This window comes from Bubalus kerabau, chromosome 1 (assembly GCF_029407905.1).
Source record: "Bubalus kerabau isolate K-KA32 ecotype Philippines breed swamp buffalo chromosome 1, PCC_UOA_SB_1v2, whole genome shotgun sequence".
NCBI lineage: Eukaryota > Metazoa > Chordata > Mammalia > Artiodactyla > Bovidae > Bubalus > Bubalus kerabau.
Genome location: NC_073624.1, coordinates 156,931,801 through 157,075,979, shown reverse-complemented (window position 1 = coordinate 157,075,979; position 144,179 = coordinate 156,931,801). Strand labels below are relative to the sequence as shown.

Here is a 144,179-nt window from a genome sequence, read left to right as displayed (position 1 = left end):
AGAGAGAAACCTGGTAATTAGTGCTTCAGACAGATAATAAATTCCGAATCTCACAAATAAAGCTTTACGAGTTGAGTGTGTATAATTGATACCCCAGTCTGGAGAGTCTATCAGATTGCCTTAATCCCACTTTTTGTCTTATGCATTTTAAATTATGCAGCTCTTTTGAAAACCAGAAATACTGCCTTTGTACAATCAGACAGCTCACTCCACAGGGTGCCAATTTAGGATCTCCACAGTGTGTTTGGCCAGAGACGCTTGCCTTGAAGTCTGGAGATGTGTATCCAGTCAGACCACGGCAATCAGTGTCGGGGTTCAAGTCTGCTCCATTCTGTCTGCATCTGCTGCCTACAGACCTCTCCAACCCGGCGACTCTGCAGGGAGACAGCCATCTGCGGGTCAGCAGGCAGAATGAGAACAGTGCCAGCACTCGGCAGGTGAAAGGCTCAGAATTCTCAGGCTATCTGGCTACCCCACTAGAAGCATGTCCAGCTCCAACTACCCTTGTGGAGCAGGGAGCAGGTGCTGGACACTTCTCAGGTCCAGATGTTTCTCACTGCAGAACGGGTACAGGACTCAGCATTCTCCATTCGTAATCTCATTTGATCCTCATTACAGCCCTGTGTAGTAGGTGATACTATTAGACCCATTTCACAGATGAAGAAACTGAGGTTCAAAGAAGCACTGTGCTTTGCCCAAGACTATACAGCTAAGAGACAGAAGAACTGGGATTGGAATGCAAGTCCACCTGACTCCAAGAGCCACTGTATTATGCTACTCTTGAGGACTTGCTCCTGGCCAGACCCAGGGCTGGGCCTTGGAGATTTAAAGAGAATTAAGATGAGGTCATATCTTTTTTGCCTTCTCATACTGTTCATCACTATGACCAAAGCTAGTGGAGGGGATGGAATTCCAGTTGAGCTATTTCAAATTCTGAAAAGATGATGCTGTGAAAGTGCTGCACTCAATATGTTAGCAAATTTGGAAAACTCAGCAGTGGCCAGGGGACTGAAAAAGGTCAGTTTTTATTCCAATCCCAAAGAAGGGCAATGCTGGAGAATATTCAAACTACTATACAGATGCACTCATCTCACACGCTAGTAAAGTAACGCTCAAAATTCTCCAAGCCAGGCGTCAACAGTACGTGAACCGTGAACTTCCAGATGTTCAAGCTGGGTTTAGAAAAGGTAGAGGAGCCAGAGATCAAATTGCCAACATCCTCTGGACCATCGAAAAAGCAAGAGTGTTTCAGAAAAACATCTATTTCTGCTTTATTGACTATGCCAAAACCTTTGACTGCATGGATCACAACAAACTGTGGAAAATTCATCAAGAGATGGGTATTCCAGACAACCTTACCTGCCTCCTGAGAAATCTGTATGCAGGTCAAGAAGCAACAGTTAGAACTTGACTTGGAATAACAGATTGGTTCCAAATCAGGAAAGGAGTAGGTCAAGGTTGTATATTGTCATCCTGCTTCTGTAACTATATGCAGAGTATATCATGCAAAATGCCAGGCTGGATGAATCAGAGCTGGAATCAAGATTGCCAGGAGAAATATCAATAACCTCAGATATGCAGATGACACCACTGTTATGGCAGAAAGTGAAGAAGAACTAAAGAGCCTCTTGATGAAAGTGAAAGAGGAGAGTAAAAAAGTTGGCTTAAAATTCAACATTCAGAAAACTAAGATCATGGCATCTGGTCCCATCACTTCATGGGAAATAGATGGCGAAACAATGGAAATATAGAGAGACTTTATTTTGGAGGGGGGGGGTTTCAAAATCACTGCAGATGGTGACTGTAGCCATGAAATTAAAAAACACTTGCTCCTTGGAAGAAAAGCTATGACCAACCTAGACAGCATATTAAAAAGCAGAGACATTACTTTGCCAGAAATGTCCATCTAGTCAAAGCTATGGTTTTTCCAGTAGTCATGTATGGATGTGAGAGTTGGACTATAAAGAAAGTTGATATTTGGCAAAACTAATACAATTATGTAAAGTTTAAACATAAAATAAAATTTTAAAAAAATGTAAAAAAAAAAAAAAAAGTTGAGTGCTGAAGAATTGATGCTTTTGAACTGTGGTGTTGGAGAAGACTCTTGAGAGTCCCTTGGACTGCAAGAAGATCAAACCAGTCAATTCTAAAGGAAATCAGTCCTGAATATTCATTGGATGCTGAAGCTGAAGCTCCAATACTTTGGCCACCTGATGTGAAGAACTGACTCATTGGAAAAGACCCTGATGCTGGGAAAGATTGAAGGCAGGAGGAGAAGGGGACGACAGAGGATGAGATGGTTGGATGGCATTATTGACTCAATGGACATGAGTTTGAGCAAGATCCAGGAGTTGGTGATGGACAGGGAAGCCTGCTGTGCTTCAGTCCATGGGGTCGCAAAGAGTCGGACATGACTGAGAGACTAAACTGAACTGAAGATGAGGTCCCTACCATTAAAGACACATCTCATAAAGGAGTCAGGCACATAAACGGTTTCAACACACCACAGTGATCTCGTTAGAGGGCTGGAGAGCACAGGTCTAAAGGAGAATGACGGGGGGTGACAGTGATGTGTAAGGGGCTGTCCTACTCCCTCCTCACTGGACAAACCTGAGAAAGGGTAGATTTGAAGAAGTAGGAAGCTGTCTTCGAATCCCTGTTAGGCATGGTCATTCTAAACAGCCCCCAAAATTCAACCTGACCCAGTGTGCAGAGACCATGGAAAAGTCAGTTGGCTGTGTGGGGAAGGAGCTGAGTTGGGAGGGGCCACTTTGCAAGAGAGCAAGGTCCCTGGTATGGAGAAGTCTTTGAGCTGAAGCCAGGCCTAGTTTGTCAGGAACATAGCTCAGAAGATTCTCAAGCTGGGAGAAGGGAGACAAAGGAACTGATTCTCTGTTCTGATCTATCTTCCCATTCTCAGAACATCTGTTACCACTTTTAGTCATCTGATAGCTCGTACCTCACCAAGTGGTTGAAAGTGAAAGTGAAAGTTACTCAGTCCTGTCTGACTCTTTGTGACCCCCATGGACTATACAGTCCATGGAATTCTCCGGGCCAGAATACTGGAGTGGGTAGCCTTTCCCCTCTCCGGGGGATCTTCCCAACCCAGGGATCAAACCCAGGCCTCCGGCATTGCAGGTGGATTCTTTACCAACTGAGCTATCCGGGAAGCCCACCAAGGGGTTGGGAGGACTAAATGGGAAACGAGGGCTCAGAGCAGTTAAGTAATTTGCCTAAGGTTATAATGCATGTGAGCAGGGGCACAGGGTCCCTTTCACTGCATTTTTTTTAATTTTTTATTTATTTTAATTGGGGGCTAATTACTTCAGAATATTGCGTTGGTTTTTGCCCTACATTGACAGTCACTGCATGATTTTTTGAGTCACTAAGTCATATCTGACTCTGTAGTCCACCAGCCTCCTCTGTCCGTGGGACTATCCAGGCAAGAACACACGTGGGTTGCCATTTCCTTCTCCAGGGAATCTTCCCAACCCAGGGAGTAAACCGTGTGTCCTGCATCGGCAGGCAGGTTCTTTACCATTGAGCCGCCTGGGAAACCTTTTTTCTGCGTAGTTTTCCTTTTAAACCACAGGCCATCCCTTCCTCCATGGTGGTCCCATTGTGTTGGTGATGCTATTGCGGTTTAAGGTGAAGGACTGAAAAAGATGGGAGTTAGATCTCTCTACCTGGTCACTGACCTACAGTCACCATTCACAGATGTTGGCCCAGGCTTGAGCCCACACTGAACTCAGAAATTCTGCAGGCTGGTACAGCAGGAAGAATTGACTCTTAGAAAATACGTTTCATGTCCCGCATTTTCCACTTAATTTCCACGACTTTAGCCTCTGTTTCTGTCTGTAAAGTGGGGATAATAATTTCCACTCTAGAAAAACTGTCAGGGTTAGCATACACTTCCAGTGAACAACATATGGGAAAGCCCTCTATTAACTAATAATCCTGACAAATGGGGAGGAGTGGGAAGGGAACGGTGCACACTGAAATCCTGCTGTGTGCCATGCAAGTCACAAGCAGACCCTGAGATGATTCCTGTGCAAGTGATGTATCACAAAATTTATCCTGGGAGAAGCCACTGAGGAAGTGCGGAAAGCCAGACAGAGAAGGGCAAGAGGCCATGCCCTGATACAATCACAGATAAAGTCCCAGCATGGCCTGACCCCACAGGGAGCTCTAGAGGGTAAGTTACACCACCAAACTCGCTCAACCTTGAATCAAAGCATCCATACTCCTGCCTCATTGACCATTGCTTACAGGCCACTCTGAGAATAGTTCTTGAGTAAAGTTACTGCAGTAGCCCAAAGGTGGGCCTCTGCAGAAGCTTGCAACTTTGACATATTAGGAGGGAAGCCTTCAGAAGCCGGGCTGGACACACAGAACTCATGAAGGAGATCCAGGGGGACTGAAGGCAGAGAACCAATAGCGTCCACTCTACAGATCCTCAATATACATGCATTTAATTAACACTCAACTCATCAAAGAGGGTGTTATTTGCCCCACTGTACAGATAAGGAACTAAGACTCAGAAAAGTGACTCATTCATGCGATCAATTCTATCTAGCTCCAAAGTCAGGCTCTCACTGTAATGACTTTACTGCTCCTTTCCCTGTGTTTACAATCTCCAGATCCCCTCACAGTGAAATGGAGCAGGACCCTATGGTCCTTGCCCGCCCCCCATATTCTCAGCCTGCCTTTTGTCGGGGGGGAAATTTAGCCAAAGAATAAATTTAATCAGAGATGTGAAAACATGCAGAAGCAAAGGAAAACAGTCAAAGGAGACCAAATAATATGTTTAGTCAGTAAGCACAGTCAAGGACATTCGGTTCCTTCTCAAGGGCGATAGATAATACTCTGAGCCATATCCTGAGAGCTGTCTTGTAGATGAAATCCCTACCAGGTGGGGAAGTCAACTGCATGATGACTAGACTGTAACCATGACATAAACTGCCACAATTTTGAGAACTGGCCTCAAGAGATGGAAACAAACCGCCCTTGGAACTGAAGATCAACTGTACCTAAAACAATCAAGATGATGCTGGTCAGACCACCAAGGACCAATTTCAAGATGACTGTCAGAACTGACTGTACTGTTTTTCTGAATGTAGCCCACTCCCTCAGCCTATAAAAGCCCTAACTCACTGATTGTCACTAGGGAGGAGGTGGTCTTTGGACAGTCCACCCTTCCCCCGAGGTTGCTGGCATCCAAAATAAAACCAACTTTCTTTTCCACCAACTTAGCCTATTTTTCAGCTCTTCGAGCAGCAAGAAGCCAGACCCCACTTCAGTTACAGTGTCACTGGTCACCTGGGCCCTCCTCTCCTCTAAGGTTGCATTCAGTCCATCAGTATCACCAAGGGTCAGGGTTGTCATGGAAGCAGAAGTCATGGAGAGCGCGGTGTTGACAGCGGAAACGACGGCAGCGGTAATGATGAAAATAGAGAGAGTTCTGAGGCTGACAGCACTGGGCGTGGGGATAGGGGCTGGGGCGGTGGAGGCGGGGACTGGCGTGGTGGAGATGGTGCTGGCATGGGATGGGTGCAGTGCTAGTAATGCGGGCGGCACGGTGGTGGAGCTGATGCCGGCGACAGTGACAACCGTGGCTGTGGCCACAGAAGCATCAGCATGATAGAGGTGGCAGAGGCGATGATGATGGAGGTGATGAGGGTGGTGCTGGTGGAGGTCGAGGTGGTGTTAATGGCACTACTGCTGGGGATGTCATACTGGTGGATATACTGTTCAGACAATGTCATTGTAGTGATTACTGTCCAAAAAGATAGCAGTCAACCCTTGCCTTCCTGGCTGCGTTGGAAAATGGATCCAGTGGGTCCACACACTGTGGCTACAGGAAGGCCAGGAAGCCCTCTGACGGATCAGGGCTACAAGGAGAACAGAGTCTGCTATGACGCGGCTGAGTTTGCTATAGAGCCAGAAGTCTGCTGAGGGGCAGAGGATGGCAGAGCCAGCAAGACAGCAGAGCAAGTCAGTCACATCATATTTCAGTAACAGCGTGTAGCTGCTTGTTAGCAGAGATCTGCTTTCCAACGGCAAATAATAAAATTATGCTTTTTGTGCAGCTAATGAAATGCAAATTGAAGCTGGATGCACATTAATGCAAAGAGTTGAATATCCATTTAATCAGCTCCTCCCTGCAGGGGCCAATGATAAAAATGACAGAGGAATTGCATTGCTAATTCTGGGCCTGTCACATCTTATACGTCCTTACCTTGTAAACCCGCTATTCCTGTGGCCAACACCTGCCTGCAGGGCCCCAGCTTTATACATCAGGGTTCTGGGAGCCTGGGGATCCCTCTGTGGGGAGGATTAGGTGATTGGGTCTGGATGGGAAGTAGGGAGGCCTGAGGGGGGAGTACAATGAAATAGATCAGATTTCTCCTGTATTCCCAAAATAAATGGCCACTGTCCTCTCCTCTGTCCCCCACCAGGTCAGCCTCTCTCATATGGGAGTGGGTAGGATGATGGTCAGAGTATTTCTTCCTGTGGTAGAAATCATAGAAATCAGACATCCTCAGTATCATACTGATAGCGAACGTGTCAACTGTCCACTCTGCCAGGGGCTGCATGCCATTCACTTGCATCTGCCCAATCACTCAGCACCCAGAAGGTGGGTACATTACTCCTATTTACAGACAAGGACACTGAGGCTCAGAGGGCTGAGGCGCCTTGCCAAAGGACACACAGCTAGTACGTGGTTTAAACCCAGACAGTATGACTCTGAAGTCCATATTCTTTACTATAGTATCCTATTTTCTTTGCAGAAAGTGACACTGGGCAATAGCCCAGGGCAGACCACCCGGTACTCGGTGTCTAGTAGTAGAGAAGGGCTTGGAGAGGAAGAGTGGTCAGGAGCGGACCTGAAGGGGGTGAGACTAGTTCTGGGGAGTTAAGGCCATGAAGCTTCTGCCTAAAGAGTAGAGGGGCTGGCAGTCCTTCCTGCCTGGCTCCAAACGCTGCCTGACCAGCTACTTTGGGGCAGATGAAGCGATGCAGCCTGTCTGGAGCAAACAGAGAGGAACTGGGCCAGACGTGCACTCAAGTAAGCCCAAGAGAAAGGCAGTCAGCGCTGACCTGTGAGTCACTGATTCCAGGGACAACGAGGAAGACAGGTCACAGGGACAGAAGGAGCAGTGAGGCCTGATAGGGTGGTGGAGGCCAGAGGTGGTGGGCTGGGGATGAGCTCCATCTGGGTACATCTTTCTGGGCCTCCACTCTGTCCTGCCAGAGTGACAAGAAGATGCTTGGGCCTTGGGTCCTCCCCTCGCCTCTCCACCAGCACTGAGAACAGCTCCAGTGGGCTCCAAGGGGCTCCGGCGGACACGTGTAAGTACATTGTGACACGGAGGTCCTTAACCCTCCTGGAAGCATTGGAGGCAGGGGTGGGGAGGGCGTGCTTGAACAGCACACGCTGCCTTCACGACGCTGCCTTCACGAGCCTCTGCCGTGACAACCTGTCCCCGGACGCTGATGGGACCTGACAGGCTCCTTCCAACCATCACTCCACCACTCTGGCAAGATTTCCCCGTTGCCTGGCCTCTGACGGGACACAGATGAAGAGGTGCGAGCTCCGAGCTCTGTTGTTAGCAAGGACAGAGAGTAAGGTCATCCCCAACACTTCCTACCCCACCAGCTAAAGGAGAGACGACCTCGCATCCCACCTGTGTCATGGCCACGCTGATACCCGTCACTGCTTTCATTTCTGCCACTCAGTGACCACCTACTGTGTGCCATTCGGCACTCTAGTGAATCATGGCAATAACAACGCTTCCAGAAAGAGATTCTTATCGTCCCCATTCTACGATATAGAAACAGAGGTCACACAATTCACTAAGAACGCGGTTCCACTGATAACCAAGGTCGTGCTGTGTCACGCTGAGCTCAGCTCCAGGTCAGGCCCTGAGGGCGGCCACAGAAGAAGAATGCACAGTCCCTGTGCTCGAAGACCTTGTGGATTCATCTGGGTGACACTCTTCCAAAAGAGTGAATAACTCACATGCACACACAGCATCCTGTAGCTTAAAACACAGCTTAAAAGCCAAAGCTCGGAGCCATGAGCTCACTGAGCTGCTGTGGGGGTAACACACAGAGAAATAAATATATGATTGCATTTGCTTTAAGGTAAGCACATTAAAAAGAAACCCTCTGGGACCTGAGAAATGGGTAACGGTGTCCAGCTGGAGGGTAGAAATGGACAGATTGGGGCAGGGGAGCTGGAGATTTTTCCTCTACCATCTTTTCACTTTATTTTTATTTTTGAATACACAAATATACCAGCCATTCAAACTTTATTAAATAGAGTCTTTAACTTAAAAAGTTAAACATCCTTTCACATAATGCCCACAGTAGGATGACGGCGGAGGTGTTCACAGCAAAGGACCTGAAGCTTAGAAATGTTGGTCTGTGGTTCAGGCACAGGGGAGCCAGAGCAGGGCCAGCCCACCCAGCCTTGCACTCCACCAACATTTGGTCTTAGTTCAGCACCCAGTGAGTCCAGACACAGAGAAGCTCTCAGTAAATAAGATGTCATCCCTCCCACTCGGACATCAGATAAGAGGGCCATGGTAAAGTAATCTTGCTCCCCTAAAAACGGAAAGCCAGCTAAACCCCAGAGCCTGCAAAGTTGGGACAGAAGAGCCCCTCGGTAGGAAGGGAGGCTGGGCCAGGGCACGCAGACACGGGCACCTTGAGCCCTAACTTCCTGGGGGTGGGGTCTGACCTCAGTTCCCACCGCCACCACCACAACCACCTTGGTCTTCCTTACCGCCACCAACACCAACATAACTTTCCAAAAAGCTCCACTGAGAAAATCAAGGACCTCAAGACCAGGAGAGGGAGGTTCTGCTGCTGGGAACTTGTTGCCAGATGTCCCATCCATACACCTGCTGATCTGTCCACCTTGGCCATGTTTTGACTGCCCACCTGGTGTCCTTGTCACCCCATCCCATCTGCCAGGAGCTGCCCGACTCCCTGCTCCCAGATCAGGCTTCTGAGCCTCATCTCCACAGGAAAAAGGCACCAGTCAGGGCCCTGGCGCCCTGGTGTCCTGCCTGGATATGCCTACCCCTTACAGGCCCATACTTACCCACTCCCTATAGCCAGGCAGTGACAAGTGCTAAATAACAAGAGTTATACACGGGCAGTATGGGCAGGCAGGTCACGCCCTCTCAGGACACACTGCCTTCAAGTTTGTTTTTGTTGTGTTTGGTTGCATCACACAGCTTTCGGGATCTTAGCTCCTCAACCAGGGATTGAACCTGGGTCCACAGTAGTGAAAGCACCGATTCTTACCCACTGGACCACCAGGTAACTCCCTTGAGCTTGTCTTTGATGTGCCCAAGAGTGATAAGACAGACACTGAGTTGGGGAACAAGGCAGATGAGGAAGGGAGAAAGGCTTTCACAGCAGTTTTGAGCTAGGACTTCTCCACCAACATTCTAGATCATGGCCTGTGATTAGGGGCCATGAAATGAATGAAACAGGGCTCACCAGGGCTAGGGGAGACTGGAGTGAAAACAACACAGGCTAAAGAGTGTCAGAAACACAAGAGAAGAGCAAGGGAGTGATGACCACTGGGGACGCCCAAGTGGCCCAAGGACAAATAGAGTTGCGTTAACCGGGCAGACCAGTGAGGAGGAAACTTCCAAACAAAGGAAACTTTGAACAAAGATCGATCCCAAACTTCCAAACTTCCAAACAAAAGGAAACCCATTTCCTTTTACTGTGATGGTCAAGACCAGGTCTGTGCCAGAGAAGCAATGCTTTCCACTGTTTCTGCAGTAAAGATGCTCTGTAGCTGTACAGCCCAGCATGGTAACCACCAGCCATATGTGTGGTTCTAGAGCACTTGAAATGTGCCTAGTATCCTGAGGAACTGACTGTTTTGATTGGTTCCTTTGTCTATTTATTTATTTTCAGGGGGTGCCATACCATGCAGCATGGACGATCTCAGTTCCCCAACCAGGAATCAAAGCCATGCCCCCTGCAGTGGAAGCGTGGAGCCTAAGCCACGAGATTGCCAGGAAAATCCCTGCTTTCATTCATTCATATTTAAATAGCCACACTACTTAGTGTCTTCCCTGGTGGCTCAGACAGTAAAGAGTCTGCCTGCAATGCAGGAGACTCAGGTTCGATCCCTGGCTGGGGAAGATCCCCTAGAGAAGGCAATGGCAACCCACTCCAATATTCTTGCCTGGAGAATTCCATGGACAGAGGGGCCCGGTGGGCTACAGTCCATGGGGTTGCAAAGAGTCAGACACGACTGAGTGACGAACACTTTCACTTTCACTTAGAGGCTAGTGGCTACCATATTGGACAGCCGGGTTTCGAAGTTTCCGGAAGAATCAAGGCAAGAGAAGCTGCCAGTGCTCACCAGTCACTTGTCAGCTGTGTCACAAGAAGAAGAAATCTCTGAGGATTAAGGCTGTGAAGGAGAGGCTAGTCAAGGAGAGAATTTGACCATGAGTGAACTTCTAGACAAGGTTGGGGTCAAGCTCACCTCACACACCCAAGCCGAACACGGGCCATCTGGTTTTCATGAAGCTGAGGACAGTGACTCTCCCTGAAATCATCAGTCAGCTGAGTTTGGGGTGGCCTGAATTGTCTTTGTTTGGGGCTGTTTATTTTGAGTGGTGTCATTATTTTATTTTTAAATTACCTATAATGTACCCTTTAAAAATTCCCTAATTACAGATAGGATAAATACATAATTGCAGACTTTTTAAAAGCACGTATTATTTACTCAATGCTCCATAATTACGGTCTTTTCCATGAAATGTATTATTTCCTGGAAGGTCCGTAATCGCTCCTTTGAAGCCGGCTGGGGAAGGTCGAATTGTTCCTCGGATTCGGTTCACAGGTCACTGGTCCCATCCCATCGGGTGGTTTATGAGCCCCTGAGGTGGGTGATCAGAGCCCAGCAGGCCTGCAGGAAGCAGCAGGTTCGGCTACTGCGCCAACCGATCACTCCACCGTTGGCGGGGGCCTAGTTGAAGACGGCTGGGGTTTGGGGTTTGAGGTTGCGGTCTCCTGTTTCTCTCTTGATCCTTCTGCTGACAGGAAGATGGTCAGTGGTCATGAGCTCAGGCTTAGGGCTGGCCCGGTATGTCTCCCAGCTCATCACTGACTCACTCTGCAACTTGAGACAAGGCTCTTTGTTCAGGTTACGTATATAAAGCAGTCCCTGAGCTCAAGTTTTGAGAGGTGATCCTGAGGAGTCCAGGTGAGGGAGTGGGAAAACGTGAGGAAGAGACCAAAGGCGTATACATGTGCCTTTGTAAGCAAGCTAACTACTGTCGTACATACCTCAAGAGACTATAGAAGACAGCTCAGAATTGCCCCCTGAGGGCCAAGGAAGCTCGGGTTTTTACCCACCACCTTTTGAGCATTGTCGCTGGGCAACATTAACTTCCTGGCATGCCCAGGATGTAGGTAGCTTGATGCAGGAAGCAACTGACACATAACAACCACTCTCCACCAAGGCTGCAGGCAACCTCCAGGAAGGACAGAGGGTTATGGGTGGGCCTCGGGAGTATCTCGGGAGAAGCATGTCACTTCTCCTCTCTCTGCCTCAGTTTTCTCATCTGCCAGTGAAAATCAAAATAGTACTTGCTACTTAGGTTACGGGGGAGAGAAGGGAAGACTGGATAAATGAAACTTACTATTGAATAAACGGAAGTTGCTATTATTGTGAGTGATCGCAGACAAGGCCTTTGCTTGGCCCTGAGTCTGCTCTTTCTCCACTACTGCCCTTGGCAGCCCCGGTGGCAGCCGACACCAACTCAGACAGGCTTTCAGGACTAGCCAAAAAATTATCTCAGGGCCTGCAAAGCTGACCCCGGCATGATGGCAGGGCCTTTGCCACACTGCTCTGTCCCCATATCTGTTACCCTGAGTCAGACACTGTTGGCTGGTTCATCATTCCATTCCCTCCTTTATCCCTATAGATCCCCAGCTGGTCCAAGAATGAGTGGCTTAGAAGGCAGAATCTGGGTTAGGCCGAGCCAATCATAATAACTCCATTCTCCTCTTCCTGAAGTGGTGCGTTTACACATTTGATCCATTTCCAGCCGAAGAAATGTCAAGAAAGATGTCATTTGGGAAAACTTTCTTCTCTCTTAAAAAAAAAAAGCAAAAAAGATATTCTCTCTTCTGGTAGCTTTGGACAGTGTTTTATGAGGAGTAATGTTTGATGCAACTGCAGCCGTCTTGCACCATGAGGGCACAAGCCTGAGGACAAAGTCAGAGGCGGAGTGACAATGGAAAAAAAGACAGAGTGACAACCGCAGAGCAGATAATGGAAAAACCCAGTGCCTGCTTGTATCACTGAGTCCCACAGTGAGGAGCCTCAGAATCGTCCTTGCTCGGCCATAAATAATGGTCAATGCTAATGTACCACTTACGTTGTGCCAGGTGCTGTTCTAATCACTTTGCATTTGTTAACCCATTTAATCCTCACAAAAGCCCAGGAAGGAAGGAGTTATTGGTAGTGCCATTTGCAGATATGAAAACCGAGGCGCAGAAAGGTTAAGTAACTGCCTCAAGGTCATAAATCTAGCAATTATTCTTCCGTACGCAGCCTAGCTTTGGGCTCTAAACTCTTTCTGATTATAGTAGAGTCTGCCACCACTCCACTATTTTTGTAATGTGCAAAAATAAATCTATCCTTCAAGCCATCTTACTTGGTTCTTCTGTTAGATGCAGCTGAAAGCATCCCAACTTGGATGAGGATGAAAAAAAAAAGAAAGAAACCCCAAATTTTTAATTAAAGGGGCTTGGATCAATCTCTGATATGTGCCTCAAGAAAGTGGTACCTGGGGGTTTGTTTCTCACACACGTCTTTGGCAGGACCCTCTCTTTGTGATGGTAACATGCGTGACAAGGTACGACTGTCACTATGAGGCCAGCTTCACTGTGAGTCAAAATCTGTGCTCGGCACTTTTGTGGTAATCCTCAAGATGACTCCACAGGGCAGGTGTTACCACCCCTGGCTCACAAATTAGGAGGTCATAATACTACCTAGCATGTATTGAGTTCTTACTCGTTGCCAACTACCAGGCTAAGCACTTTTCAGGACTTTTCTCACTTAATCTTCTCAACAATCCAATAAAGCTATCATTTTACAAAGGAGGAAATCAAAGGCTTAGAGAAACTAAGTATCATGTCCAAGGTCACAAAATGAGAGGAAAGGCGACAAGTCAGACTTGATCTCCCTGACCCTCAAGCTAGGCAGGCTGGGATCTGCAACAGGGAGGAAAGTCACAGCCAGAGAACCGGCCACCACCAGCCAAGAAATGGTCTCAGAGCTCAGTCATTAGGAACCCAAGTGGCCCTGAGTCCAGAGTGATGGTTATCGGAGGAAGGAAAGAGAACTTGGCATTAACTGGTATGGCCAGCAGCAGGGAGGAGTGAGCTCCCCATCACTAGAAGTATTCAAATTAAGGCTGAGTAAGAATTTGTGCCAGGAGCAGGAGGATCTCCAAGAGACAGGGACTTTAGGATTCTAGAATTCTGTAGCCCCACATCCAAACTCTCTCCAGAGTCATGGAGACCTTGTAGCCTGTGTGTTTCCTGCTTATTCTAGAGGGAGGCCATAGAGGTAGCAGTGGACGAGGAGTGCAGCAATCTGACACTCCCTGGCTCAGGGATTCCAGGCCCCTTCTTATTGCCTTACTGAGTGCCCAGCCAGGCACAGTGCCAGGTGTGGCTTTCTGCAGGTGCAACAAGGTGCAAGGATGAGCTCAGATCTCAAGGGGCTTACCATTTAAACACCAGCCTGTAGTATTTCCAGAGAGATTCATCTACTGACTAATGAACACCTCCCTCAGTCCTGTCTAGGTCTGAGAGCCTGTGACATGTCCTAGACAGGTCTTCAGGCCTGTGAGGGCTGCTCAGGGGTAGAGATCAGCCATCTTCACCCTGGCTACTCCTCAGGAGGAATCTGAGGCAATTCTCTATTCCAGCCTCAGTCTTCTCCTCTGCAAAATGGGGGTGTAAACAAGACGTTCCCAAGGTCACATCTGGTTCTGGAGCGGAGGTGCTGGATGTCTATACAAGGTTGCCACACGGGTCCCAGGTCTTAGAAGACAGTGAGTAATTCCCTGGCTTTTAAGTGCTCAGTCTGGGGAACAGAAAATCGTGGAGTTCCCCTGGGCCTTGTCAATCCTTTGTACTCACAAATGGGTTCCCAGACTCACCCAAGAAAATGAGTTCTAAGGTGGTCAGGTTCACTCTTCAACTTCATCACTCTCTCTTTTTTTTTTTTTAGTGTTAAGTCTTACATATTGCTTTTGCTTTGTTTTGGCCGTGAGGGATGTGGGAGCTTAGCTCCCTAGCCAGAGATTGAATCTTCACCCCCTACATTGGAAGGCTAAGTCTTAACCACTGGACCACCAGGGTAAGTCCCACTCTCTCACTATGAAGGCATCACAGACACAGAAGGACCCAGACTGAGGTTCCCCAGCCCCGCCCCTTCCTACTTATAATCTTGGGTAAGTCTGTGTAAGACAAAGGTAACTTTGGTTTCTCATCTTTGAAATGGGAATATAATATCACATCACCCCACTATTGGGAAGATGAAATAAGGCATTAAAGGATCTGGCATAGTAATAAGAAAGTACACAGCTGGTACTCAGTAAATACCCATTTTCTGCCCATGGGCAAGGGCACAGCTCCTCCCCCTTCTCCCGTGGAGAAGGGCAGCTGGCCTTTGGGCAGCTCAGGGCCTGCTTTGATGCTGGCCAGGATATAGGTGATGTCCCCGCCCCTAGAGGCAGAACTCGCACAGAGGGGGAGCCGACTGGGAGGCGGCATGTTCTCAGGGTAGATAAAGGACAACGACAGGTCCAGGGCAGAGCTGCGTCAGCAGTTAGGAAGGGCAGTGCTGTGACAGGGACACTGAGCACAGCCCACTCTTCTGAGCAAGGCCCCAAAAAAACACACTTGGCCACAAGAGCGTGCACAGCCTAACAATGAGCAAGAATGACTGCTAGGCCCCCAGGCCTCTTCCAGCCCTGGCGGTCCTGGATACAAAATCGCAGGAAGACGAGGACAACTACGGAAAGAGGCACGGGGAAGAGAGAGTGAAACAGGGCCCTGGGGTTCACTCAACAGTGGCGGATGGTCCTGCCTCCTAGGAGCTCCCAGTCCAGGAGGGAGACAGGCACAAAAGCAGAGAGTCCCAGGCTCAGGGTGATGGGCAGGAAGCCAGAGGTGAGCAGGAGGTATGGGAGACAGCCAGCGTCTGGGACCAGGAAGGGCTTCACAGAGGAATGATGTCTGAGGGTAGCTACCTATGTAAAGATGCCAAGAAGAAAGGGGAAGAAAAGAGAGAGAGCCAGCCAGACGCTCCACAGCCATGAGCGGGCTGGCCCAGAGCCCATCTCAGGATAAATCATGACTCAGTGCCTGGCTCCTCCTGTAAATCTGGGAGACAGACGAGCGCACTCTGGAGGGCCTGCCGCTCTCCGGGGAGGGCCCCAAGTTTGTCACCAGTGACAGGAGATGCAAACGTGTCCATTTGTGTGTGCAGGGCTATGTAAGTCTGCATGCACACTCACGCTCATCCGCTTTTACACACATACACCAAGGCAGCGCACAGAGCAAAAGGGCAATTGGCTGCCAAGGGGTTTTCATAATGAGACTTCATGATTCATCCCTGCGTTCAAGACAGGAGCTCCAGGGAAGAGACCTGCACAGTTCAGGCCCAAAGCCACCTCTTTCAGCAGCAAGGTTCCTTTGGCCCCTGTTGCTGCTCTTACAGGGGGAGACGAGAGTGAGCAGGAGGGTGCAGGCTTGGGAGATGGATCGCTGGGCTTCCAGCTTCAGCTTATCAAAACTTTTTAGGTGACCTCCCCTATCTGGGCCTCAGTTTCCCCATCTGTACATTGAAGCGGTCAGTCTAGATCATCAACAGCAAGGAGCTGTTATTTTACAACCAATCCTAATCAATTGGTAGTGGCTGCCTGGAGCATTCTGATGACAAGAACCTGGGGTCTGTGCAGAGACATGATTGATTAGTGATGTCTGCTGTAGGCAAAGGTGGGAGCAGAGGTGGCGTGTGTGCTACTTACCATCCCTTGCCACTTGAGCCTTGACATACCATGAATCTCAGATCTAACTTCATCTGGGCTGAAACGGGGCTCTGACCAGTGATCTGCCAGACCAAGCTCATACCCAATCATAAGAGACTTTGTGTAGTTCTTCCCAACTCCACGATCAGTGATATAACACTGCTAACTTGAAATCAGCCATGATGGGAGTAGTTACACCAGGGAAACTGGAAAATTATACAAATCAAAGTATTTTTACCCCCAGAGATCTGTTGTTAAACATTTACTAGCACAGCACTGTCTCTATTCACCCTCACAGCCCTGGCCAGCTACGAGGAACAGAGAATCAAGGCCCTTCTTTACTCCTGAGCTCCACGGATAAGCCTTGTTCACTGGCGAGTGACTGGTACCTACAGGTGCTGAAGTCCAGACCACTCTATCCGAGGCTGGCAATCCCTGCATACCACCTTGTTCGTGATCCTGTTGCTGCTTGTCTCAGTCCATTGGAGCTGCTATAATGAAATACCACAGGCTTTGTGCTTTGTAAATGCCTTTCGTTTCTCACAGCTCTGGGAGACTTGGGAAGTCCAAGATCAAGACACAGCACATTCAGTGTCTAGTGAGAGCCTGCTTCCTGGTTCATAGACAGCAGTCTGCTCCCTAAATCTTTGCATGGTGGAAGCGGTAACAGAGCTCTCTGGGGTCTCTTTTTTAAGATATGAATCCCATTCATAGGGCTCTGGTTCCATAACCAGTCAACTCCCAAAGGCCCAATAAACATTCATCCCATACCACTGCTCTGGCAGCAGGCACCCCCATTCAGTGGTCCACTCCATCACCCTTGAGAATACCCATGCTCTCTTCTTCCAGGAAGTCACCTCACACTACTTTAATTTGCAGTGAGCCCCCCAACTCCAAGCTCTCATTTCCCTTTCTGTGTTTGTTGGTTCTGGAATGAAGACTACCTCCCTGGAAAAGCTTCTGGGTTCAAAGCCTATGTCCCCTCCGTCTCCAGTCCCCACAGTCAATGTGCCACTTTGGCCTGGCCATGAAATAGATGCTCGGGGAGATGCCAGCTGTGTCATCCCCTGCCTGGGACCAAGTCCTGAAATGCATGTAGCCATCACCCCAGTCAGACTCTCATTTTCCAGATGGAGAAACAGAGGTCCGGAATAGCATCCCCTGCCTGTCAACAAGCTGATCTGAGAACCAAGGTCTCCAGGCTTCCCACCAGACTGCCTAAGGAGTCCCATTTACAGAAACAGAGGCTGAGGCCCACACAGGGCAAGAGATTTACCCAAGGTCACAGCGTAATCCAGTAGCAGAGGCAGGGTCCCAGATCCCCAGCATCCGTGAGTGGGGCCATGTCCCCTATGTCTGTGTCCCCTTCCTCACTCTTTGCTCCACCCCCATCCCACCTAACCAGGACTTGACTTGTCCACAGCGGGGCCGTGGCACCCACGCCCACCACTCTCTCCACCTGCAGCCCTGGCACCCAGTGGGGAGCCAGGCCCCATCTGGGCTGCACAGTCTGCACTGGGGCCATCTCCTCCTTGCTCTTTTTCCTCAAGCTGCTGCTTAACATGCACACGGGAACCTCGAAGCTGAGCGTATAGATTTCTCTTTGTCTTTGGTGGTAATTATTAGCTGTCTCGGCGGGTGAATGCAGGCAGAAACAAAGGCAGCAAGGGTTGTAAAACCTTTTATCTCTATCAGGCCGCATTATTTGATAAGGTGCTAAGCTAATAGCAACGCATGTCAAATTGTGTTTAGACAGATCGAGGGGCTGGGAATGGAGGGTATATTTGTCTCCGGAAACGTGCACCTGGAAGGATAAAAAGAAAGGCACCCGGATATTCGCAGCCCATGCAGAATGCAGACAGCCCAGTCCCTGGGGCTCCTGGCATAGGGACTCCCTAGAAAGGGGGCAAAACCACAGGCTGGGAAGGGAGAGAGTGGGTCCATGTTGTCCTCATTCCCATTCAAGCCCAGCTGAGGGCCTCTGCCCTAAGGCCACATGCCCACACCCAGGGTCAACAGCAAAAGTGGGATTCGCGTCCCAGCTCCCTGGTTCCCAAGCCAGGGCTCTTACCGCAGCATTTACTAAACCCCAAGCATGTAACTCTGTCCTGTGCCTGACACTGACTCTCAGACAGAACCTCTACCCACAGGATGAGGCTTAGATCTTATAAGATTAGTATTGAATTGTGTGCAGCCTCCGGGAGAGGTTCAAAGAGCTGGAGAAGTCAAGGAAGGCTTCCTGGAGGATATGGAGATTCAGCTAGGCCTTACAGGATAAGAAAGGTTTCGAACAAGAACTTGGGAAGAGGCACCTTAATCGCCAAGCTCCAGACCCCTTACTGTGAACTCCCAGGCAAATATGTGGTTGTCTCCCTGGATCCTGCCAGGCTCCTCCTCTAGCCAGCCTTTCCAGTCCTGACAGGAGATATTCACTGACCTCCAGAGCCCCTGAGCATACCCACACTGGCCCCACTGGGCCCTCTGTGGGCTGCTACTTGGTATTTTGAGCAAGATAAGAAGGGGAGGATGCAGATGCCACTACCTCCCAAAGCCTTAGAAAAATGCGCGCCTTTGAACCAATGTCTTTATGTCCAGGAACAATCCCTAAAAAATAATTAAGAAAGACAAGGGCTTTCCGGGTGGCTCAGTGGTAAAGAATCTGCCTGCCAATTCAGGAGACACGGGTTCAATTCCTGCTCAGGGAGGATCCCACATGCCACAGAGCAACTAAGTCTGTGGGACACAACTATTGAGCTCTACAGCCCAGGAACCTCAACTACTGAGCCCATATGTGGAGACTACTGAAGCCTGCGCACCCTAGAGCCCACACTCCACAACAGAAGCCTGCACACTGCAGCTAGAGAGCAGTCCCCGCTCAACGCAACTAGAGAAGCCCACACAGCCACAAAGACCCAGCACAGCCAAAAATAAACAAATATTCTTTTAAAAACAGAATGTGCACAGCTAGTGAGCTTCAAGGATGACGATCAGGCGACTGTTTATAATAGCAAAAAAATTTTTAGAAATAACCTTTACAGTCCAACAATGCAGGGTGGATTGAAGAAATACTTGGGACATTCACATGATGCCATTAAGAAGTAATCAACCCATCAGAATCTTAGCTACGGGTCTCCCTGGAGCAGACCGAGGACTCGAATGCAGGTACATGTAAGTGTGTGGGAGGTGAAGGTAAGGTAATGAGGAGGTGAGACATGAAGGAAGGCAGTAATGACAGGGGTGTTTTCAAACCAGCCACCACGGTGGGCAGCTGCAGCCTAATTCCTCTAGGTAAACTCTGGGACCAACTTAAAACATTTGCCTCAGAGTTGTCCTACCCAGAGGGTGTGGGAGCTGGGGCATTTATACACTGACTCCCTTCAGTCATTGACAGAGAGCTGTCAAAGGCAGGAGACAAGAGCGTTGATTCTTCAGCACTTCCTGCTGCCACAAGGCAGCCGAGCAGGCTCCTACAGCAAGAGAAAGTCCTCAGGCCACAGAATTCAGGTGCCAGCAGGTAGAAGGAAGAGCAGCCATGTGCTGAAGTGGCAGGGCCATGGGGATGTGGGCAGAGCCTGGCCACTGTTTGCTACAATCTGTATTTCCTACGCCACAGCCCTCAAATGGGAGAAGCCAGGTTAAATGAAGAGAAGCGTGTTTCTTGACTTCAGGAGGCCTCCTGACATGCTAATGTGTATGAGTGAAGAGCTCGGCTGCACACCTGCATGGTCTTTCCCTCCCCAGGCACCCCTATTGGGTCTCACTCGATGTCAGGGTCATCCAGAGCAGACTTTGGGAAATGCTTATCACAGCTGCCTGTTTATTAACAGAGAGAAGTGAAGAAGCCAAGTTCTGAGGGCAGTTGCTCCAAGATGCTCCCATTTTCTTAATATGTGTGAAAAGAAAATGACCAGCAATTTCTCTTCTCAGCTTTGATCTTAGAAAGACATTCTCACCCAAGGAGGCATGTTCAAGAGCATGGAAAACAGCCCTGCAATGGCAAAAAAAAAAAAAAAGAAAGAAACGTGGAAGCAATCTAACAACGCATCACCAGGGGGATGGCTAAATAAACTCTGATGTATCTGTGCCAAGGATTTTTTACCGAGCAGTTAGAATGAACGAGTTGGAGCTATAAGCACTGACATGGAGAAAACTCCAAGACTAATAGTTAGGTGACAAAATAAAAGTGCAGAACAATATATACAGTGTGATACCATTCTTGTTGAAGAAAAAAAAAACCATCTGAACACACTAAAAATAAAACCATGTATCTCTCTATGTACTGATATAAATGTGTGTGTACACTTAGGGAAAGATCAGGAGCGATACACGTCAACATTGTAACTGCGGTTACCTCTGCTGGAAGAGAAGAGGGAGCGAGGGGAGGGGGTTAGTTTGGTCTGTATTTTGTGAATGTTTCCTACAAGAATGCATTCCTATATCTTATGTGTAATTAAAAATAAATGAAAACGTTTTAAAGAAGGAAAAAAGGAAAGCCTGGCTGTCTATCCACCAAAATACCAAAATATTTACAGGGTTTATCTTTGTGTTGGGATTAGGGGTGTTTTTAATTTCCTTCTGTTTGCTTATCTGTATTTTTAAATTTTCTACAAAGAGCATGCATGTTTTTGTAATAAGAGGAAAAAAAAAACCTGAAGTAATGTTTAATTAAATATCTACATACCACACAAACCCCCAGCAGGGAATGCTGTCCCTGTCCCTGAACAAGGTTTGTGTCCGCTGCTGCTTTGCTCACGCCCCTCCCACACCATTTTGAACTTTGATTCCAGGCATCCTAGACATCACATGCTGCAATGGACTCTCCAAGGACCAAGGTGAGGGCTCCCCTAAGGGCCAGCGCTGTTATTCCCTCTCTGTGCAACCTTGGGCCCCACAACATCCTCTCTGAGCCTCAGTTTCATGCCCTACCTAATGGGAGTCCTAAGACCCACCCTGCCTCCTCCACATTGCAGCTGGGAGGCCCCAGGAGAGGACAGCTGGGCTCTTCTGGTGTAGGACCCATACTTCTATGCAGGTCACCATTTCAATCATAGGCAGAGGGAAGAAGAGCCTGACCCGAATCCCAGGACCCCCAAATCCCAGGACCCGGGACCCCGCCCACGAGGCTGTGGGCCGTTTCCGGAGAGTCCACAGAATTTGAAGTCAGACTGCATGGAGAAACGCTGCTGCTGCTGCTGCTAAGTCGCGTCAGTCATGTCCGACTCTGTGCGACCCCAGAGACAGCAGCCCACCGGGCTCCCCCATCCCTGGGGTTCTCCAGGCAAGAACACTGGAGTGGGTTGCCATTTCCTTCTCCAATGCATGAAAATGAAAAGTGAAAGTGAAGTCGCTCAGTCATGTCCGACTTTTTGCGACCCCATGGACTGCAGCCTACCAGGCTCCTCTGTCCATGGGATTCTCCAGGCAAGAGTACTGGAGTGGGGTGCCATCACCTTCTCCAGCATGGAGAAATGTAATGGGTGCAAACCAGACACGTGAACAATGCCTGGATGGAGGAGCAGTGCCTCCCTCAAAGCGGGGCTCTGAGTGTCAGATTTTCCACTCTATTTCTCTGTGGCATGTTCTGCACATCCCAGCACTAAAAATAACTGCAGCACGTGAGTGGGGGGCGGCCCCAGAGTGGCTCTGAGAGCCACTAGGGACTGGCTTGGCATGACAGCCTCCCATCATCTGGTCAGGACGGGGCCCTGTTGCACAGACCCCTCCTCACGATGCTCTCCTCTCCCACTCTCATTCCCCCGGGGTGCATAACTCCTTCGTCCCCTAGGGCCACAAGGACCCCGGGAACTGGCAACCTGGAAACCCCAGGGATGAAAACCCCCAAAGAGGTCATCTGTTTCTTCACCAGAAGGGGTGCAGTTCTTAAGGATGACAGAGAAGATCCCCCAAGCCTAAGACCTGTCCCCTAACTCTAATCTGTCACTACTTGGAAAGCCACTCCTAGTCTAGTGAGATCTCTGCTGCTCCAGCTGAAGCCATTCTATTGCTCCTCTCTCTCCCAGGGAGAAATAAGTAGGGGCGTGCTGGTTCCAAGTTCAACTCAAGTTGAATATGGGGCAGATGTACAGTCCGGGGACATCTACTGTCCTGAGTGCCTGGGACTGTAACACCAAGGCCAAGAGTGAGTCACAGGTCCCTGGGAGACTCTGACACCAAAGCCAAGAGTAGATCACAGGTCCCTCATCACCTCAGGGTGAAACTCCAGCATGTCAGCCAAGATATCTAAATGCCTTTTCCTCCCGAGCATTCCCAGGGCCCACTGCCCACCAACCCAACCACAAGACTGAACTGTGCTGGGCCAGGGAGGGTCTCAGGAGACACACAGGCCTGAGACGCAGGCCTGTGTCTGCAAAGAGCTTATGTTTAGTTCAGGGCTCAAGACTGGTGCGTGAAAGGTCAGCTCATGTAATATGCAACCCACCGCAGAGAGAGACACAACCATCACAGCCCACCCAGGGAGGTGACCCCTGGCTGGGCGTGTCCCTGAAGGGATGAAGGGAGAGGTCTGAGTGCAAACAGGGAGAGGAGAGGCCACCGGTCCTGTGTGGACCAGGGAATGCCAGGGAGAAGGATTCTTTGAAATCCAAGAGACAGAAAACTGAAAATGGGATTGAAGACTGCTATGCCACTCTTCCTTTCAACACCAAAGCTAGACATTTGGGCTTTATTGCTTAGGCCACATTCCTTAAAAAGTATTCTGAAAACAGGTGTTAAAAAGTGACTTTGTGAAACAGAAGAAGGTGTGTGCGTGGAACCAGGAGGGGCGGCGCTCTGATTAAATTTGGCAAAACCTTGGCTTAAGACAAAGTGAACCCGTTTCTTTTCTGGGGCTCCTCAGGGGCCCTTTCACTGCGACATACAGGGCGGGTCCCTGAGAAGGCAGGGATGAGGGGAGCCACGTCTCCCAGATCATCTGACCACAGACACTTCGTCATGGAGCTTCTCATGGGAATGGAGCTCCAGCAAGCACAGTCAGGAAACACGGCAGGGCTTGGAGAGCCGGGAACGTAAGGGTACCATCATCTCGGGATGCAGGTCGGGAGGTTCATGCAGGCCTGCTGGAGGGAAGTGAGAGAGCAGGGGCAGCAGACAAATGCCCAGGGGAATCGGAGCTGCAGCACCGCCAGCCCTGGGGCACTTGGGGGAGCCATGTGACCTCTCCAGGCCTCAGTTTCCCCCTGGGCAGCAGGGAGGACCCGGGGGCTTGGGTGGGAGGGGAGTTGGGGAAGCTGTGAAATGACTCCCCATTGGGAGGAGTCAGGAGCTGGTCCCACACTGCTCCCAGGAGTAGGGGCCAGAATCAAAATGGGGGCCTTGGGACAGAAGAGACAGCGATGAATCAGGAGACAGCCTGTGAGACTGGATGTTGACATGACCTAGAACTTGAGACAGGACAATGACTCCCTTAGCTCCTAGTCTTCCATTTTTTCCCTGCTCCCTAGCCCCTCTGAGCTCTCTCTCAGCAGCACGAAGCCTCCAGAGAACAGCATGGAGTTTAGACGGACAACGCTGGGTTTCCAGGACCGGCTCAGGCGTTTCCAAGCTGTGCAGCTCTGGGCAACCCCTTAACTTCCCTGAGCCTCTATTTCCTCAGCTGAAGGGCAGGCAAGGATGAAGACAGTAACAGGGACACCTCTGAGGCCTCGCTGTGCACCAGGCGGTATGCTGCAAGCTGGCTGGGGTGGGCTCTAGTACCATCCTCCTACTTCACAAATGCGCCGAGTGAGATGCTGGGGAGTGAAGCGAGCTGCCTGAGATCACACAGGGAGAAAGGAGGCCAGGAGAGCCCTGCCGCTCAGAGAGCTGGGTGCAGTGACAGAGAGGAATGCTCTGGAGGTCGTCCTCTTACAGCATCACGAGGATGCTGTGGGGGGTTGCGTTTGCAAAGATGCCCACGCCACCATCACTTGCCCCCAGGCTCCCTGGCAATACCACTTTGCTCTCTTCCATAGAGAAGTGGCTTCTGTTTCTCTGCCCTCTTGAATTTGGGTGGGCCCACAACTGCCTTATTCAATTGCTGTCATTTAGTTGCTAAGTTGTGTCCTACTTCTTTTGTGACCCAATCTATTGTAGGCCACCAGGCTCCTCTGTCCATGGGATTTCCCAGGCAAGAATACTGGAGTGGGTGGCCACTGCCTTCTCCAGGGGATCTTCCTGGCCGAGGGCCCAAACCTGTGTCTCCTGCATTGGCAGGTGGATTCTTTACCACTGAGCCACCAAGGAAGCCCGCTTTATCCAGTAAAATACAGAAAATGGCATGGTTGGTACAAGGCACAGCCCCTAACTAGCCCAGTTACCTCTGTTTTCTGTACCCTGGAGCCAGCCTCCATGTAAAAAGTGCAACTACCCTGAGTCCACCCTGCTGGGAGAGGCCCACGTTGTGCAGAGGGGTCAGGAGGAGGGAATGCTGCCCAGTGAGAAGCCAGGGACCTGAGGAGCTGAGCACAGGAGGGAGGCAGGTGGGCATTTCTCAGGTGTGCTTCAGTCAGGCCACTCCAGGAAATCCCAGCTGAGCCCCATCAACCCACAATCGGGCACAATGATAACGAATTTTTCCCAGACACTAAGTTTGAGGATGACTGTTACACCTCAGTGGACACCCAGAACAGATGTCTCCCCGTCTTCACGTCCAGCTGTAAGAAAGTGCTATAATAGACAAGGAAGAAGAGGAAAAGAGACAAGAGGAAGGAGCTAAGGTTACAAGGAGTGGAGCCTCTCTGCCCTCAGGCCCCAGGCTGGGAATCAGCCTGACTTAGTGTCCTCTGACACTGGCCTGGCCCTGACTAGGCCCTGGCCCCTGGGCTGCTCTCTCCCCTCCTCACATGGGGAGCTGAAGTCATGGCCCCTGAGGTCCCCTCCAGTTCTTGGGTCTCCACCATGGGGATCCATCCAGCCCTGGTTCCGTCCTACAGACTCAGGGAACTGTGGGAGGCCCCTGCCCCACCCTGGGCCTCTAAGCTCCTGGAGAGAGCAGCATTGCAAGCCTCTGGTCCTGCAAGTCCAGCCTGGCCAACCAGTGGAACCAGAGCAGGAGGCCATGGCCTGCTGACCCTCACACTGTCACATCGTGGCTCTGAGACTGTGACGGCACCCTGCCAGGCCCTTGATGGGATGATCACACTTCATCTTCATAGTCATCCAGAGAGAGACGTATTATTATCAGCTCATTTTTCACATGAAGAATCTGAGACTCAGAGATGTTAAGTGACTAAGTCAAAATCACACAGCTACAAATGTGAAGCCAGAATTTAAACCTGGAGGCCCGAGTCCACGGCTCCCTCTTATCCACTATGCTAAACTGCCACCAGAGGGCATGTGTAAGAACACAAATACATCACCTGTGATCCCCACACAATCCCACCCATGCACCTACACACTCACACGCTCGCAGCTACACACAGGCACAGATCCATGGGCCCAACACTGACAGATACACATGTATAGACACCACTAACACTGGTAAGACTGAGCCCCTGAAAACCCACAGTCACAGAGCTGCACACAAACACTCCTACATGCACACCTCCACCACACACGTACACATGGACAGGGACACGCTGGCCATGGGCTCACACACCCCTTACACTCCAGCCCTACAGGCTCATGTGCAGACATCTGCATTCACACACACGCCTGCACACACACAAACACTGCACCTTGTTTAATGATGCCCGGGAAATGAGAGTCATTATTTTTATTTAAAAAAAAAAGAAAGAGAGAGAAGGACTCTCAAATGCCAATAGATTCCAGTGCATTTTTTTCAGTCCTGAAAGATTTCACAAGCAAAAGTCACCCAACAGTGCCACCTGCTGAAGGCCGGTGGTTCTCTGTCTTCTCCTTTCTTGCCCCTCCCACCCTCATCAGAGACCTTCCCTCAGTTTGCCCTAAAGTGCCCACCAGGAGCTGGGAGCTGAATGGGGGGAGGTGGGGGTGGATGTAGATGGGAGAAGAGAGGAGGTGTAGAGGCGGAAGACTGTGGAGAAGGGGAGAGGGAGCCGGCTTCCAGAAGCCAGGCAAGGAAAGGGAGGTGGAGGCAGCGGTCCCCAGGGAGACAGAGGCAGGGAGAGCAGATAGGAGGAAGTCAGACCAAGAGACTGTGAGAAAGCGCACAGAAAGAACCAGATGGGAGAATGAGTCAGGCACGCAAGGGAGGTAAACAGAGAGGAGGAAGGAGAGACAAGGGGAGAGAAAAGGAGACGGGAAGACGAGGCAGGGGGTCCCGACATGCTCGAGCCGCTGAGAGCCCCCACACCCCACCCCAGGACCCACAGATGCAGCGAACCTCCCTCCATGGGGTGCCAGGACCTGAGGGGGCAGTCTGTTCTGAAGACCTGGCCATCCATGCCACCCCGGCTCTCCAAAATGTTTGTCCAGCAGCCCCTGCCCCAAAGGGGCTCAGATCAAGACGGGCTGACTCTCAACAGGAAAATTTCTTATGTGAGATATCTAGTTTGGTTTCAAGGTACACAGAAACCCATCAGAAAAGACCCTGATGCTGGGAAAGATTGAAGGCAGGAGAAGGGGGCGACGGAGGACGAGATGGCTGGATGGCATCGCTGACTCAATGGACATGAGTTTGAGCAAGCTCTGGGAGATGGTGATGGACAGGGAAGCCTGACGTGCTGCAGTCCATGGGGTCGCAGAGTTGGACATGACTGTGCGGCTTAACAACAACAACACAGCAGATTGGGAAGAGTCAGCCCTGGAAGCTTCCAGGGTCCAGGTGCTGCTCACCGCTCCATCCCTTTGTCATGTGGAGTGGAGGGGAGGGGGTGTGGCGTGGGCAAAGGGTCCTTGTCATCTTGTTTCTTGATAGAATTCCTGAGGAAAAAGAGAGTCAGAGTGAAAACTCCTCTCAGGATTCCTCAGTGGTCCTGGGCACCCAAGCCCACAGCAGCTCTCCAGCACAGCTCAGGGGCATAGGAGGGCCCTGTGGAGGAGGCTACCCCCTCCCCAAGTCCCTTGTGAGGAGAAACAGCCTGAAATACCATCACCATCTCAGTGATCACCCCCACCCCGTGGGGCTCAGAGGGGCCGCAGAGCTGGACAATCAGCAGAAAAGCACAGACCCCCGACTCGCTCAACGTAGATCTCACTGATCCCTTGCTGAGGGGGACATGGAGTGCAAAGGAGCGGGGCATGCAGAGGGGATGAGAACCCAGCCTCCCAAGCCAGCCTCCCAGCCCATCTCCTGGCCCCAGTAGAAACCACATCCGGAAAATCCTGAGTCCTGTGCTCCCTCTGGGTGGCAATCGTGGGGCCTTCATCCTGCACCCTTAGGGCCTAAACTCCGGGCCTTCACTCTCCCTGTGAGACACTGCCTTCTACAGAAGGGCTCCTGGAGGGAAAGTCTTGGGGCAATTGTATTTTTCTATGGAGCCTCAGGCTGTATTGTAGCTCAGCTACTTTTGTTCACCTTTGTTGAGATGCACAGGACCCTCCCTGCTGCAGAGCCGGCTGACAGCACAATACGAGCAGGTGCTGGCTTGCATCTCATTTGCATGTGGTTTGCATATGCTTCCTGACTTCTCAAAATACCAGGAAACCCTCCTCCATACTGTAACTTCTTGGCATTCACAGTCCCTTCCGACTGACAAGGGCCATTTCAGAGCCGTGGACTTGCATTTGCTTAGCTAGAAGAGGAGTTCAACTGCAACCGGGCAGAATCTAAACTCTTTTAAACAGACAATCCTCCTCCTCCTCCTCCTCCTCCTCCTCCTCCTCCTCCTCCTTGGAGGCGAGACCTCCAAGCAGTCTCGCCTCCCACCGACTTCTGTGGTCTCTTCCCTCCTGCCATACCGGACAATGCACCCCTCACTGAAAAAAAATACCCTGCTCCTCCCTGGCTAATGCTGCTCCCTCTGCCTGGGATGCTCTTTGCTCTCCTTCTCTACCTGAAAAATTCCTACTGACCCATCAAGATCCCGTTCAAACAGAACTTGTACAAAGCTTCAGCATCTCATCTTCCCCACCCTGGCCCTGGTACCAGTGAGCAGAGCTATTGCCTCTCAGGGGGCCCAGTGCTTCAGCTCCTTAACAGTCAACCATTAAGGAGATGATTTACTATATCATGAAGTGATGATGTCCAGCATGTGTCTTTCCTATTAGACTGTGAACTCATTGAGGGCAGACACCACGAAGTGTGCATCCATCGCAGCATAGCCTATAGCTCCTTGCAATGGAAAATGGCTGTTTAATCAACTATTTGATGAACAAGTGAATGAGTGAATCATTTATTGTTTTCTCCAAGGGCCTTCCTGCTCAAACACACAGATTTTTCCCTCCATCATGGCTCACCCAGATTGGGTTAAATGGCACTGCTAATCCACTCAATATTTTACAACATGAATCAGCACAGAACAGAGGGCCCTCAGGGCTCCAGCTCCATATAAATCCCCATCTACTTCTGAGCACCCAACTCTTCACAGACAAAACCCTAAATTGGAGGCTAAAACCCCAGGTAGGGCCTTAGGCCCAACTGCAAGTGAGGCAACGGGACCAAGCCTGCTGCTTAAGAAGCAAATAACCAAGCGGGGAAATTTACAGTCAGATAATTGGCAGCTCTGGTGCACAGTCAAATGCAGTAAATTAAGTGTTTTCCTGTAAATCAAGTTTATGATTTGCACTGGAGATGCAATTGTTAAAACTGTTCATTTTAACCACAAATAGCAGCTGAAAGAAACCAATTTAGGAGTGACAGATTGGTTTTGATTCTAAATGTAGTGCTAAAACAGTTAATTTTAATAACATCCATTGGACAGGAGTCTGCTTGTTACTTAATATCATAGTCAACAATTTGAAAACTGCACGTTCAGCCACTGCGGCTTCCGCTAAAAATTAATCCCATTTTTCCCCCAAATGGAGGCATTTCTCAGCAGGAAGTGGCATATCCATGCAGGAGGGCTTTCCTCATTCATGAGGTTATGGCCTTCCCACCCTGGGGAAGAGCGGCCACAAGAAGGTCAGCTGTGGATGGAACAAAAAGTAGGAGCACCCTTGGTGGTGAGCAGGACCACGGTCACCTGCTTCTGTCTACGTGTCTCCAGGGATGTAGAACACGCCTTCTTCTCACCTCTTCTCCAGGAGCATCTCTAAGGCTGCATAGACGTCAACTTTTTTATCAATGGTCCAGACCTCCAGGAACTGGAAGGCAGTCTCCTTGTCTCTGCCTTAGCTCCTAATGGCTTCTTTTATTCTCTGAGTAAAACATGCCGATGCCCAAGTGCACAGCAGGGTAGTGTGGGAGAGGGCCTTGGGGACCAGTGGTATTTATTGGGTAATTCTGAACAAACAGGACAAAGTCTCATCTTCCAGATTTTTCACCATCATCCTTGTCATTTCAGGACACACACACCAGTTTATCAATATCCAATCTTTCTTTGTGGTATCCAACACTGGCCAATTTTTGTCATAAGCCAGCTTGGGTCCTAAGCATGCCTTGGGCCTACAACTTCCCAGGGTGAGAAAACCTTTCGGCTAAAGGAACTCCTGAACTCTTTCAATGGCTTGCCCAGATGTTTCACAGGCTCCAGGCTCCAGGCTCAAATTTTAGCATACACTGGAATCACCTGGAGGGCTGATAAAACTGGTTGCTGGACCCCACCCTCAGATTCTGATAACAGCCGGTCTGGGCAGAGCCAGGGAAACTGCCTTGCTGGTAAGTTCCTGGGTAATACTGAGGCTGCCTGCCTGCAAACCTCACTGAGTAGCACTGATCTAGGGGATCCACATTATTGTCACCACCTTCACTCTTATAGATGAGGAAGCTGGAGGCCAGAGAAGCAGGATGCAGAAGGGAGGACGAACAGCCCCTGGACATCAATACAGCATCGTCACCACACCTCCTGGGCCTTACCTCCCACAGTGAGAGAACCACCCCTCCCCAAGACATCGCCAGGAGCTCCAGATTCCCTGAGAGGAAGGCGCACAAATCAGCTCATTTATCCAGCTCTCGTTCAATAATTTCAAAAGGTATTTAAAAAGGAAAACTTCTGTAAAAGAAGCAAAAGCCTGTTCACTTTCATGACCACCACTTGGAGGAATGGTTCTTCTGGAGCCTGGGCAATCGCTTGCAAGAGTCTATTATAAAGGGAAGCCTAAATCACATTTATGGCTCATACTGTAAGGCAAATGTAGGTATTAAAATTGTTCCTTTTAAATGATAAACACCCGCTGAAATGGTGCAATAGAGCCGCATCAAAAACTATTTTCACCCAAAACTAACTGACTCAGGAAAGGCAGTAAATAGTGAATTTGACTACAATCCCCATAACTGCTGTTGATATAAGGAGTGGGGAGGGATGGGGCGATGGAGAGAAATTAGCACATGGAGACCATATTTGTTTAGACGACATTCACCACCTTGCCTGCCCCAGCCTTCTCCAAGGTGTGACAGGTAGAATTTCACCCCAAAAGGGACACTGGTTACTTGTTTTCTCCCCTGGTTTTAGATAGCGAGGCCTCCATTTTACTGTGCATATCACAGTCGTTACAGTTTTTATTTTGAGAGGGAAGTAATGGAAAAAATAGTTAATCGCCCATTCATAATCTCTTAAACATTATTTTTAAGCTGATAGTTGCAAAACAAAATGCAATCTTTCTAAAATCTTCAAACAATTACTTGTCATTTTCCCAGTTTCTATAATAAAAGAAAATGGGAGGGGGGCAAACTCTGATTCTGACTTTGGGAAAGATGAAGGAAAAAGTAAATTCTGCCCAGAGTTTATTCCATCAAAAAAGAAGGCAGTACCAAGCGAGGACAAGAGGTGGGAACTGGGGGCAGAGCCTCTCCTGGTCTACCCTACTCACCCTAAAGATAATGTCAAGTGAGTCTAATTACCTGAGCCTTGTTAAGCAAACTTATTTCTGCCCATCCCCTGGAGGAAATGTAGGGACGTGCCCACCTTCCTCCTCTGCCCCAAGAGACTCAATAAATGAGGAGTCACAGCCAGGAGTCAATTTAACTCCTCGGAACATCATGATGAGAGCCTAACTCAATGGATGGATGGACGGAAGGATGAACTTCCATGCCAAGACAAGGCTTCTCAAATTCTCAGTGTGAAAGGACCACTTTTCATTTGCAATCAATTCATCCTCTAATCTGTTAAAGATACTTTTGTGAAGTAAGTTAAGATGTTATGGTAACACCAAGTTGCTGAACCAGTGTCTAATTCTTAGTCTTAGTTTCTGTAATAAACTTAAATGTGCATTAACTTTTTAAACACCATCCTTGTAGAGAAGGGGGACAGAAAGAAGCAAATGTAGAAAAATACAGGAAACTTATTGAAAATGTGTTCATTTCTCATTTCCCCAGTACCCCTCGATTCCCGCATCCTGCAACATAAATTAGTGCAGCTCACATTTTCGTCAAAATTCCACGGTACTAAACAGTGTGGAGATGGTGCTGGTCCTGGGGCCAGGCTTGGAGCAGAGCTACACTGGGGCTCAAAACCGGGCAAGTCACACACATTAACCGCTCTGTCCTCCAGGCCAGAGACGGGTGCTCTCATACCCACTTTTCGGATGGGGAACCTGAGGCATGGGGATGGTTAGTGAGTTACCAGTTTGCAAAAGCCAGTGGATAGACAGTTAAGCTTTACACCCAGATCTTTCACACTCTGGGGCTTCCCAGGTGGCTCAGTGGTAAAGAATCCACCTGCCAATGCAGGAGACAGGAGTTCAATCCCTGGGTTGGAAAGATCTCCTGCAGGAAGAAATAGCAACCCATTCCAATATTCTTGCTGGGATCATCCCGTGGCCAGAGAAGTCTGGCAGGCTACAGTCCATGCAATTGCAGAGTCAGACACAATTGAATTGAGCACACAAACATACTCGCAGGCTCCAAACCTTTGTATTTCCTGACACTGGGTTCCAGAGGTGGCCTTAAAGGGTGGAGCAGAAGGATAATCTCCCTCCTGGTCCAGGGAGGGCTCCTCCAAGGACAGAGACAGGTGAGGAGCTAGGAGAGGAGGAAGATGTTCAGTGGGAGGCAGGGCACCCCGCAATCCAGAGGCAGGAATGTGCTTGGTGTGAGGTGAGGAGGACCACAGAGGAGCCAGAGTGGGTGGGGACGGGGATGGGGACATTGAGCCTGGCTGGAGGTGGCCTGGTGGCTGCTCTTCCTGGGCAGCTGGAGAAGGCACTGGCCCTGAGCCCAGAGCAGGGAGTGAAGAAGGAAGTCAGCCACTGGCTCTCTGCCTGTGCCTTGATCCTCACCGTGGAGCCCAGCGTTCCCATTTTGAAACCCGTGGAGCGGTAGTTGGCATTAAAAAAAAAATGTAAATCTGACAGAAGACTCTCGTCAGGGTATTTCTCCTTTACAAGAGTTTAAGAGACTAGAGGGGTCAGAGCGACTCTCGCTTCCCGCTGAGCTGTGTCTGTGAAGCTTTGAGCGCAGAGGACCAAGGGCACAGGGCCGGATGTTCAGAGAGGCCCGAAATGAAAGGGAGGATCAGAGAGGACGTGCCAGCTGCCCCAGCCTGGCCGGGCCGTGCTTTGTGGGCCCTGAGGGATGGAGCGGGCTTCGTTCGGGGAAACCAAGGGCTCTGGCATGGCCCATGAACAAAGTCAGGCCTGGAAAAGCAGGTTAAAATCTCACTACCCTCAGAGGGGGAGGATCTCACCTCTCTTCTCCTGGACACTTGCCCAGCTCTGTCATTCAAAGATGCTTCAGGAGGGCCTCACAGACCCGGAAAGCAGGACATGCCCTGCCCTCCCCTTGCCCCCAGGAAACTGCCCTAATCAGAAAGTCCAGAAATCTTCTCCCCTTGTCTAATGTTAGGGCACTTCAACTAATACTGAGTGAGGCCCTCTCGGACCAGGCTCTCTATTAAGGATGGAAGTTCCAAGATGCAGGACACACCGCACCTGCCCTCTGGATTCTCCCAAACGGTGGGGGCAGAGGGCGGGGGAGGAGGGGTGATGGGGAGGGACAGAAACTGTTGTACCACAAAGAGATGGTACCTTGATGGAAGGATGTCTAAGGTTTTGAGTGCCCAGAGGAGGAGCCCTAACCTATCCATGGAGAGTAGTCAGGGAAGGCTTCCTGGAGGAAGAAGGCATACCTAAAGTGAGCCCTTCCTGAGCAAAGGAGGGAGAGTGGCATTCCAGGCAAAAACACACACACAATAACAGCAGCAACAACTCTGAATAAAAGACTTAGTTTTCTTTTCCTGGTTAAGACAAAGAGAGTTTTCAGAATTTCTTAGAGAGTACAAACTCTTTAATCCCTAGGTAAGGAAATTGAAGCTCAGAGAGGTAGAGCTTTGCACTCAAGGTCACGCAGCAAGCTGGGGTAGGATGGAGGTTCAGAGGCTCCCCAGGGTCCCAGGCCGGGTCCTCTCTGCCATCTCTTGCTGTGACTTGAGCTGTGCTTTCCCCAGACAGGGATATCACCTGGAAAGTAGAGAGAAAGTTTCTGGAGGGAGCAGAGGTGCCTTGAACAAAGGAACTCAAGGGAGCCAGGCAGTCCTGCTCGGTCCCCAGGGACCATATCTGACGAGTAAGACATAGGGAGGTGGCACAGAAGCAAGTCACAACATCAAGGACCCTCACAGCAAATAGGAGACTGTTGTTTCAACATCACTGGCCATTCGCTGGCCCTCTCCTTGAGAGCCACCCCCGGAGGAGAGAAGGGCATCGCCAACTCCCCTGGAGAAACCCTAGCACACCTCCATTCTTAAAATCTGGCTGCTGAGCCAGCCTCCAAGGTGGGAGGGAGATTGGTGAGGCCAAAAGGGTGTGATTTCAGCAGCAGGTGACCCGTCCAACCAGGAAACCCCACTTCTATATTGGCAGTGGGTCTTGGGAGAATTGATAACCACAGCAACAAACATAGCAACCATAGTAACAGCTCGCACTCAGCCCTTAGGAGAAGCCACCTTCAGACAGCTTCTACAGGTCAGCTCACATGACCGCCATAACAACCTGTCAGGTGGGTGTCATTATCATCCCCATTGCACAGATGAGGTCACTGAGGCTCAGAGACACAAGGTCACTTGCCTCAGGCACAGAGGTCGGGAGTGGCAGAGCTGGGAATTGAACCTTCTTTGAGGCTCAGTTCTCTTTTCCTGAAGAGTGGGGCTGATCACCTCCTAGGGGAGCAAGGGGCCTAGACCACTGGTCCAAGGGGAATTGAAGTTGGAGAAAGACATGCAAGGGCCACAGAGAGCAAGGGCAAGTCCCCTGGAGTGGTGGGAGATAGCAGATAGGAGCCAGCAGAAGGAGGGCCTGCACTTTAGGGCACGAGGCCCTCAGGGGGCACCCAGAGGGAAAAGCCTCCAGTCCAGAGAGATTCTGAGAAGCAAGGCAGGCCAGGAGAGCTGAGCCGCGAAGCGTGAGCAGGTGGGACTCAATGCCCAGGGGTTGAAGGACACTCAGGCAAAAGGCACAGTGCATGCAAAGGCTTGGAGACAGAGTGTTCCAGCAACGCTAAGTGCTTTCATCTTTGGAGCACCTGATGCCAGGATGGGAGCAATGATACTATGAACAACCAAACAAACAGCAATGCTAAATGAAGATCATGGCATCCAGTTCCATTGCTTCATAGCAAATAGAGGCGGAAACAATGGAAACAGTGACAGATTTTATTTTCTTGGTCTCCAGAATCACTGCAGACAGTGACTGTAGTCATGAAATTAAAAGACCCTTGCTCTTTGGAAGAAAAACTATGACAAACCTAGATAGCATATTAAAAAGCAGAGACATTACTTTGCCGGCAAAGGTACGTATAGTCCAAGCCATGGTTTTTCCAGTAGTCGTGTATGGATGTAAGAGTTGGACCATAAAGAAGAACTGATGCATTCAAACAGTGGTGCCAGAGAAAACTCTTGAGAGTCCCTTAGACTGCAAGGAGATCAAACCAGTCCATCCTAAAGGAAAATCAGTCCTGAATATTCATTGGAAGGACTAATGCTGAAGCTGAAGCTCCAATACTTTGGCCACCTGATGCAAAGAACTGACTCATTGGAAAAGACCCTGATGCTGGGAAAGATTGAAGGCAGGAGGAGAAGGGGACGACAGAGGATGAGATGGTTGGATGGCATCACTGACTCAATGGACATGAGTCTGAACAAGTTCTGGGAGATGGTGAAGGACAGGGGAGCCTGATGTGCTTGCAGTCCCTGGGGCCTCAAAGAGCTGGACACGACTGAGAGACTGAACAACAGCAACAACAGCCTTGCTCTGGAATCTAGGTTTCCTTGTGCAATGGACAGAGCCCGGCCTGGGGGTGCAGAGCCTGGATTCCTGTTGTGGTTGTCCCTGATTTCTTGGTGACCTTATTTATTCATGCGTTCAACAAACATTTACTGTGTGCCTACCATGTACTTGACATTGTCCTGAGCCCTGGGGCATGCATTAGCCCACAAAACAGTCACAGTTCCTGCCTTACTAGAGCTAATGGCTGAGTGAGGAGACAGACTACAAGAAATTAACAAGTAATCTGCCCTCCAAACCTTCATTTCCCAAACCTTACACTGAGATGCTAGCTGGTGGGACCGGTCAAGCATGCACTACATAGAACAAGATGACACTAGAGGTCAGGAGGAACTCTGTACCTCTGATTTGATGGGCGATCTTGGGAAAATCACTTCACATTTCTGTGCCTCAGTTTTTAGATCTGGGAAATGGGGATTTTGTGTATTGATATCTACTCAAAAACATATAATCTGTTCTCCCTCATCTGAGAACATGCGTGAATTTGAGGACATGAGGCCTGGGCTCTGTCCACAAGCACTTCTGAGAACCCTCACCCCGCCAGCTCCTCTGTGACCCTCTGTGACCCTGAACCCTGACCTTTCAGGCCTCAGGACATTTGCACATGCCAGCTCTTCCACTCAGTAAACCATCCCCTAGCCCATTTCTTTGCCTGGATGATCCTTTAAGGTCCAGCTTCACTATAACCTCTTCAATTAACCTTCACAGCTCCCACTTCACTCCAGAAAGAAATAGCTTCTTCCTCTGTGATATGTGTATGCGTGGATGCGTGTATTTAACTGATTTAGAAATAAAAGTATAAAATGCCTTTGATAAAAATGTTGAACTTTTTTCCTAAAGATGTATAGAATAAAAAGGAAGTCTCACCTTCCACATGGACTCCCTGCCCTCAGTTCCCAAACTAGCCCCCTGCTAACATTTTGTGCTTCTTTAAGGGGAAAATAAATTATAAAAGTCTATATAGTGGCTTCCCAGGTGGCACTAGTGGTAAAGAACCTGCCTGCCAATGTAGGAGACCTAAGAGATGCAGGTTCAATCCCTGGGTCAGGAAGATCCCCTAGAGAAAGAAATGGCAACCCAATATTCTTGCCTGGAAAATCCCACGGACAGAGGAGCCTGGCGGGCTGTAGTGCATGGGGTTGCAAAGAGTTGGACACGACTGAAGCGACTTAGCACATACACACAGCACATACTCAATAAGCCCTTTTGATGTGCCACACACTGCTCTAAGCAACTTGCATTGTTAGCCCTTACTAACATTTTGTGTTTCTTTTAGGGAAAAAAAAAAATTATACAAGTATATATAGTAACAAGACTAACTAACGAGGACTTACTCTAGGCCCGGCACTAGTTATGTTTTATGTGTATGAAATACACTGAAACCTCATAATAGCCCTACGATCAGACACTATTATTAGCTCCATTGTACAGGCGAGGTAACTAAACCTAAAGAGGTCAAGTGACTTTCCCAAGTCACACAGCTGGTAAGCAGGAAAGCAGAAACTTACACCCCAGTAGGCTGTGCCAAAGGCCACACTTTCAACAGTCCTTTTTTGATAATACAAATGTGTTCCTATATACCCGCTTCTGCCCCTGGCTTTATTTTGCTGAAAATGCAACTCTGAATCTCTCCATATAAGCACAAAAACAGCTATATTCTCTCCTGCAGCCACTTGGCATGGAAGCATCATATCTTATATACTCAGCCCCTGGATGGACATTTTGGTGGCTTCTAGTTGCTGTTACAAACATTCATTAATACTCAGGCTTGCGTCTATATCTTAATGCACTTTTGCAAACACACCTGTGGTCTGTGGCCCTGGAACAACTGTGCCAAAGGGCATGGGCTTTTCAAACTTTGAGAGATGTGGCCAAATTGTCCTCCAAGTGCTTGGGCGACTCTGGGTTCTCACCAAGGCTGTTGTACCCATAATACTGTGAACCCACTTCTCCTAGAATACTAAGCAGGGTGCTGGTCCATCAGGGTCCCTTCCAGATCTGAGCTTCCTGGGAGCTGGGGCCGGGGTCGGGGGTAGGACTTGCTGTCCTCCAGAATCCCAGGGCACTTAGACTAAGCTGTAAAAAGGCTTGAAAGAAGTTCAGGACCTCTTTGGAGAACCATCTTGAGTCAGTTTCATGTAACAAACAGCAAGAATTTCTTGGGCACCTTCCTTTGGTACAGGAAGCATAGACTAAACCAGGGTTCCCAAAATCTAACACTTGCAGGGGCCAGGCAGGCTGCCTAGAAGGGTGACATGGGCTGGTCGAAGGTGATGCTAAGGAGAGCAGCCACAGCTCAGCTCCAGCGATGCCAGGCAGGAATGCCAGGTCATGAGCCAGATCTTACAATTTTTACAGAAAGACAGAAACCTGGATTTTTAGGGGAATTTATCCTGATACTTAGCAGAACAGCTGGCACTTGAGGACTCCTTATGCACTGAATGAATAAAGAAAAAATGAACAACTCTGAAGCGCATGTTCTTCCCTCTGCAGCTCAGTCTGGCGGAGGGATCCTCCTCTGCAGTAAGAGACGCAGAGCCCTGTACTCACCTGGGCTGGTGGGCAGGGCAAGGTCTACCATGTTTCATGCCCTCTCTGTGTGCCCAGCAGCGGTCTCCCAGGACAGGGGTCTCCAGAAACCACCCACCCCAACACACACAGACCCACCATCAAGTAGATGTGAGTTTTCTGGGGGATGCACGGGGAGAAGACACTCCCCTTTTTGCAAGGTCACTGTGGGTTTAAAATCAGCCTTGTTCAGCAAATCCCACACCTTGATCTCCTCCCCATCTGAATTCCTCCCCCACTTACCAGAATTGCACAAGGACGTTAAGTGAGTTAATGTCCTCTACACCTAGAGAGACATTCATCCTGTCTCTCCTGTCAAGAAGGAGGGATCCTATCTTACTGCAATTATGTATCAGTTTTCAAAACTAATGAATGGTCAGTATGTGGTCCTCATTCCCATGGTTATGTGTTTTGGGTTTTTAGGACTCATAGGGAGTAGACTGCGGTGCCAGAGCCAGGGTATCCCCTAGAAAACATCACCCCAGGAAGCCGGGCTGTGAAACGAGTGTGTGACTCCAAAGTTTGCCTTTCAGAAGGACAGAAGGAAGCCCTCAGGGCAGAAGACTCAAGAGGAGGCAGGTACAGATGGGCTTCCCTGGTGGCTCAGCAGTAAAGAATGGGCCTGGCAATGCAGGAGATGTGGGTTCCGTCCTGGGTTGGGAAGATCCCCTGGAGAAGGAACTGGCTACCCACTCCAATATACTTGCCTGGGGAATCCCATGGACAGAGGAGCCTAGCGGGCTACAGCCCATGGGGTCACAAAGAGTCGGACATGACTTAGCGACTAAACAACAAGAGAAAAACACTTGACTTGGGAACAGGAGCATGGGGCACCCAGGGAGCCTACAACTCAGCCTCTGTGAAGCTCAGTAGCTCCAGGGAACATTTCTCAGCTCTCTGAGCCTCATTTTTCCCATCAATAGACTAAAGGGCATTTGTAGTGCCAGATATCATTTATCATATAAATCAGGGAACTTCTCTGTTTTTTTATTCAAGGTTCAAAACAGTACTTTATGGTTTTTTGTTTTGTTTCCTTTTTTGATTTAATTGTCTTATTCTGAAGTATCATTGATCTGCAATGTTCTATTAGTTTCAGATGTACAGCTAAGCGGCTCAGTCATATACACATATATATCCACTCGTTTTCAAATTATTTTCTCATATAGGCTATTAAAGATTATTGAGTAGAGTTCCCTGTGCTATCCAGTAGGTCCCTGTTGATGATCTATTATATATTAGGGTAGGTATGTTAATCCCAAACTAATTTATAACTTTTCTATGTTTTGAGTAAACCATATGGAATTGCTATTTTGTAGGTCAAAAATAGTTGGACATTGGCAATCCCACTTGATCCAATCTCAGAATAATTACTCCAGGACACTGAGCATAAAGCAGGGCTGTCCTGAGCAAACTGGGACGAGCTGTCTGTCACCTACGGCTCATGACCGTACTGACTGCGTCTCTCCATTACGTGAAATACAAAGCACCACCCCCCACCCCCAGCCCCTCTGTCATTAGGCTGAGGTATAAAGATTAAGTTAATGGCGGGCGGAGAAAATCAGCTTTGTTGGCAAATTGTCTCTGATATTTATTTTGAACATTAAAACGAATCATTCCGACTAAAGAGGGCTGTAGTGCGCGGCCCATTAAAATGCATGCATTATGTATAACTCTCTGGCTTCACCTCCAAGTATTATCAGCCTAAAAAGCAAACATGGTTTTTAAAGCCCCTTGTTTACGACATCCCGTGACAGCTGATTAATGGCCACAGTTTCCAGATCTGAAAGCTCAGTAACCCAAGCTAGAAAATTCAATCTTATTTTAATATAGGAGAGGGGGTGAGCAAGGGGGAGGGCGGCAAAACAGGAACAGAGCAGAGCTCTTCAAAGGAGCCCAAGCTGGGGCTTGTAACAGTTGGAGCAGCATCAGTCAGGTCTCTCCTTGGGCGCTGTGGTGTTTCCTAGGCTGCTATAGCAAATGGTCACAAACTCGATGGCTTAAAACAACAGAAAGGCATCATCTCATAGTTCTGGAGGCCACAAGTCTGGAGCCAGACTGTCAGGAGGGCCACACGTGCTCTGACTGCTCCCTTGCCTCTTCCAGCTTTTGATGGCTTCTGGTGTTCCTTGACTTGTGGCCGCATCGCTCCCATCTCTACCTCTGCCTTCACATCCCCTTCCTCCTTGGTTTCTAGATCTTCTCACTCTCTTCTGAGGATGCTTGTCATTGGATTTAAGGCCCAGTCCAATTCAGAATGGAGAAGGAAATGGCCACCCGTTCCAGTGTTCTTGCTTGGGAAATCCCATGGACAGAGGATCCTGGCGGGCTATAGTCCATGGGGATGCAAAAGAGCTGGACATAACTTAGGGACTAAACAATAAGAGCCACCAGTTCCGAATGATCTGACTTTGAGAGTCTGAGCTTCACTACATCCACAAAGACCCTTATTCCAAATAAGATCACACCCTGTGGTTCTAGGTAGACACATCTCTTGTCAGGGGGACACCATTCAACCCAGCGCACTTCTTCCGTCTCCCAGAGAGCTTCCTCTGTTCTTAGGAAGGTCATGGGACCAACCAGACCTGCAGATCCTGCCGGATCCCAGGACGCTCTCTAATCTGTCCATGTCTGTGCCCTCTCGCTGCCACCTCCTGGCTCGGGACCCCAGCCAGCCTCGTCACTGGTTCCCTGCTGTCATGCCTACCCCTCCAGTGGGTCCCCTACCAGCAGCTGGAGCGGTCCCTCCAAAGAGCCCACCTGAGCCTGTCACTCCTCCTCTTGGCCCTCAGTGGCTCCCCAGGGCCAATAACTCTACTCATCACGGCGAAGAGGGCCTGCCAGGTCTGCCCTCTGACCATCCTGCCACCCTTACTCACAGGGCAAATCCCCTATGGGGTCAGTTTGGGCCACATCATCCCACCACCCAGCAGGAGCCCTGTACACCAGTGTCCCTTCCTGGATGCCTCAAGATCTCACCTCGATGCCACCTCCTCTGACACAGCCAAGTTCCCCACCATCGCCACCAGACATCCTTTATTTCTTCTTCAGTATATTCATCACACTTACATCATTCATGAATGGACTTGCTTATCTTTTCAACACCCGAATATGAGAATGCTAACTGGCCTGCCCCAAAATCCTCCTGTAGCATTTACAAGAACTCACACCGCCTCGCCCTCACACAGCCCTGCACGGTGGGCCCCATCCTCCTGCCTGTGTCCTCTCCTCCCACTTGCGTCCTCTCCTCCTGCTTCCTCCCTGTCCACTCACTGTCCAGCCATAGCGGCCTCCTCCTGTTCCTCCGGAAAGCAAGCCCTGCCTGCCGCAGGGCTCTGCACATGCAGTTTGCTCAGCCTGAAATGCTCTTCCTCTAGATTTAGCCTATTTGCACCAAGCAGGAAAGACCTTCCCTTAATCCTCCCCTTTCCAGTACATCCTCCAGATCCATTATTCTTACCCTCTTTTATCATCTGCATAGCAATTATCACTAAAAATCACCTCGCAGTAATGGTTTCAGGGAACTTTTTTTGCTTCCTGATTTATTCTCTGTGCCACCCAACTAAGAAGTGAGCTGCTGAACACAGGGACCCTGACTGTTTCATTCACTGCTCTGTCCCCAAAGACTTAGGATGCTGCTGCTCCCATTCCCACCAACATGTTGTTAGATAAGTGAATGTTTGCTCCAGAGTCTATCTCGCACAGGTCCAAAGACAGAGCAAGGACTTACAAACTCCCTCTGTGTAGCTCTCCTTGTTGTGGGTAAAGGAATACCCTTCCCAGAATTCCTAAGACCATCTAGATCTTATTCTAAAGGCAACACCACCAACCACACACACACACACACACACACATACACAATGCTTGGACAGCTCCCACATTCATCCATTTGTTCACTCATTCATTCTGTAAAAGTTTACTTAGCATTTGCCATGAGCCAGGCACTGTCCTGGCCCCAGCAGTAAAGTGGAGAGCAAGCTGACCCATCTCTGCCCTCTCTGAGCTGACACCCTTATTCCATCAGTGCCTATCCTAAGAGATTTCTAGAAGAGCAGCAAATCACTCTCTTTTTCTGAGTCTCAATTTTCTCATCCACCCAAGGGGAAACAAAATCTGGTCCACTGGCCAGGAAGTTCCAGGACTGATGGGGACTGGAGACCGATCTCTGAAAGTATGAGGCCCCAGAATGTTCCTGGCCTATCCCCTCCCTACTGCTTGCCAACCATGCCCACTCCCTACTCCACCCAGGCCCTGCAGTCCTTCTGGCCTGCACAGGAGCACAACCTTAGGCATTAGACACACCCGAGCTCAAATGCAGCTCTGTGAATGAGCTTGGAAAATCACCTAACCTGGCACAGCCCGAGTTTCCTCGTCTGTAAAATGGAGATCATAACATCCGTAAACTCTGTTGCAAGGATAGAATGGGACATGCTTCCTAGAGATCCTGCACTCCCTGGCATGGGGAACGTCGGTCACTCCCCTGGAATGTCCTCACTCTTCTCTGCTGCCTGCCTAACTCCTGTCCATCCCCAAGACACATGCCAGGTGACCCTCCCCAAGAACCCTCTCCTGCCCTTCACCCACTGTCTACACTGCTCAACCCGGTCAGCCAATCAGCTTTCCTCCTGGGCACAGGTTTAGGGCAGTGATCAGACCAGTCCTCAGCATGCCACACATGCCTGACATGGCTGGGCACACAGTAGGTGCTCAGCAAGGATTCCACTTACTGCTTGTTCACTGAGCATCTGCTCCTGCCAGGCCCTATGCCAGGCTCTGCAGACAGCAACGATGTGGTCCCCTTGCCAGGGGCATTCACAGCCTGGGAAGGACACAAACACACCACAAATAACCCCCCTGTACAGAGGTGTAGACAGAGGTATGGCATATGGAGAAATCAAGGGCCTTCCTAGAGAAGCTGGACCTTACATCAGTCACCCTCTTGGCCGAGTGGAAACTTTCACTTGGCAAGTTTATTCCTGGAAAGAGGCACGGGGATTAGCATTCCCGCTGGCATCTACGTCAGTCTATGGATCCTAAATCCTGATTTATGATGATTTCTTCCATTAGCAAAGGCTGACTTTTGATCAGTCTGTTCCCAGTTCTTCACCATGTAGTTAAAGACCTTAGAACGAGTACACAAATGGGATGGGGTCAGAGGTCCATTTCAGGGACACCCGGATGAGGGAAGGAGAGCTGCTGGCCTCAGTCACTCCTTCCTTCCTAAGTTTATTATGACAGACTAGAATTGTATTGCTCCTAAATACTCCAAAATATTCAGACAGAACATATGTCTTAAAAAGCTCTTTCTTTTCAATATCAAAACCAAAACATTCGGCCTCCCCAATAAACTCTATTTTCTTGTTTGTTACAGGGGAAACTGAGGCCCAGAGAGACCTGTTGGGCCCAAGGTCCCTTTGTGATTAGGCGTTGAGCCAGGACCAGAACTGGGGCTCCCACAGCCCAGGCCAGAACTCCACCCACCACCTCTGGGTCTCACTTCTAGGCCCCAGGAAGGGTTACTCTTGCTGTGAGCATGCACCTTAAACAACCTCTCTCCTCTCTCCCTGACAGGTGTGTTTTCTCCGGCCCCAGCAGATGGGGGAGGATGTCCCTGCCACCTTCCCACCTTCCAAAGGCCAGGGAGCGGGGCGAGGTGGCGCCAAGAGACAAAAGCCGCCCGGCACGGTCTGAGAATTGACGGAGGGTCGGTGCCACGCTGTGCTCTGTAAAGGCAGTCATTTAAGTTAATAACTGTGAATTTGGGACTGCGGTGGTGCTGCCACTGTGCCTGGGCCCCCGCAGGGAGACCGCTGGGCTGAGATCTTAGCAGGGCCGCCCCCCCAGAATGCCCTTTGTGGCAAGAACAACAATTGTCTGCCTGTGCTGTCTGCTCTTATCTAGTCATCAAGCCGAGGTCCTAAGAGTCATCTCGCCGCATCTGTCTCAGCGTTCAGAGGGCGGGGGAGCATTTGCAGCAACCCCTGCTGGTCCCCGCAGGCCCCGGGGTGTGCGTCATTAAGACACGTCGCTGTGTGCACCTCCAGCTGTAGGGCCTCACACGCAATCTGCCCACTGGCAGGAGAACGTCAGCAGCCAGGCTCTAAGCACAAACTCCAACCTGCAGGCTGGCGCTCAAGGCTCTATTATTCTCCAATTGGTTTCCACCAATCCTGGCTACTCTCTTCCCATTATATAAAATCCCACTCCCTTCCCTTCTCTCTATATATATCCAAGCCCTCTGTCAAGTCCCAACCCATAGTCTTCCTCCACCAGGGAGCTTTCCATGAGAGCTCATTGTGTGCTTACCCGAGCTATAAGCTTCTGGGGAGATGGGGTTCTGTTTTACTTGTCGCTGAGTCCCCAGGGGATAGCAGATGGCTTATCACAAAGCAGTTCTCAATAAATATTTGTTGTTTCCCTCTAACTGGGCCTTGGTAATTTAGATTCAAGGGAGGAAGGCCATCTGAATGCCACAGCTGAGTTCTAGGATGTCTAAAAAGAAATGTAGGCTATTCCTTCAGTTCATGACGTGTTGTAGCTCATGAATGCGGCTGTACATCAGGACTCTGTCTAGAATTCCCTTCCCCCTCGTCTACGTGGAGAAACCTGATCTATCCTCAATGCCTGGCGTAAACACTGCCCTCTCCGGAAGCCCTCCCTCAGTCCTCTGGGCGGACTCAGCATGCCCTTCTCATGGCTTCCAGACATGGCTTTGAATTCTGTTAGGGGTTGAAGCAAGGAGATCAAACCAGTCAATCCTAAAGGAAATCAACCCTGAATACTCATTGGAAGGACTGATGCTGAAGCTGAAACTCCAATACTTTGGCCGCCTGACACGAAGAGTCAATTCATTTGAAAAGACCCTGATGCTGGGAAAGATTGAGGGCAAGAGGAGAGGAGGGTGACAGAGCATGAGATGATTGGATGGCATCACCAGTTCAATGGACATGAACTTGGGCAAACTCTGGGAGATAGTGAGGGACAGTGAGCCCTGGCATGCCACAGTCCATGGGGTTGCAAAGAGTCAGACACGACTTAGCGACTGAACAACAACATGGGTTGAATTGCATTCCCTCAAAACATGTTGGAGTCTGAGCCCCCAGTACCTGTGAATGTGACCTTATTTAGAAGCAGGGTCTTTGCAGGTGATCAAGAGAAGATGAGGTCATGGTAAAATACACACACTATATACAATAGATAACCAACAAAGGCCTACTCTACAGCACAGGAAACTACTCAATATTGTGTAATAACGTATAATGAAAAAGAATCCATAAAAGAATATATATTTATACATTCATGTAACTGAATCACTGTGCCATACGCCTGAAGCTACCACAACATTGTGAGTCAACTATATTCAATAAAAATTTAATATATATACATATATATATATATCATGCCAAAAAATATATGCGTAATTAAAGATGAGGTCATTGGGGCAGGTCCTAATCCTGTATGACTGGTGTCCTTGTAAAAAGAGGAAATTTGGATAAGAGAAAGACCTGCACAGCGGGAAGACAATGTGAAGACCCAAGGAGAACGTTATCCACCAGCCAAGGAGCCCCCGAGGCTACCAGGAGCCAAGAGATCAGATTCTCTCTCACGGCCCTCAGAAATAGCCAGTCCTGCTGACAATAAAAATGCATGTCTCAGCATTCAGAGTCTGGCCTTGATTTTGGACATCCAGCCTCCATACAGTGAGACAATAAATTTCTGTGGTTTAAGCCACCAGTTTGTGGTACTTGGCCTTGGCAAGCCCTAGCAAACCAATACAAATTTCTGACTCTGACTCTGCCTCTTACTGGCTGGTTGACCTTAAGGCCATCTATGTAAGTCTCTGTCTCAGTCTCTTTCTCCTTAAAATGGAAACAGCAAATTTAACACAAACCGCTTTCTCTTTTCCCAGCTTCATATATCCAACGTGCATTCCCAGCATCCTTTGCAGGTAGGGGTGGCCAGGTGGCTGAGTCCTGGCCAGTGGATGGTGGGTGGGAGTGATAATGCCCCAGCTGGCCTGCTTCACAGAGTCCTCCGCACTTGCTCTCGTGTCCCCATCTGCCAGCAGAGAATGGTGAGGCCTTGCGAGGTGGCAGAGCTATGAGAACCCCTGAGTGACTGCCAAGTGGCACCACCTGTGGAACACTGCATTATCTTTACTATTACAGGAAAGGCTGAGGTTGCTCACAAATGCAGTTCCCACATCCTCACGAAGAGAAATACTAGTCACATAGCATGCTCATGAGGATTAGAAATACTATGGCAGGCAAGCAGTTAATAGTAAGTTTTTGATATCACTGGACATTAACTTTGCCAACAAAGGTCCATCTAGTCAAGGCTATGGTTTTTCCAGTGGTCATGTATGGATGTGAGAGATGGACTGTGAAGAAAGCTGAGCACTGAAGAATTGATGCTTTTGAACTGTGGTGTTGGAGAAGACTCTTGAGAGTCCCCTGGACTGCAAGGAGATCCAACCAGTCCATTCTGAAGGAGATCCGCCCTGGGATTTCTTTGGAAGGAATGATGCTAAAGCTGAAACTCCAGTATTTTGGCCACCTCATGCGAAGAGTTGACTCATTGGAAAAGACTCTGATGTTGGGAGGGATTGGGGGCAGGAGGAGAAGGGGACGACAGAGGATGAGATAGCTGGATGGCATCACTGACTTGATGGATGTGAGTTTGAGTGAACTCCGGGAGATGGTGATGGACAGGGAGGCCTGGCGTGCTGCGATTCATGGGGTCGCAAAGAGTCAGATACGACTGAGTGACTGAACTGACTGAATGACTGATTACTCTTTCTACCTGCTCTAACACAGAGCCTGGAATAAGTAAGGGAACAAAAAATTCCCAGTGAACTACTGTCAATTAAAGAGCACTGACACCACAAATCGATATTATTTGGACTTTGTTTTTCTAAGCTTGTACATGCATGCTAAGTCACTTCAGTCATGTCTGGCTCTCTGTGACCCTCTGGACTGTAGCCCACCAGGCTCCTCTCTCCATGGGGATTCTCCAGACACCAATGCTAGAGTGGGTTGCCATGCCCTCCTCCAGGGGGCATGTGGATTGCCCACAAAGGGATTGAACCCATGTCTCCTGTGGCTCATGAACTGCAGGCAGATTCTTTACCACTGAGCCACCAAGGAAGCCCTTTGTAAGCTTACTCTTATTTAATTCATAAGTAATTTTTGATCTATGGTTAAGGGGAAAAAGCGCTGGCATCACAAGTCCTCATCTCTAGCTTTGTCCCAAACTTTGGCAAAGGCTTAACCCTCTGGGCCTCAGTGTCCTTGCTTATAAAATGAAAGAGTCAAGTAATTTTCAAAACTGCCTATATACAAGAATTCCCCAATGGTCCAGTGGTTAGGACTCCAAGTTTTCACTGCCAGGAGCTCAGGTTCAATCCCTCTCTGGCGAACTGAGATCCCACAAGTAGTACAACCAAAAAAATATTAAATAAATAAATAATAAAATAAAATTGCCTATATGCTATAGCTCACTAGTCAGTGATCACCTGTGCTGTGCTCAGTACTTGCTAAGTCATATCCAACTCTGCGAATCCCATGGACTGTAGCCCACCAGGCTCCTCTGTCCATGCGATTCTCCAGGCAAGAATATTAGAGTAGGTTGCCATTTCCTCCTCCAGTGGATCTTCCTGATCCAGGGATCAAAACCGCATCTCTCGCATCTTCTGCATTAGCAGGCAGATTCTCTACCACTGAGCCACCTGGTAAGTAACTCAGTCATTGTTGCGATCCCATGGACCGTAGCCTGCCAGGCTCCTCTGTCCATGAGATTCTCCAGGCAGGAATACTGGAGTAGGCTGCCATTTCCTACCCCAGGGAAGCCCACCTGGTAAGCCCAAAATGAAAGCTTAATTTCTCCTTAATCAAAGACTCCTCATGGCAAAGAGAAGGAGAGAAAGTGGAAGCAGGGACACATTTTATTTTCTTGGGCTCCAAAATCACTGTGACTGCAGGGAAATTAAAAGATCAAAAGATGCTTGCTCCTTGGAAGGAAAGCTATGACAAACCTAGACAGCATATTAAAAAGCAGAGACATACATCACTTTGCTGACCAAGGTCTGTATCATCAAAACTATGATTTTTCCAATAGTCATGTATGGATATGAGAGTTGGACCACAAAGAAGGCTGAGAACTGAAGAACTGATGCTTTCGAATTGTGGTGCTGGAGAAGACTCTTGAGAGTCCCTTGAACTGCAAGGAGATCAAATCAATCAATCCTAAGGGAAAACAACCCTGAATATTCATTGGAAGGACTGATGCTGAAACTGAAGCTCCACTACTTTGGCCACCTGATGCAAAGAACCAACTCATTGGAAAAGACCCTAATGCTGGGAAAGATTGAAGGCAAAAAGAGAAGAGGGCAGCAGAGGAGGAGATGGTTAGACAGCATCACTGACACAATGGACATGAATCTGAGCAAACTCTGGGAGCTAATGAAGGGCAGGGAAGCCTGGCGTGCTTGCTGCAGCCCATGGAGTCGCAAAGAGTCAGATGTGACTTAGCGACTAAACAACAGCAAAATCAAAGACTCCTCTTCGGAATCCTCTCAATACAGAGCCCTAGATAGCTTCTCCCAGTTAATCTTAGTTGTTCTCTAGATGATACACGTTAGCCATCTCTTGACCACCTGTGATGTGATCCTGGCACTGACCTGCTTTACTATCTATTCTGAGGACCTGAATCTCAGTTCCCGAACTCAAGCTTACAGGAAGAATCACGTTTAGCCTTTCCTACACGTCATTTTCATTTTGAATTCTGGAGGCCTGATCCTGGTGGCTAGAAATGTAACCCCAGTCACTCATGACCAGGAGCCCTTCCCCCTATGCAAAAATGATGCAAAGGTCCCTGGGTCTTATACCAGGTGTAGGTTTGGGGAGCACCTCTAGGCTTGAGCAGTTCTGCATACATATCACTGTCCCCAGTCTCGGTCCCTTGGGGTGTCCTACGCTCTGCCTCTGTCCCATACTGGGGTTGGAACTCTTCAGGGAGGCTAAAAACCACACAGCCAGCCATTCCTCCTGGGCTCCCTGCAGAGATGCAGGGCCCTACTGACTGCACAACGGGAAGCCACTCTTTGCCCTGGTCTGGAGACGTTGGGGTTAAAGGGGTGGTTGAGGGACAGCTTCTTTTCTCTTTTTTCCTGTTTCCCTCAGGGCTCTCCCATCCTCCACCTCCCAGTATCACTGCCTCAGTGTTAGTCGCTCAGTCGTGTCTGACTCTTTGCGCCCACATGGACTGTAGCCCGCCAGGCCCCTCTGTCTATGGAATTCTCCAGGCAAGAATACTGGAGTGGGTTGCCATGCTCTTCTCTAGGGAATCTTCCCGACCCAGGGATCTAATCCAGGTCTCCCACATTGCAGGCAGATTCTTTACTGTCTGAACCACCAGGGAAGCCCATCACTGCCTCAAGGTAGCTTTAGAAAGAAAAGCCAGGGATGGAATTATCTTTCAGAAAACTCTTTCCTCCTGGCCACTGCTACCCCTGAGGGCAGAAAGCCCAGCACTACTGCCTAATTTGAGGAGAGTAAAAATATATATATCTGGGACTAAAAACCATACACAGCCTCAACCTGAGAAATCTCCTTCCAGCAAAGGCATCAGGTGTTTTCAGGGCATGAAGGTGCTGTGAAAGCAAAGGCAGTGAAGTCTCCTAAGTGGAAGCTTCGCCTCACAGGCTGGGTCTACCTCCCCTTAGATGGTTGGACCGGGGTCCACATTGAGCTTCATCCAGCTTCCCCCACAACGCCAATGAGAGGCTGACCCAAACATGACGCGTGGCAGCATCTAGGGCTACCAGCCCTGATGGTGCATCACTCAGGGTGTCCCACTCAGGTGGGAGGCGTGTCGCGAGTCATAATAAATGCAACATCTGTAGTGATTCACCTCTTCCACAAATGTCACCCTCAGCCCGTTCCACTATGCTGTCTGGAGAGGAAGTAGGGAGGCTCATGGTATTTTGCAGCCACTCCCAGGAAATTCCAGAGGACCCACGGAGAGGGACCCAGGTAGTCTCCAAGTCAAGTGTCTCCACAGTGGGCTGCTCAAATGTACCCCTTAGAGCCAGGACAGGCACAGGCTCTAAAACGCCCCCAGGATGTCAGCCTACATCGGAACACTGACCGTTCTCAGGCTGTGGACAGCCACAGAGCTCTCTCTGCCTTCTCTCACTTAAACCTGGTCCTAGATGAGCCAGACCTGATATATCAGCGTTCCTAGTTAAAGTAACTGGCTTGGGCTGCTGAATCCACGTCTTTACCTTTGAAACAGGGACTAGATTTAGGTGACAGCCCTTTCTGGGCCTGACCCTCTGAGGTTTTCTGTAAGTGACTAGTCACTAAAAGTGAGTCCATTCTTTTCAGTTGCCGGAAGTCCTCCCCATTTGGTCTCTCCACGGCTTGTCAGCACGTGACAGTCTCAGTGAGACCAGTATGGAAGGCAATGTCCGTAGCCAGGAGCCAGCATTAGGCCACCATCCATCCAGTTCTTGGAACCCACAGGCTCTTGGAGGGCTAAGTGTGGGCTAGAGGCCAACGGAGAAAAGGATGGATTCACTGGGTCACACTGTGCCACTGTTCTCAGGGAATCACAGCATCCCAGAGCCCAACCACTGACCCAGTCTGAGGGTTTGCAGGAGTATGGAGCACAGAATGCTGGGTCAGGCTTCTTGCATTCACACCGCCTGGGAACTTACATAGAGATTCTGATTCTGTGGGCCTGGAGTGATGCCTGGGAATCTGATTTTTCAAACCCTCAGGTGGTTCTGATGCAAGATCCTAATGTATCCTCCCCAGAGAGGAAATTTTCTGTCTTCCACATATGAGGGTATTGGCAGCCTGTGCTTGGACACCTCTCAGTCTGCCCACACCTCTGTACTTACAGCATCTTATTTTCCCTGCACGTAAAAGCCCTCTCCCTTAGTAAGAATTCTATACAGTGTCATTATTTGGCTCAGAGAGGGTGAGCAACTGGCCCTGGGTGGCCCAGCAAAGTGGATGCAGAATCAGGACCAGAAGCAGGTCCTCCTGCCTCCCAGGTAAGGGCTATCAGAATTCAACCAGCCGGGCTGGCGCGCCTGCTCTGTGCCTGGGCCCCAGCCGCCTGGCTACCTCTGCAGCACAGGAGGCTGCTGATGCAAACTGACAGCTCCAATCCGCTGAAGGCGCCCGCTTCCAGCTCAGCCTCTAATAATAGCTCTTCCTCGGAATTCCTCCCTTCTTGGTGGGAACGGAATATTTAGACATATCAAAGATTCTTTCCCCTTCTTTCATCGAGCCAACAGTGATATGAAAGGAGTACAATGAAAAGACAGGTCTCTGTGACAAGCTTCAGAGAGCAGCCAGTTCCCTGACAGCCCTCAAGACTCCCATTGACTCTGCGCTCCTCTGATGGGAGTCAGCGTGGGTACATAATAATAACACCTTCCATGTCTGTGGTGCTATTGTGGGGTTTTCGCCAGAGTGCTTTCACAGGCATTACCTTATTGAGCCTGCAAAGCAGGCGGGAGGCAGGCAGGGCAGGGATCCTTCTCCCCGGTTTACAAATGAGAAAATTGCTGTGCAGAGAGGTTAAGTGACTTGCCTAAGGTCACACAGCAAGTGAGTTGCTAATCATGGAGTCCTCATAGCCAGGAACTCTGGAAGGCACTGGATCTGACATGGCCGTCCCTGGAAGATCCAAGAGGGCCTCCGCTGGTTGGTGGGCCCTGTCTGTCCCACCACCTCCTCTCTCCCTCATATTCCCTCCCTACCCTGCACCAAGTTACACAGAATTCCTCTCAGTGCTTCCAAACCTGCCATCTTTTCAACACTTCTGGGTCTTTGCACGTTTTGTTCTCTCCGCTGGACACAAACTCCCTGCTTCCTCTCCCCATTTCCTATGACCAGCTTCTCCTTTTCTTTCTGCACTTAGCTCCAGTACCACTGCCTCCTCCAGGGAGCCTGCCCTGATGTCCTCCTGGCTGAGCCAGGTGCCACCCTCCCTGGGCGTATCTGTATCATGCTGTGTTATCACCAGCAGCCTCAGTATTTCTCCCACCAAACCGTGAACCCCCTTCATCAGTTTACTCAGGCTGGCATTACAAAGTACCACAGACTGGGTGGCTTAAACAACAGAAACTTATCTTCTCATCATTCTGGAGGCTGGAAGTCCAAGGTGCCGCTGGAGTTGGTTTCTGACAAGAGCTCTCTCATAGCTTATAGCTGACATCTCCTCCCTTCTCATGGGGCCTCTTCTTTGTGTGCTCTTGGGAAAAGAGATCTCGGGTTTGTCGTCCTTTTCTTATAAGGCCATCAGACCTATCTGATTAGGGCCCCATGCTTATAACTTCATTTAACTTTAATTACCATATTAAAGGCCCCATCTCCAGATATAGTCACATGGCGGGGAGTCGGGGAAGGGATGGGGGGGGGGACACTTAATTCAGTCTGTAACCACCAAGTCTGCCTCTTCTTTCAAGTAGATAGCGTCTAGCCAGGGCCTGGCCCACATGTGTGTGTGCACGTGTGTTCAGTCGTGTCCAACTCTTTTGCGATCCCATGGACTATAGGCCACCAGGCTTCTCTGTCCATGGAATTTCCCGGGCAAGAATACTGGAATGGGTTGCCACTTCCTACTCCAGGGGATCTTCCTGCCCCAGGGATCGAACCCACATCTCTTGTGTCTCCTGCATTGGCATCTGGGTTTTTTACCTCTAGCGCCACACAGGAAGCCCCATGTAGGGAAGGCCAACGTGAGGGCTAGACATATGTCCCCTGCAGGAGTCCCTCTTTACAAGTGCCTGACACATCACCCATCTGCTGGACCCTCCCCTCAAGACGGGAAGCTCACCATCTCATCCTTGTCAACTCTATCGTGACTCTGCGGTAAAGCAAGAATAGATAAGGAGATAAGAGGTTAAAAATGATACCATGTACCTACAAAGCCCACTTATTCCTCTTGAAGTCATCAAAAAAGTCCATCCCTCATTCCCATTATTTGAAAATGACATCATTCTACCCCTGAGTCTTTGTTGTTCTGGGCTTATCACCTCTAAGCCACCCAAATGCTCAGCAAGTGTCTACCCCAACCATCTTCTGACACCCTCCCAGGTGGGTGCACAGGACCAAAAAGAAACACCGCCTCTGGAGATCCTTCTTCCTCACTGCCAAGGATAAACTGCAGACCCTGCCTGCTGGGCCGGGCCTCAGAGATGACCCATCTGTTCCCCTATCTAGTGACAAACCGGTACAAAGACCAGCACAGACGCCTCCTCCTCCAGGAAGTGCTCCTGATTGCCTCTGCAGCGCTCCCAGGACAGCAGTACCCCGTTCTCATATGTAGCACATATTCTACCCTGGTGTATATTTTTCCAGTCACCTGCCCCACGCTGAAGTCCCACGAGGGCAAGTCTGTGTCACATTCATCTCTGCCTCCAACACCTAGCCCACTTGGGAGGTCTTCATGGAACCACACTTCCTGCTGTAGGAGGCTGCCCCTTTGGCAAGGGCGTGGGCAGGAACGGCCCCTGGAGAAGTCACATGGGCTGCCTTCCCATCCAGCCCCCCAAAGCCAGGCAATACCCGGAACCTCACTACTTAGCCACTGCTGAATCTTAACAAACACTCCAAGAGATAATGGTTAATTTCACAGAACCATGAGTGGAGGCTGTTAAAATGTTAATATTATTTAAATTGTTTTACATTTTCAACAGTTTGAGCTGCAAATATAAATGTTTTCTGTGCTTTCCACGGAGCTGAGCTCACAAAAATGATTGATGAGGCACCGAATATGGAATTTCCCACTTTAAATTAAGAAATGCAACGTGAGGGTGATGAGAAAAATACTACCCGCCATATGCAGCCCCCTGTGGCTCCAGAGGCCAAACTCCTTGACACAGGGCCCAGGCCAGGTCACTCGTTCCTTTGGTCACAGTGGGCTCCTCACTTCATCTCCCTGGACCTGATGTCCTCGTCTGGAGATGAAGACTGTGTCTGCCAGCATGCCGTTGCAAAGATTCCATTGTGGGCTCACACACAGCAGTGCTGGGTGATTCTCTCCACTGTCGCCAGAGCTCACCACAATGATCGGGGGGTACTGTCTTATTCCCAGTCCTTACAGTGTATGCACAGTCACAGACCCAGAATTAAAGGTGCCTTCCTGACATTACAGCCAGTGCTCTTGGGACTTCCTTGGAGGTCCAATGGTTAAGAGTCTGCCTTCCAGTGGAAGGTACACGGGTTCGATCCCTGGTTGGGGGACTAGGATCCCACATGCTGCAGGGCAACTAAGCCTGTGTGTGGCAGCTATAGAGAGTGTGTGCACCACAACTAGAGAGAAGCCCACGTGCTACAAGAAAGACCTGATGATGCAGCCAATAAATAAATAAATACATTTTTTAAGCCAGTGCTTTTAATCATCATGTAAAGTAGAATTAAAAGTGTCTGCATGCGGTAGTGACAACTATTAATCAGTAAATGGTGATCTGCTCCCCTCTCTACGTCCCACCTCCCTCACCTCCACACCCCAACATTCCAAACTCTCTCTGAGTGAGACCCTCCGCTTCCCCACGTCGTAAACCTCAGTCTTCCAGTTCTAACTCTGGCTAGATGCGAAGGAGTGATGAGCTAAGGGTGGGAGGCAGCCTGCGGGCGGCGTGGAGAAACTGCCAGGCCAGGTGCTACCCTCTCCTTTATGCTCCTGGTCGGTCCAGGCTTCACCGCCTGCCTGATTGCAGAGCCCAGGCCTGTCAGTCCCACCTTCAGGTCTCAGAGATGCCTCCAGCCTGGCCCTGGTCTCATGCCCAAGGGGGATGCCCGGGCATCCCCGGGATGAAGGGAGAAGGGGTTCCCTGCTCCATCCCAGAAAGAGCCCCGTTTCATCCTCTGCCAAGCCCAGGGCTAGGCACTGTACAACCACTGTGTTCAGGGCCTCTCTCCACCAGGTCCCAGCAAAGGAGTTATTATTATTATTTCCGTGTTGCATATGAACACACTGCAGCTGGGAAAGGCTAAACCCAAGAACACCCAGCTTGTAAACAGGGGGGGTCTGGTGATTTTTCATTTTGTTTTATTAACTTTCATCGAAGTACAGTTGCTGTACAATCTTGTGCAAGTTACCACTGTACAGCAAAGTGAGTCAGCCATATGTATGCATATATCCCCTCTTTTTCGGATTTCCTTCCCATGTAGGTCACCACACAGCATAGAGTAGGGTTCCCCGAGCTATACAGTAGGTTCTCATTAGCAATCTATTCTATACATAGTAGTATATACATATCAATCCCAATCTCTCACCCCCCCTTCCCCCTTTGGGGTCTGGTTTAAACTCCAAAACTCCACATTGCCTCCTCCTGCTGGCATTCTCCCTGGATCTGAGCCCCTGACCTGTGCCACACCGTCAGGGCCCCACCGTGGCCTTATCAGTCTTCATTCATTCATTCATCACATGAGTCACTCATTCATGTAGTGCCTACTACAGAGCAGGCCCTGTGCTAAACCCCAAGGGGACACTGGTAGGGGGCACTCACAACCTCCCCGCATCCGACAGTCAACAGAGGGTGGCAACCAAGTGGAAGCAATTGGGACAGTGCAGACTGTGCCACGTGGAGGGAAGAACATGAAAGGGCCCCTTGAGCCCAGGCTGGCAAACCAGGGAAGGCTCCCTGGAAGAAATACCATCTAAGCTGAGATTTGAGTAGTAGGCAGGAATCAGCCAGGCAGTGAGGCGTGAGATGGTGCCCCCGCCGAGAGCAAAGCAGGAGCGGAGACCTCAGCATGAGCCTGGGGTGTGGACAGAGGCAAGGGGGAGAGGGGCCTGGAGAGCTGAGCGGCCCCCAAGTCTAGCAAGTAAGATGTGTGGGCTCTACCCCAAGGTGGGCTCAGGTTTTTAAGCAGAGGATGAGGAGCAGATGTGGGGTCCAGAACACATCTGGACCTGTCTGGCTCCAGTGCGGAGAAGAAACAGAACGTGAAGGTGAGGCCAGGGACCAGCAGGGGCTGGAGCAGTCCCCATGAGCAGCCATGATATGTGAAAGGGGTCTGGCTTAAGGATTAAAGAACACTTAGGAAGAGGAGCTGAGAGACTGCAGACTGACTGAACTGGGGACCAAGGGTGAGGGAGGTGCCAGGAGGAGCCCAGTTCTGGCTGGAGTAACTGGGTGGAGGGAGGGACAGGACCCCACCACCCACAGAGGCTGTCCTGTGGCTCATCCAATGCTGGGATCCTTCACTGGGCACTGAGCGAAGTGCCCACCCAGTTGGAGTGCCCACCCAGGACCTTCAGGCTCATCCCTTACCTCCCTGCTGAGCGCCTGTCCTCCCAGCCATCCCCAAGTAGAGAAGGGGTGAGGGGAGGGACTGGATTCGCATGCCGGGGCCCAGTGTGGCTCCAGCACCCCCACAGTAACCAAACCTTCCAAAAGGCTCCGCATCTAAGGAAGGGCAATGATAAGTGTGCCTTTCGGTGGTGGGAGGGGTGGGGTTTCGGGGAAATGAACTCCAGAAGGCACTCCGGTCTGCTCGGCGCACTGAGCATTCAGTAGACAGTATTCTTGTTAATATCAGGGCTCAGTCAACCCTGAAGCTCCTCCTTGGGCCCCTGTACAAGGGAAGAGGTGGTCACAGGCACCTGGCCATGGCCATGTCCCCTCTCTCCCACTCCACTTCTCATACGTTGGCCGTGAAGGCAGAGGCCCCACTCTGGGAGCAGGTCAGAAAGGCAGACGGAGGCAGGCAGCCGTGATGGATGGCTTTCGGCAGCTCTGCGATGCGTCAAATGTTTAATGGAAGTCAGTGGAGTGAGCCAGCCCTTCCCGCAGCGCGGGGCGCAGGTCTGGGGGCCTCCTCGCCTGCCTTGCTGATGTTCCCTGACATTCTGGGAGCGCGGAAGGCACTTAGGTGCTTTGCTGAGGAGGGAGGGAATACCAAATGAAGCTGAGACCTTGACAAGGACACGTTCCTTCCGGAAAGGAGAGGGGAGCTGGGCGAGGTGCCCTCAAAGGCAAGAAAGGAGCTCAGACGCCAGACGCTTGGGTTCCCCTCTTCCTTGGCTTCTTCATCTCTAAAATAAGGATGATAATAATAATAACCCCTACTTCGCAGGGCTACAGTAGCCTTAAATGGGGAAATATATATGAAGAACTAGAACAGCACCTGGCACACAGTAGGCGCTCAATCAGAGCTAGGTTTAATAACAAAGGAAAGAACAGGTGTGAGGAGCTCCAGGCCATGCCCTGCCCTGCAGCTGACTTGCTGCGTGACCCTGAGTAAGTCCCCTGCCCTCTCTGGGTCTAGGTTTCTTCACTCTAAACTGGGGTGTTGGTCCCCCAGGGCCCCTCCAGGGCTTTAAGGCTCCTCTTTGCACACACTCAGGGCCACACTTGCCTATGAGCGACAGGAGCTCATGCACTGGGGCTCAGAGCAGCTCACCAGAGGGCCTTCTCAATTCTGGTTCCCGCTAAGGCGAACTCAGCCTCTGATGAGCAGTGGCGCCCAGATGGTGAAAAGGAATAAAGAAAGGAGGCTCTGACTTCCATCATCCCCTCCTCTCCCTTCCCCTCCCTACAGGCTGGCTGCCTGACCCTCCCGCTTGCTCATTCTTACCCTCAAACCTTTTCTCTACACCCCTTGTTCCTCTGATCCCCAGGTCCTTCGCAACCTTCAGTCCACACCTCCTCCAGGCAGCCTTCTAGCTCAAGCTGACACTCCTCTCCCTGGCCCCTCCCAGGACAGGTGAAGTAGGGCAGGATTGGGCAGAAGAGAGTGAGGCAAGGTGGGCCAGAGCTGTTGACCAGAAGTGACACCCCAGAACCATAGCAGGGGGTCATGTCTGACAAGCCGTGCATCAAGACGGGGCATTCCATTACAATATACTAATAGCTGTCCTGTATAGGGCACAGACTCCCTGCCAGGCCCTAACAACCCACTCGGATGAGTTGATGGGCAGAGGAGGAAAACTGAGGCTCTGAGGGAGTAAGTTGCATGTGGATTAGAAAGTTAGTAAATGACAGAACCAGGATTCTCACTAAAGCCATCAGGTCCAGGCCCACCCTGTTAAACACAGTACCAGGCTCCCCAGCCCCTCCTGAGGACCCACAAGGAACCACAGTGGGAAGCTTAGAAACACAGCTGGTCCAAGAGACAGATCTGTGAGCTCAAGCATGGGACTCGGTCAAACCATGCCCACCCTCCTTGCTGGGCCTGTTTTTATGAGGGAAATTATTTTCACTGGGTCTTAATGACCACTCCACCTCTGACTGGAGCGATGAACTTAGCAGGCGCTCAGAGATGTTTCCAAAAGAGTGACAGGCAAGGTTTCTGAATGCCAGCAAGAGCCCTGGGACACAGCGGTCACCACCATAGACCCACTTCTCCCCCAACCGGGACAACCGACCAAGCACCACCCTGGTCCTAAGGTGATTTTCTGAGAACCACAGACTCTCCCGCCTGCTCCATGGAGGCCCCCAGTGCTGGGGAGGGGGGTGGTGTTCACCCCTTGAGTAGCTGATTTCTAATAGTCAACTTCAATTTTCTTTTTTTCCTCCTCTGCCACCTCTCTTTCCCCCAGTAAATAGCTCTAAGCTGGCTGTCCTGATAAACTAGGGGCTTGGGGACTTTCTTCAAGTGCCTTGTAAATGTAAGCGTCTCAGGCCGACAGCTCTCGGTGTTCAATGAGATTATATTTCTTATTTAAATAGCTGATTGGAGGATTGGTTTCAAAGTAAGACGCCGTCTGCCCGTGGCCTTCTCCAGGCTCCCAGGGAGAAGCAATATTGTGTGGCATTGTGCAGCGGCGGGAGCCTCTCCTTCGAGCTCCTGCTTCCATTCAGATGCCTCCAGGATGAGGGGGGAGCTGGGGGGTGGGGGATAAAAGCCTCCTGGTTTGGGGAGCTGGAGATTATGCCTTTCATTCGAGACCGCCTTCTCCAGGGCTCCCTACCACGCTGGGTACCAGTTGTCTCCCCCCTCAAAGCAACGGGGAGATAAAAGGAAATGCATTGGCTTCATCCCACCTCCAGGGAGAACTCGAACCAGCCTTTTGTCAGCGGAGGATAAGCGCCACCATTTTAGGAAGGGTTGTTGTTCAGCTGCTCTGCTAGAAGGGTTCATGCAGGCTCTCCCCCGCTTCCCCTGGGCCGTGGTTTCCCTGCCCCAAGTGGGGGCCCGGGGAAGCTGGTACGTGCTTTCTGATTGAGTGCCTACACCCACCAGTCGTGAGACAGGTGGCATCATCGTGGGTACCAGGCAACCCCTGGACCATAGGGAAGGGCGAGGATTGCACCAGATCGAATTCTGCCTGAACTATGCCGTGCAGACCCCACGAGGGCTCGAGCTCTTTGCTTAGAGCAAATTTGCAGTTAATTGTGTGTCAGAATAACGTATTAGAAACAGCAGCGTCTGGACCATGTGCAATTCCTCTCCTTTCAAGCCTTTGTCTGCCCAGGGCTGGAGGGGCTTGTCAGAGCATCTTTGAGACAGGCTGGTGGCACCCCCCCATCAAAAGCAGCCCCAGAATTGCAGTGACTGTCCTGGAGCCCCAGGCAAGATAAAAGGCCAGTGGTGGCCTTGAAGGATGCCCGGCTCTGTCCATGAGGCCAGGCGGGGCCAGAGATCTTCTGGCAGCTGCGGCGCCGAGGCAGGCAGTTTGGTATTCCAGGCACATCCGGTGTCTCGTGCATCCAGGGACTGCAATCAGGTAGCTTATGGGGATGCAAGTCACATCGCCTGGACCATTGCCGCAGTGAACTGATTCATGCTGCTACTTTGAGGCGGGGAGAAGGGACGGCAGGGCCCGGAGACGAACCAGCCTGGCTTTATTATACAGCTGCTGTTTTCAAGCTGGAATATCCCAGCCTCTCCTGTTCCCTCTCTTTCTGCCGAGCCGGCACTAGATGTCTACCTGCAAAGACAGTGCTCACTCTGGCCCTTAGCTCTGGCTGAACAATGGCATTATGTGATGCATAAAGAGTACCCGGGCAACGGAGACAGGCACAGCTTAACTCACTCAGTGCCCAGTGGCTTTTGAACACCCCTGCATTCAGCCTTTATCCCCAGCAGCCTGGGGCCTCCCTACCCTTTATTCCCTGGCCCTCCCCATCACGTGCTTCCCTCGGTTTCTTCACAGGTCTGAGATGGAGCTGATGGCCATGAAATGAGGGGCACAAAGGAACCAGGAGACAAGTGTGCTCTCTGACTGGGAAAGACTCCTAGAGATGGGTAAGGAGACCTGGGATTTGGTCTCAGTTTTGCCATCAACTCACCAATTGGCCTTGGCAAGTCCCTTCCGAGCTCTGAGTTTCAAGTCTGTGTCTGCAAATAAAAGAAATGGGAACATAGTTTCAGAACAGCTTTTCCAACTCTGACTACGATTCAGATTCACATATCTCAATGGCTTTGTTCTGGCATCAATTATTGATAACAAAGGATTCTCTGCTGTATCAATGATATTCTCCTGGACTGTGACCTTAAGGCCAGGCCACCGGTCAGGACAGTCAATGAATGAAGTAAGCCAGGTGACCCCCATGTCACACAGGTGCCCACCTGCCCTGTCTGGAGAAGCAGCCACTGCTTGACTCCAGCCTGGAGCTGCCTTATAGGGAAAAAAAGCCCAGTCTTACAAGGTCTTCCAGTTATTTTAAAAAGAAACCAGAAACATAGACATTTTAGGCAAAATGTCATAATTTTAAAATGTTAGCTCAATTTCTTGCTGACCCTAGCAGGTCAAACAAAGTTCCTATTAGGGACTTATCTGCCCGATAGGCTTTCAGACTGTAAAGTCAGGGCCTGGCCTGGCAACTGGGTGGCAGGGGCGGCATCACACAGAGCCCTAGAGTTGTGAAATGTGCCATTCCTGGGACTGGATGAATCACACTGGGCAAAGACACCCTTTATGTTTTAAGAAAAAAGAGAACAATGGAGAAGGGAAGTCAAACTGACCCCGTTACCTTCAGATCTCCTGCCATCTAATACCCAGGCTGACCCCAGCCCAGCTCCTTCCTAAGGAGCCTGCTAAATTTCACCACTCACCCCAGTAGGACCAGACGATGCACCTAGATTCCTGGCACCCACACCTCTGTGTGGCCAAGGAAGTGATTCCACCACCTGAGTTCCTACCTGCTCATCCAGACACTGGCTTCCTGCACTCCAGGGTCTTAGTCTCTGAGTCCTGCCTTCCTGATACAAGCGCCACTGCCCAGCAGGGGACACCTCCAAGCAAAGTCACACGAGGACCTCAGGATCTGGGAGGGACTACAGAAGAGTTTCAAGCAGACCTCTGCCCAGGGAATCCCAAACTGGTTGATATGCCATCAACCCAGCGTGTAAAAATACATCCTGAGGAAGAGATGCCACATCTTAATAACATACCTGGTGGTCTCTGAAGCCACAAGTTCATATTATTTCAACAAGTATTGAACAACTAATACTTGCTAGCAGTGAGGAAAAATATTAGGTGCAAGGAGTTCCTTGAGGGCCAGGAGAAAAGACAGACGCATACACACGTTCAGTTAGAAAACAGCCAGGGAGCAGGAAACCTGGGGCTAAATGCAGCCGTCTTCCCTGTTGATGGAGGGATCATTATATTACAGCACCAGACTTGCTGTCAAAAACATCTCTACCAGACACAGCATTAATATGAGGCACAAGGCTGACTTCTTACCACTGAAACATGAAATCAAAAAGCCTCTGTAGCAAAAGAAGGTGAGAGGAGAAGGGGGTGATATTGATGTTCTCTAAATAGACATGTTGGAGAAGGGTATGGCAACCCACTCCAGTATTCTGGGCTGGAGAATCCCGTGGACAGATGAGCCTGGTGGGCTACAGTCCATGGGGTCACAAAGAGTCGGACACAACTGAAGTGACTTAGCACAAATAGACATGTGGAGGTACAAGAAGGGTGCCCTCCCCACAAAAAAAAGGCACCAGTGGGAAAAAAAGATGAGGGTGTATGTAGAAAGTGGAAGGGTTTGGACAGTCCACGGGGTGAGCAGTCTCCAACTCCAGGGTCGTTCATGCTGACTGGAGTCTTGGGAACATGGAAGGAGAGAGTTCAAACAAACAACAAAAAAGAGATCAATTAGGGCCCAATCACAATGGACTGTAAGCCAACAGAAGGGTTTGCATTTTATTCCTTAAGCAATAGGGAGCCAGTGAATGTTCGTTGAAGGAGAGATTCCATCAGCATTGAGTTTCGGAGTGAGTGTCCACATGATATATGAGAGCAGACTGGCAGCTAGGAGCACGGCCAGGAGATGGAAACAACAGGTTCAGGGAGCAGGATGACAGCCTGAGCCAGGGCAGTGAAGATGGGATGGAGAAGAGGAGACAGATGTCATAATGATACAGAGAAATAATCCAAACATCTTGGTAATGGTTGGACATTGGTGATAACAAAGGTGCCTGCAATGTTGGGGAGGATGATGGTGGCACCCTCAGAAGGAGGAGGAAGGACAGGTTTGAAGGGAGAAGACGACAGTTGCAGACCCATGCTCTGAATGATTAGTCAAAGACCAGTGAGCAACCTCAGGGCTTGGCTGCATCAGTTAGAGGGTCCTAGAGTGGTATGGAACTGGAGGGTACTGGGCAGAGGAATCCCCAAGGGGGTGCCATGGAGGAGCCATCATCCCACCAACACTCCCCATGTGAGCTCCAGTTTCTGGGGGCCTGCAAAACCAAACCTTGAGCTCCTATGGGAACTGTCAATATTTGCCTGGTTAAGAGCCCCAACTAGAGGCTCAGCAACAGCTCCTCCACACACAGTAATCGGCATCTTTCACGGGGGCTTAGGGGAAACCGTCTTAAGTGATACCACTTCACACTCAGCACTTGACATTTCCAAGACACTCCACAGGCATTAGCTAATTAATCCTCGAGTCTGTTTAGCCCCCAAAAGAACTCCCAGAGGCTCCACTTGTACCCCATGGGAGGGGAGTTTCCCACTCTCTGAAGCTCGGGATCCCCAGCGTTGAGAAGACAGCCTTGCAGACAGCCACTCGCCCACTCCCTTGCCTGCTGGTGACTCAAACAGTTGCCAGGCACACAGCTAGAGGCCCTGAGAGAAGAGGTCCTCACTGTGGCAGATGCTTCCTGGAAAAAAAAGACCGGAAGATGAAGAGAAACATAGGAGGCCAGCGTCGACCCAGCTCAGCCGCTACCAGGTACCCTCCCTGTGCACTTAACTCAGCGTATTTAGTGACTGCTCAGTCAGTCCTCAAAATGATCCTGTGATAGAGACATCTGCCTTAGGCTGGATTCCCCTCAGGAGTCCCTGAGAAAGGCATTCAAGTGCAAGTAGTTTATTTGGGATGCGATTCCAGGAACCACCCTTGTGAGAGAGGGGAAGAGAAACAAGGGACAGAAGCCAACAGAGGGCAAGTCAAGGAGCACACCTCCCTGCAGGCAAGGGAGGGTCCATTCTATGGAGAACACCACAGATGTCCCCCGGAGGGGCCAGGGAGCTAGGGGATTGATCCTCAGCTGCCAGAAATCATGGGTGCATTAACTCCCCACTGCATCCAGCCCATGCCAGGTGTGTGCTCACATCAGCTCCTTAGCCAGATGTCCCCGAGTGCTTGCCTCAGACGCAGCCAGGCCAGAGTGCATAGGGATGGTAGTGCCCAGAGACACGAACCAAGTTTCAGCAGCACCTGCTACAATACCACTATTCCTATTTTCATAGATGAAGAATTCAAGGCTCAGAAATGGACCTACTTGGCCAAGGTCACACAATGAGAAACTGATGGAGCCCAAACATGAACAGTTTGCCTCCAAAGTCTTGGTCTTTTCCACTGTCTTCCAGGTCTAGCTTTCCTCTTCTCCCCTCTTCCTCTTCATCCCAGAGACATAAAACAAGAGACAGGCCTGTCTGCTGGCAGTGTTCCCTCTCTCTGAACTAGCCTCTCAAACAACTCTTCCCAGCAGCTTTCCCCGAGATAAAGGCTTGATGACAGATCTGTCTGTTGACAAAATCCGGAACAAAGCAGGGCATCTTCTCTTGGCAGCATCCATTCCTCCTTTAATTCATTTGATAACATTGTGCAGTGCGGACCTGCAGGGGTTCAAAGCGCTGTAAACTTCCCATGCTGATGCCGCAGCTCGGGCTCCTGGTTTGTGCTTTGTTTGCCCCTGTGCAGACTGGTGGTGAGGATCTGTCACCAGTTGGAGGGTTGCATTTGGCAGGAGAGGTTTCTATGCATTTGGGAGATTCATTTGCCAAGCACCAAGGACTGCAGTCAAGTGTTGAAGGGAGCAGACAACCGGGCAATCGTGAGCCAAACCCTCTTTGGTAGGTGGTTCTCTCTCACCCTGAGAAGAAAAGCAGCATTCCTCTGCTTTCACACCCCAGAACACACTGTCTTCTCATCCACCCATTAGCACTGTCCCGTCAGGGTCCAGCCCAGGAGGGAAGCTGGGGGTCAAGGAAGTGGTGGGTGGCCAGAGAGAAAGAAGGGGCCAGGGATGCCCCATAGGGCAGGGCACATACTTAGCCTTGCTACCAGCCTTGGCAGTAGGTAAGGATGGCCAACAGTGAGCATCGGGTGGGGCTGATGCTACAAGTAATGGGCAAGAGGGTGACCAGAAGTCTCAGACTGGGGAATAGGCAGAGATCTGGCAGGCAGGCAGGCGGGCACAGTGGTCATCCTCTTTCAAAGGGATGCTGACATGGTTTATACTGTTGTCAAAAGGCAATTGTTAAATTTTCAGGAAGTCTACCAGTAGTTGTTAAACATGGCCATTAGTAAACATCAAATTATATAAACTATAATTAAATTAAGAACAAAGATAAAAGGTACTCAAAACATATTCCTTCCTACTTATTTTACTGCATCTTACTATTCTTTATATTGCTGAGTTTACTTATATTGATTATATCTGTAGAGTGGAAATTCTAAATCATAGTGGCTACCGTGCTTCTCTTGAAATGGACCATGTTGGTAGTCTTTAGACCATGGAATTTGGCAAATATTATTAATGAAAATTGGGTCTCCTTTTTTTTTTTTTCCCTGCAAAGCCTGTGTGCGCTAGCATTTATCAGCACACTAGTGGTATTTGCTACCCTAAATCAAGCAGTTCCTCTCTACCCGGCATCATGCTGGACATCTGACATTTGTCATGTGCCAGTCTGGGCAGCACACACCTGTGGGGCATGTGGGTTGTCACAGTATCAAACCACGTTCATTTGGGCTGGGAAACAACGGCTGACCCGTAGATCGCCAGTGGGAATTTGCTGTGTGACTCAGGGAGCTCAACCCAGCGCTCTGTGACAACCTAGAGGGGTGGGATGAGAGTGGAAGGTGGGAAGGAGGTTCAAGAGGGAGGGCACATATGCATACCTGGGGCTGATCCATGCTGATGCGTGGCACAAACCAACACAACATTGTAAAGCAATTATACTTCAGTTAAAAACAAACAAACTAAAAACATGATAATAATAATAACTTCTGCCCCAGGGCCCTGGTGTGTTCCTTCCCTCCTAGCCACCAGCCCCTCCCCCGAGGCCACTAAAGGTTAGTGCCTGAGCCTTTTCTAGCACTAGCTGATAGCCATTCACGCACTACAAGTTGAGAGTATTTTTACTATAATCTTTGCTTATAACTATCCTGTAAGTTGGGAATTATTATCACCCCTGTTCTATAGATGAGGAAATTGAAGCTCTGAGAAAAAACCCAACTCACTCAGAGTCACACAGCTAGCTCAAAGCAGAGCCGAGATGAAGCTTAAGTTAGCCTGAGCCCAGCCAAAGTTTCCAACCACAAGACAGGACCATTCCTCAAAAGCATGGAGGTCTGAAAGCTGGTGGCCCAGGCTGAGCTCCAAATCCTAGGAGACACACAGAGTGAGCTGAAGCCTCAGCTCAGGTTAGCTGTGTAGGGCCCTGGATTCAGAGCGCAAGGGAGAGACCCAGTTCATAAAACAGCAGCATTTGTCTGATAGACAAGGCAAACCCTTGTTATTAGAATTGCACAGCATGCCAGAGAGGGCCCTGCTAGCAAGGATGTTCTTGAGGTGAGAGCTCAGAGATCCAGCCTAGAACTCCTGAGGTCTCAAGACAAGACTTACCTTTGAGGCCAGGGTGGCTCAAGAGGCCTCACAGCTGAGCCGCTAGACTCTTTCTAGTGGCCTCCTCTCCTCTTTCTCTCCTCCCTTACCCTTCCCTTCTGTGCCCAATCTGAGTCCTTGAACAGTGAATATGAAACACCATGACTGCCCTCAGGAAGCTTACATTCTGGGCTAAGGAGAAGCTGTACATCTATATGAAAACTATAAAAACTAAATATTTGATGAACACAGTGCAGTTGAGGTCACAAAGCCCATGTCACAGCTGATAGACAACAGGAAAGCTTCCAGATGCCCTCCTCTGTTGTTAGACATGTCATCTATTGGACAACACAAAGGTTTTCTATTACTTCACTTCTCAGACATAATGTATAGCATGACCAACTCAATGGGCATGAATTTGAGCAAATTCCAGGAGATAGTGAAGGACAGCGAAGCCAGGCATGCTACAGTCCATGGGATCACAAAGAATCAGACATGACTTAGTGACTGAACAACAGTTGTAAGACTGAATCACCAAATTAGCAGTTTTCTGAAGGAAAAACATCTACTTTATGTGACAACTACAGGAGCCACCCTGATTTCAGAAATGCACGTTGTAAGATAGAAAATTATATCCTCATGCTCCAAGGTCACTTGGACAAAGGATACAGCAAAGAGCCAGTCTCGTCAAAGTTCCCCTTGAGGTTCAGTCATTCAATCATTCGACAAATATTTCTTGAGAGCCCAGTACTGGGGACACCACATAGAGCAGAAAACACAGGCTTGCTCCCTGTAAGACCTCCAGCCAAGCGGTGGACAGTCATCACATTAGTAAAGCAAACAGATAAAAGTGCACTTAGAAATACACTCTAAGGAAGTACTGGATTCCGTGAGAGAAGTGAAAAAGCAAGGACTCCCTGCAACAGGTTGTCGGGGAGGGTGGAGCAGGGAGGGTGGTCCAGGGAGAGGGATGCCCTGTGATGGAGAGAGTGTGGTGTGCACGTGTTATGGAAAGAAAGCCAGTCCAGGGAGCACAGAGTGTGGGAAGGGAGCGAGTACATGGCACAGAGCAAGGCCAGGTCAGCTACAGCTGTATCAGCCATGCGAGGGGCTTGATTCTAATCCAAGCACAACTAGAACTTAGATAAAAGTTTTATGCAGAAAAGTGACACATGCTGATGTACGTTTCAGAAGGACTGACTGGGCACTGGATTGAGAATAGAACCACTGGGGAGGACTTCCCTGGCAATCCAGCAGTTAAGACTCCGTGATTTCAATGCAAGGGGTGCGGGTTCTATCCCTGGTCAGGGAACATGCTCTGTGGCCAAAGAAAAATTTTTTAATTAAAAAAATTTTTTTAAATTAGACCTGTTGGGGATGGTGGGAAGGGTTGACATGGGAAACCCAGGGACAAGCCTGTTCCAGTGATCCAGGCAAGCAATGGTATGCCTGGGACTAGGGTCCTGGCTACTGAGGAGAAGCTTCATTCAAGATTTGGAGAGAACCAAGAGTCTATTGTGATTGACTGTGCATGGGGGAGAGGAGGAGGCTTTCATAGGCCTCCTCGAAGTAGCTGCCCTCGAGTAGCTGGAGTTGCTGTTGACTAAAGAGGTGGGGGAGGGCAGCTTCCCTGGTGACTGAGATGGTAAAGAATCCACCTGCAATACGGGAGATCTGGATTCGATCCCTGAGTTGGGAAGATCCCCTGAAGGAGGGCGTGGCAACCCACTCCAGTATTCTTGCCTGGAGAATCCCATGAACAGAGGAGCCTGGAGGGCTACAGTCCATGGGGTCACAAAGAGTCAGACACAACTAAGCAACTAAGCACAGCACAGCACAAAGAGATACTGGTATGCACACAGCCGCCACTTCTTATCCGAGGGGAGGTGGAGAAACTGCCAGGACAAGAGTGGCAGAGGCCTTGCGAAGTATGAACAGAGCCTGAGAGAGCAGGTACTGGTGCTGGACTGAACCCTTCTTTTCTCATCACAAGAAACACAATCGATGATCTGAGTGGTAATATATAAAACAGATGCTGCATGAGCATCAAGATGAAAAAAACCCCAAGTTTGTTGTGGTCTTGGAAGGCTTCATGGAGGAGACAATTTCTTCTCTAGATGTAGAAGGACAAATAGATCCTAAATAGGTGAAGTGGATTGGGAAGGCATGACCCGGCCTAGGGGATGGCGAAGGAAAAGTAGGCAAATGCAAAATAGGGAGACACTGAACTAGGATCCCTGTCTATCTCTCCCCCGTTGCCTGGACAAGACAGCAGCTTTCTCAGGCTGCCTTACCTGGTCTAGGGAATGCTGGCAGAGTTCTATTCTCCCTTTCTCTTTTGATTGCTCTGGGTCTTTGTTGCTGCATGCACACTTTCTCTAGTTGCGGAGAGCAGGGGCTACTCTCTGTTGCCGTTTGTGGGCTTCTCACTGCAGTGACCTCTCTTGTTGCAGAGCCCAGGTTCTAGGTGTGTGGGCCTCAGGGGTAGCAGCATGTAGACTTGGTAGCAGCAGCTACCGTAGCTGGCTCTAGTGCGTGGACGACGGTGGCCCACAGGCTTAGTTCCAATGCCTGTGGAATCCTCCTACACCAGAGATCAAACCCGTGTCCCCTACATTGGCAGGTGGATTCTTAACCACTGTACCATCAGGGAAGTCTTCCCTTTCTTTTTAAAACAGTATTATTAAGATGTGTGTGTGTGCGCGCGCACTAAGTTGCTTCAGTCGTATCCGACTCTTTGCGACACTGTGGACCATATATTGGCATACAATAAACTGCACATAATTAAATTCTAATCAGTTTTGACATGTGTAGACACTATGGAAATGATCACTGAAGTTCAGATCATGAACATATCCATCCACTCCAGAAATTTCCTTCTGCTTCTCTCCGCCGGCCCCTGTCCTCATCCCCCCGCACTACCAATCTGCTTTCTCTATCAATTCGCTTGCATTTTTAGAATTTTATTTAAATGAAATCATATAATATTACACTTTTTTCCGACTTCTTCCACTCAGCCTAACTATTTTGAAATTCATCCATGTCACAGCATGTATCAATAGTTTGTTACTGGGACTTCTGCAGTCCAGTGGCTAAGACTCTATATTCCCAATGCAGGGGGGCTAAGCTTGATCTCTGGTCAGGGATCTAGATCCCACATACCACAGCTAAGACTTAGAGCAGTCAAATTAATAAATATATATTTTTAAATAGCTCATTCTCTTTTATTACTGAGTAGGATTCCATTGTATGGATACACCCCTCATTATACACCTGTTCATCTGCTAAAGGATATGGGGTTGTTTTCAGACTGGGGCTATAATGAACAAAACTGCTATGAGCAACTGTGTACAAGTCTTTGTGTGGACATGTGCTTTCTTTTCTCTTGGGTAAATAGCTCGCTGTGGACTGACTGGACCACATAGTAAGTGTCCATTTAACTTTATAAGAAACCATCAAGCTGTTTTCCAAAATGTTGTAGCATTTTACTTCCCACCAGCAGCATATGAGAGTTTCAGGTCTCTCACATCCCCAACACTTGGTCTGGTCACTCTTTTTCATTTTAGCCACTCTTAAAGGTGTGTAATAATACTTCACTGTGGTTTTAATTTGCATTTCCTAATGACTAATGATGTCGAGCATCTTTTCATGTGCTTATTACCCATTTGCATATCTTATTCAGTGAAATATCTACTTAAATCTTTTGTCTATTTTTAATTGGTTTGTCTTATTATTATTGAAACTTCTTTGTATGTTATAGACACAAGTCCTTCATAAGATAAATTATTTGCACTCATTTTCTCTGTCTGTGACTTGCTTTTTTAATTCTCTTTACAGTATCACTCAAAGAGCAGAAGATTTTAATTTTGATTAAGTACAATTTATTATTATTTTTCTTTCATGAATTGTGCTTTCAGTGTCATATTTAAGAACTCTGCCCAAACAAAGGTTACAAAGACTTCTGTTTTCTTCTAGAAAGCCTATAGTTTTAGGCTTTATATTTATCATCCATTTTGAGCTAATTTTTGTACATAGTGCAAGTTATGGGTCAAAGTTCATTTTTTAATGGATATCCAATTGCACCAGGCTTTCCTGGTAGCTCAGCTGGTAAAGAATCCACCTGCAATGCAAGAGACCCAGGTTTGATTCCTGGGTTGGGAAGATCCCCTAGAGAAGGGATAGGCTACCCACTCTATTATTCTTGGACTTCCCTGGTGGCTCAGACAGTAAAGAATTTGCCTGCAATGTGGGAGAGCTGGGTTCGATCCCTGGGTTGGAAAATCCCCTAGAGGAGGGCATGGCAACCCACTCCAGTATTCTTGCCTGGAGAATCCCCATGGACAGAGCAGCCTGGCTGGCTACAGTATATAGGGTCGCAAAGAGTCGGATATGACTAAGCACATCCCATTGTACAGCACATCCAATTGTACCAGCACCACTTGCTTAAAAAAGAAAAAGACTATTCTTTCTCTGAGTGAATTGTCTTTGCACTTTTGTCACAGATCAGTTGTCCACACATATGTAGGGCTACTTATGCACTTCCAATTCCATTCCACTGATCTATTTGTCAGTCTTGATGCCAATAGCTCCCTGTCTTGATTACCACAGCTTAGTAATACGCCTTAAAATCAGGCAGTGTTAGTCGTCCAGCTTCCTCCATTTTCAAAATTGTTTCGGTTATTCTAAGTCCTGTTCACTTGCATATGAATTGAAGAGTCAGCTTGCCAGTTTCTGCAGTTTCTATGCTGCTGCCCACCTCCTCCTTGTCCTTGAACCATTTGACAAGAAAACAAATAGGAAAGAGCCTGAGGTGGAGTTGGTGCCACAGCTCCGAACAAAGCAAGAACTCAGGAAGACTGACTGCATTGAAGGAATGCTCTCCCAGTCTCCAAGACAGAACAAGGGTGGTTTTGTGCTTCAAACAAAGCATCCCAGGGTCAAAGGTCATGGACACAAGAGCTCTCCATAGCCTGTCCCCTCCCTCTGGGCACAGGGCATTGCTTCTTGTTCCTCCATTAGAACACTCTGTCTTCTGCTCTGGTCTTTCCTGGTTGTTTGGTGTGGTTTCTGGCCCTGGGGAGCTCCCAGGCTGTCAGCTTCTACATCTGGGTAACCATGGAGTCCAAAACAGAAAAAAATGAGCCCTCAGTAGACACCAAGGGGAAACGATAGAAAAGTAAATGGGCGTGTACACTGGGAAATCCAAAGGAATATCAATTGCTGGGCATTGCTTCAGTAGCTTTAAAGGCAGTTTGGGGAGTTCTCTAGAAATAATAATAGCTACTACATAGGATAAGCTATGCTCTGTGCTAAACTTTGCTCTCCATAATCTTTTCATTCAGTCCTTAAAGCATCCAGTAAGCGAGGAGTATAATTACACCCATTTTCCAAATGAATCGAGACCTGGAGAGGTTGAATAACTTGCCTCAGTCATTGCTTGCAAGTAGCAGAATCAGAAAACAAGAATCCAGGTCTGTTCGATTCCAAGACCCACACTCTAGACTGAACCCCAGGATGATTCTGCCTTTAGGGATGAGGAATGGAAAAGCCTCATAGATGTGTACAGTCAGACTAGCATGATTTAATAAGCTGCTACTATGAGCCAGGACTGTACTCAGGACCATCTGATATAGCCATATGTGACAAGCATGCAGGGAAGATGACTAACTCTCCTCTGGACAACTGGGGAAGCCACACCCTGACCAGAGAGGGGAGGCCTTCCATGACAGATTTGAAAACAGAAAGGAAAGACCTAGGGGTGCCAGTATCTTGTGGAAGAGGGTAACCTGGCAGAGTCTTCACCCCGGAGGCTTCTTGAACTGGCTTAAGCACAAAAGAGGAGTCATGGCGTTGGGCAGGCAGAGACCCTGTGGCTTTATGTACCGGGAGAGTCACTCGCAGCAGGCTCTTTCCAGATGGCAGCTGTATGGCCACCCACACCTCCAGGGTTAATTTCCCCTGCTCAAAAGCCTCTCTTAAAGAGTTCCAGCAAAAATTTCAAGTCAGATTTTGTTGACTCAAGTAGGATCTTTCTGCTTCCCTGGTGGCTTAGACGGTAAACAATCTGCCTGCAATGCAGGAGATCTGGGTTTGATCCCTGGGTCAGGAAGATTTCCTGGAGAAGGAAATGGCTCCCCACCCCAATATTCTTGCCCGGAGAATTCTATGGACAGAGGAGCCTGGTGGGCTAAAGTTCATAGGGTCACAGACAGATCATTCTAGAACCTATCCATGTGACACTCCTGGATCAGAACTGATCCTCCTTATCCTCTTCCAGACAATGATCCAGTAATGTCACTCCTGAGTCACTGGATGAGAATGACTCAGTTAAACCGACTCAGTTAAACCACTTTGCCCGGGAACAGAAGAGTGAAACAGCCCTAAAGGAAAGTGGAGGGAGCGTTGCCAGAAGACGGTCGGTGCAGCAGGCAGAACAACAGATGTGCTCTCTGACTCCTCCCAGACTCAAATGTCCAGGGCAGCCCCGCACAGCTCACAAGGCATCAACCCATAACACTGTGCTTGCCTCTCCGGGCTCCCCTTCTGTTATGGATCTTCACAAACTCAGAAACATGTGTCTACTTCCAGCTGCTGAATCTGCCTCCTTGTCCTCTTCCAGACAATGAAGTCCAATTCTGGCACCTACATCTTTCAGAAAGGATGGGCTTCTTTCTGCTTTAATGATGACCCTATCTTAGATTTATACATGCCTGTCCTCCATACATAGAAATTGTGTGTCTTCTCCCAGAATCTGGACCTGTAATGTGATACGCACGACTAGTGACAACGAGACAGGCATCTGGAACTAGAAATGTCCCCAACACCGAGGCTGTATGGTCACTGTGTCCACTGTCCTCCACCCAGGAGCATGTGGAGGAGGCCAGGAAGCAATGCTTGGATTGGCAGTTCTTTACCCCTCACCAGGTGTCTCTGCAAAATCACTCTTTGTCCCAGGTTCCAACAGGCCTGAGGGGCTTCTTCTAAAGCTACTGTTGGCTCCAGTCAACTGGACAGTATAACACAGGACAGATGAGACCAAACCAACCCCCAGGACATCCAGGAGAGGTGACCAGGTCCCAAACTCCTGGGTCTCCTCTGGCCCACCAGTCTCCAGGCAAAGGAACACCAAACAGGGTAAGACAGACCCATCCCTCCTGGAGAGAAACAAGCGTGTGAGATGCTTCACATGCAGCGGCAACAGCCACTGCAGCAAAAAAGGCAAGTTCAAAGGTAATTGGACGAGGAGTTTTAAGCACGGCTATTCCCGCAGCAAACTGCTTTATGAATACCCATCGGGATCTGTCCATATGGACAGCAGAAGGGCTCCTGCTGTTCTTTTGCTAATAAAAACTGTTGTGATTACATTTCCAATCCTTTTGGAATGGGGCCTCCGTGAGGCCGCAGCATGGTGTGCCGAGAATGTGTCTTCCTGGCTGATAGGCAGCATCCCCACCCCCGGCGGCCCCGGCCTTGAAGGGGTGCAAAGATCATCACCCTTTGGCTGCATAAGGAAGGTGCTCAGGGGAGTCTGGGAATGAACAGGTGTGTGTGTATGTGTATCTGTGACTGTGCCGTCTCACACACGCTACGCACACACGCAGGAAAATCTTAATTAATGGAACAACCTTCTAAAAGTGGTTCCAGTCACTTAGTGGTTTCCAGTTAATTAGAGGATAACCTGCAATTTTTTTATTTCACTCTCCTTGCGGAAGTCCATTAGTCTAGTTCCACCCCTACATTCATGCCAGAGCCCCAGCTAGTGGCTTTGTTAAGAATGGCCTCCCTTACCCTGCATTTTCTATCAAAATTCTACCTGTTCTTTGTGCTCTGAGTCAATTTGAATGCTTCCTTCCGCATGAGGCTCTCTCAGATTGCTAGCCTCAGGTGGGGAAATTTTTCTGCCCTCAGAGAATACTCTTCTAAAGCACTTAACACATTCTGATCTTCTCTCCCCCTGGAAGCTCCACGCTCCTGTAGGTCATTGTCAGGGCCTTGCCTCAAAGGCCCCAATGCCAGTAACATAGGACTTGGGATACAGTTCAGTTCAATTCAGTCGCTGAGTCATGTCCGATTCTTTGCGACGCCATGAACCACAGCACTCCAAGCCTCCCTGTCCATCACCAGCTCCCGGAGTTCACCCAAACCCATGTCCATTGAGTCAGTGATGCCATCCAACCATCTTATCCTCTATTGTCCCCTTCTCCTCCTGCCTTCAATCTTTCCTAGCATCAGGGTCTTTTCAAAAGAATCAGCTCTTCGAATCACGTGGCCAAAGTATTGGTGTTTCAGCTTCAACGTCAGTCCTTCCAATGAACACCCAGGACTGATCTCCTTTAGGATGGACTGGTTGGATGGACTGGTTAGGATGGACTCCTTGCAGTCCAAGGGACTCTCAAGAGTCTTCTCCAACACCACACTTCAAAAGCATCAATTCTTCAGTGCTCAGCTTTCTTTACAGTCCAACTCTCACATCCATACATGACCACTGGAAAAACCATAGCCTTGACTAGACGGACCTTTGTTGACAAAATAATGTCTCTGCTTTTTACTATGCTGTCTAGGTTGGTCATAACTTTACTTCCAAGGAGTAAGCATCTTTTAATTTCATGGCTGCAATCACTATCTGCAGTGATTTGAGAGCCCAGAAAAATAAAGTCAGCCTCTGTTCCAACTGTTTCCCCATCTATTTCCCATGAAATGATGGGACCAGATGCCATGATCTTAGTTTTCTGAATGTTGAGCTTTAAGCCAACTTTTTCACTCTCCTCTTTCACTTTCATCAAGAAATTCTTTAGTTCCTCTTCACTTTCTGCCATAAGGGTGATGTCATCTGCATATCTGAAGGTATTGATATTTCTCCCGGCAATCTTGATTCCAGCTTGTGCTTCTTCCAGCCCAGCGTTTCTCATGATGTACTCTGCATAGAAGTTAAATAAGCAGGAGGACAATACACAGCCTTGATGTACTCCTTTTCCTATTTGGAACCAGTCTGTTGTCCCATGTCCAGTTCTAACTGTTGCTTCCTGACCTGCATACAGGTTTCTCAAGAGGCAGGTCAGGTGGTCTGATATTCCCATCTCTTTCAGAATTTTCCACAGTTTCTTGTGATCCACACTGTCAAAGGCTTTGGCATAGTCAATAAAGCAGAAATAGATGTTTTTCTGGAACTCTCTTGCTTTTTCAATGATCCAGCAGATGTTGGCCATTTGATCTCTGGTTCCTCTGCCTTTTCTAAAACCAGCTTGAACATCTGGAAGTTCATGGTTTATGTATTGCTGAAGCCTGGCTTCTTCTTAATTCTCCAGAATTAAGCATCACTTTTCTAGCTTGTGAGATGAGTGCAATTGTGCAGTAGTTTGAGCATTCTTTGGCATTGTCTTTCTTTGGGATTGGAATGAAAATTGACCTTTTCCAGTCGTGTGGCCACTGCTGAGTTTTCCAAATTTGCTGCATATTGAGTGCAGCACTTTCACAGCATCATCTTTCAGGATTTGAAATCGCTCAACTGGAATTCCATCACCTCCACTAGCTTTGTTCGTACTGATGCTTCCTAAGGCCCACTTGACTTCACATTCCAGGATGTCTGGCTCTAGGTGAGTGATCACAGCATCGTGATTATCTGAGTCATGAAGATCTTTATTGTACAGTTCTTCTGTGTATTCTTGCCACCTCTTCTTAATATTTTCTGCTTCTGTTAGGTCCCTACCATTTCTGTCCTTTATTGAGCCCATTTTGCATGAAATGTTCCCTTGGTATCTCTAATTTTCTTGAAGAGATCTCTAGACTTTCCCATTCTATTGTTTTCCTCTATTTCTTTGCATTGATCGCTGAGGAAGGCTTTCTTATCTTTCCTTGCTATTCTTTGGAACTCTGCATTCAAATGGGTATATCTTTCCTTTTCTCCTTTGCTTTTCACTTCCCTTCTTTTCACAGCTATTTTTAAGGCCTCCTCAGACAGCCATTTTGTTTTTTGCATTTCTTTTTTTGGGGGGTGGTCTTGATTCCTGTCCCCTATACAATGTCACGAACCTCCATCCATAGTTCATCAGGCACTCTGTCGATCAGATCTAGTCCCTTAAATCTATTTCTCACTTCCACTGTGTAGTCTTAAGGGATTTGATTTAGGTCATACCTGAATGGTCTAGTGGTTTTCTCCACTTTCTTCAATTTCAGTCTGAATTTGGCAATAAGGAGTTCATGATCTGAGCCACAGTCAGCTCCCAGTCTCATTTTTGCTGACATAGAGCTTCTCCATCTTTGGGATACAGTAGGTGCACAATAACTGTTCCTTAAATGAATGAACATTCATTCTTTTTTGTACACCTAAAACTAATATAATTTGTAAATCAACTATACTTCAATTTTTTTTTTAACTGAACATTCATTCTTGATACAATCTGAACGTTTAGGGGCTGGGATTGAGGAAAATTCAAGACCTCCATAATACTAAATATTTTTTCATTTTCAAAGACAAACTCCTGCTTCTTTCACTACTTTCTTCATTCTCACAAAATTATTGTGTGTGTGTTCATGCTCAGTCACTCAGTCATGTCTGACTCTTATAGCCTTATGGACTATAGACCACCAGGCTCCTCTATCCATGGAATTCTCCAGGCAAGAATACTGGAGTGGGTTGCCATTTCCTCCTCCAAAGGATCTTGCTGACCTAGGGATCAAACCAGAGTCTCCTGCATCTCCTACATTGGCAGGCAGATTCTTTATCACTGAGCCGCCCCTAATTAAAAAGCCCAGCCCACTGGGTATGTATTGATTAAGAATGTATGCTCTGCAAGTTCATTGTCTTCCCTTGGAGTCAGCACATATAAACTTGCAAACATACGTATGTACACACAAGTAGATACGGCATCACTATTTTTTTTTATCTCCAATATACAAAAATTATTGTTTGCAAACATCAGTAAGAAAGCAGTTATTCACTTTCTCGAAGAGTTCTTATTGCACTTAAGGAGTCATCCCAGGGTCCCCTTCAGAGTGGGTTCTCCCACCATATCTGAGGGTTCGTTCGTTAACATTAACTGCTTGAATACAAGGGTGAGGAAGCTTCCATTGGCTGTGGTTCTGTAAACTTCACTTAAGCCTAATCAAAATGCTGATGAAGCACCTCTGAGAGGACTGAATAAAGCCAGCGGGCAAATGAAGTTCTCTTTGCAAAAGTATATCCATTTACAGACAACACATTAAGGCAGAACTTGTAAGGTATGACTCTGCCTCTAAACCAGTCATGTGGACTCATGCTTGTCACCTCTCTGGGCCCCAATTTCCCTGTCTGTTGAGTGAGGTCAAGAGGATTGGTAAGGCAGCTGAGCTCTAGGGCAGGAGTTTATCCCTAGAATACAATATAAATGGTGCTTGACCAAAAATATTTGGTTGAGTCTAGGAAACATCAGTATCCTCCCACATCATTGCCACCAACTTCAATCATCCTGAGTGTTCACTTTGCTGTGGAAACAACTCTAAAGTCTCTGTGGCTCAACAAAACAAAGGTTTGCTGTTGCTGTTCCTAGATTCATTGGAAAAGACCCTAATGCTGGGAAAGACTGAAGGCAAAAGGACAAGGGCGCGGTGACAGATATAATGGTTAGAGCCCATCATTGACTCTATGGACATGAATCTGAGCAAACTTGGGAGATAGTAAAGGACAGGGGAGCCTGGCGTGCTGAAGACAATGGGGCTGCAGACAGTCTGACGCAACTTAGCAACTGAACAAAGAACGAACTTAAGTCTCAGGAGAACTCTGCTCCACACAGGGACTCTGGAATCGAGGCCAACGGTCTCCTCCAGGTTAGAGCTGAACCCCCTAAAATGTCTTAGCCTCCTCCCTCACTGCAGCAGAGGGAGGGACAGCTGTAAGATCTTCCATGTTCACTCCAGAAGGGATTCCCCCAACTTCAGTTGACTGCCCATGGCCAGAGTAGTCACATGGCTCTGGAGAAGCAAATAGTATATCAGTGATGCGATCACCATGGTCTCTGCTACATGCAAGGACACCCCTGACTCCTGCTCTCCAATCTACAGAGTCAACTAAGTCTTTCCCTTATTTCCTTAGAGTAAAGCCAGACTGTACCCCATAAGATTATTCTCTGTAAGAAAGCCAACAGGGCATCAGTGTCCCCAGTCACAGGGCCAATGTCATCAGCCCTTGATGAAAGGTCAAGAAAGCCCTCGTTTATGGCAAAAAAGTGTCTAGTTGGTGCCACTTCCAAATTAAGCCAAGTCAGCCACTCCCAGCTTCAGAGCAACCCCAACCCCTACTGCCATGGGGCTGCTGCATGCCACCTGGGCATTCTCTACTTCTAGCCCAACCAAATCACCTAGTGACTAGACCCGCCACTGAAATGGGCTGCCACGGCCAGACCCCTGCCTCCAGCTCCTCCTACCCCTGCCAGTTGCAGCTGTCTGCCCACTGGAAGAGTCTAAGTCTCCCAACACACACTGGCCATCTCCCTGCCTCAGCTGGCAACCATCCAAGGCAGGTCCTCCTTCCAGGCTACTGAAGCCCTCCCTCTGGTCCAGTCCCCAGTCCTCAGCCTACAGCCCTGGTGGACTATGGGACAGGTGGAGACAGGGGCATATTCACAGCCCATCAGTCCTTTGAGGGACTTTTTCATATGCTTTTATTCCTTTTACTTCCTGGTCCATCTGGAGGTCGATTTCATCAAGTTCACAATAAAAAGAGGCTGAAGGGAAATGACTGACCTCTCTATTAGTAAAGCAGAGAAGTCCCCCTTTCTACAGTCAGAGGACAGAGTTGACATGAGACAGGGAAGATATGGGAGAACTTCCACCTTTTTCTGATGCCCCCAAGTGAGTCATATCAACTCTGCATGGATAAAAGAACGAGAGAATGAATGAAAGAATGTCACACGACAGGTGCTTAAGGAATATCTATTCATTTATTCTTTGTAGTGTTGGCTGACGTAACATGTCAGCAGATCCCTGGTCCTGCCAGCAGAACTGGACAAGATTGCCGAGGAAAGAACAAGCATCTCCTGTGGATAAATCCTTTTTAGCATTCATTATGCACCAGGCTGTGTAACACACATGGTCTTTATTTGCATTAGTGCTTTTCATCCTCACAACAACCTCACGGGATAGACAATACCTACATTATGAGTATTAGTCTGATTTTTAACTCCCATGAGATATAATTCCTATGATTATTCCTACATTACAAGTTGAACAAACTGAGGCCTGATGTTTGCTATGAGCTAGCCAGCAAATGGCCGAGCCCAGCTATGAGTTCAAGGATCTAACTGATCTGTGAAGTATGTCCAGTTGCAGAATTTGATTGGAATTCAATTCAGGCAGAACCTCTTAGGCCCCTACTGTGTGCTTGAGTAGTCTACACTAGGTGAATGCACATGGGGAATAGAGAAATGGTAAGTCATGAGCCCTGCCCTAAAGGAGCTTGTGACTCAGCAGAAGGGACGACAATGATGCCACACCCCACACCCACCTGGAGAACACCCTGGGTGACGGCTGTGGAAGCACTTAGCAAATGTAAACACTGATCAAAAGGAGATCATCGTAGTTGCTATGGCGACACACAGGGCACTGAGGGGAGCCACATCCCACCTGTGAGTGGTGATGAGGCAGAAACCACTGGACTCAGGGGGAGGAAGACTGTCCCCTGCTGCCACTGCCACCTCGGAGAGCTGGAGATACAGGTTGAGTCAGGAGGGCCTGCCACTCCCGGGGACCCGTAGACAACAAAGACAGCTTAGGCAGAGTGATATGTGCCCTCGAACACCATGATGACTAAAACCCAGAGACACAGGGATAGAGCACTGCAGCTGTGCCTGCTAAATATAGCCTGAGTCCAGCTCCTCACGGAGAGGCAACCAGAGCCATCTTCCAGGGGCGGCTCTAAAAATAAAGCTGCAAACTAGCTTCACACTTCCTCAGCTGCTCGGGGCCCACGAGTTGGCGTCTGCCTCTGAGAGGTTGGCAGAGAGGGTAGAGATGAGGTGGTGGACTGTAGGCGGACTCTGAGGTTCCTAGGACCCTCCTAGGAACACTTGCAACACTTGTGGTCCTGTCTAAGGGGCTCAATGAGGGAATGAATCAATGTCACTGACTTTAGTAAGTTCACTAAGCAGTTGGATTTGTCATTCCCACTTTACAGATGAAGAAACTGAGGCTTCTCATAGAGAAGACATGACTTGGCCAAGGTCACACTAATAGTAAACAGGAGTCAGGACATCACTGCATCTTCTTCAACCAGAGCCACTGATTTTTACAGTTCACAGCCTGTCTTCACCCTCTGCCCCTTCTCTCTTCAGCTCCATCATCAATTGCATCTGCCCCTGCCTTCACTTTCTCATCCCATCCCCACTAGAACCCCACACCACCCCAGGCTTCCTCAAAGGGGCATAGAAGAGATACAGACTTAAGTTCCATGAGGAAAGAGATCACATCTATTTTATTCTTCACTATTCCCTTAGCCTCTAGAGTAATGCCTGAAGACAGAAGGCACTCAATATTTCTTGAAAAATAACTCCATTTCCTCTTCTCATATCAGATCCAATCCATTAAAATCCCCATAGGCTCTGCATCCAAAACACATCCAGGGGACATTCCTGGCAGTCCAGTGGTCAGGACTCTGGGCTTCCATTTCAGGGGGCAAGGGGTCGATCCCTGGTCAGGGAACTAATATCCTGCATGTTGCATGATGTTGTCAAAAAGAATAAAAGAGAAAACATATTTTTAAATGTGTTTTAGAAACATATAAACATTTTAAAAATTTTTTTTAAAGAAACACTTTTTAAATGTTCAGAACATTTATTACAATGGCTGAATTAAAAAGGCTGACCACACCAAGTGTTGGTAGGGATATGGGGAATTGAATACACTGCTAGTGGAAGGTAAAATGGCTTGATCACTTTGGAAAACAGTCTGGCAGTTTCTTACAAAGTTAAACATATACTTACCATATAATGCAATCATTTCACAACTATTTAACCAAGAGAAAGGAAAGCATATGTCCACACAAAGACTTGTACACAAATTTTCACAGCAGCTTTATCTGTGATAGCCACAAACTGAAAATCACCCGAATGTTTGTCAGCAGGAGAATGGGTAAACAAAATGTGGTGTATCCATACAGTGGAATATTACTCAGCAATAAAAAGGAATGAGCACGCAACAGCAAAAGGAATGATGTGTGCAATGACATGGCTGTAACGCAAAATAATAAAGCTGAGAGCATCATTAATTATTAGAGAAACACACATCAATGGATAAAGAAGACATGGTCATATAAATACAGTGGACTATTACTCAGCAATAAACACAAATGAAATATCACCATTTGCAGCAACATGGATAGATCTAGAGATTATCATAGTAAGTGAACAGACAAAGACAAAGATCAGATGATATCACTTATATGTGGAATCTAAAAGAATTAATACAAATGAATTTATTTACAAAACAGAAACAGATTTACAGACATAGAAAACAAACTTGTGGCTATCAAAGGAGAAAGAGTGAGGGAGAGATCAATTAGGAGTATGGGGTTAACAGATTGCGGTTGAGTCACTAAGTGGTGTCTGACTCTTTGCAACCTCATGGACTGTAGCCCACCAGACTCCTCTGTCCATGGGATTTCCCTGGCAAGAACACCGCAGTGAGTTGCTATTTCCTATTCCAGGGGATCTTCCCAACCCAGGCATTGAACCTGTGTCTCCTGCATTGCAGGTGGATTCTTTACCACTGAGTCACCTGGGAAGCCCATGAGATTAACAGATATCCACTACTACATATAAAACAGATGAACAACAAGGTCCTACTGCATAGCACGGGGAACTATATTCAATATCTTATACAACCTATAATGGAAAAGAATCTGAAAAAAAAAAATCTGAATGACTTGGCTGTATACCTGAAACTAACACAATGCTGTAAATCAACCATACTTCAATAAAATAATGATAACAATGCTCAGTGAAAGAAGTAGAACAAGAATAAATAAGTACATACTTTTTTTTATATGACTTCATTTATGCAAAATCCTAGAAAATGCAAACTAACCTATAGTGACAGAAAGCTTTGTAATTGACTAGGATTTGATGGGTGGTGGGCAAGGTATGATGAGAATGGGCAAGGAAAGATTACAAAGAACAAAATGAGAGTTTTTCAAACTATGAATGTGTTCATTACCTTGATTATTGTGATGATTTCATGAATATTTACCTACATCATGCTGCAGTCCATGGGGTCGCAAAGAGTCAGACATGGCTGAGTGACTGAACTGAACTGAACTGAAGACATGTTAAATTATATCCTGTACATGTGGTTTATTGTATGTCAATTATATCTCAATAAAGCTGTTTTATTGGGGGTTGGGGTTTTCTTTTTAATATCCAAAATTCAACCATTTGGGGTATCAACCTCCACTGCCAACCACTCTGATCCAAAGGCTACAGCTACCTGGATGCCTCGCTCTGTAGGCCCCAGCCCTGCTGAAATTCCTCCTCTTCCAGAATATTCCATCCTCTCAGGAAGATGCCAAGGTTCCTGCTCAGCAGGTCCACCCACCCACCCACCCCCAGCCACTCTGCTAACTGACTGATGACAATTCACAGCTGCCCCTCTTCCAGAGACTTGGCTGAGCCACGTCCCCTTGCCAGGGAGGTTACAGCTCCATCCCAAGGACACCAACAGCCAATGACTAATTGATACAGGGATACAAAAGTCTAGCCCCCTTGCTCAAAGAATAGATGATTCCTGCTGCAGAGCCCCACCACCATGGGTCAGACTGAAGGCAGATTATTCACAAGCACATCAGTTTCTTCTCCTTTCCTAGCCTTACTCCCCATCCCAGACTGTACAGAAGAGCACCCCCTGAATGAATCACAGAAGCCCGAATCCCTTTTCAGGCTCTGAGAAATCAGCTAAGGATAGGTGGTATCAGGGGCGGACCTAGGAAGCAGATCCAAGGATGGGATTCTGGGGCGCATCCCTCAGGCCCAGGAGGCAGGTAAGAACTGGGAGTCCGGAGCATGAGGTGCGGTGCACTTGCTGCTTTTCACCTGTGGCGACTGGGATGGGACACAGGTAGAGGGTAGACACAGACTCACGCAGCATCTCTGGAGCCTGAGTGATGCAGGAGAAAGGCTGGAGAAGGAAATGGCAACCCACCCCAGTCTTCTTGCCTGGGAAATCCCACGAACAGAGGAGCCTGTCAGGCTACAGTCCAGGGGGCCACAAGAGTCAGACATGACTTTAGTGACTGAAAAACAACAAAAAGGAGAAAGGATAAATATAAGGGCCATAAAATTGGTAGCTGCTGCAGAACACTCAATGCTTTGAAGAGAAAATAGCAAGTTTGGGACAATCAATCATTAATTTAAAGCAATTACGAGAGGCAGACAACTTATTCAATGGCATTTACAGAGTTAGAGACCCCCACCTCCCGCAGTTAGACGACAGACCTGGAGCTAGATCCAGGACACAATCATAAGAGTAGCAGAACTTGGAGAAGGTTGTCTTCTCAGGCCCAGCAGCTCTCATACACCAAGTCAGAGCCCTGAAAGGAAGAAATGGGATCCTGAAATTGGGGATGGAGACATGTAAGTAGATAAACTTGAATCCCTTGACTCCCTATCTCCCCTAAACATTGAGTGTGCTGAAAACGCCTACACTCTATGCATTTTTTTTTAATTGAAGGATAATTGCACTACAGAATTGTGTGGTTTTCTGTCACACATCAGCAAGAATCAGCCATAGGTACACCTATTTCTCCTCCCTCCCGAATCTCCCTCCTATCTCCCTCCCCATCCTCCCTTCAGCCTGTCACAGAGCCCCTGTTTAAGCTCCCTGAATCACACAGCAAATTCCCATTGGCTATCTATTTTACATGTGGTATTGTAAATTTCCATGTTACTCTCTCCATACATTTCCCCTTCTCCCTCCTCCCATCCCCTGTGTCCATAAGTCTGTTCTCTATGTCTGTTTCTCCATTGCTGTCCTGCAAATAAATTAATCAGTACCATCTTTCTAGATTCCACATATATGCATCAGTATATGATATTTATTTTTTTTCAATTTTATAGAATCTTTATTGTAAACAGAGATCATTAATAGTTATTACAAACTGAATCAACTGAAAGTCAAATTAGTAACTCAAAACAGATTTATATGTTTATTTTTGTATGGCATAATTTGTAATCTTTGCTCCCTCAATGCTTTGAAAAAAGGTTACTAAAATTATCAGCATTTCAATGGTCTCTCTTTTTTTGTCAAGTTTAGCACCGTAACATCCTCATTCTTTTAAAGAACTCACTCAAAACTAGGTGGAACTTTCATTGTTCATTCAAAACTATCATACACCATTTGTTTTTTTCATAATGCAAAAAGAACACAAGTATATTTTTAGATATTACAGACAACACATAGACAGTCCCTACTGTGTGTTGTTTGCATTCTTCCTACCTAGTATATGATATTTATATTTCTCTTTCTGACTCACTTCACTCTGTATAATAGGCTCTGGGTTCATCCACCTCATTAGAACTGACTCAAATGTGTTCCTTTTTATGGCTGAGTAGTATTCCAACATGTATATGTACCACCACTTCTTTATCCATTCATCTGTCGATGGACATCTAGGTTGCTTCCATGTTCTAGCTACTGCAAATAGTGCTGCAATGAACACTGGGGTACATGTGTCTTTTTCAGTTTTGGTTTCCTCAGGGTATATGCCTAGGAGTGGGATTGCTGGGTCATATGGTGGTTTTATTCCCCGCTTCTTGAGGAATCTCCATACCATCTTCCATAGTGACTATATCAGTTTACATTCCCACCAATAATGCAAGAGTATTCCCTTTTCTCCACACCCTCTCCAGCATTTACTGTTTGTAGACTTTTTGATGAGAGCTATTCTGGCTGGTGTGAGGTGGTACATCATTTTAATTTTGATTTGCATTTCTCTAATAATGAGTGATGTTGAGCACCTTTTCACATGCTTGTTAGCTATCTGTATGTCTTCTTTGGAGAAATATCTTCTTAGGTCTTTCTCCCACTTTTTGATTGTGCATCCCCCAGTCTCCCACTTTAAGTCTTTACAGACTCAGATGAGGTTGGTGGCTTAGAGGACAACACTAAACCTCCTCAGGATGCGCCCCCACCTCCTTTCCTGGCCACCAGAGCCATGGATAGAACCAAACTGCACATGGCTCCCTGGGCAAGTGCTCAGCCTGCTCAGAGAAAGAGAGATTAAATACCAAAGCAGCTATAAGACCCAGCTAATACAAACCAGCACAAACCTGAAGAGTGTATCTGGAAGTGGATGCTGAAGGAAGAAAGCAGAATATAAAGCTGGATTCAAAATGTATACCTGTGGCGGATTCATTTTGATATTTGGCAAAACTAATACAATTATGTAAAGTTTAAAAATAAAATAAAATTAAAAAAAAAAAAAGTTCATTGACATGGAGGCACTCTTGGATCACAGGATTTAACTCCCTGGCAAAGAAACCTAGAGGGCGGTTCTGACGTGCTGCTGGTATGGCTCTCAGAAGCTGCTGTCACAGACTTGTAGAGACAGGGATCCAAAGGCTCAAGTGAGACTACTATTCGACCAGCAGTGGAGGACATATGACCCTTAAAGCATAAACCATGTGCTCTCCGGCCTTTATAGAAAAAATGTGCTGGTTTCTGTTGCATTGAGATGGTTAATAATAACATAAGGTTCCCAATAGCTAAGGGTATTAATATAGAAAGGAATGAGATGAACTGATGAGTCCAATGCCAAGACTAGATACTCCAGTGGAGGTTTATAGTTCTTTGCCCAGTTTCTAGACTTGAGCCAGTTCTTAGACCCAGAACCCATTAACTAGTCCCCATAAGACAGATCTTGCAACTTTATAGTAAATAAAACATGGAAGCCATTCACCACTGGAACTATTATCATTTATTCAAGGAAAAGGAGAATTACAATGGGGAGATGGAATATCTAGATTCTTTAAGGGATGTTAGATACAGGATCTAAGCTACCATGGGTACCTTGAGACCCAAAGACCTATCATGATTCCTTCATTATAGTAGAAGCATATGGCAGTCAAATAAAATATTGAATAGCCCAGGATCAGTGGTCATTTCTCAGTTCCCAAGTATATAATTGGAATATATCTACTTAGCAATGGTTCCTTGACAAGTAGAGTAAAATCTCTTTTAGTACAAAGGACCAAGTGGAAGTTTCTAAAGCTGTCCCCGTTCCTGGACCAAAGTGGTAAATCAAAAACATTACCACTTCCCGCAGGAATGGCAGAGATTAGTGTCATCCACAAAGACTTTAAAAGTGCAGAGGAGATGGTCCCTATCATATCTCTCATTTAACACACTAGTCTGGCCTCTGCCATGGCAGATTACAGTGAACTACTCCAAACTTAACCAAATAGCAGCCCCATATGCAGCTTTTCAGCTTGATGTGTTATCTTAACTAGAGTAAATTAGTATGCTGTTAAGTCACTTCAGTCATGTCCAACTCTGTGCGACACCATAGACAGCAGCCCACCAGGCTCTGCTGTCCCTGGGACTCTCCAGGCAAGAACACTGGAGTGGGTTGCCATTTCCTTCTCCAATGCATGAATGTGAAAAGGTAAAGTGAAGTTGCTCAGTCGTGTCCAACTCTGAGCGACCCCATGGACTGCAGCCTACCAGGCTCCTCCGTCCATGGGATTTTCCAGGCAAGAGTACGGGAGTGGGGTGCCATTGCCTTCTCCGAATTAGTATAGTTGCAGGTAAATGATAGGCAGCTTTTGATCTGATAAATGCTTTCTTTCCCATACCCAGCAGAAAGGAGTACCCAGAACAGTTCATATTCACAAGGGATGAACAGCAGTATTCATTCACAATTCTCCTTTCATACTCTCACAGGACTCTGTTCATTCTCCTTCATTCTGTCATCATATATCCAAGGGGGCCTGAAACATCTAGATATTCCACAGAACATCACTGGTTCACTATATATGTCATCAATGTCACGAAACCTTTATGAGTAAGTAAGCAGTAACAAGAGTATTTGGTCATGGGACACCAAGTAACCATGAGACCAAAACAACCCCCTGTGATCTGGGAATGTCAGCAATCTATCAGAAATTGGACACAGTACATCTGGGATCATGTTCCAAGAGGTCCAAGGATAGACGTAACTGAACAAACAGGGGTCCCATACTCCATGGCACCAAACACGTTTGCACCAGTGTCTCTCCCTCAACTCACACCTATAGTCCTATGAGAGGTTCCCCATGACCAGGAGACAGAGGAAGAAGGAGCCCAAGTTTGGTTCACAGATGTTGGTACACATAGGAAATAGACACTGTTGCACCACAGCCCCACTCAGGGGACCCTAACAGACAATAGTGAGAAGAGGTCCTTCTAGTGCAAAAGCTTCAGGCAAGGCATCTGATCATCCGCTTCGTGTGAAGAAAGAAGTGGCCTAACATTAGGACATATGTAGATTGATGGGCAATAGTGAACAACAGGGCTTGTTAGCCAGGAGCCTGGAAGGAACGAGACTGAAGTCCAGGGACGAAGTCTGGTGCTGAGGCATGGGAATGGGCTCATGGGAGTGAACACAAGTGTGCAGATCCCTGTGTCATATGTTAACGTACACCAGGGATCACCTCCTGTGAAAGACTAAACAGGAAGACTTAGCCAGACAATGTTGGCCGGTCTCCGTTCTTGGTCACCAGTAGCGTGCGCAATGAGCTCATAAACAAAGTACCCACGGTGGCAGGGACTGAGCTAGGCACAAACCCAACAGCAGGGGCTTCTTGTTAGCCAGGTTGATCAAGGTTCTATCATTGCTTCCTGGGTTACTAGATCAGCAGGCACAGAAAGAGTTTCTACACTGTCAGGGATCACTGGCCTTGGTCATCATAAAGAAATGTGGCTTGAGTCCATATAATGCGAACGTAGAGAAATGTGTTTGGAACTCGTGTGATTCACTGGAGTGTGTCTGATACTCCTGTACCTAGTATTGTGTATAAGTAGCAGGTGCCCCAGCCACAGCCTGAGGATGGCATAGTAACCAGGTGCCCAGACTCCCTTAGAGATGAGTGCCTGGGCCACCCCACCTGGCAAGCCACCCAGACCAGCAAAAGTGCTAGCCAAGGATAAGAGGAATCAAAAGCAAACAGAAGAGGAGGAAGATAATGATGATCAACTGTGGTCTTGAGATTGTGGAAATAGGAACTGTAGCATGTCCCACTAGTCCTCCTCTTTAAAGTTTCCCCAGGAGTTACAACCACGGATTTCTAGAGAAGCTGGCACCAGGTGGAATGAATTGAATGTGAGAGTCAAGAGGATCTCAGTGGTGCAAGTGGTGGGATGTGGTAGACAAAGTCAGTGCCTGGCACAGATGCTCTTACCTGGCCAGGATACCCATCTCCCAACTGCTGTGAATGTTGGCTGCTAACAGTCACAGCTGCCTCCCTTCTCCAGAGAACTGTCCTTGGCTGGAAGAAGCTGCTTTGCCCAGAGATCACACAACCCCAGCATTGGCCCATAGCCAATGCCTGATTGAATTGGGAGTATAAAATGTTGCTCCTCTTGCCTGAAGGAGGAACACTTTACAGTGTGGTTTACAATTCAGGACCCAAGCACCTCCTTGTGGATCAGATCGAGGCAAGATTTGACCTCATCCTTTTCTCTTTCTCTATTCTGCTTTACTCCGTCCATTAAAGGTATTTCCTAAGAACATTCACTAATAAACCACGTGCACTTGAACCCCTGCTTCAGGCTCTGCTTCTAAGAAACAAGACTAAGACTTTCTTTTGTCTGTCTTATGTATCACTAAAGCCTCATCACCAAGTACCATGACACCTAGCAAAAATTAAATGCTTGCATGAATGAATGGAATGGGGCAGCTCAGAAGTCAAGTGCTTGGCCAAGATCATCCACATCTTAAGCAGCCAAGCCTTGACCTTGATTTGAACTTGAGCTTGATCTTTAGAGACCAAACTCTGACACAGCAGTGCCTGAATGAATGAATCAATGAATGGCAGAAGGAATGCATGCCTAAACAAAGGTTGTCTCTAGAAAGAACTGTTCTAGCTTCCTATGGCTGACCCACTAATACAAATGACTCAAAGTTTTGAAAGCTTTAGGGAGACAAAAACCAATATCTTTCAACCCCTGCCATGTGCTGGGCACTTTACATGCATTACATCATTTCACCTTAATAATAAAAACTATTTTAGGGACTTCCCTGGCAGTCCCGTGGTTAGAACTCCATGCTTCCACTGCAGGGGGCACAGGTTGGATTTCTGGTCAAGGAGCTAAGATCCCACAAGCCAGGCAGTGCAGCTAATAATCATTATTTTCGATAGATTTTATTAACATCCCCATCTTATAAATGTTCAAGGGATTGCCAGTAAAGCAGAGATCTCAAATTCAAGTGCCTACAAGGACCAGAAAGGTATGAAATAAGCAGACGGGCCCCAAAGGCCTGTCATCGCTGTAATCATCAGGACTGCACCGAGAGGTCTTCTCCTCCCCTTTCCCAGGCACGACCTCCTCCTACCCCACAATTTTAATGTCTGCAAGCCTGAAGACATCGTCAAGGCTCTGGGGAGGAGGGAAGGTTATCTCACAGCTTTCAGGATCTGGTTTGCTTTCTCCAGCGATAGGGGGCAGAGCATTACAGGCCAAGGAAGGAAATATTCCTAACCCCTGACACCCATCATCATTCCTCACGCATTTCAGACACCTGCATGCTCTGATCACTTTTACACCTCCGCTTGGAAAGGTGTTACCACCAATCTGGCAGGTGCGGAAGCCAAGGCTTAGAAAAATGCCATGGCTTGCCCAAGGTAACCCTGCAGTGTTGCTAGTGCCAGGCTTGGGTTTCCTGAGATTTCATCTACTGCTCTTTTCACAAAGCCATACCATGTGTACCTGGGAGCCACAGAAGGTTCTGCAGGCCCTCGCCCGGGGTTCTCTGGGAACCCCTCTAAACACACCCCTGGATGTGCTGGCTTCCACTGTGGCCCTGCTATCTGTCCCCAATCCCCAGCCTATACTGAGAGGTTTATTTGCTTACTGAAACCTTGGGCATTGAAATGGCCAAGGAGGACTCTGTAATCACGGGCTGCTGCTGTTGCTAAGAAACAGGTCCTTTAAATTCAATTTACAAAAAAGATAGAGCAAGCGAGCAAGTGAGTGAGAGCAAGAAAGGGATGCTTGAACATCTGGTTCTCCTCCCTGGCTGTCTCCGGTGACTGTGAAAATGAGATAAGTACATTCCAAGATGGATGCTGGCCCTCTCTAAGCCATTTTCCGACTTTCCTCTAAGCTGATATTTCTGGTCAGCCTTGGGTTTGACAGGTTGTGGAGAAGGGTGGGGGGAGTGCTCTTGCAGAAAGCCTGGTGGCTTTAAGAATTCCAGGCACCTTGTCTCCTTCAGGAATGACTCAGATGCCCCTGAGCCACTGAACTAACCTGGTTCTTATGTCTAGGGCTCTCCACCCCCACTCCCACTGTCAGAATAATCATTCCACATATTTATATAAACCTCTTCAGCTCACTCTGGATTTCACACATGTTACCTTAGCTCTTATGGAGGAAATATTATTCTCTGCATATCACAGATGAGGAGGAAACTACGACAGTTAGAAAATGCACCTGGGCCAGGAGTGGAGGGGCCAAAAGCCCTAACCCCAGCTCTGCCAAGAGCAGGCTCAGCTACTCACTCAGATAACGCAGCCTTAAGCTGTGAGCTAGGGTTAGATCGTGGTTCCCCACAGTGTGTGCTGCAGAGCAACGTTCCATGGGCGGTAACTGGGTACTAGGTTACAAAGGAATCCTCTGGTCAAACAAGTCTGGGAAAGTTAGTTGTTTTGTTTTTGTTTTTTGTTGTTTTTGTTGTTGTTGTTTTTTGGGTTTTTTTTTTTTTTTTTTTGGAAAGTTAGTTTTAAGTTAGTTAGGTGGTTAACTTAGTTAGTCTCACTATAAGATTACTCAGAGCCTTGAATGCTTTAATATGCTGTAGAAAGCTCCAAGACCAGCTATCTTAGCTTGGGTTTCCCCAGAAGCCAGCTGTGATATAAGAATATGAGTGCCAGCAGTTTATTTGGGAGGTGATGTCAGGGAACCCTGGTAGGGAAATAAAGAAATGAGATAGGGGGATTCCCTGGTTGTCCAGTGGTTAAGAATCTGCCCTGCAGTGTAGGGGACCTGAGTCGACTCTTGGTGGGAGAACTAAGATCCCAACATGACTCTAAGCAACTAAACTCACACAGAAACTACTGAGCCCATGGGCTATGGAGCGTACATGCCACAACCAAGACGTGGTACAGCCAAATAAATAAATATTATTTTTAAAAAAGAAGTGAGATAGGAAAAGGAAGGCAGCCATGAAGGAGGAGTCACCAAGCAAGTTATCACTGTGGGCAGCAGGAGCTTCATCCGCTGGGGATCTTTGGGACATGGTGGGGGATACATGCCTCAGAGTTATCCCATCAGGAGTGAGGGAGCTGGGGTATTTACACTCCAACTGTGGCCAGTCACTGAGCTGGGCTAGGGAGGGGTGTCATTAATTGTCATTAAAGGTCCAGCAGTTCTTGTTTCCCAGGCACAAGAAGAAAGACTTCAGAGGGGCTGCTCTTCCAGATGCTGATGGCTGGAAGTCCAGCCCAGTGCACTGGCATGGCAAATGTGGGAGTGACTGGTGGTACCCCAATAATATCTACCATATGGAGGAAAGCTGCAGTTTTCAAGGCTGATTCAATCACAACACTGAGGAAAACAGCTCCAGGGCCTCATGTTCCATGGAAAAGTCCATGGAAATATCAAGCTAGGCCCTCTCCAAGGGATGATGGGTGGCTCTACAAGTCTGAGGCAATAACCTTATAAGGACCAAAGAATCACATTTGCTCATCATCAGTTCAGTCACTCAGTCATATCTGAGTGGACTGCAGTACACCAAGCCTCCCTGTCCATCACCAACTCCCAGAGCATGCTCAAACTCATATCCATTGAGTCAGTGATGCCATCAAACCATCTCATCCTCTGTCGTCCCCTTCTCCTCCTGTTTTCAATCTTCCCCAGGATCAGGGTCTTTTCCAGCGAGTCAATTCTTCTCATTAGGTGGCCAAAGTATTGGAGCTTCAGCTTCAGCATCAGTCCTTCCAATGAATATTCAAGATTGATTTCTTTTAAGATTGCTGGGTTTAATCCTTAAAACTCCTTGCAGTCCAAGGGACTCTCAAGGGTGTTCTCCAACACCACATTTCAAAGGCATCAATTCTTTGGTGATCAGCGAGAATTCCCTGATAGCTCAGTTGGCAAAGAATCTGCCTGCAGTGCAGGAGACCTAAGTTCAATCCCTGGGTCAGGAAGATCCTGTGGAGAAGGAAATGGCAACCCACTCCAGTATTCTTGCTTGGAAAATTCCCATGGACAGAGGAGCCTGGTGGGCCGCAGTCCGTGGGGTCACAAGAGTTGGACATGACTTAGCAACTAAATGACAGCTTTCTTTACGGTCCAACTCTCACATCCATACATGACTACCAGAAAAACCATAGCTTTGACTAGATGGACGTTTTTCAGCAAAGCAATGTCTCTGCTTTTTAATATGCTGTCTAGGCTTGTCATAGCTTTTCTTCCAAGGAGTAAGCGTCTTAATTTCATGGCTGCAGTCACCATGTGCAGTGATTTTGGAGCCAAAGAAAATAAAGTCTGCTGCTTTCCATTGTTTTCTCATCTATTTGCCATGACGTGATGGGACCAGATGCCATGATCTTCGCTTTTTAAATGTTGAGTTTTAAGCCAGCTATTTTACTCTCATCTTTCACCTTCATCAAGAGGCTTTTTAGTTGTTCTTCACTTTCTGCCATAAGGGTTGTGTCATCTGCATATCTGAGGTTATTGATATTTCTCCTGGCAATCTTGATTCCAGCTGGTGCTTCATCCAGCCCTGCATTTCACATGATGTATTCTACATATAAGTTAAATAAACAAGGTGACAATATACAGCTTTGATGTATTCCTTTCCCAATTTCAACTACTCCATTGTTCCATGTCTAGTTCTAACTGTTGCTTCTTGACCTGCATACAGGTTTCACAGGAAGCAGGTAAGGTGGTCTGGTATTCCCCTCTCTTGAAGAATTTTCCACAGTTTGTTGTGATCCACACAGTCAAAGGCTTTAGCATAGTCAATGAAGCAGAAGAAGATGTTTTTCTGGAATTCTGCTTTTTCTATGATCCAACGGATGTTGGCAATTTGATCACATTTGCTCACCACCTCCCCAAAGCTGGACAGATGAATCCTCACAGACATGAGATAAGTTTGCCTCTGATCTGCCCCCAGTTCATCCTTCAGCACATTCAACCACATTTCTAAGATGCTGCCTTCTGACCTAGGTTATAGTCTGGACCATCCCAGTCTGACCACACACCCATACAGCAAGCTCCTGCTATGTATATGCAGGATTATCATCCCCTACCCCCAGGAGTCACCATTCCCTTCTCGGTTCCTTAGGTTGGCTGGAAACAAGGAAACTATTTCAGACTGCCTCCTCTGCTCACCCCTCTCCCCACACTGGTTGGCTGGATCTGCAGCCTGACTTTTGAAAGCCAAATAATAATACTAATTTCAAGAGAATTAGTAGCAGGGGGTAGCAGGGTGGTTTAGAGCATAGGTGCCTGGAATCAAATTATACCTCCACTACGTACTACCTGTGTGACCTTGAGCAGGTTACTTAACATCTCTGTGCCTCAGGTTTCTCTGAAAGGGATGATAACAATGCTGCCCATGTAGGATTGTTATCACAATGTGCTAGTTACTATTAGAATGTAGTGCACCATCCCTGGGGACAGGAGGTACTCAGGAATGATATCATTAAGACAGCCATATGATAGCAGCTCAAATGGCAACCCACTCCAGTATTCTTGCCTGGGAAGTCCCAAGGACAGAGGAGCCTGGCACACTACAGTCCATGGGGTCGCAAAAGAATCAGACACAACTTAGTGACTAAACAACAACAATGCTTTTGAGCTCTTATCCCATGCCAGACACCATGGTAAACACTTTATATATATTAAATCATACAATCCCAACTATCCACCTATCAAGCTATGCTAATATCCATATTTTACTGATGTGGAAACATGGCTCAGAGTAGCTATGCCACTGGTCCAAAGTCACAACACGGGTAAGCAACCAAGAAAAATCTTTTATGTCTCCAGGAATGGTTGCCCAAGGGTGGAAACCTGGGAAGTGGGAAACAAGCTTTGGTGCAGCTCAAAGGCTACTGAGGGTGCCTTCTAGGTGGTCAGGCCATGGCTAGTTCTTCCTCTTCCCTCATCCCAGAAACCTATAGAAAATACATAGTTCTCCTTGGGCCCCGGATCTGATACTTGGAAGTCAAAACTTTCCAGCTCTGTCTTCTCTGCCTGCCAGAGCTTGTCCTGAGCCATAAGGCCCTCTTCTTCCAGGAAGCCTTTTAGAATCCTTTCCACACCCAACTGCAAAGAAGTTTCCCTCCTTTCCTTCCCTATTAGAGTTCTACCTCAATTACACTCTTTTGGCATATTCACTTCCTGACACCTTCTTTATGTAGGTCTCTTAGCACACTGGATCTCATGAGCAGGTGTGGCTACCCCACAAAGGCAGAGGCATTGCCTTCAACCCTAGGCTACAAGGCCTAACCCAAGCGGTATCTGTCACAGCTTCAAGCAGCCTAACACTGAGATGGACCGGAGAAGTCATCTCTCCCTGAATTTTACAGCAAGGGGCACCAACCTGCTTCACTCACCCAGTCAGGCAGTGGAGGAACCAGACTCAAACCCAGGACTCTTGACTTCTAGGCCAGAGCTCTCACACTGAGGACCTGGAGGACTGTCTCCAGGATGATTCAGGATATTGAATTAGCAGGCAACATATACAAGAAGGGACTTATACACACGCATTTCCCCACCACCACCATCCTCAGGATACTGAGTTCCCTGCTCATCTCCCTGGCCTGCTCACTCCTCCTCTTCTTGTGATTTCTCTGCAATTATAGTCCGGTGTCTGTGCATTTGCGTCCCATCGATGAGACTGAAATGCCAGCCATTAGTCTCCATTCTTCACACTCTTAAATGAGAGGGCCAAGATTAATGAAGCATCTTCTCTCAATCAAGAAGCCATTTCAGGCTGTGCTTTTTAAGCCCAGTGAGTTGTGCAGATGAATTAATACTGCCTGACCTTTTTATTTTCCACTGGAGGATTGGTGGTGCTCCCCCTACCCCTACACTGTTTGAGGAGCAATCCTGCTCCCAGCCGCTTGGTTCAGCAGCCAGGAGTGTGAGTGCAAAGTGAGGGTGTGGCCTCACAGCACTGAGGGCAGATCATTCCCAGGAGCAGTTGGGTGAGGGCAAGCAGGCTGATGTAGCTTCTAGAGGCTCCTCCTACTCAATACACCCACACCTAACAAAACACAAAAGCAGACAGAGGACCCAACAGGAAAGTGTTGCCAAGCCAAGCCCTTGATGTGCAGTGGGGGTCCGGGAGCCAAGACTGGAGCTAAGCCAGGGCAACATTCAAAATAGCTAACAGCAACGTGTGGCATAAGCACCAACCAATCAGAGCAGACTCCCACCATGAACCACCATAGGGCCAGCCAGGCACATCCCAGGGGCTATCAGCTGTGGACAGAGCATTTGTTCTCCCAAGAAATGAAGAAGGTTGGGGTGTTGATCCAGAGAGAGAGAAAAAGTAGGCGGAGAGGGAAGAGGATCAAGTAACACAATGGAAGAGTTGAACTCAAGTCGTGGAAACAATCAAGGGACATTATAAAAAAGCAACATCTAATCTTAAATCTTAAGTTTCTTGTGTTTTTGCAAGAGAAATTACTCCCCGTTAGTGAAGGACTCTATACCCAAATGTCTATCTATGTCTGTGTGTGATATAGCAGGGGTGGGAAGGTTGTGGGGGAAAGGGGCTGAATTATACATCTGAATCCCCACATTTCTGGACAGGAAGGTGTTCTAGAGTAGGGGGCAGATGAGCTGGAACTTTCAGAATGAGTAGGAGCTTTCCAGTGTGAAGATCTCTCTCTCCCCTATGCTTCAGAAGCGAATCTGCTCCTGTTTCTACTACAGAATTAGCTAAGCTTTGTCCGTATCTGTACAGGTCTCTTCCTAGGATGTGAGTTCCTTATTGGAGGGGTCCTGCTTCTTTCATCTCTGCATCCTCAGCACCCAGCATATGTTTGACCCAGAATCACTGGCCCATCTTTCCCTCTAGGGTATAAATGTATTCAATCAGGAGCGTGTCGGAAGGTGGAAGAGAGGCTGATAATAATCATGGCGAGGGAGAGGTCATATGCAAGATGACGTTGATGAAGGCTATGCTCAAGACAGAAAGTGCTAGAAGAAGAAACTGGATATTGGGCGGATGAGTAACAATTTCTGTCTCATCATCTCTTACTTCCTGAGTGAAACTTGTAAATGCTCTGTTTCTGTGTCCACTGAATGGGCCAGTGTCACCACACATGCAGTTACACACCCACAGACACACACACACACACACAGACGCACACACACACACACACCCACAGACGCGCAAACACACACACACACACAGACGCGCACACACACACACACACACACAGACGCACACACACACACACACACAGTCGCACACACACGCACACACAGACGCGCACACAGACGCACACACACACACACCCACAGACGCACACACACACACAGACGCGCACACACACACCCACCCACAGACGCACACGCACACACACAGACGCACACACACACACACACACAGACGCGCACACACACACACAGACGCGCACGCACACACACACACACACACTCTGATAACAATAATGATGATGGTGATATGACTAGATCAGCGTTCAGAATCATAATGCATGTTCTCAGTGGTACACATTTCAAAATTTTTTTTTTTGCTTGCATTTCTGTTTATTCATTCAGCCAACCGAGCACCTCCTACGCGCCAGCAGCTTCGCTAGGTGTCAGGATTAAATACAGTCCCTCGACCTCAAGAAAAGAAAGCAGCCACTTCAGACAGGAATCACATGAGATTTTTCTTAGTTTATGATATGTCATAGGAGCAGGGAAAGGAAGGAGGAAGTGTCAGCTAGCTGAGCCCGGAAAGAAAGATGGGCTTCAGGCAGGAAAAGGAGCAAAGGGCATCCTGGGGAGAGAGGCAGCGTGAGTGAAAGTCTTATTGTCTTCATTCGTATTTGGTACTGCTTTTATAGCATGTTAATACATATTTTTTTCTGCTTAAAAATTAAAAGCAGGGCTTCCCTGATGGCTCATTGGTAAAGAATCCGCCTGCCGGTACAGGAGATATGGGTTCGGCACTGATCCAGGAAGATCCACATGCCACGGGGCAGATCAGGAAGACCCACATGCCACGGGCCGATTCAGCCCGCGAGCCCCAACTACTGAGCCTGTGCTCTAGAGCCTATGAGACACAATTACTGAAGCCCACGCGTTCTCAAGCCCGTGCTTCAGAGCAAAAGAAGCCACCACTGAGAAGCCCACGCACCACAACTACAGAGTAACCCCCACTCACCACAACCAGAGAAAAGCCCACACAGCAACGAAGACCCAGCACAGCCAAAAAGAAAGAAAGAAAATTACTTTTTAAAAAGAAAATGGCCTTTAGAGCCTGGAGCAAGAGACCAAAGTGGTAGCAACAGATGAGCTACAAGAAGAAGGTGCCCTGGGAAGGAAGCTATGCTTACCACCTGCAGTGCCCTGTGAAGGAATCTGGACTTTATTCAGCATGACACCATGGAGGGTTTCTAAGCCTGGTGATGAGGGAACAGGAGAGCCAGAGGCAGACAGCTGGCCATTTCCTTGAGGCTGGGAAGACCTGTTTCCAAGGCAAGCTCCACTGGAAGGTCCGCGCATCATCTCAAGGCTGCCATGAGCACCGCCCTCCTGTGCAGACTTTAGTACTTGGGCTGTGTGAGGGCCAGGGAATGCTTCACTCACATAAAATCATGCTTCTCCCACATGGTTTCTCTTTTCCAAAGAGAAAAGAAAAGCTGGTCTCTACCCAAGGTTGTGTGCTCAGGTGTGGCTATCCTCGTGAGATCCGTGTGTGGGGCGGTCTCCATGGAGATGCCATGTTGGTTCAGGGTGGAGGAGCAGAGCCATCCCACACCTGTCTGAGCCTGCACCTGGGCAAGCTCTGCATTTTCCAATAGGACCAGGTAGCGCACGTCGTCAAGGATGAGTGGGTCCACCCAGGAAAACTTGCACTAAAGACAAAATTAGAAAACTAGGCAGCAGGAGACAAAACCCATTCATAACATGAACAGAACCCAGCCACTCGCCATGGCCCTAAGGCTCACTCACAACTGAAACACCCAATCTAAATGTCTGCCTTATTTGGTGCTGCTTTTTATAGCCTATCAATAAATATTTTCTGTTAAAAAAGATGTTTTGACTTCCTTGCAGGAACATGTACCCTTCTTATACAAGAAAAAAGAAAACTAAAGCTTAAAGATCAAATCTTTTAGCAAACTGATAGAAATCCAAAAGGGAAATATATTCTAAAATATGCAAAAACAAGGCTACACACACACACACACACACACACACACACACACTTTCACCAAAAAAAACTCACAGCAGCACATAAGCAACCCCCAGCTCATTCTCCAGAGCTCCAGAAAACCTCCTTGCCCTTGGCAGCCAGGCCATGGAAGGCCCCCCCAAATCCCCCACCATCTGGCATTTTTGTCTGCAAAGCACAGGCCTTTCTACCCTGGGCTGCCTGCCCACCCTGCGGATGAGGCCAGGCACTGGTGAGGGCTGCCTGGACTTTGCCTCCCTGCCATGGTAACCACCACATGCACGCGCGTGCACACACACACACACACACGCATATGCATAGGCACACACACACACACACACACTCTCAGCCCTACCTGCTTTCTGGCCCCATCGCCATAGGCTCAGGCCAGGGCAGCCTTGACTGTCAGCTCTGTCCTAATCCTACCTACCCCACACAGCAGCCAAAAAGGCACACGTGTCAGGGAGGGGGCGGGGAGAGGATAAACAGCCACAGGAAGGCAGCAGGACTCAAGAGAGGGAGCAAGGCCCTGGGGAGGGGGGCACGCAGGCAGGTGGCAGAGGGGCCCTCATTAGCCGGACCATCTGTCAAGAGTGAAGGAAAGGCACCCAGCTCTGCAGTCCAGGGCCCTGCTGTACATATACTCACACACTCTCACACACGTATAAGCACACACACAATTATACACACACATATATTGACATCCACCCATGCCCACATACCCATAAAATCCTACGCAAAGATATACACATCCTCCCCTACTTGTGAACACAAAAATGTACACAAATGACAACCGCACACACACACACGAACATATACGCACTGATATGTAGTCACACAGTCATCGTAACCATGCACAAAGATAAACATAACTGTATGTACACATGTGCTTAAACGTACAGCCATATGTAGTCAAACATACATGCACAGACTCACATGCATAAGCACATACTCCCATATGGCTACATTCTCTCTCCCATGCAACCCCACGCCCATGCACAAATCCACTCAGACCTCTTCCCCGCTGCCATCCTGCCAGGCCATAGGTCCTCCACCTCCATGCTCTGTGTCCCTTTCATGCTCCATACCGTCTCTTCCACCCAGCAGTCCTACAAGGCCTTGCTGCCCTGCCACTCACGAGTCAGGAGCACAAGGGGTGGCAAAGACTGGGTGAGGAAGAGTTCAACACCATACTGAGAAGCATTGATCACAGTCTTTTTCTGGGGATGCTTAAAATGTAAGGAGAAAGAGAAGGCAGCTAACATGATCAATGGCTCCCTGACTTCACTACTTTGCTAAAAGCAAGACCTAGACCACCAGAGGGCTACCTCCAAGGCCTGAGGCACTGTTAACCCACCACTTGACTGTGGTTGGGAAGATGGTAGGGTACGCAGGTTCAGGGCACTGAGCTGGTCTCAGTAGCACCATACTTGGGCTGCATGATCTTTGTTTCTAGCATCTCTGAACTAAGATGGGGATTATGCCTTCTGCACCAGAGTTCTGTGTAGTCTCATGAGATCACACCTGGACTGTGATCACCTGGCACCTGGCACATGCGAAGAACTCAATAAACCTCAACTATTTTACTCTTGAAGACTATTATCCATATTTCAAAGTTTTAGTAAAGAACCATAATCCAGGTGAGGGCTCCAGGTTATTTCAAAGTATCTTTTATTTAGAGAGATGCAGATGTAGAGACTTGCACACATAGTGGGAGAAGGAAAGGGCAGGACAAACTTTAAGAGCAACCTTGAAATATATACACTGCTGCTGCTGCTGCTAAGTCGCTTCAGTCGTGTCCGACTCTGTGCGACCCCAGAGACGGCAGCCCACCAGGCTCCCCCGTCCCTGGGATTCTCCAGGCAAGAACACTGGATTGGGTTGCCATTTCCTTCTCCAATGCATGAAAGTGAAAAGTGAAAGTGAAGTCACTCAGTCGTGTCCGACTCTTAGTGACCCCGTGGACTTCAGCCTACCAGGCTCCTCCATCCATGGGATTTTCCAGGCAAGCGTACTGGAGTGGGGTGCCATCACCTTCTCTGAATATATACACTACCATGCATGAAACAGGCAACTAATGGAAGCTGCCATATAACATAAGGAGCTCATCTCGGGGCTCTGCAATGACCTAGAGAGGTGGGATAGGGATGGCAGTGGGAGGCAGGTTCAAGAGGGAGGGGGTATATATACGTATTTATATGCATATATATATATATATATATATATATATTTATGGCCGATTCATGTTGTATGGCAGAAACCAACACAACATTGTAAAGCAATTATCCTCCTACTAAAAATAAAAATAAATAAATGAAGTATCTTCTATTTCAAATGAACCAAAATGGTGCCCGTGGGCTGGACTCTGAAGTCAGTGTGGCCTGGCAGGACCAAACATCTACTGTTTGCTGATTATGGTCTCCACCTGCAGCCGTGGAGGAGGCACAACCTCTGTTCCCAGAAAGTTTAGCCTCCCCTGGAGAAGAAAGAGAAGTTTGGAAACAAACACAATAAAAGGAAATAGATTAAAAATGGAGAAAACAACCCACATTCATTTGCCAGTAAGGAAAATGAGACTTGGAGAAGCAAAATGATAATTTGCCCAGGGATGCACAGCTGATAAAGGGCAGGGCAGGGGCGTGAGCTCAGGCCTACCTTGAGGTCAGATCTCATGCTCTTTCCACTGTAACGTGGAGCTCAAGGGACTCCATCTTTAGAGCAAATATAAACTCTGGCCGACTGGGTGATGGGTTCCTAGCAAGCATGGCCTAAACCTCTCAGAGTGACTCAGACTTGATAGAAATAAAAAGTCAGAGAGAATGAATAAAGAAAAGAAAATGGGAAGTTTTAAATCTCTCATCCATAAACAAAGCAGAATACATAAACACCCCAGGAATGGCCCTCACAGGAGATAACACCATGCACTTTTACAGAGGGACTTACAAGACCTGAATAAATGGGAAGATGTGCTATATTTATACATTTGAAGACTGACTATGAAGAAAATGTTCTTTTTTCCAACTTTACACAGAACTTTAACCAATTCTAATCAAAATCCTAAGGCCATTATGTTTTGAACTTAGAAAAACCGTTCTATGTTTCATCTGGAAGAATAAATAGATAAAGTTGGGGAAGAAAATACTGAAAAAAGAAGCCTAGTGTGGAACTTGGTATACTGGGTATGAAAACTTATTTATACATCTATTAAATTTTAAACATTGATATTGGCGCAAGAACACATCGGTCGATAAAACAGAATATGTAGCCAGAAACAGATATTGGTACATGCGAGAATTTAGTATCAAATCAAGGATGCTTCACAAACCAGTGAGAACAGGATGGATGATTCAATACCAGACCTGGGGAAACGAGATATCCAGGGAAAATCCTGTTAGCGTCTCACTTCACAGCATGTATCCAAATAAAACAAACCTAGAAAAAATGTAGGTGACTGTGTATCCATTTTCCCTCTGAACACAATCACATCTATCAGGAGGAGCCACAATAGAAAAGATGAAGATTGAACTCTGAACAAATTTGAAACTTTGAAAGACAAAAATCAGCATAAGACAATGGTTGCAGCTGGTTGATGGATACAGAGATGCATTCATTACTGTATTCACTCTGCTTTTGCGTGTGTTTGAAAATGACCATGGTTAAAAATAAAAGTTAAAAAAAAAAACATAAATTTAAAAGGCAAACAACCATAGAGAAAAATACTTTTTTAACATCCGTGGGGCCTATAAACTACTGTTATCTTTAAGGTGCAAAGTGCTCCTCCAAATGACTAACAAGCATCAGTAATTCTTTGGCCACCTAATACGAACAGCTGACTCACTGGAAAAGGCCCTGATGCCAGAAAAGACTGAAGGCAGAAAGAGAAGAGGGCAACAGAGGATGAGATGGTTGAGAGGATGGCATCATTGACTTGGTGACTGAACAACAAGCATCAGCAGACAGGAAGTGGCTGTGGGTTACTCTCTGAGCATCCAGTCCCCCTTCCTTCTTCCTCACAGTCCTGGATTTCTATTGAAACCCACAAGTTCTGGGGATGCTGACTTCATCCCCAGCCCTGAGGAGATCGTGTGACCTGACTACACCAATCAGTGCCTCCCAGTCCCCAGTCACTGTGATTGGTTTGGAAGGGGCACGTGACCCCAACAGGATGAATCTCAGGGCTTTTAATGGGCATGGGGACTTAGAAGTTACTTCTTTCCCACTGGACTTTAGTGGAGTCCCAGAAGCTCTGAGAGACCCCTAGGGCTGGGAGTAGTGAGAAGTCTCTCTGAAATAAAGCCCACGCTGGAAAGCTGAGCCAAGAAGAGATGAGAGAGAGAAAGAGGGCTCAGTGATATTTTTTTGAATCCTGGACCAAATTTCACCTAACATTATATCTACTCCTATATAAATGCAAATAGACAAAAATTACATTTTGGGGGATTTCTGTTACCTGCAACCAGAAGCAACCAAACTAAAATGAGCTAAATGAGCCTGAGAGTGTAGAGATTGGCAAGCAGGCACCACCCCCAAAAGGGAGAAGTTGGTAGCTTTTTGCATGTGCCCCACAGGTGGGCAAGGAAGTTCAGCAGAGCTGATGTGGGCAGGCTTCCCCTCATGCAGAGGTTGGGTAGGTCTCACCCATGCTCTGGTTTTGGTTCTGGCTCATCTCCAAGCTGCCGCATAGCGCCCTTCTTCTCTCTCTGATGGAAGAGACTCGGATGCCACTTGGGCTCCTGTAGTCACCACAGCAGGCAGTCCCCCTCAGTAATGGAACTTGCTCTGACTAGGAAGATGCTGAAGCATCTGGGGGCAGGTGCTCCTGGGTTATTTTGTCAGAGATCCATAATATCCAATCTGAAGCTTCCTTCTCCTGCCCTGAGCTTGGAGACCAGATCAGGGACTCTTCCAGCAGAATGCCACCTCACTGGAGTGGTCAGTGGGGCATGGGGATTACCAAGAGATATCTGGGTGTGGCCTCTTCAACTTTACAAGGCCAAAAGGAGCCTTCTCTATGTATCCACAGAGGCCCAAACTCAGGGACAGTTAAATCAGGACCCCTGTTGGACAAACCCAGTCGTCAATTGTGTTCATCAGCAGGGGAGAACCTTTCTTTGTGGACCTGGAATGTCCGGGCCCATAGGCAGGGTCCCTGCATGCATCTCAGTCCCTGCGGCAGCCTAGGGAGCATGATATTGGGGCCAATGAGGACACAGGTCATCCCCCAGGCTTGGGGAGGGATGATAGTGTGAACTTCCCAGAGTCTAGGTTCGGTGCTGAGAGGACTCACCTTCTATCGTGGTCCCGGAATTCTGCCCCAACGTGTATTTGCCAAATTTGCTTCTAGGAATTCCACTTTTTAAGACAGCACTTTTCCACAACCACTCATCTTTTTAAAAATTATTACTTTTCCTAGCTGTTATTTTTGCATTCTTTTATAAATCCATTTTGAACAAAATACTTGATAGACACAAAAGAATGTAACAAATATGTTAAAATGCACAATGTGAAAATGACCTCCCCACCCCATTTGAAAGCTAGAACATCGCCAGTGAGTTACATCCACCTATCCCACTGTTACACTTTGCCCCACTCCAAGCAGCCAAATCTTGATTTTTGTGTTTATCATTCATTTGCTTTTTGTGTAATTTTTTCACGTGAATGATTTATAAAATTGGAATCAAATTCTCTGTATCTTCTTACTTCACTTAACTTAATATGCCTCTAAGATGTATTCATGTTGTTCCAAATAGCTGAGGTTCGTTCGCTTTCATTGCTGCATTACATTCCTTTGTGTAAATGTATTCTAATTCATATATCCATTCATCTGTCTACAGACATTTAAGTTGTTTGAGCTGGGAGCTTTCTGCTAAACCAAACATGCTCCTAGAAACATTCCTAAAACACTGGTACCCACAGGCAAGAAGCTCTCTGGGCATTGCTGGGTCAAAGTGAAAGAAAGTGAAAGTCGCTCAGTCATGTCTGACTCTTTGCAACAAGATTGTCTATACAGTCCATGGAATTCTCCAGGCCAGAATACTGGAGTGGGTAACCTTTCTCTTCTCCAGGGGGTCTCCCCAACCCAGGGATCGTACCCAGGTCTCCCGCATTGCAGGCGGCTCTTTACCAGCTGAGCCACAAGGGAAGCCCAAGAATACTGGAGTGGGTAGCCTATCCCTTCTCCAGCAGATCTTCCTGACCCAGGAATCAAACTGGGGTCTCCTGCATTGCAACTGAGCTATCAGGGAAGCCCAATGCTGGGTCAGTCTATACTCAAATGTTCAGTTTCACAAGATTAGTTTTAGCCGCATTCCCACATTCTCCCTTTAAGTGTGTGGTTGCCTGTATTATTATTCCCCATTACTCACTCCCCAGCCTATAAGGGGATTGATCATTCGTCTCCACTGATATCTGTGGTATGCAGTGTCTTGCTTTGGGGGACATGTCCCTGCCAAGTGACTTGCTTTGACCAATGGAACATTAAAAAAAAAGTACCAAGTACCTTATCTAAGCAGAAAGTTTAAGAGTCATCACGTGTTCTGTCTTCGCTCTTTTTCCCTCTGCCATGAGATTTTCATGTTCCCAGTGGGAGCTGTTCCATCAGCCTGGACCCTAAAACAAAAAGACATGGAGCAGAGCTGCAGCCAACATAAATGATAAAAGACTTTGAGTGAAAGATACAACTTTGTTGTTATAAGCCATTGAGTTTACAGGTTGTTTGTTACAGCATCATAACAGCAAAGCCTGCCTGAGACAAGACATTCCATTAATATTTACTGAGCATTTCCCACAAACAGGCATATGCTGGGCTCTGTGAAAGCAATGATGTCGAAAATAGACAAGGCTTGTGGCTTCATGGATCAAACTCTAGATAAGTAGTACATCAAAAAGGTTCTAGAGATTCCCTAGTATAGCTCTCAGGGACAAACTCATCGGTTAGAACTCTTCCCATCAGAGGCAACATGCCTGATAAAGAAACGTGCAGTTTCCCCAAATCTTAGTTGGAACAAGGATGCTTGCTGAAGTTTGGACAGAGGGGAAAAAGGCATGGTTGGGAAAGGCAGCTAAGAACTGAGCTTCTGCTCCAGAAGTGAGTAGACCTGAAGGAGCCCTGCTCCACAGCTGGTTCTGTCTGGATACCTTTTTAAAAGTGAGGCATAATTGACATAATAGATGCACAGACTTTTTAAAAAATGAAACGTGTTCATTGATTCTCAAAATGTCCAGGAACTACTCTTGAAGCTCAGATAGATCCAGAAGCAAAGAACAGACTCAGGGCCTCAGCTCTGTTCTCCTCTGTGTTTGTCTTCATTCTCGACAGCCTCTTCTCTCACGGTCACAAACTGACCACCACTCGATACAAGCTCCTTCAGAGCTCCAAGACCCCCCTTCAAACAGAGGCCCTGGGCCTGACTCCCAGGGCCGAGTTGGGCCACAAGCCCAACCCTGAGCCAATCAATGTCCAGGGAGATGAAATGCACTGATTGGCCCAGGCCTGGGTCACACGCCACTCCTGGAGTTGGTGATGGGGTCACCCTAACCAAACTCCATGGGCTGAAAACAGGGTACAGGTGGACACCCTCAGGGAAAATTAGGGTACACTTACTAGAAAGGGAAACAGATGCTGGGCAGGCAAGCCACAAATATCTATAACCACCTCCATCCGCCTTCACAATGGTACACGGGAGCCACAGAAACTGGCTTGTGAGAGGCAATCGTACATCCCTTCCAGACTTCACATTCAGTGGTATCACGTTAGTATGAAATCGCCGTCATGAAAGTGCTTACATCATGGGAACAGGCAGGTGCTACACATCAGGGCTTTCAATTCCCCAGAGGTTGTTACACATTTACTAACCCACCACTTCCCCATCCCTAAGTCTCCTATTGTTATCATTCCAGCTCTGCCTGGTCTCACAGCACCAATTGCACAAGTCCCTGGCCTCTCTGGGACTTGATTTTTCCCAATTATAAAATGCAAAAGTTAAACTCACTCCTTTTGAAGATATCTTCCATCTCTGACAGCTGTGAGGCCCTGAAGAGTGTGTGTGTGTGTGTGTGTGTGTGTATGCACACAAGTTCATGTTTGCATTTTCTGCATCAGAAATCACAAATGCAGGCCTTGGCCATAAACTCCAATATAATTTGGTGAGCTGTACCTCTTGACTTGGGCTATTAAATCATTTTCCCTCCAAAGGTACACATGTTGTGGCATAAGGAGCAAACTGTTGACAGATGGTGGAGAAACTTCGCAGGCCCATAATTGAGACTTATTTTCATACATTCGTGCCAGTTTGAAATCTAATTGCCAATAAAACAATACTGTGATACTGCCACATCTAATACCTCTGCCACTCTCCAAAGTTACACTTGAATCCACTAGTAAATTCTAATCTCCCAGAGAAAAATATTTCCCCCTCTTCATCAGAAAAGCAGTGCTATAAATCCACGTACAGTGGTTCATTTTCAAACACGAGCCTACTCTCCCCGGTCCCCAAAGAGCCCTCACTCGGCTAATGTTAGTGCCTGCCTGAGAGCTGTAGATATTCTTTGTTTACTTGACAGAGCACAGATGTGGTTTGGCGCAGCAGCAATGAGATCTTTTGCTGAGAAACGCTCTGATGGGCCAGTTTCTCCCCATCTTAGAATGACCCAGTACCACTCTTTGGAGATCTTTTACCCCCATGAAGGTAACGTGGCTAGAGACCCAACGCCACCCATCGAGCAGGGTGAGATGGAGGAGCCCTGACCTCTCCTCCCCAGTTTTCCATTTTCACCCTCCTGATGAAAAGGTTTGCAGACAGGTCAACCCAGATCAATCAGGGCTGTAAACAAAAAAGAGGCTTTTCGTGCAATGAAGACACGCAGGGGCAGGGTTCATTTGTGTCTACTGAAAATGCAATCTGTCACCCCAAACCACAAGCCTGCTAACAGTAGTACCAGCCATCCTTCACATGCCAGAGCTCTGCCTAGTTTACAAAGAAATCCTCACTGCGGACCGAATCTATGCCATGTCTGAGCCCAAGGAAGATGTGGTAAATACAGTGATTATCGTCCTTGCCTACGTGGTCTTCACATTAGCCCTGGCATGTGGGCTGTTATTTTTCCCATTTTAGAGACAATAAACTGAGGTTCAGAGTGGCTAAGAAATTTTTCCTTGAGGTTGCACAGTGATTAGTGATGATGAGATCTCAACTCAGATTATCTGAGTTAACTCCAAGTCCAGTTCTTCATTATGAGGATTAAGTGAAATTAACTATGGAAGCTTAAAAAAATTCAGTTCCCTTTCTCCCACCCCAGTCCCACCTTCACCTGTGGTCTCAGTTCTTCCATCTGATCTTTCCCACTTTCCATATACAGGCCCTTAAATGTTTGAAAATTATCATAGTCTCCTGAAGTTTCCTTTTGCCATGCAAAACATGGTTTCTTGGCTTCTTCATATATTCCCCAAGTCATCACCTGACATCTAGATCACTACTTCTCAAGTGAGCACATGAATCATGCACAGAATTTGCTGAAGTGCAAATTTTGACTCAGGAGTTCTGGGTGGAGCCTGAGCATCTGCATCTCTAACCACTTCCCAGAGGATGCAAATGCTGTTGGTCCATGGACCACATTTTGAGTAGCAACCATAGGGCATAGACCTTCCCTGTCCAATTTCAATAGCCACTGGCCACACGAGGTTACTGAGTATTTGAAGTGCTGTTGGGGCAACTGAGAACCTCAATTTTTATTGTGCTTAATTTTAATCATTTAAATTTAAATTAAAAAACAAAAGTAGTATAAAATATTTTTCCACTAAATACAACTTTTGGTTTCAGTGAACTATGTTTCATTTTGACCACTGAAAATCTAGAGCTTGAACTGAGATGTGCTGGAAGTATAAGATACACACTGGATTTCAAAGACTTAGCACATAGGGAGGGAAAAGAGAATGTAATATCTCAATAATTTGTTTATATTGATTACATGATGAAATGATAATATTTTTGATAGACTGAGTTATCTAAAATATTGTACTGGCTACTAGAAATTTTTTTAATTTTAGATAGATAGATTGATTTGGCCTGCATTGTAAAGCTGTCTTGTTGGAAAAGACACTGATGCTGGAAAGGATTGAGGGTAAGAGAAGGAGGTGACAGAGGATGAGATGGCTGGATGGCATCACTGACTCAATGGACATGAATTTGAGCAAAGTCTGGGAGATAGGGAAGGGCTGGGAAGCCTGGCATGATGCACTTCATGGGGTCACAAAGAGTTGGACATGACTTGGTGATGGAACAACAGCAATATTTCTATTGAACAATTATGGTCTAGATCATTCACCAGCCTGACCACTTTTTTCTTTCTGCTGAGCTCCAGCTTAGCAGTCAGCTTTCCACTGACACAAGGTCTAGACACTGTACTCATACCAATACCACCTGAGGGCTATTGGATTGTTTTGCATGAGTTTGGGGGTCAACCACACGACATCAACTCCCATGTCTTTTTGGCATGACCTGGCATTCATCCAGCTCTACTCTAGCCCTGATGTGCCTAGTCTAGATGTATCATTAAGACACTACAGTTTTCCCAGTTCAGTCTCTCCTGTTTGCTTCAGCCCATTCTTCCTGCCATTCAGGGTCTCCCTTGCATCTTGATTCCATCATTCAACATATCCTTGCCAACTTCACAACATCCTCATATTTGGTAAGCTTGCCTTCATGTCTTCAACCAGGGCAGCAATTAAATTGTTAAAGGAGACAGATTACATCTTGAGATTGATCTCAGGCCCCCAGAGCCCTGCTTCCTGAATGACAGCAAGCCATTCATCAGCACCCTTCGGGTATCACACTTCACTCTGCCTGTCTGTGCTGTCCCCTAAAATCCTCTTCCTCTCTCTATATAGCCGTGTGAAAGAGCTTGCCCACAGGTCAGTTGAAATTCCACTGCCAGAAAACTTCCATAGGGAAATAACCATGGATGTATGTGAAAATACAGCTGAAAGGAAATGTTAACAGTAATTTATAATAGAAAATAGTAAGGAGCAACTTCCATGATGTCTACAACAGGAATTGGTTAAAATACAGTATGGTATATCCACTTACTGCAATGATCTGCATATATTTAAAACATGATGTTATAGAAAAATTGTTGTGGAAAATTGTCCTCAATATATTTAAGTGCTAAAAGCATGTTATAGAAGAGTATGTAAAGAACAATACTATTTCTAAGTATTGTTTATATTAAGTGGGAAAAAGATAGGTGCAAAAATACATTAAAATGGTGAATACAGTTATCTCTCAGTGATAGAATTGAAATCACTTTTATTTTCCATGCCAAGGGTTCTGCTTACACTATCTTGTTTAATACTTGTTGCAACTCTGCAGAGTATGCAAAATCATCTTCATCTTACAAGGAGACCAAAACCAAAGCTCATAGAGGTTATCCACCCTGTTCCAGGACCCTCTGGAGGAAGCACAGGGCCATTGGAAATCAGTCCTTCTGGCTAAGTCCAAGTCTCTTCCCCAAGACCCACAGCCTCCCCTCTATGGCCTGGAGGATTCTGTAAGCATGGGATATCTGGATTCCAGCCAAATGTCTGATTACAGCCATTCCTTCCATCTGTGTTTTAAATCTATCCCCATCTCATCTACTTGAGGACATAGCTTCAGTCATCTTATTTCATCACATGCCTCCTCACTACTGATCATTTCTTTCGGCATACTAACATGCTCTTATTATTTATGTGTTTAGTCATTCATTCATTTGTTCATTGATTTAAAAACAAACAAAAAACTGCCTCTCCTAATCTCAATTTTCCCTTCAGGTACCACCTCACTTCTCTTCCTCCCCTTTAGAGCAAAACTCCTTCAAAAGGAGCACAAGGGAGTATTTAACAAATGGTACCAATGTTTAGGAACCCCATCAAACATGGAAATGAGATGACAGGTGACCAGCTTTGCAAGACCTAATTATCTCATTTGCCGCTTAGAGCCAATGACAGAACATTCTACTGATTTAGAGCTGATGCCCATTTGTATCAAAGCTAACTGGCAGGAGTAGCTTCAAAACCATGGCTCCTAGGTCCCAGAGGACATTAGCGGAGAAAATATGAAGAGACTCCCAGGACCCAAGTCCCAGAACATATCCTGCCTCTTAAGAAGAACAGCAGTGAATGCTCCTCCCCCAGACAAACATCAAACCCAAATCCCCCCTGTTGTGTAAATCCTAAGAGCATCATCATTTCAGGAGATGGTAAAGAACCCGCCTGCAATGCAGGAGACCTAGATTCGATCCCTGGGTCAGGAAAATCCCCTGGAGAAGGAAATGGCAACCCACTCTAGTAATCTTGCCAGTCCCCTAAAGTGCACAGTCTCTGGCATCAGACAGATCTGCATGTGAACCCTAGCTCTGCCACTTGCCATCTGTATGATTCCAGGAAAATTTTCTAAACTCTGAATCTCCATTTCCTCAGTTGTAAGCAAATTCTCATGAACCAACAGAAACAGTGAAAGCGCACTGAAAACTTGGTGCCTAGTCCATGAAAAGTGAGGTCGAAGTGAAGTCGCTAAGTCGCGTCCGACTCTTTGGGACCCCGTGGACTGTAGCCTACCACACTCCTCCATCCATGGGATTTTCCAGGCAAGAGTACTGGAGTGGGTCGCCATTTCCTTCTCCAGAGGATCTTCCCAACCCAGGGATCAAACCCAGGTCTCCCGCATTGTAGGCAGACGCTTTACCATCTGAGCCACCAGGGAAATCTAGTCCAGAAATGTCCCTAAAACTGAAATGATTAACAGCAGCAACTGACTTTCACGACAGCACTAAGGGGTCATGTGGTGGTAGGGGCCCCTTTCTGGGGGGAATGGCCCTCTGGACAAATGCCACCTTCAAGAGATGTCTCCCTTTAGGTCACCAGTCTATCCCCTGGTACAGGCTGAAACCTCTAGTCTCAAGTCATAAAGAAGGACACATAGCTCTGTTAGAGTACAGTGGGGTTAATTCCCATGCAAAGGCTGCCATAGGATGGTAAGCGTGCATTAGGATTGCAGTGACATAGCTCAAAAGGATTCTAGGGGGCTGACTCCCTGGTGCTCAAGCTTACAAAGACTTGGCTGTCTCCCTGAGAGCATGGTTACTCCCAGGTAGTCCCACAAAACAGAGTCTTCTCCAGGCCACAGAGTGCTGTCTGAGATGCTGCTGTTACACCCATTGATGGAAGTTCTCTCCTGCCCCTGAGCACACATGGAGGACACAGAACTTGCCCTGCAGAGACCTTCCAAGATCAGGCCCATCATCCCTGCGCATCACACCCTGCCTGGAGGAGTAGGTCTAGAAACTCTGCTCTCCCCAGGGACGAGGCTTCTCCCCATTGTTCTCAGCTGAATCTAAAGGGGGAGAACCTGCATCAGTCCTCTATTTGTTTCCCGACAGGTAGGGAGGGTGTGTTCTCTGGGTGAGGGCCAACTTGGTTACAGGCAAAACGATGTGATCTTGGTTTCCCCTTTGGACTAAGACAGAAGTTTCTCACTCCAGGCTTGAAGAGGAGAGGCTCACCCCTCACCACCCACAGTCACCTGCAGACCACTGTCCCCCTGCAAACATTCAAGGGAGTCTCTTGCTCCTGCCATTTCCCAACCTCATCACCATCCTATTCTACCATGCTTCCCAAATTGTGTTCCACAGATTGTGATCCTACAAAATGCTCCACTGAATAAGGGTTCCATGGTTCCAGATGTTTGGGAATCTCAGATGTGTATCTCGATCCTGCAGAATCATCAAATACAGAGGTGTGTTAAAAGCAGGGAGAATTTTGTAGTAAAGACACCTGGCATTTCCCAAACTTCCTCCTCCACAGAAGCTGTCTCACAGGAACGTCTATTAATGCTTGTTTGAACTGGCACTCGGTGGAACTCGCTTTGGGAAACATCTTACCAGCTTATGTGACACGCCCTCATGCTGCTAGCAGCCTCACGGCCTGGCACAGGCGCCTCCCTTCTTCCACAGCCCTTCTCCACTTTGCCCCTTCTGTGGGTGTCGCAGAAATGACTTTCGACTTGCCCAGCATCCTTATTCTTCTTCTGATAAAAATACCTCATTCTTTTTGGGACTATCCCCCCACCCAACCTCAGATCACTAAAGGTTACATGTGACTCGAGACTGGCCAAGGACAGCACTGAGTTCCCCTGGCCACAGTAATCAGATCACTGATGGACTGGGAACACCAGCCAGGCCAGTAAAAGCCAACTCCAAAGCCTTTGCTGGAGCTTCAAGATAAAAGGAGCTCTGCCTTCTGTGGGCATTGCTCAGAAAGTAGCATGTGAGCACAGAGAAGCAGGTGGCCACCTTGTGGAAAACCTGCCTGAGAAGTAAACCAACATGGAAGAAGGTGAAGCTTCGAGATATTCCTGAAAATAAACTGATTTATAAATGCTTGGTTTCTTATACTGTCAATTACAAGAGTCAATAAATCCCTCCCTCTTCCCTAATCTAGTCGTGTTGAATTTCTGTTACCGTAACCCAGTCATTCATAATAATACTAACACATAATAATCCCACTTGGTTAATGTTTACCAGGTTCCATGCATGTTTGTATATGCTTGACACAGATTTTTAAATTTAATCCTAACAACTATTAACAATATTAAGATATCAATATTAATATCATTTTTTATTCCACGGGCAAAAAAAAATCAAGGCACAAAGAGGTTAAGCAATTTGCTTACGTTCAGAGACCCAGTAAATGGCAGACCCAGGAATCGGATCCAGGCCACTGCTCTGAGCCCATCTTCTTAAGCACAAAGCCACCCACTTCTGTAAGTATAATTAAGAACTCTAACCAATGCAGCAGGCTCTGCGCCCAAACACTGCGTCCTATCCTATCCTTAATCAGCAGGGATTTCAGTGGCTGATTAATTCAGGAAAATTGGCCTCAAATTATGCCAGGCTTAGAAAACCTTTTAAAGTCCCAACCAAACTCTCAAGATGTTCAATGTGCACTTGGAAAGAACATGTATTTTGTTTTTGTTGGCTAGAATGCTCTATAGGTATCTGTTAGGTCTATTGTTTTAGAGTGCTGTTCAAACGTACTTCTTTTGTTGATCTTCTTTATTTTATCCATTATTGAAAGTGGAGTACTGAAGGCCCCAGCTGTTACTGTTGATTATCTATTTCTCATTCCAGTTCTTTCAGGGTTTTTTTTTTCCTTCATGTTTTCAAGGATCTGTTGTTAGATGAATCCTCTTCTCTTTAGTCACTCAGTCGTGTCTGATTCTTTGCGAACCCAAGGACTGTCGCCTGCCAGGCTTGTGAGGTGCATATATTTTTATAATTTTTATGTCTTCCTGATGGATTGGCCTTTTGTCATTGTAAAATATCCTCCTTAGTCATTAATAATAAGTTCAGTCTTAGAGTCCATTTTGTCTGATGATAGTATAGCCACCCAGCTCTCTTTTTGGTTACTGTTTGCATGGTATATCTTTTCCATCCTTAACTTTCATCCTATTTGAATCTACGTGTGTCCCTTTTAGACATCCCACCAGTTTATTTTAAAGCAGGTACCAAACACTGTATCATTTTATCTGTAAATCATTCAGATGAAGAATGTGTATATCTAAAAGATTAAGACTTAAAAAAAAAATAAACACAACACCATTATCACATCTAAACACATCACATAATTTCTTAATATCAACAAATACCCAATCAGTAATCAGCATTCATTCTTCAAACTCTCATCTTTGAGACCAGTGCTCTCCTGGTCCCCTGCTGTGTCACAGAACACTTTCCTCCTTCCATGGACTACAATTCTAGCCTAAAACTTCAAAAAATGCTTCTCTTCTCTAAAATCCTGTCCTCAGCTCTCTGATCTGTCTCCACATTCCCTTACACATCTCATCCTCTCCATGGTGCCAATAATCAGCTCAGTAACAGAGACATCCAAGATTTTCTCCCATGTAGGAACTTCACGTGTTCAACTTTCTGACAGAGCATCTCTATGGAATCCTCACCTCAGACCTTACATTTCCCAAACCTAACACCTCATCTGGCCACCAAACTTGCTCTCCTGCCAAATTCTCCATCCCGGTCATCACATCATCCTCCAATCAGCTACACTTAAAATCCCTGTCCTCTTGATCACCTACCTCCCGATTTTCATAGGTGCCAGTTGTCCCTGGCCACCACTATATGCCTCTACCAAGTCTTCCCTGATAGACCCTTGGGGTTTCATCTCCCTTAATGCAACCTACCTGCAGGGAGTCCTTGTCCATCACTGCTCAGCTTTTCTCTTTATAAGCATGTCCTCAATGAAATCCTCTCTCTCACAGTTCCTTAGGTTTGGCTCAGTGGTAAAGAATCCGCCTGCCAAGCAGGAGACATGGTTCGATGCTTGGGTCAGGAAGATCCCCTGAAGAAGGAAATGGCAACCCACTCCAATATTCTTGCCTGGGAAATCCCACGGACAGAGGAGCCTGGTGGGCTACAGTCCATGAGGTCACAAAAGAGTCGGACACAACTTAGCAAGTAACAACAACAATGAAATCTTCCCCTCACAGTTTATTAGGTTTGTAAAAGGTTTATCATCTTATTTGAGTCTCAAAATGCACATGAGGTAGTGGTGGACCAGAGAACATAATTTAGTTTTCTGAGGATGCACAGTTATTAACTGGCACAGCTGAGACCTCAATCAGGTCTACCCAGCTCTCATTCCATCATGCTTATTAGCAGATGTGAAGTACTATACCAGCCAACCTTCTGGAGGAAACTAAGATGACTAAGCCACAGTCCTTACCTTCAAGGAAATTCTGATGAGAGCCAAGACACAAATAGGACAGAAGTCTATTTTGTTAAACAGATTTAAAACCCAGCAAAGGCAGCAGCAAAAGAGACAAGAGAGGGATTCTCCAGGTGCTTGAGGGTGCCATTTGCTATAACACAGTTATCAATGGTGGGCCCTAGGGACTACATTTAAAAGCTGTTCCAATCAGCCATAACGAATTAGGACCAGGGGGGACTGGTGTAGACTGCATGGCTTGGATGGGGCAAGAGGGGAAGGGGTCTGAGGCAACAGGTGGGCAAACCAGGTGGGAGTTGGGGGCAGAGATTTCACCCTGCAGAGGGTCTGAGCTACCAGGATGATGACTCTGTACTTAATTTAGCAATGGCTGTGCTTCTGTTTTGGAGAAGGCAATGGCACCCCACTCCAGTACTCTTGCCTGGAAAATCCCATGGATGGAGGAGCCTGGTAGGCTGCAGTCCATGGGGTCGCTACGAGTCGGACATGACTGAGCGACTTCACTTTCACTTTTCACTTTCATGCATTGGAGAAGGAAATGGCAACCCACTCCAGTGTTCTTGCCTGGAGAATCCCAGGGACGGCGGAGCCTGGTGGGCTGCCGTCTATGGGGTCACACAGAGTTGGACACGACTGAGGCAACTTAGCAGCAGCAGCAGTATATAGAAACTGCCCAGATATGGATGGAGTTGGATGGAAGAAGAGGCAGTCTAAAACACCTGAGAATGAGGTTATAGCTGATGAGGAGGCTATCCTGCCATGTCCAGGTACAGAGAGGTTTGTGATTCAAAGTTGCCAAGTAAGAATGAGGATCAGAAAGTAGATTTAGGGATGAATAGAGAGGGTTAATCTTTATAAGGCTCATTACTCCTCCTACGCCACCCCATGTACAGTGGGCTCTATATCAAAGTATGCATCACTCAGTGACAAGGAAGAATACACTCCCATGAACTAGAATGAACTGTCTGGGACAACCAAAGATAGCTCAGGGGGTGGGATATTGCAGCCTATATCTATGGCACTCGATTATTTCCAGGGTAATAGCTTCCTGTTCACCCATCACAGGGGAATGTGTCAAGCCCTATGTCCTCAGAGCTCCCAAGCTGCTCTTTCTTAAACATGAACGGACAACTCAAGAATTGTCCATTTGAGGCAAGTTGCTAACAAGAAAAGGGCTTCCCTGAAGGCTCATGTAGTAAAGAATCTGCCTGGAATGCAAGAGACCTGGGTTCAATCCCTGGGTCAGGAAGATCCTTTGGAGAAGGGAATGGCAACCCACTCCTGTATTTTTGCCTGAAGAATCCCATGAACAGAGGAGCCTGATAGGCTATAATAGTCCACGGGGTCACCAGTAAGAAAGCAAGAAATCAAGAAATATAGAAAAACAGACCTACAAGGAAGCTATGATAATTCAAAATAAAGAAGAGTAGAAAGATTTAGGAAGCTACTTCATTCATGAAGCAAGAAACATAAAACATGAAACAATACAAGATACAGTGAAAAACAGAATTTTTAAAAAGGGCTGTTGGAAATTCAAAATGAGATAAAATAGAATTTTCCATCAGTCAGTTCAGTCACTCAGTCGTGTCCAACTCTGCAACCCCATGGACTGCAGCACGCCAGGCCTCCCTGTCCATCACCAACTCCCGGAGTTCACCCAAACCCATATCCATTGAGTCGGTGATGCCATCCAATCATCTCATCCTCTGTTGTTGCCTTCTCTGCCTGCCTTCAACCTTTCCCAGCATCAGGGTCTTTTCAAATGAGTCAGCTCTTCGCATCAGGTGGGCAAAGTATTGGAGTTTCAGCTTCAGCATCAGTCCTTCCAATAAACATTCAGGACTGATTTCATTAGGATGGACTGGTTGGATCTCCTTGCAGTCCAAGGAACTCTCAAGAGTCTTCTCCAACACCACACTTCAAAAGCATCAATTCTTCGGTGTTCATCTTTTTTTATAGTCCAACTCTCACATCCACTCATGACTACTGGAAAAAAACCATAGTCTTGACTAGATGGACCTTTGTTGGCAAAGTAATGTCTCTGCTTTTTAATATGCTGTCTAGGTTGGTCGTAACTTCTCTTCCAAGGAGTAAGCATCTTTTAGTTTCATGGCTGCAGTCACCATCTGCAGTGTTTTGCGGGCCCAAGAAAATTAAGTCTGCCACTGTTTCCACTGTTTCCCCATCTATTTGCCATGAAGTGATGGGACCAGATGCCATGATATTAGTTTTCTGAATGTTGAGCTTTAAGCCAACTTTTTCACTCTCCATACGAATTTTCCATAGGAAGGGTTGAAAGATAAAATCAAGGCAATCTCCATATAGAAAAACAGAGAATATGTATAGAAATCGAGGGAATATAGTGATTAATCTAATTAATTAATCCAAATGTTGGATTAATTTAGATTAATTTGACCAACAGGAGTTTGAGAAAGAGAAAAGAGTAGAAGGACCTCTGCAGAGAGGAGTCTTCTGGTAGGGACCCGACAGGCATTCCAGGCACAGGGAACAGCCTATATAAGACACAGAGTATGAGCTGGGAGTAGGAGCTGTTTATGGAGCTATGAGCAGCTCTGTGTGACTGAAGGACACAATAGCCAAGAGGAAGACAGGGGGATAAGATCTCAGAGGTAGAGCCTCAAAGTCCTTGAATAACACATGAAGAAGTTTGGTCTTTAACCTGCAGACTCTTGAGGACCTTTTAAGCAGAGGCAAGATGATCAGGTTTGCAAATAAGAAAAGATTAGCCCAGAGTGCAAGATATGAGAGATGAGCTGTCCTAGATATCAACTGCTGTCTAACAAATAGCCTCAAACTCAGTGGCTTAAAACAATAACAATCTTATATTTGCTGGCAAGTCTGTCATTTGGACAGGTCTCAGTGGGGACAGTAGTCTCTGCTCCACATAGCACCATCTGGGGAGACTCAGATGCTGAAAGTGACTCAGAGGCCTGGGAGTTCAAATTACAAAATGGCTGCTGCAGCTCCTATTTCACATCCTTTGGGAGGAGTAAGAGAATGGCCTTCCCTAGATTCCCAGCAGATGTCTCAAGTCTCATGGAGTCTGATCAGGTCACAAGTGCACCTCCCTGTACCAATCACTGTGGCCCAGGCAACGATGGGCCCAGCTTTGGGCTACCTGCTCTTCCTCCCAACTTGAGTGGGAGAGGAGCCCCACCCTTGCCTGGACTGAGAGTGGCAAAGAGGCACACCTCCAAACGATAAAGCAGGGGAGGATGGGGGATGGATGCTGGTAATGCAAATATTAACCTCTGTCTTCAAGTTCTTCCCCTCCCCCTCTCGCCTGCCCTTCAGTGGAAGGAAACTTCCTGTTTCCATGTCTTGCTGGGTAGAAGGAATGCTAATTGTCCTAACTGGAGAGTTCTGTACCCAGAAGGGCCATTTACACTCTGCTCAATACAACTGATGAAGCATAAACTACTTAATTCTTAGAGTGAGAGCGTCTCTATCAGGTTTTTCCCAAATAGTAATGAGTCATTATCAGCCCAGACCTTAACATCTGCTTACTCAATCAGTCCATGGCTAGTCACAGGCTATTAATGTCATCTGCACTGCTGCCCCAGTCCCAGGCAGCCTGTGTGCCCGGCCCCCAGAGTCTCATTAGCCGGTGAAGCCAGAGGACCTCAGGCTTGAGGATGAAGACTTTCTTATGGGCACTGGGGTGCAGCTTGTTAGGGGAATGGGTGTGGGTGCAGTCAAAGAATGACCTATTTCTGACTCTTATAATCAAAAACTCTTGGAACTGATCTTTGGGCCAAAAGGTCCTCCAGTCTCTTCTTACATATCTCTGATGGCAGTGAGCTCATGACCTCACAAGGCAGCATATCTGTTACAATTTCTCAATCTGTGCCCCCATTAATTAGTTAATTATATGCAAATTTGAGGCAGCTTGACTGGATATGTCCAACACAAACGGATAAAATTAACAGCAAAGGGACAAAAGGGCAGGAAAAAATAAAACAAGGAGTAAGATTAGCATGCAGAAAAGCAGACCAGCCATTCTATAGAGCTACAAATTTGACATTAAGCTTCCTTGTAGCTAAAAGGAAGAAAGAACCATTACCAGTTACAAATTCACAACATCAGTGAGAGAGAGAGAGGTCCCCAAAATTGATTGCTAAAACAACTTGTTATAGAAGCCTAGTTTTCCTGAAAGTGTTTGTTCATACTGAACCAAAATCTGATTTCTCTTTAATTTCTACATATCAATTCAACTCAACAGACATTTAAGAAAGCCCCAGGAGGGCCTTCCCTGGTGGTCCAGTGGCTAAGACTTCACACTCCCAGTGCAGGGGGCAAAGGTTGAAGATCCCACGTGCTGCAACTAAGACCCAATGCAGCCAAATAAATAAAGGGTTTTTAAAAAAAAGAAAGCCCCAGTCACTCTTTCACTTCTATAAACTTCCAGCGTCTCCTGTGATGGGCAAGACGTTAGACTTCAGGCTCTGGGGGCTCATGTTCCCGAACTTCTACCATTTTTTACCTGTGTGACTTTAAGCAAATCCCTTAATTCACATGCCTCAGGTTCCTCATCAGAACATGGAAACAAACAATGCTAAAGTACCTACTTTACAGGGTGGGGAGATACAAATGGTATAGGAACCCCACTGTGTTCCACAAGGAGTCAGGCCCACTCCACCCTTCTAATCATGTTGTCAATCTCCCCCTTCATAAACTCTGTTCAAGGTGAATCTAACTTCCTGGTGTATCCCCAAATTTCAACTTCTCAGTTTCTCTTTTCAAAAGCTGTGCCTTCTACCTGGAATGTCTTCCTTCTGACTCTTACCTCCATCTCCTGTCTCTAAATCCTTGGTACCATTCACAGCCCACCTCACATGGTAGCTCCTATAGGTAGCCTAGTGTGAGTTCAACAGCTACTCATCATATTTACCTTACCCAGATCCTCTAGCTTACATCTGCACTTCCCTCAAGACTAGCCTATCTTGTTACTTCTCAGGGAATTTAAATGTTCTTTTTGAAACTCAGTTCAGTTCAGTTCAGCCACTCAGTCGTGTCCGACTCTTTACCACACTCTTTGTGAACCACTCTTTGCGGTCCACACAGTCAAAGGCTTTGGCATAGTCAATAAAGCAGATGTTTTTCTGGAACTCTCTTGCTTTTTCAATGATCCAGCAGATGTTGGCAATTTGATTTCTGGTTCCTCTGCCTTTCCTAAATCCAGCTTGAACATCTGGAAATTCACAGTTCAAGTACTATAGAAGCCTGGCTTGGAGAATTTTGAGCATTACTTTGCTAGCGTGTGAGATGAGTGCAATTGTGTGGTAATTTGAGCATTCTTTGGCATTGCCTTTCTTTGGGATTGGAATGAAAACTGACCTTTTCCAGTCCTGTGACCACTGCTGAGTTTTCCAAATTTGCTGGCATATTGAGTGCAGCACTTTCACAGCATCATCTTTCAGGATTTGAAATAGCTCAACTGGAATTCCATCACCTCCACTAGCTTTGTTCATAGTGATGCTTCCTAAGGCCCACTCGACTTTGCATTCCAAGATGTCTGGAATGGTGTGAGTGATCACACCATCGTGATTGTCTGGGTCACTTTTTGTAAAGTTCTTCTGTGTATTCTTGCCACCTCTTCTTAATATCTACTGCTTCTGTTAGGTCCATACCATTTCTGTCCTTTATCGAGCCCATCTTTGCATGAAATGTATCTCTAATTTTCTTGGTATCTCTAATTTTCTTGAAGAGATCTCTAGTCTTGCCCATTCTGTTGTTTTCCTCTATTTCTTTGCACTGATCACTGAGAAAGGCTTTCTTATCTCTCCTTGCTATTCTTCGGAACTCTGCATTCAAATGGTTATACCTTTCCTTCTCTCCTTTGCCTTTCACTTCTCTTCTATTCACAGCTATTTGTAAGGCCTCTTCAGACAACCATTTTGCCTTTTTGCATTTCTTTTCCTTGGGGATGGTCTTGATCCCTGCCTCCTGTACAATATCACGAACCTCCATCCATAGTTTTTCAGGCACTCTATCTATCAGATCTAACCCCTTGAATCTATTTGTCACTTTCACTTGATAATCATAAGGGATTTGATTTAGGTCATACCTGACTGGTCTAGTGGTTTTCCCTACTTTCTTCAATTTAAGTCTGAATTTGGCAATAAGGAGTTCATGGTCTGGGCCACAGTCAGCTCCTGTTCTTGTTTTTGCTAACTGTATAGAGCTTCTTCATCTTTAGCTGCAAAGAATATAATCAATCTGATTTCAGTGTTAAACAATCTCAACTCCCAAGAAAAATAATGCAAGGAAACAAGAAAATATAACATAATTCTCCTGTGCAAATTAAAGCGTATCAATATAGAGACATTTTGGATTGAAGGAACACAGCAATCTCAAGTCACAGCCAAGAACAGACAATGCAGACATATAGAGTTGGAGGTCGCAGTTGACATGAGTCAGTCTTGCTCATAGCTGTTGTCGTGTTGTCTCTGTGTATTTGAGGCTCTTTTTGCTAATAATGATGAGTTGTTCTTGCAAATAAAATAAATATTAATAAGTCCATATGCATAGTATACTTTACATAAATCCTGTGAGTGGTGTTCCAAGAAATAACAAGTTTTGAAAGACAAGAACTTCGTGCTGTCAGCCTTATTAGGACATCCCGATGTTACATTATTCAAACACCACCCCATAAAATCCACTGGCATTTTCCTATGTTGTAAAGCCAGTATAGTCTATAGTTCTATTCTACAAGCTTAATAGTAGTGGAGGGGAGGGAAAGAGGAGGAAGGGGAGAAGAGAATTAAGCAATGGGCTTATTCCTATTAATTTTCACAGCTCAAATACTATTTTTCCTTCATATCATTCCCAGCCCCATGGGCTTCTTTACTATTACTCATACACCAAGGCCACACCCTCCACAGGACCTTTGCACCTGCCATTCCCACAGCTGGGATTAATCTTCTCATAGAATCCACATACCTTCCTCCAAGTTTCTGTGGAAATTCTCAAGGGTACTAAGAGGCCTCTCCTGACCAGCATGTAGAACATGACTCAAAAGACCCTTCCATTAGTGGCTTCCAAGGGGCTCAGTGGAAAAGAATCCACGTGCTATTGCAAGAGACAAAAGAGAAGTGGGTTCTATCCCTGGGTCAGGAAGAACTCCTGAAGGAGGAAATGGCACTCCACTTCAGTATTCTTGCCTGGAAAATTCTGTGGACAGAGGACCCTGAAGAGCTACAAGTCCATAGGGTCACAAAGAGTTGGACATGACTGAGCACATACACGTTGTTAATTTATAATGTTGTGTTAGTTTCAAGTATACAGCAAAGTGATTCAGTCATATATGTATATACATATATATATTCTTTTTCGGGTTCTTTTCCATTTCAGGTTATTGCAAGTTATTGAATATAGTTCCCTGTGGTATACAGTAGGTCTTTGTTATTTATGTATTTTATATATGATAATATGTATCTGTTAATCTCAAACTGCTAATTTATCCCTTCCCCCACACTTTCCTTTTGGTAGCCATAAGTTTGTTTTCTAATTCTGTTGAGTTTTTTTCTGTTTTGTAAAGAAGTTTGTATAATTTATATAATTTTTTAGATTCCACATATAAGTAATATCATATTATATTTATCTTTCTCTGATTTATTTCACTTAATGTGATAATCTCTGGGTCCATCTATGTTGCTGCAAATGGCATGGTTTTATCCTTTTTATGACTAAGTAATATTCCATTGTATATATGTACCACATCTTCTTGAAACATTACTTTTTTAAAAAAATCATGATATTGTCTGCCTTTTACCACAAGGCTATAAGCACCATGAACTTAGGAACTCACTTTACTCATTCACAGGACCAATACTGGCCTGGCATATAGTAGGTATTCTTTACATATTATTGAATGAATTAATTAATGAATGTTGATATTCTTCTTAAGACCATGGCTAGAAAAGATTGTGTATTGAATTTGGGATTGAAGAATTTTTTTTAATCAGTTAAACACTTTGCTATTCATTCATCCATCCTTTCTTAAAATAGACTTTTATGTTCTAGAATATAGTGATATGATTATGTTAATCAGAGAAGGCAACGGCAACCCACTCCAGTACTCTTGCCTGGAAAACCCCATGGACGGAGGAGCCTGGTAGGCTGCAGTCCATGGGGTCGCTAAGAGTCAGACATGACTGAGCGACTTCACTTTCACTTTTCACTTTCATGCATTGGAGAAGGAAATGGCAACCCACTCCAGTATTCGTGCCTGGAGAATCCCAGGGATGGGGGAGCCTGGTGGGCTCCCATCTATGGGGCCGCACAGAGTTGGACACGACTGAAGTTATTTAGCAGCAGCAGCAGTGAGGAAACTGGCACCCCTGCAGCTCTCACTCGTGGGAAGATGGAGTAAGAATTGGTTACCCATGTTTTTCTTTTCTTTTTTTTGTTTTTCTTTTCTTCATAGGCATGGAACTCATACTCTCACATACACAGGAGTCTGCACTGGATTAGTCAAGACTCTCAGCTGCAAACTATAGGAATCCAGCTCAAAATGGCTTACCCAAAAACAAACATGCATATTGTTTCCAGTGATGTCCAGGATATCTCTCTCTTTTTATTTCTCTTTCCCGCCTCCTCTCTTTCCTTATCTGTCTTTACTTTTCATCTCTTCTCCCCTTTTTTATACATAATTTTCATTATCTTTTGGCCACACCATGAGGCATGTGGGACCTTTGTTCACTAACCAGGGATGGAGGCCTGTCCCCTGTAGTGGACGCACAGAGTCTTAACCACTGGACCACCAGGGAAGTCCCATGCCCCACCTCTTGTGAATTTACTCTCAGGGAGACCATCTCCCCATGGTAACCTCTGCATGGCTTACCTCCCACCAAGCTTAGCAAACACTGAAAAGAGAATCTCTATAGGAGCAACAAACAGTTGGAAATGAAATTTTTAAAACTGTTTACAATAGCAACACAAAATAAAATACTTGGGAATGAACATAATGAAAGACTCTACACTGAGAATGACATAATATTGCTGAAAGAAATGAAAAAAGAACTTAAAAAATGGAAAGAGATATATTCATGGATGGCAAGATTCAATCTGGATAAGATGTCAACTTTTTCTAAATGGATCTGTAGATTTAATGAGGTCCCAATCAAAATCCCATCATGTTGTTTTTTGAAGAATTGAAAGTGTTGTTTCTAAAACTGGTATGAGGGGAATTCCCTGGTGGTTCAGTAGCTATGACTCCACAGTCCCAATGCAGGGGGCCCGGGTTTGATTTCTGGTTAGGGAACGAGATACCATATGCTGCAACTAAGACCCTGTGCAGCCAAATAAATAAATATTTTTAAAATAATAAGATAAATAAAAATTGATATGAAAATTCAAAGGACCTAAATATTTTTTAAAAATCTTGAAAAAGAACAAAATTAGAAAAGTCATACTACTTATGGCAGAAAGTGAAGAGGAACTAAAAAGCCTCTTGATGAAAGTGAAAGAGGAGAGTGAAAAAGTTGGCTTAAAGCTCAACATTCAGAAAACGAAGATCATGGCATCCAGTCCCATCACTTCATGGGAAATAGATGGGGAAACAGTGGAAACAGTGTCAGACTTTATTTTTCTGGGCTCCAAAGTCACTGCAGATGGTGACTGCGGCCCTGAAATTAAAAGACGCTTACTCCTTGGAAGGAAAGTTATGACCAACCTAGATAGCATATTCAAAAGCAGAGACATTACTTTGCCAACAAAGGTTAGTCTAGTCAAGGCTATGGTTTTTCCAGTGGTCATGTATGGATGTGAGAGTTGGACTGTGAAGAAGGCTAAGCGCCAAAGAATTGATGCTTTTGAACTATGGTGTTGGAGAAGACTGTTGAGAGTCCCTTGGACTGCAAGGAGATCCAACCAGTCCATTCTGAAGGAGATCAGCCCTGGGATTTCTTTGGAGGGAATGATGCTAAAGCTGAAACTCCAGTACTTTGGCCACCTCATGCGAAGAGTTAACTCATTGGAAAAGACTCTGATGCTGGGAGGGATTGGGGGCACAAGGAGAAGGGGACAACAGAGGATGAGATGGCTGGATGGCATCACTGACTCGATGGACGTGAGTCTGAGTGAACTCCGGGAGTTGGTGATGGACAGGGAGGCCTGGCATGCTGCGATTCATGGGGTCGTGAAGAGTCAGACACGACTGAGTGACTGAACTGAACTGAACTTCAAGGCAGTATATCAAGGCAGTGTGATATTGGATAAAGGAAAGACAGAGAAGTGGAACAGACTGTAAAGTTCTAGAACAGGAAAAGTAAGTTATAGTGATAAAAAGTCAGACTCGTGATTGCCTCTGCTTTGTGCACTGGGGAGAGAGTGGTATTGACCGAGAAGGGGCAAGTGGACACTTCCTGGGATTGATTGGAAAAGAGCCAGAGGGACCCTCTTAGGTGATGGAAATGATCTGTACCTTGATTTGCGTGTTAGTTACATGAATGTGTATACAGTTGAACCTTAAACAACACAGGAGGCTAGGGTCACCCCACACAGTAAAAATCCTCTATAACCCTACAGTCGGCCCTCTGTATTCATAATGCCACATCCACAGAGTCAACCGTGGACCTTATAGTACTTCAATATGCATTTTTTATTGAAAAAACTCCATTAGTAAGAAGACCTGTGCAGTTCAAATCCATGTCTTTCAAGGGTCAACTAAACATTTGTCAAAACTCTTCAAACCAAATACTGAAGATCTGTACCTTTCACTCTGTATAAATTATATCTCAAAATTACAAAATTTAAAAGAGAGCCTCTCTATTCTAATCAGTTCCCAGAGCTGTATCTCATTACACAAATGTGGTCACATGTTTATCCCTGAACCAGTGCCTGGCCAGGGCAAGGGATGAACCTGGTCGTCCAGGCCTAAGGAATCTGTCCATCCCTAGGGTTTAGGCATGGAGTCAGCACCCCAAAACGCATGGTCTAGGGTGCTGTATTTCCCCAGAGTAAAAGCCGAGGTGTTCATCGCTTCACATTCAAGAAGTGAGGAGAAAGAAAAGATGGATGGAGGAAGGGAGAGAGGAATTGACAGGAAGCTGGCTATCATGTTCTCCCTTTCCCCTCTAACTTCAATCTCACTTTGAAGTGATAAATTAGATGAATCAAGAGGAAAGCCAAGACCATTCAAAGAACTAAAGACCCACTCCCCATGTCTACTGGCAGGAGTCTGTAAGACTCCAGGAAAAGCCCCTCATAAGAGAATTCCAGCACAGCAAAGGGTGATGGCTCAGCAGGGTCTGCAGGAAATGGCCAGAGGACTGAGCCTGAGGCAGCACCCCTGACCCTCCACCAATAGGGGGATCCAAAGAGGGCACACAGAGGTACTGAGAGGGCAGAGGCCCCCCAGGATCCAGAGACAGAGGCCACCATGGACAGGAATTGTATGACCCAAGGACAAACAGCCAAAACCAGAGACATCCCTAGAAGTCTGGAAGAGATCAGTCATACCTAGTGGCCAGCAGTCCAGGGGCAGAGCAGACTAGCTTGTGGGCATGGAGGACACCTGTCCTCACTGCCCGAGGAGTGCAGAAAAGCAAGAGAAGGAATGAAGCTGAAAGACCGAGCATTGACTTGAAGAGCTATTCAGGAGGGACTTTTTTTTTTTACCATTTTTTTTCTGGCTGTACCACACAACATGTGCGATCCTAATTCCCCAACCAGGGAGCAAACCCATGCCCTCCGCAGTGGAAGCTCAAGTCCTGACCACTGGACCACCAGGGACGTCCCAAGAGGGACCATTCAATCAGCTCTGAAAGCAAAATAAAATGATGAATGGGGACATTTGCACTGAGAAGAGACTGAACAGACTGGCAGAGGCTGTCACTGGCATGTTGGGTTTCCTATTCTCCTGCAGAAGAGGAGCTCAGCAAGAGGGTCAGGAAAATCAAAGAGGCTACCTTTTTGAGCAAGTCCAGTACAGTAAAATACAGCTTCTACCACACAGATCTCACTGAATTTAAGTGTCATAAAAGCAGAATTATGTGCCCAGTGTCGCAAAGACACTAAAAGACACAGCCGAGACCAGAAAGAGACCTGTCATGTGTCAAAAACACATTCTTTCTGCTGCCTTATGCATCCTGCCTGCTTTGGTGCCTTCCATTGTCTGTCTTCTGTGGCTGGAATCTTCTCCCACCATCTCCCCCAATCCTGGCCATGCCTTGTCCTGAGGCAGTCCTTTCTGCCTAAAGTACCCCTTCCTGTCTTCCACCTGTCCAGAGGACCACGCCTCTATGTGCAGAAAGCCCCTGCGCTAAGGCCTGGGGCTTCCTAGTCCTCCCCAGCAGCTTGCCAGACTTCATTGCAAATGGTCTCCCAAGACCTGCAGGAACAAAGCCAAACTCTTCATCCCGACATCCCAAACAAGACCCCATCTGGCTCCACATTGCCTTTTTTCTCACCTCCACTGTTTTTACACACTCCAGGTGACAACCAGATCTGTCCACTCTTGAGTCCCCAAACTCTCATCTCTGCATCTTCACTTGCAACCTTTCTTGCTTTATCACACGCTCTCATTCTGGAAGCCCTTCTCAACTGTTCCACCAAGACCACCCCCTCCAACTCTAACTCCTCCAAAATCTATTCATTGGGAATTGCTGATGGGTGGAGAGAGCTTTGCAAAACAGACAGAACTGGATTTAAATCTTGCCTGTTAGTTACTTGACATAGGGCAAGTCACATGACCTCTTGATGCCTCCATTTGACTCACCTGCAAAACTGGAATGGAATTCCTTATCTTATAGAGTTGCCCAGGAGGTAAATGAGATAATACATGCCAAGTATGTGGTGAGCCCTGGCACATAGCAGGTGTCCCAGAAATGTGGGTTTCCTTTTGCTACATCCTGAAGATCTTTCTAAATTTACCCTCCTACCCACAAAGGGATAACTCCCAGTATAAGTGAGTCTCTTCTTGTTTCCTTTAGAAGGGTCACTTATATCAGAGTACTATGGCACAGGGACGCAAGTGTGACTTTTAAAAGTATACTTGCATGCCTGTGCAAGCTCAGTCACTTCAGTTGTGGCTGACTCTTTGCAACCCCATGGACTATAGCCCACCAGGCTCCTCCGTCCATGGGATTCTCCAGGCAAGAATACTGGAGTGGGTTGCCATGCCCTCCTCCAGGGGATCTTTCCCAACCAGGAATCAAACCCATGTCTCTTGCATCACAGGCAGAATCTCTACCACTGAGCCATTGGAGATGCCCAGAAGTGTACTTGCGGACAAATCTGAGTTTGAGTTTTGGCTCACTGCTAGAGCTGTGTACCATTGGACATGTTCCTTCACCTCTCTGAGCCTGTGTTTGGTAATATATAAAATGAAGGTCATAATAGTGACTACTTCAAAGGATCATTTTGAGGATTAAAAGCATTGGTAGTTGGTTTCGTTTGCAAAGTCTGAAATTAGTGGGCCAAATAAAAAAATAACTTTATTTTCTAAGTACTGCCTTCATCCACGGAGAAGGCGATGGCACCCCACTCCAGTACTCTTGCCTGGAAAATCCCATGGACAGAGGGGCCTGGTGGGCTGCAGTCCATGGGGTCACTAGGAGTCGGACACGACAGAGCGACTTCACTTTCACTTTTCACTTTCATGCATTGGAGAAGGAAATGGCAACCCACTCCATGTTCTTGCCTGGAGAATCCTAGGGACAGAGGAGCCTGGTGGGCTGCCGTCTCTGGGGTCGCACAGAGTCGGACACGACTGAAGCGACGCAGCAGCAGCAGCAGCAGCCTTCATCCATACCCTGATGAATCTCAGTTTCTTATTTTGTAATGACATCACAGGAAGAACCTCCCATATCCTTTCAAAATCTAAATGAAAACCCCAGTGTGGCTAAAAATCTCAGTTGGATAACTAATTCAATTGTCACATGCTACCCTTCCTCTCATACTAGTCAGGCATCAATCTGGGAGTCACGCCACGAGGGAGGGTACATGCTCTGCTCTTTCTCCCTCCTCTCCTTCCTCTCCTGGGATCCTGTCTCCTCAGGAGCTTTTGGGCCTGGAAAGAATAGAAACGAAAAGAGGATTGGTGGGCATTGGTTCTGGTGGTTAACTATCCCCAATTATAGCCCCAGGCATATAGTAAGATTACAGTTTCCTTTCCCCTTGAAGTTAGGTGGAGCCATGCGGCATGCTTTAGCACATGACATGTGAGCATGGATCCCAGAAGGATAGGTAGAGATGGACATGGAGAACACATGGGGAATATACTCCATTGTTACAAAGTGCTAATATTTGTGGACTACTTGTTACTTAGCATTAGCCTAGTCTAACTAACTGATAGAAATGGCTCTTCCATGGCCCAATCTTCACTGTCTCTGGTAATAATCTCTGTGTGACAGGTCCCAAACTGATCCTGGAACACATGCATGAGCTCTTCAGGAGACCCTACAGGAAGGAGGACTCTCCATTACACAGCCCCCACATCTGCTCCAACCTAATCTCATTTGATCTTTCTCAGCTGTCACCCTTGGTGATCTACCCCAAAGCCTCTTACTGCTAAGCTCCTTTCCCCTGCATCTAGGCTCTTGGATATGACTTGGCAGAATGGTTCAAGCCTGGCTGTATTCCAAGATGTCCACTCAACTCATGAGCAACTCATGCAATTTTACTGGACCAAATGCTGTGCCCTCTCTCCAACCTCATGTCTTTCTCTCTATTCACTTCCTATTGCCGTCATAACAAATAACTACAAACTGTGCCTTAACACAAAGACCTCCCAGTTCTGTAGGTCAGAAGTCCAAGGCATCAGCGGGGCTGTGTCATTTCTAGAGGCTCTAGGGGAGCATGTTTCCCTGTGTACCCAACTTCTAGAAGCCATCTGCATTGCTTGGGTCACAACACTCTTCCTCCAACTTTAAAGCCAGCAATGGCAAGTCAGGTCCCTTTCATACTCTGATTTCTCCTGCCTCTTCTGCCATCATCCCTGCCATCCCATTTCTCTCTGAGGGCAGCCAGGAAAGTTTCTCCACTTTCAAGGACTCTTGTGATTAGATTACGCCCAGATGGATAATCCAGGATAATCACATCGAAAGGTCTTTAACCTTAATCATATCTGCAATGTCCCTTTTGCCATGTAAGTTAACATATGTACAGGTTGCTGGAATGAAGACATAGACATCTTTGGGGTGAGGGGGGTGTGGATTTTTCCATCTACCACGCTCCCCAATTATCTTTTCCCCCTGTTCAGACCAGCAGAGGGAGCAGTTCTGATAAATTAAGCCAATAGATAAGATGCCATCTTCCTTTATCCAGCACTCCTCCATTGCTATGAGTGATTCTCTTAGAACCCCTTACATGGGTAGGGACAAACTCCCCTCTAGTCTCCCCCATGAGAAATGGGAGGGGAAAGTCACAGCACCACCACCCTAGTACTCCTTATTCCCATGAGATAAATTATTTCCATATTTAAATATTTCTATTTCCAGTAGAAATAAAATATAAGACATACATCATGTTAGATTTCCTACTAGTCACATTAAAATAAGGAAAAAGAAACAGGTGAATCTAATTTTAATATAATACTTCATTTCACTCAATCTATCCAAAATAATATTTCAACATCTATTAGTGTTAGTTGCTCAGTCGTGTCCAACTGTTTTCAATCCCATGGATTGTGGCCTGCCAAGCTTCTCTGTCCATGAGATTTTTCAGGCAAGAATACTGGAGTGGGTTTCCTTCCTCCAAAAGGTCAAGATCTCCTCAACCCAGGGATCAAACCCGTGTCTTCCAAACTGCAGGCAGACCGTTTACTGTCTGAGCCACCAGGGAAGCCCATGTCAACATCTAGTCATATAAAAATTATTAATGAAATACTTGACATCCTTTAATTGTACTTACTGTTGCAGTCCAGAGTGTAGTATACACTTCCAGCAGTCCTCAGCCTGGACTGAACAGCCGCCTGGGGCTAGCGGCTACCATATTGAGCAGCGCCAGCTCTAGACTTCCATTTGTATAGGCTGGGGCAATGCGGGGCCCAGGGGCCAGGCTACAGTGATGGGTGGAGGGAGAGGGGCCCATTTAGTAGCTTCTGGATGGGTGGGTGGGGCTGAGGGGTCTACACCTCTCTGCTTTGGCTGTTCTTTATAATACAGGTGTTTTCTGCCACTTACCCCTAACTTTATTTCATGATGGCCAATGCGTGCTTGCTCAGTCACTTCAGTCATGTCTGACTCTTTGCGACCCCATGGACTGTAGTCCACCAGGCTCCTCTGTCCATGGGATTTTCCTGGCAAGAATACTGGATTGGGTTCCCATGCCCTCTTCCAGGGGATTTTCCCAACCCAGGGATTGAACCCACTTCTCCTGCATTGTAGGCCAGTTCTTTACTGCTGAGCCACCAGGAAAGCCCTCATGATGGCCCATTCTTAGGCAATTCATCATGCTCTTAAACATGTAAAGTGTTTAGTTCAGTACTTAGTACATAGTCTATATTCATATGTTACTGTTATTCTACACAATGCCAAGTGCAGGGATGGACACACAGCAGGTGCCCAAAAAAGCAGCCGATGAATGAATTGGCTTTTACTTAATCTCCAAGTAGAACTTCTCAACTTCCATCAAGTTACACCAATGTGAGGCTCAGGGCCAATCACAAAGTAGGACTCAGGGAGCATCACCCACCTCACATGCACCCAGGGCCTGGTCCTGGACACTAACCACAGCAGGTGCTCAACAAGAGTGCACTTGCATTTCACAGAGAAGTTAGACAGGAGGGTTACTGTCTGGATATGGAAGTTAGACCCTCTTCCTCAAAGCAGGAAGCCACAGCCAACTGAGGAACTTAGAAAGTAGGTGACAATGAGGAATGTCAAAGCTAAAATAAGCGGCATCTGGGACTTTCCTGGAGGTTCCCTGGTTAAGAACCAGCGTGCAATGCAGAAGACTCGGGTCCAATCCCTGATCAGGGAACTAAGATCCCACATCCCACATGTCTTGGAGAAACTAAGTCTATGTGCCACAAAGACAGAGCCCACGCACTGTAACTAGGACTCAACACAGCCAAATAAATTTTTTTTTTTATTAAAATAAGTGGCTTCTGAAAGTCACCTCACCCAACTGCTCTGTTGTGTAGGTAGGGAAGCTGAGACTTGGAAATAGAAAGGAATACACATCCCGGGAGACAACCCAAGTCCCCTGACCCAGGAGTGAGAGCTCAGATGGGAATTAAAGGCTCAGAAATGCTCCTCATGGATTGTAGTGCAGGCAAAAATAAAACATTCTGGCTAGAAGACAGAGGGGTCCTGAGAAGTGGGTCTGAAAGGTCTCATCTTGACTCTGCCTCCAACTTCCCGTGTAATTTTGAGAAAGCCCCCTTCCTTCTGGGGTCCCATCAGCTCCAAGAGGACACGAAGAAGAAGCCAATCAAATGAGACTCTGCTGAGCTGCTACCAAGAAGCTCAGCCCAAGACCCACTTTTCAGACGGGAAAACTAAGGTCCAGAGATGGCAAGGGACTGAGGTAAGATCACCCAGCAAATCAGTGGCAGATCCTCACTTAGGGCTCTTTTCTGCTATGCCAGGAAGTATCCCTCAGATAACAGCACTCACTTCCTCTTTAATTCTGAGCTGAAAGCAGGGGCAAGTACCACTCCTTGGAAGGTAGAAGGGGAGTAGGAGGTATCTGAAGGACAGGTGGACAGTAAGCTGATTTTCTAAGCAGGGCTCTGACATGGGGGGAAAAAAACTGAGTGTTCAAGGAGCAGGCTGAGATGAGAGCTGACAGCCAACAATCAGCCCTAGAGAAAAATGCAAATGAAATGAAGCCAAGGAGGAGAAATGTAGAAACCTGAGGCTGGTTCCACCAAGTACACACACACGCACACACACACACAGCCTCGCATCCCACGTCATTCAATTCCCCTGCGTGTTCTAAACCTAGATGATCAGATAATAAGAGGTTGAGTGGTATGCATAACATTAAGTTGATTAAATTTGTTTACTGATAATTCTTTCAGGTTCCCATGAATATCGTGTAATTTCCTTGCTGTATTTCAAACAGATTTGGGCTAATGCATTATTGACAGCACCCTTGCAGACCATCTCGACAATGTCATTCAGGATAATTATTTCACAACAGATTTCCAGAGCCCCTGGTTCCTGTTGGGATTCACTTGGGCATAAATTACAGAGCCGAATATTTAATCAGTGTCCCCATTAGAACCCCGTGGCTTATTTTTAGGAATTGAGGAGGGAGAATGGGAGGGAGAGGGGGTATTTGTATTATTACAACATGAATACATTTCTTCTGTTCTGGGTTTTTTTTTTTTTTTTACCCCCAAAGCTCAACCAAGCTGAAAAGCAGCCTGAAGCATCCTTGCCTTTTTTAGAAATAAACACAAGCATTAATCTTTTGACTGCATTAAATTAAATATTAATGTTAACGGATCACATAATGCGGAGTTAAAAAAACGATTAACATTTACACCACAGTCTCTCCCTGTGACTTTTCCCTTACACAAATTAGTCCCTCTCCTAAGTAATAACACATAAGCAGTGGCACCTTGGGAAGAAGGCAGAACCGGGAGACTGGGGCCAGATGACTGTTCGGAGCATTTCTTAGGATGAACTGGGGCAGAGGCAGCCAATGAGCAGACGGGCCTCCCTCTCAGGCAGTTCAGCCGTAACTGAGGTGTGATGTGGTTGCTCCCTTGCAAGGAATAATCTCAGGGCTAATTAGCAATGCCAAGAGCTGTGCCGGGATGGGGCAGTGTTTACATTTCCAGCTATTTGGTTCAAGCAGCAGAATCAATCATGCAGTGAGCCTGTGCTGGGCCCATTCCCAACCCCCAAGTGATGCCTCACTGCCGGCCTCACACTGCCATCCAGCCTCTCCACCATCATGCCCGGAGAGCCATCAATCCAGGCTGCGTGGCCTCCTAACTGCCTGTGCCAGCCACCTCCCCAAGGCCTGCACAGACTGACCTCCTCTGAACCCTGTGAAGTTGGCCATCGCCCCTTCTTTTTAAAAGGGTGCTCCCTGGGTTTTTGAGACTTCTTTGACCCCTCTTTTTGACTGAAATTATGTGTTATCCACTGCCTGGCCCATCAGAAGCCACCAGACAATATCGGTCCACTCCTCCCCTTCCTTCTCCTCATTCTCTTTCCCGCTAACTGCTGATTCCAGCTCTGGCTGCCCCTCCCCAACTGCCTCATTCAGACCTATCCCACATCCCAGGCCCACTGAGTGGCCTGGTTGTCCACATGCAGCCTCTCCCTGTTCCCCCAGGCTTCCCACCTTACCACTGCCAGAGACCACACAGGTTAATTCAGCATCTCTGCAGGTCCTAGGGCCTCCAGGAGAAAATCTCCCTGCAGCCTTCACAACCAGCCCCAACTCTGAGTCACTCACTGCTAAACACCCTCTGTCCTGGCCATATGAGAGTCATCATCACAAATGACTTCTGTCTGTGGAGAGGAGGGATGAGGCCAGGACACCTTTCCGCCTTCACGAAACCTTCCTGTGAACCCAAAGGTGGCCATAGCGTGGGCAACCTCAAGGACCCTGCCCTGAGGAGGGAACTGTGTGTGAATCTGCTCTGCAAGAATAAAGAGATCCAGTGCCCTGGGAGTGATCTGAGAATCTCTGTGGAGGATTGGCATTTGGGCCAGGCCTTGGAGAAATAATAGGATTTCCCAATAGGCAGAGAATGTTCATTTTATCCACTTATCTAGCCTGATTGGCACTTGCCAACAAGAAGAGGGAAATGGGACTGGGCCATGGCAGAACCTCTCACAGGGTCCCAGAGTCACCTTCCTCTTCCCTATGAGGAAGCAGTGGTGGTTCTAGTTCAAGGAAGTTCCTCAAGGTCAGCAGCTGCTGCTGAATTGTCTGCTTTACCAAACCTGCTTCTCAAACCTGGGGCCCTGAGCTCTCCCAGCCTGGGCCAGAAGAGGGTGATGCCCATTTCCTGCCCAAGTCATCAGCAACCTCTTCCCACCATTCACTGCATGGGACGTGGACTGAGTTCCAACCCCAACTCAGCCATGTACCAGTGAGGTGACCTTGGACAGGTCTTTGGAACAAACAAGCCTCCGATTCTTCATGTGCAGAAAGGGATTAGCAACACTCCCCCATCACAGGCATGCAGATGACATATGGAGAAGGGCGCTGGGAATGCCAAGCCCTGGGCTCCAGCACAGCCCCCCTCTGTGGTCCTGGGAGCCGGCAGGGACGTGCCCAGCTGGAGTCCGTGGTGACACCGGTGCCCTGACTGCCTGGCAAGCACACCTCTGCCCTCCAGAGCTCCCCTGCTCAGCTCACTACACAGCCTATAAGCGGGGGCCCTCTGGGCCTCCACACCTCCCCCTCCTTTGCAAGGTGCAGACTGAGGCCTGGAGAGCTGGGCTGCCTGTGAGCATGTTAACAGCGAACGCGGCCCACACCTGCTGCCTCCTGTCTTCCAGGCCCCACAGGAGCCTTGCTCGTCTCTGCTGTGCAGCCTTGACTCGCCAGTACTCAAGGGCCAGACCACCAGAGGGCCAGGCTGGCCTGTGGCCCTCTGTTTTTGCTGCTTTCTGTTATGTTTTCATTTTCTGAGTAGTACATGTATGTGCTTTAACAACTCAAATGGTACCAAAGGGGATATGGTAACCAGTAAGTCTCACTCCCATCCACCTTCAACACCAGTGCCTCAGATGCCCTGTCCAGGGGCACGTCCTATAGCCAGAGGCATCTTACATATATTCAAATATGTCTATATCTTCTTCGTACAAATTTTAACATATTATATACAGTTTTCTACCTTGTTTGTTTCACTTACCGTATCTGACAGATTATCCCAAATCAGTGCATGAACATTCTCCTCACTTCTCTGTCGTGTCTGACTCTTTGCAACCCCATGGCCTGTAGCCTGCCAGGCTCCTCTGTCCGTGGGATTCTCCAGGCAACAGTACTGGAGTGGGTAGCCATTCCCTCCTCCAGGGATTCTTTTTGACAGTGCAGGATATTTGATTGCATGGACGCATCTATTTGTGGATCTATAGCTGCTTCCAGTCTGTGTGCTAAGCCACTTCAGTCGTGTCTTTTTGTGACCCTACGGACACGCCAGGCTCCTCTGTCCATGGGATTCTCCAGGCAAGAATACCGAAGTGGATTGCCATGCCCTCCCCCAGGGGATCTTCCTGACCCAAGGATCAAACCTGTGTCTCTTACCTCTCCTGCATTGGTAGGCAGGTTCTTTATCACTAGCACCACCTGGACTTGAGTACAAATGCTAAACTGTTTCTTTTGCCAGATTTCTTGGGTATCTGATATATCTTTTTCCCACAGAAAACTTATATTGAATCTTGATTCTATGCAGAAAATCCTCTCTGATCCCAACACAGTCCTCTACCTCAGCACTGATATTTCTTGACTAAAAGAACATCCCAATGCATGTTTGGAGGTAGCAATTTTGATATGAATTTATCACAATAGCATATCAATACCAAGATAGTAGACACACATCCCTGATTAGTATTCCGATAGTTCACTACATCTCTGAGCACTTAACTAATTTTGAAATTTACCTCAATCTCTATCTCTTGCTGAGCTTCAACCTTTCCTTAGGCCTTATCCATTCCTCTGGCCTCAATCTTATCTATTTTTCTTAGTCTCTGTTTTCATGAAGGCATGAACTGATGCTTTAGCCCATGAATCCACCCACATACAATCCTTATATGTTTTCCTATTCTGTCTCTATAGCTCCAACTGCAGAATATCACCATTCCAGTAAAAAGAGAAGATTTCTGTTTTCCTATTAGTTCCTATATTCATTTTAGGCAGTTCTACACTCCTGAATATTCATTGGAAACACTGATGCTAAAGTTGAAGCTCCAATACTTTGGCCAGCCTTGTACTTTAAAAATCAGAGCTGCACCTCAGAATGGGAGAAAATAATAGCAAATGAAACAACTGACAAAGGATTAATTTCCAAAATATACAAGCAGCTCATACTACTCAATACCAGAAAAACAAACAACCCAATCAAAAAGTGGGAAAAGACCTAAACAGACATTTCTCCGAAGAAGACATGCAGATGGCTAACAAACGCATGAGAAGATGCTCAACATCGCTCATTATTAGAGAAATGCAAATCAAAACTACAAAGAGATATCACCTCACACTGGTCAGAATGGCCCTCATCAAAAAATCTACAAACAATAAATGCTGGAGAGGGTGTGGAGAAAAGGGAGCACTCTTGCACTGTTGGTGGGAATGTAAATTGATACAGCCACTATGGAAGATGGTATGGAGATTCCTTAAAAAATTAGGAATAGAACCACCATATGACCCAGCAATCCCACGCCTAGGCATATACCCTGAGGAAACCAAAATTGAAAAAGACACATGTAGCCCATTGCTCATTGCAGCACTATTTACAATAGCTAGAATATGGAAGCAACCTAGATGTCCATCGACAGATGAATGGATAAAGGAGTTGTGGTACATACACACAATGGAATATTACTCAGCCATAAAAAGGAACACATTTGAGTTAGTTCTAATGAACCTAGAAACTATTATACAGAGTGAAGTGGAGTCAAAGAGAAAGATAAATACCATATTCTAACGCATATATATGGAATCTAGAAAAATGGTACTGAAGAATTTATTTGCAGGGAAGCAATGGAGAAACAGACATAGAGAACAGACTTACGGACATGGGGGGAGGGGAGGAGAGGGTGAGATGTATGGAAAGAGTAACATGGAAACTTACATTACCATATGTAAAATAGATAGCCAACGGGGATTTGCTGTATAGCTTAGGAAACTCAAACAGGGGCTCTGTATCAACCTAGCAGGGTGGGATGGGGCGGGAGATGGGAGGGAGTTTCAAAGGGAGGGGATATATGTCTACCTATGGCTGATTCATGTTGAGGTTTGACAGAAAACAGTAAAATTCTGTAAAGCAATTATCCTTCAATAAAAATAAATAAATTTTTTTAAAAATCAGAGCTGCAGGAAACCCCCACTGCAAACACATCCTGGCACACGACAAGTCCACAGTCGGCCGGCAGAAGTCATCTATCCAGTCCATTCCCCAGGTCCTGCCTCCTCCATGAAGCCGTCAAATACCTTTCCTTTGATGGATAAGGAAACTATGCCCAGGTTTTGTGACTTACCCAATGACCCTCAGCTGATTGATAACAGAGTGAGAAACCCAGGCTTTTCCACTCCAGGAATTATTTGAATTTTCAGTTTAAAAAATCATCCAAATAATTTAAAAAGTAATAATTACGCATTTACTTGGCTGTGCCGGGTCCCCGTTGTGGCACACCAGATCTCTCAGTTGGGGCCTGTGGGATCTAGTTCCCCGGCCAGGGGGCAGACCCAGGCCCCCTGCGTTAGGAGCACAAAGTCTTAGCCACGGGACCGCAGGGGAGTCCCCATCCAAATTCTTCACCTTACTGATAGGGAAACTGAGGGCCTTCAGGAAGGAGGATATGCCTCCTCAGAACCTAAGGCAGTGCTTCTCAAACACCAGCGCTCCCTGAAGGGCTTGATACAGCAGTGCTGGGCCCCACGCCCCGAGTTCCTGACTCAGCGGGTCTGGCAGGGGGGCTGAGAAGCTGTGTTTCGCGTTTCCAGGCGCCGCTGAAGCTGCTGACCACACTTTAAGCACCACTGTCCTAAGAGGCCGGGTGTTGCTTCAGGTGACACAGGGGAGGCTGTGTGAATTCTGACCCCACACCCAACCCTCCACTCACCCAGGGTTTTAACAGAGCAACGGTAATTTTTTGTGCTGTGGATCAGATCGGCTTTTTTTTTTTTTAATTGCTGTTTGACTGTTTAAATACTGTTTTGTGGGAACAACAGGAATGTATCATGAAGATGCCTTATCATTTGGTGACAGGAAGCTCCCTTTCATTTCCCTGGAGCATGGTGGTCACCCACTGCAGGGAATGGGGATAGGGGATGGGGGTGAAGCCCCAGGACACGAACGATGCTGTCAAGGCAGGACAAGGGCCTTTTCAGCCAGTCTCCACCCCACGTACATCATACGGAGTGGGGCCTGCTGAGGAGGGGTGTCATATCTGGTGTGTCCCCAGAAGGGCAGCATGGCAGCCCCCCACCGTGGCTGCACCTCCGGTTCTCCTGCCACCCTGCAACCTGGGCTCTGACTCACTGCTGCTCCGGAGAGAGACGGTGCTCACGGCCTGAACTTGGTGACCAGCTGCCCCCACCCTCACTCCCAGAGCTCCCAAGCATGCTGTCATCTGAAGATCTGGGCCTGGACTCCCAGGAGTCTAAGCCCCTTTCTCCACAGGACAGGAGGACAGAAGCAGCTATCAGTGCAGAAATATGCTGGAAATGTGCCAGGTAAGGTTTCAGCAGCATCATGGTCCACGGGATGGGGACTTTGAAGGCCTCTAGCATTTTCCATTGACATACACCAATGGCTGCCCCATGACCAAGTGTTCTTACTATGTAATAAACACCTGTGTGACTCTTGGGGAGGCACAGCCCTTCTCCCAATTCAGAAAACAAGGCAGGCCTGACAGGCGTTTAGTATTCTCCTACACATCTGTGCAGCTGAAATCCAGTATGTCACCCAGGAAGAATGGATCAGATATTCAGGATGTGCAAGAGGCACAGAGAGGCAAGGTCAGGAGAGAACAGATGCCAGAGATGAGGCAGCTCCTGTGTCCCCAGGGTGTCCATGTGTGACCCCAAGCACAGTGAGGTCAGAGGCAGCACAGCTCTCCCCACCTGCCTTACCCTGGTTTCCCAGCTTTCTCTGAGACACCATACTCTTTCAAGAAAGTCCTTTCCTACTTAAACCAGCCAGAGTCCAATTCTGTTGCTGGAGACAGTGAACTTGGCAATGTTCACCCCAACATCAGAATCCTGTGAAGCTGAGAGGAACTTCCATCCCCATGTCATCAGAAGAGCTGACCAGCTCTGGAGGGTTCTAGGGCTTCAGCTTAGCTTGTTGGCCATAATCATCTCTATGCTTAAGCACCTATTATGTCCTCTTCAGAGCTGTCGCCTCCACTATCCTGCCTCACTATCAGGACGCACAGGTCGAGGCAGACACAGGGGAGGCTGCAGGAGGACAAAGGATAGGAAGGCATAGCGACCTCAGGGCACCTGAGGGCATTTTATTCCATTATCACTACTATTAACGATAATAATAAAAACTGCTGCTTTTAAGTTGACTGTGCAAGCTCTGTGCTAAACACTTCCTACACATCACGCGACTCTGTAAGGCAGATACTGTGATACACATTCTGGTATTAAGAAAATTAGCCCAGCAAAGAGGTTATCTGCCTAAGGGCATCCAACTGCTAAGCACAGAAGCTGGACTTGAATCCAGATCTGTCTGGCTCCAAAGCCAGAACTCTTGGCCATTGTATTGAATGGCTCCCCACTGTCCTGCCACTGTCTCTGGACAAGCCACCTAAGCCCCTCCAGACTCCAAGGTCACCAGCTACGGTCACTGCGACAGTGAAGTTAGACTCTCCAGGACGAAACCCAGAGCCCTTAAGACTAGGTTCTTGTGAGTCCAGCTCTGGTGAGGGAAGACATTTCCTTAGAAGCTAGATGTCCTGAACCGCAGCGCCTAAGCTTAATAGACAGGTTCACATCCCCCCAGCCATGCAGCCCTGATTCTGCAGCCTCAGCACTAAAAAATCCTCTCCTGCTCTTGGGGCTGTCTTAAAGGCAAGGTAGCTGGTCAGACAGATGGGCGTGGTCATATGGTTAACTTGGATGCTGATTCACTCCACCTCCTAATTGAGAAGGATTCTAATTACAAAGCTTGCAAAGTGGCGAGTCCTGGGGACTGGTAGGATCAGCCAGCTAAGCTCCTTCTCTTGCTTTGCCCAAGGGGCAGTGTGGAAAGATGGCACAGGGCGAGGGTGTGGGGGCCAGCTGGCACAGAGGAGGGGGCCTGGATGCTTGGCATCTTGGCTGGGGGCCCAAACAGCTGACTCTGCCCTTTCACGGGGCTCAGAGGAGGTAGAGCCACACCCCAGCCCCAGCCCAGCGGGGCCAATTAGAGCATTTATGGTAAAACATGCAGAGGGGATGTACCTCCATCTCCATCTTGCTGCATTTGCTGAAGAAGCACCTGTGACATTACACAGATTAATACTCCACTAAGCAAATTAATCCTAGGGATTTCACTCACTACCTGTGGCTTACACATTTTAATGGGCTCTAAACCACCACCTGAACTGATGCAAGAGTGTGGTGATGCAAGGAAAGACATCAGAAGCAGCGCCAACCATAGGTGTAGTTTCTGGAACAAGGAAGGAGGGGGCACCACATCCCATGTGCCAAAGGGGTGAGGAGGAAGGGGCCATCTTTCAGTTGCCTATGGTATTTCCATCTGCATTCAAGGGGGTGGGAGAAAGGATGAAGAGGCAACCCATGGCCTCTTCTTTGCCTCTGAATCTCTCATGTTGTCCATGGTTCAAATCTCACACTGATTCAACACCTTAAAAGCTTTGATTGCATCTCTATTCCTGCCTTGCAAATAAGTTCATCAGTACCATCTTTCGAGAGTCCATATATGCACAGTAATATATCTGTTTTCCTCTTTCTGACCCACTTCACTCTGTATGACAGACTCTAGGTTCATCCACATCTATACAAATGACCTAATTGCATTCCTTCTCATGGTTGAATCATATTCCATTGTGTAAATGTACCACATCTTTAATCATTCATCTGTCGTTGTATAGTAGAAATTGTAACAAAACATTGTAAAGCAATTAAACTCCAATTTTAAAAATAAATTTGTAAATAAAGGCAAAGGCTCTGATTGGGCACCTGGTGTGTGTCACTTCCTGGGCTAGGCGGTAGGACACGCTTAGAGATGGCTGCGTTGTAAGAAAGAAGAACCCAGTGAAACTCCATTGGTTAGGAGTGGAGGCAGTCTTGCTGTGAAGGTGCAGAGCGGGAACAGGATCTCCTGGGAAGCGGCAGGGGCTCAGAGCCAGACTCTCAGCCCATTCCTTCCAGGGAGTGGCTGCTCCCTTTCTCTCTACACACCTGCTGTTCTCCTCTCCCTCCACAAACTGGCTTCTCCTCTTCCGGCACACCATCTTCCTTGCAGCCTCCCAAACATGGCAGTCTCAGCTCTGTCCCCCAAGCTAATGACCTTCCAACTCAACTCCGGCAGTTAATGGGCTCAGTCACTGTGTCTCAACTCAGATTTCCAGGAGAAAGGACTGACTGGCCAAGGTGGAGTCTCCTGAACATCCCTGCTCTTCCTAGGCTCACCAATGGCTTTCACTTCTTGAAACTGTCCTTCTTGGCCTCTAGGACTGAGCTTGAGTCATCTTTCCTCCGACCCCTGACCATCCCTCTCCCGCCACTCCCATTGTTTATACTCTGCTAGCAACCTCTGGGCATGGCTTCCACTCCACACAAGTGCTACCCTTGAACTTGGGATCTGGCACTTTGAGAGGGGTCCACTCTGGCCCTCCTGCATCACACCCCTCTCTCCCTGCGGTGAGGAGTCCAACGACCCAAAGAGATGTAACTACCCAGACATCAGGCTTCCCGTCCAGACTAGCACCGTCCAATAGAACATTCTACAGGGATGTTCTCTAGGCACTGGCCAATGGTAGCCACTAGCTTCATGTGGCAAAGAAGTCCTGGAAACATGGCCACTACAGCTGAGGGACGGAAGCTTTTATGTGACTTAAGTCTGCCTCCCAGCTGGTCTCTCAGTCCTGCCAGACTTCTTTTCTAAGCCCTCACCACAGCAGTCTTGAGTCACTCTCCCGACTATAAAGCACCAAGTGACCCTCTCATCTGTATTTCAGGACAAAGTCTAGCTTTTCAGCCTAACAGTCAGTTTTTGTAATCCTGCTTCATCGTCCACTCTTCCTCCTGCTTCCACACAGCAGTGGCTGCACAACGTTCTTTGAACAAGCCTTGCCTTTCTCACCTCCGTGGCTTGTGAAGACTGTCCCCTCAGCCCAAAGCGGTTCTCTACCCTGCGCTCACTCCAGTGCTGGTAAACTTCTATTCATCCCTCAAAGCCCCAAGTGCACCATCCCCTCACCAGCTTCCTGTGTCCTGCCATGACCCTGTTCTTCTCTCTCCAGCTTACCCATGTCCTCTGCAGTGCTCAGATCCCAAGCCCAGGCCTACATTAGCTTTGGGTAGACCTGGACCTGTGGAGATTTAACACTGAGATGCTGTCCATACCACTGCTATTTAAATACCAATTCCTCTCAAGGTCCCATGTACATGCAAGCATCCCTGGAGGCCTCTACAAAGCAGTGTTTGTCATTTCGCACAAGCATGTGTTTGAATCTCCTTCTGGAAGGCTAGTGTGCAGGAGGAGCTGTGCAGCTGTTTCAGAAGCCCAACTTAGACACTTGACGCTCATTTCTCAACACATATTGGTTATTCTCTGTTATTTATAAGATAAAGTAATTTTTTAAAGGAAAAAGTTTTTATTCACGAAAAAATGCCACTCACATCTACCAGCCAAAAAGAGTTATACCAGAGTTCTATACACACAAACTAAGATGGCCTCAGGATGTAGCCTCCTACATCCCATGAGTGTCCTGCAGTGGTTCTCAGAGGGTAATTCCTGGACCAGAGCATCAGCATCACCTGGGAACCTGTTAGATACACCAGTTATCAGCTCCTCTCAGACCTGCTCAACCAAAAACTCTGGGGTGGGGCCCAGCCCTTTGTGTTTTGTTTTGTTTTTAATTTTATTTTATTTTTAAACCTGAAACACTGTATTAGTTTTGCCAAACATCAAAACGAATCCGCCACAGGTATACATGTGCTCCCCATCCTGAACCCTCCTCCCTCCTCCCTCCCCACACCATCCCTCTGGGTCGTCCCAGTGCACCAGCCCCAAGCATCCAGTATCGTGCATTGAACCTGGACTGGCA

The 144,179-nt window shown here is 47.4% G+C and overlaps 1 long non-coding RNA gene across 1 annotated transcript; it reads right to left on the bottom strand.

Annotated features, from left to right (window-relative positions):
- Positions 1-83,175: 83,175 nt before the first annotated feature.
- Positions 83,176-139,699, bottom strand: LOC129641837 (uncharacterized). Its single transcript, XR_008709477.1, has 3 exons — positions 138,432-139,699; positions 105,016-105,125; positions 83,176-83,483 (listed from the first exon to the last, which is right to left on the bottom strand). It is a non-coding gene; the product is annotated as an uncharacterized LOC129641837 (long non-coding RNA).
- Positions 139,700-144,179: the final 4,480 nt, after the last annotated feature.